Source organism: Pongo abelii, chromosome 2 (assembly GCF_028885655.2).
Source record: "Pongo abelii isolate AG06213 chromosome 2, NHGRI_mPonAbe1-v2.0_pri, whole genome shotgun sequence".
In the NCBI taxonomy this organism is placed as follows: Eukaryota; Metazoa; Chordata; class Mammalia; order Primates; family Hominidae; genus Pongo; species Pongo abelii.
In genome coordinates this window covers 158,375,532-158,519,710 of record NC_085928.1, presented here as the reverse complement: position 1 = coordinate 158,519,710, position 144,179 = coordinate 158,375,532, and the positions used below count along the sequence as shown (strand labels likewise).

Genomic DNA, 144,179 nt, shown 5'->3' with positions numbered 1-144,179 from the left:
TAAAAATACTCAAACAATTTAAAACTAAAGTAATTAAAACAGTATGATACCAATGGAGAATGGTGTTAAAAAGCAACCCTGATAAACGTCAATTCTAAGTTAAAGGAGTTTCTTACCAGTGGGAAAAATAATTGTTGTAGGTTGAACCAGGGAAACAAGTAATAGGAAGAAGCTGGAGTTTCCTGGGTTTGAGATGGAAACCTGTTCTATAAATGTGGAGGAAGACCTGCAGAAGGAGTGGGAGAAACCAGAGACTTGGAATGTAAGAAACCATTGTGAGCCGCTGATGCTGTTGCTTGAAGGGAGATAAATGTTGTGACAGATGTCTGCAAAGCTTTTGGCAAGGAATGGGGTTCCATTTGGTATGGTGCATTTCAAGGTTAAGCTCTTCTGTGTCATGTAGATGTGGCATGTTTTTGGCTTAGTGCTGAACCATGGGGTTTGGGATTTATATAATTGTAGAAGCATTAAGTCAAGAGGCAATGCACAATAGTTTGGCTGGTGACATTTTATGTAATTCCTCACGCGTATGTTTAAGCCATAGGAACCACCCCTAAAATGCCAGGAAAGGATTCAAGAAAAATGGGAAGAAAAGTAAGAGGTCATTATAGTCTATGCATGTGTTAAATTTATGTATGGGTTGTTCATTTCCCTGTACATGATTAATTCTATTCTTGAGAGTGTTGAGTAAATTAAAATAATAAAACCATCACAAAGCGATTCTCTGTGTGCAGACAGTGACTTGAGAGGGAGTTATAACTCTATCATCTTCCTGGAACTGAATTAGACTAGGAAGAAAGGAGTTCTGATGAAATGAAGTGTAAAACAGGACAGCAGCCTAGATGCAATGAAGGTGGCTAATGCACACTAATACCTGCTACAGTTGTTTTCTCTAATATTTGAAAAGATGAAAGGGGAAAGTTATAAAATGCTAATAAAATCAGTCAAAAATTCAGCCTTTGCCTAATTTTAAAAGGAGTCTTCGCTGTTGAGGAGTACACTCCCGGAAATCTACCAGAGCTAAGAAGTGTCACTGTTGGCTTTATCTTGATGCTTTTTACTCATTTGAGCCTCTGGTTCTGAAATCAGGCCAGTGGTGTTGCATAAAGGGCATTTCTGCAAGGAAGGACTCATATATCAACCCCCTTTGGCCCATACAGACTCCATTTCCATTGGATTTTAACATTTTAAGGTTAAAGGAATACCTGATGCTTTTTTGTTGTTTTTTGAAGCCTAGATGGTGTGACATGTCAATAACCTACTTTGTTACACTTAACAATGTTTCAGCTGTTTGGTAAGACTTACAGTTCTGGAAAGTTTTTGTTTTTGGAGAATCATCCCCAAAAATGCTAGAGCACCCGCTATGGAGAGCTGGAGAAGAGGCTGCTGTAAAAGAGGAAAGAAACAAGGTCTCCAGCTTGCCCTCTCGTGTTGTAGGCTTATTTGACAATTCCGAGGTCAAGAATCCTGAGGAGCATTTTAAAGACAATAGAAAAGGATGTTAGATTTAGTAGATATTGGTTTTCTTTTGCTTACCCGCCATACTTTCTCTCATTTTGAGGAGCCTCCCTCCTCTACTATTAATCAAGTTCCTTTGGCTGAGGCTGCCTCACCCTCTGTTTTAGGAGAAGACACTTGACATAGGTGTGAGTCAGTTAATAAACTCTCCCTGGTCACATTGGTTGCTTCTGGCTTCAAGTGAATCCCTGTTTCTTGGGTAGGACTGACCCAGAAGGAGAAGTGCCTCTCTCTTTTGAGGAACTTGAATGAGAAAGGAGGTACTAGGTTGGAACTCTGCCGCCCTGTTGGTAGTGCTGGTGAGCCTCTCTAGAATGTGGCATTACAGAGGAAGCATGGAGAGAACGGGATCCTGATGAGTTTTCAAAACTTTTAATTTAGGCATGTCTAAAACCAAGCCTACAAGTTGACATTTTCAGTAATGTGAGTTAATATATTCTACCCCACAAACCCTTTATTTTGTTCAGCCGTTTTGAGTGAGGGCTGTCTTCATGGAAGTGTTCCTACTTGTTACTGTAAAGTATTATGAGGAGATTACAACAAAAATTTGAGATGCAGGAATAAATTAAAAGGGAAAATATCTAAACATGATGATTAAATCTCAATAAAGACAAACGAATGGGCAGTAAAATTATAGATAAAATAAGTAATTTGAAATAAAGATACAAAGAATCATAAGTTAAAAATATAATAGTAAGAGAGATAAGAGATTGACATAAAAGACTAAAATCCGTGATATACAAGTTGAAAACACAAAAGTAGAGAGAATTAAGAACTAAGAAAAGGAATTGAAAACGATAAAGGTAAAACAATATTAAAAAGTTCAGAAGAATAAAAATGGATTTGGAGAAATATCTTAAAAAGAAAATGAAAACAAAATCTTAAAAATTAGAAAAAGAGGGAAAAGAAAACCAGTACAAAGTGAGTCAGTGAGAATCCACACAAAGTTCAAGGGATGGTTAAAAAAATTCTGTTGATGGGATGTCATTTGGTGGGGCTAAGAGCCAAGAATACAGAAGGCCCTTAGCTTGAGCAGTTACCTATAAATATGCAGGGTATGTCTGCTTAATACTGACACACAGTGGAACAGTAGGGAGAAAGAAAATCAACCTTCTCATCCTTGGGAAACTTGAAAGCAAGTGTCAGTCATCTGCCTCTTGCCAGCACACACAATAGGGGCTCATACAATTCTTTATTGACTGGTCTGCAAATTTGGCGTATTATACACAGAGCTAATAGAGCATGGTTACCGTCAATTAGATCATTGGCAGGAAAAGCAGGGTGTCACTGGATACATTTGTTTTTTCAAACTATTTTCTTTTAAAGAAGAAATATGTGGGGCATATACCAGCAATAAAGTAACCCAGCTATAACTGCCAAACATCAGTACAACTATTTAGGATTCCATTTGAGTTTTTGTGATCATAGGATGTCAGGTTTAGCTTGTGTTCAACAGCCATTCAGTTCTTGAAATACTAGAACAAGAAAAAGATTATATATTCAATAGAAATAAAAAATTGGTATGGTATTGTTACATAGTCAATATTTTCCCCTTGAGATTCAGATATAAAAAGAATGTAGTTGAAACTGAGAAAAGTATATTAGGAAAAGTACTAGCATGAATGACCTTTCTAACCTCCTAGCAAGGTTACAGATAGTGAAAGTCAATTATCATGACACTGCAGACTCCATGTTGGGTTGCCAGACAGTGTGAGATGTAAAATTTTGTCATTTTCTTCTGTTTTGTATTTAATCTAGAAAGATCAGAAAACCTGTTCATTTGCAATAACTATTTTTAACTTGAGTATACTACAGAATTTATCCTGTTATATTTGATGCTAGTTTTTAATTTTTTTCTTGCTGGAAGTGTTTCCTGAAGTATTTTATTAGTTTCATATATATATATATATATATATATATATATATATATATATTTTTTTTTTTTTTTTTTTTTTTTTAGACGGAGTTTTGCTTTTGTTGCTCAGGCTGGAGTGCAATGGCACTCCACCTCCCGGGTTCAACCGATTCTTCTGCCTCAGCCTTCCAAGTAGCTGGGATTACAGGCTCCCGCCACCACGCCCAGCTAATTTTTTGTATTTTTGGTAGAGATGGGGTTTCACTACATTGGCCAGGCTGGTCTTGAACTCCTGACCTCAGGTGATCCACCCACCTCAGCCTCCCAAAGTGCTGGGATTACAGGTGTGAGCCACTGCAGCCGGCTTAGTTTCATATATTTTAAGAAATCCATTCAGAAATATATCAGAATATCTGTGATAGTCAATTTTATGTGTCAATTTGTCTAGGCTACTGTACTTAGATATTTGGTCAAACATGTCTGGATGTTGCTGTGAAGGTATTTCTTAGGTGAGGTTAATATTTAAATCAGTAGACTTTGAGTAAACAAATTACTCTCCATAATGTGGGTGAGCCTCATCCAATCAGTTGAAGGTCTTAAGAAAAAAGACTGATCTATCCTGAAGAGGGAATTTAACCAGCAGATTGCCTGTGGATTTGTGTTGTAACCTTAATTCTTTCCTGGGGGTGTGGACTGTTGGCCTACCCTGCAGGTTCTGGACTTGTCAGCCTCCACAGTTGTGTGAGCCAATTCCTTAAATCTCTCTATATGTACACACCTACTATTGGCTCTGTTTCTCTAGACAACCCTGACTAATTCAATATTCAAATCTTTTCAATGACAGAGAATTGAAGGAAATTCATTTTATTTTATCTTGCACTTGGCTCAGATAAATAAAGATCAATTCTGATCAATAGTGCAATATCAAAGTGCTATCTATAGCACCTCGGAGGAACATAGGTAGCTTGTCTTTTTTCTTCCATTAAAGAAGCCTTTAATAAAAAACACTAGACTGACAATTTGAAAGATTTTGCCTTCTTCATAGGTCACTAATCTTTGGGATTCAAAAAATTGAAGTCACATTTACTATTCCCAACCCAGCAGCCCCGTGTACCCTACCAAGAACTTCAAGTTGAAGGAATACCTGATGTTTTCCAGATAACTTAAGACTTTCATCTAATAACACAAGCTATTATTTTAAGATTTTCTTGTAAAGCATTAATTTGCCAGCATTCTTTATATTGCTGATTTTAAAAAGATAATTGTATAGAAGAAAATTTTATTTTTTTCCTGTAAATATTAAAAAGCCTTTTGAAATGCATTTAAGATCCTCTGTTAGAGTCCTTCATCTTAGGGGAAATGGAGTTCAAACTAATACTTGTTGGATTAATTGAGGACCAAATGATCTTTGTTCTTCGTTGTCTGAGTGAACATGAGACTGTATCTAATCTTAGGTTTCTTATTGCTTAATATTTACCGAAAGCAAATTTGGCCACTTAGTGATAGTTAATTTCAGAAATAAACCCATGATTTTTGACATTCTTATCACTATTGAGCCATCAGAACGTAGAATCACAAAAATGGCATACTGTAAAACTCCTAAATGTATTTAATTTTAGAATTTGGAGGTCTTAGGATGAAGTATAAACCAAATATCCAGATACAATAGTTAAAAAAATTATTAGTGTGTTGTGGATTTAGAACTTCTGTATATTCAAGACTTTTTTTTCATTTTTAATTTGTGTAACTGCCATGGAAAACACAATGTTAATGAAGGCTACTTTTATTACCAATAATGATGCCCCTTCTCATGACTGAATATTTGCAAAACAGCTCTTTGATATATAGGATTTAAGATAATAATATCATTCCCTTTTGGTAATTAATTTCTCCTTATCGTTTTTTCTTAGTGTTTATACTATTTTTGTGGAAAATGTTGAACATACTAAAAATCAAACAGAAGAGGGACAATTATAATAATCTGTTAGTTGATCACATCTCTCATGCCAATTCCATCTTTTAGATGATTTTCTTTTGTAACTTTATTCGTGAATTTTGGTGCAATAAACAGGAGCATGTCCAGTGGAGGGGGATGAGGTCATGTATTCACAGCCTTCAGAAAAATTGGTTAAAGCAACTGCAGTTACTTATGCTCAAAAATGAAAAAAAAATCTTTGGGTATGGGTAGAGGTATAATAGCCACACCAAAATACTTGAAGTTTTCATTTGTAACTATTTCTAGCTCTAGAGGACAGGATTAAACAATTTGTTATACAGTATCAAAATTTAGTTTATTTATAAGAAAGGAGTTTAATAATGGAAGCTCCTCAAGAGTGGAAAGTGCTGTCTTTAAAAAGAGAAGGATCAGATAATTTCTATTATACACAACTTCTTCCACAGAACAGGAAAAGAGGAAGAGCTATCAAGACATATTATGAGGCTATTATATATACCTTTGATACAAAACTAGTCCACAATGTGAAAGAAGACTGCGTAAGGGCACCAAGAGCAGAAGGCACATTTCATTGGAGGGCTATCTTAAAAGACTAGCTACCATAATATCATTCAACACAGGAAAAATAAGTGCCTAAGAACAATGCAAGACTTTTTAAAGAAGAAAATTAAAAAGCCAGATGAAAGGTTATAAGAAAATATCTAAATCAGTGACGAGACAAATAGTAATTTTCAGATAGGAAAACAAACTTATAAAATATGTATTCTGTATTAGGGTTCTCCAGAAAAACAGAATCAATAGGACTTGGATGGATGGATGGATGGATGGATGGATGGATAAATAGGTAGACAGACAGACAGATATACAAGAGGAGAGCTATTTTGGAAACTGGTTCGTGTAATAGTGGAGGCTGAGAAGTCCCATGATATGCTGTCTGCAAGCTGGAGAACCAGAATCATTGCTGTAATTCAGTGTGAGTCTGAAGGCCTGAGAATCGAGGGACTGTTGGTGTTAGACACAATCTGAGTCTAACAGACTGAGAACCAGGAATTCTGATGTCTGAGGGCTGGAGAACATGGATATCTCAGCTCAAGCAGAGAAAGCAAATTCACCCTTCCTCTGTCTTTTTGTTTTATTCAGTTCCTCCATGGGTTGAATGATGCCCACCCACACTGAGGACAGTCATGTGCTCTACTGAGTTCAGCAATTCAAATAGTGGTCTCTTCTGGAAATATCCTCACAAACACACTCAGAGATTAATGCTTTTTCCAGCTATCTGGATATCCCTTATCCCAGTCAAGTGGATATATAAAATTAGCCACCGTAGAAGCCTATCCTATGGATCCTTTTGCAACTTATGTTTTCATTTGACACTATACTTTTTAACATTTATTCACATTGATACTTATAACTCTTGGTCTTTATAATTGCATGAACCAGTTGCTATAATAAATCTCCAGATCTGCTTGTCTGTCTTTCTATCTAAGTCCTATTGGTTCTGTTTCTCTGGAGAACACTGACTAATGCAGCTCACGTTTAGGTAAATTTTTAAAATACACTCCACACTATTATATATTACTTTGGGGCAAACACATATGTAGTAAAAGTATGAAAACATGAAAAAATGGGCACCATATTCAGAACAGGGTAATAAGGACAGGTGAAGAATTTGGGAAGATTACAAAGGGGGTTCCAAATATATCTGTACCTATGTGTTTTTTGAGACAGGATCTCACTTTGTCACCCAGGCTCGAGTGCAGAGGTGTGATCTTGGCTTACTGCAAACTCCCATGCTAAAGTGATCCTCCCACATCAGCCTCCTGAGTTGCTGGGACTACAGGCATGCGCAACCATGCCTGGCTAATTTTTGTATTTTTTTGTAGAGATGGGGTTTCACCATGTTACCCAGACCGGTCTCGAACTCCTGAGCCCAAGCGATCTGCCTGCCTCAGCCTCCCAAGTGTGTAATTTTTTTTTAACTAGAAAAAATCTGGCGAGAATGGGATAGAGGTGGAGAAGGAGGGAACAGAACTGGTTAAAAGCAGCTTTGAAAGCAGCACTGTAGGAGTAGAGGAAGGGCTGCTCCATTTTTTGGTTGGCAGTGTCTTTGCATTTCTGAGCCAGAGCAGACAGTTGGGAGGGGCAAAGCATCTTTCTACCTTCTTTTCAGCCATCAGGTTTGCTGCAACCCGGTGCCAACACGTTCATGGATCACCAGTTATATTTCTCAATCTAATTCTAAGGACTTTGCAATAGTGGCTATTTCTCCCAGATTTGGGCAATTCATCAGCCATTCTAGTCTTTACTATTTTGAGTTTTCATCATTTTTTGGGGGGGGATCTTTTTGGCATCTATATTAGGGCAGGCTAGATTATTCTGTAATAATAAATAAAAACTCAAATCACAGTGGCTTAATTCAATGAAATTTCTTCTTAGCTCCTGCAGAATTCAATACAGATATTCCCGGTCAGAAGGCTTTCCTGAGTGGCTTTCCTCCAGGGAGTAAATTCATTTATCTACGCTTCCTCTACTGTACAGCTCTACCACCTTTTTAGCCGTGGGAATGAAGGAGGAAGATGGCAGCAGATTGTAAAGGATGTTTTATGGGCAGTACTGAAGTCATGTACTTCATTTTTGGCCAATACCATCAGCCAGAACTGAGTTACACAGTCCCATCTGGATGCACGGGGATATAGGAAATGTAGATTTTCCTTGTGCCTGAGACGAAAATAAAACAGTTTGCTGAATGCATACATAGCATTGTCTAGCCACAACATTTTATTTAGAATATAAGACACTGAGACAAAATTTAAAACCAGTGTCTTGTATTTTAACTTTTGCTTCGAATTATTTACTTATCAATAGTATAATAAGCACCTATAAACTTAGCACCCAAAATAAGAAGACAATAACCTACATCTAACTACATGGTCTTCCCTTCCTTCATTTCCCTGACTTCCTCTACACAAGAGGACCATCTTCCTGAGAGCAGCATTGATCATTTCATTGCTTTCCTTTTTTTTTTTAAAGTTTTTATTTTGAGTTAATTCTAGATTCACATACAGTTGTAAAAAAACACAGAGATCCCTTGTACCCTTTACTCAGATTCTTCCAATGGCAATATCTCGAAAAGCTACAGTATAACATCACAACCAGGGTATTAAAACTGATAGTCAAGATGCAGAACATTTCCATCACCACAAAGATCAGTTATGCTGCCCTTTCATAGTCACATCAACTTTATTCTGCTCTCCACCTTAGCTCTTGATAACCATTAGATTATTCTCTATTTATGTAATTTTGTCATTTCAAGCATGTTATATAAATGGAATCAAACAGTAAACAATCTTTATTTTTTTTTTCACTCAGCATAATTCTCTGACGACTCATCCAGATTGTCATGCTCACTAATAGTCCAACCCTTTTTATTGCTGAGTTTCCATGGTATGGATGTGCTACAGTTTGTTAACTATTTCCCCACTTAATGACATCTGGGTTGTTTTCAGTTTTGGGCTATTACAAATAAACTATTACACAGTTTTTTTTGTGAATATGTCCTCATTTCTCTAGGATAAATGTCTAGAACTGCAACTGGTGAATCATATTATATATTTTTTATTGTGGTAAGAATACTGAACATGACAGCTATCCTCTTAACACATTTTAAGTGTACAGTACAGTATTGTTAATTATAGGCACAATGTTGTGCCTTAATCATCTTGGATAATGGAAACTTTACACCTGTTGATTAGCAGCTCCCCATTTCCCCGTTTCCCTGGCCCCTGGCAACCACCATTTTACTCTGCTTCTATGTGTTTGACTGTTTTATATACCTCATATAAGTGGTATCATGTAGTATTTGTCTTTCCGTAACTGTCTTCTTTCAGTTAGCATAATTTCCTCTTATATGGCACGATTTCCTTATTTTTAAAGGCTGAGTAATATTCCATTGTATGTATATACCACATTTTCTTTATTCATTCATATATTGAGGTACATTTAGATTATTTCTACATTGTACTTATTGTAAATCATGCTGCAATGAACATGGAAGTGCAATTATCCCTAGGAGATCCTGATTTCAATTATTTTGGATAAATACCCAGAAGTGGGATTTCTGAATCATATGGCATTTCTATTTTTAAATATTTGAGGAACCTCTACACTATTTTCCATAGTGGCTGTACCATTTTATATTCCCACCAACAATGCACGAGAGTTCCAATTTCTCCACATCCTCTCCAATACGTACCTTTTATGTTTTTCATAATAGCCATTCCAACAGGTATGAGGCAATGTCTCATTGTGGTTTTGATTTGCATTTCTCTATAAAAACAAAAACAAACTATTTTTATTTCTATGCTTACACAGAACACATCTGATACCAAATGTGCGGGGTGGTTTTCCCCCATAACAACCAATTCTCCAATTCACAGTGGATAACAATTGGGTGTCCTACAATTGAATTCAATTCTGACATTATGTACCTGGAATTAGCATCAGATGTAAAAAGTAAAGGCTCAATCCCACAAGACCCCAACTTTAGATGGCAATCAGAAGTCCACATTATTACTTGTGCTATAAATCAAAGGTTCCTGTAATCTTCTCCTCATGTTCAATAATTTGCTAGGATAGATCACAGAACTCAGGAAAACAGTTACTTACTAGATTACTGTGAGGTAGGAGGTGGGACTTGACTACAGAGGCAAGGCTCTGGCACCGAATTAAATTGAGGACTAGCTAAAACAGAAACAGGGCGGAAGCAGCTTTCCATTAGACGTGCCCACCAGTGCACCGTGTCAGTTTACCATTGCCATAGCAACACAAGGAAGTTATCGCTGCTTTCCATGACAACGACTCGATGATCTGGAAATTACCACCCCTTTCCTAGAAATTTCTACATAATACACTTCTTAATTTGCATATAATTAAAAGCAGGTATAAATATGACTGGAAGTGCCTCTGAGTTGCTACTCTGTACGCTGCCTGTGGGGTAGCCTTGCTCTGCAAGGAGCGGTGCCTCTGCTGCTGCTGTATGCTGCCACTTCAATTAAAGTTGCTGTCTAACACAACTGGCTTGCCCTTGAATTCTTTCCTGGTTGAAGCCAAATACCCCCCTGGGCTTTCCCCAATTTTGGGGATCACCTGCTCGTGTCAACTGACTTATTATATAAGGATATAATTCAGGAACAGCCAGAAGAGATGCACAGGGCAAGGTATGGGGGAGAGGCACAGAGCTTCCATGCCCTCTCTGGTCATGCCATTTCCCAGTATCACCATGTGTTCACCAACCCAGAAGCTCTCTGAACTCCATCCTTTTGTTTTTTTCTATGGAAGCTTCATTATGTAGGCATAATTGATTAAATCATTGACCACTGGTGTTTAGGTCAATCTCCAGTCTCTCTCCCCTCCCCAAAGGTGGGGAAGTGGGGCTGAAAGTTCCAACTCTCTAATCATATGGTTGGTTTCCCTGGCAATCAGCCCCCATTCTCAGGGGCTTTCCAAAAAAGTTATCTCATTAATATAAACTCGGATGTGGTTGAAAGGGGCTTGTAATGAACAATAAAAGATGCTCCTTCCACTTTTACTACTCTGGAGCTATTTTAAAAATTGGGGACAAAACCCAAATTTATGACAAAATATGCTACTTTTGTTCTTGTCATTTAGGAAATTATAAGGGTTTTAGAAGTTCTGTTCAGGAGCTGGGAATAAAGGCCAAAATCTATTTTTTTATTTTATCATAGTATTACACCTGATGATTGGTGATGTTAAACATCTTTTCATATTATACCTATTGGCTATTTGGATGTCTTCTTTGGGGAAATGTCTATGCCAGTCCTTTGTCCATTTTTACATTGGGTTATTTGTTTTTTGTTTTTGCTATTGTGCTAAAGGAGTTCCTTATATATTTTGGATATTAACCCTTTATCAGATATATGGTTTGCAAGTATCTTCTCCCATTCTGTAGGTTGCCTTTAACTCGGTTAATTGTTTTTTTTGTTGTTGTTGTAGTTTTTCACTTTGATATAATCCCACTTGATTATTTTTGCTTTTGTTGACTGTACTTTTGGTGTCATATCCAAGAAATCATTGTTAAGACCAGTGTTATGAAGTTTTCCTTCTATATATATTCTTAGGAGTGTTATTGCTTCAGGTTTTATGTTTGAGTCTTTAATCAATTTTGAGTTGACTTTTGTGTATGGTATAAGGGTCCAATTTCATTTATTTTTCATGTCACTATCCTGTTTTTCTGACAACATTTGTTGAAGAGACTATTCTTTCTTTGTTGTTTATTCTTGGCATCCATTTTTAAGATCAGTTGTTTATATATGTGTGGATTGATTTCTGGGTTCTTTATTCTGTTCCTTGGTTTATATGTCCATCTTTATGACAGTAACACACTCTTTTAATTACTGCAGTTCTGTAATATGTTTTGAAAACAAGAAATGTTGTGCCTCCAGCTTTTTTGTTCTTTCTCAAGATTGTTTTGGCTATTTGGGGTCTTTTGTGGTTCCACATGAATTTTAGTATTTTTTTCCTATTTTTATAAAAATGTCATTGGAATTTTGATAGAGATTGCAATGAATCTGTAAATCTCTTTGGATAGCATAGATATTTTAACATTATTAAGTCTTCCAATCCATAAACATGGATATCTTTCCATTTGTTTGTGTCTTTTAAAATTTCTTTTGTGAATGTTTTATAGATTTCAATGAAGAAGTAATTCACCTTACTAGTTAAGTCCATTCCTAAATATTTTCTTTTTTGGTGCTATTGTAAATAAGATTGCTTTGCTAATAACCTTTTCAGATAGTTTGTTGTTAGTATATAGAAACACAACTAATTTTTGTATGTTAATTTTGTATTCTGCAACTTTACCAAATTTATTTGTAAGTTCTAAGGCTTTTTGTCGTGTGAAATCTTTAAGGCTTTTATATATAACATCATGCAAACAGGCCGGGTGCAGTGGCTCATGCCTGTAATCCCAGCACTTTGGGAGATTGAGGTAGGCGGATCACCTGAGGTCAGGAGTTCGAGACCAGCCTGGCCAACATGGCGAAACCCTGTCTCTACTAAAAATGCAAAAATTAGCTGGGCATGGTGGCAGGCGCCTGCAGTCCCAGCTATGCAGGAGGCTGAGGCAGGAGAATCACTTGAACTGGGGAGGTGGACGTTGCAGTGAGCTGAGATTGTGTCATTGCACTCCGGCCTGGGTGACAGAGCAGGACTCTGTCTCAAGACAAAAAAAGAAAAAAAAAATCATGCAAACAGATAATTTTACTTCTTTCTTTTCCATTTGGATGATTTTTATTCTTTTTTCTTGCCTAATTGCTCTAGCTAGGACTTCCAGTACTGTGTTGAATGGAAGTGGTGAGAGTGGGCATCCTTGAATTATTCCTTAGAGGACAAGTTTTCACTTTTCACTGCCAAGTATGATATTAGCTATAGGCTTTTCACACATAGCCTTTATCAGTCTTCAGGGACTGGTCTGATACAGAAGACCCTGACCAATCAGCCCAGCCAGAACTACTGCGGGTCTCTCAAACCTTCATTCTAAATAGTTTAATTTATTATCTTTTCTCCCAATGGCCCCCAGGCATCTAGAGTTTGCTGTGTCCATTCAGTAGCCTGAGACGGAAGGCAGTGCCTTGGGTAGCCTACAGAAAAATAAGAACATTGAATGTATGGTTAGTTATTTCCTTCCCTCTTCAGGGAGAAGCTGGAAGCTGGAAGCTGAGTTTTTTTTACCTGCTTGCTTTGCACTGAGCCAGAGAGTGGGGCTGCAGCATGTGCTAGTTTGCTAATTCAAGCTGCAGTCTTTTTTTCCCAGTGGCCTCCAGTGACTAGAGAATGATGGTTCCTGTCAGTATTCTGAGACAGATAAAATAGAAGTTAGAGCTTTGCGTAGCTCCTAGAAGGATCAGAATATTTTTCTTTCCCCAGGAAGAAGTTAGGAGCTGAGGGTTTTCTCCCAGTCATATGGTGCTATGCCAGCTGTAGGGCTACGGCTAGACAGTATCTTGACTATTCCTATTGGCTTCTGTGTGGCTGGTTTCATGCTTGCCCAGGATGCAGGAATCTCTCAACCAGTCTCTGGATTTCTCACAAAGGGATTGTTCTGTGAATTGTTGTTGAATTGGTGCGTTATGGAGGAAAGGAGGATCCAGTGCTTTCTATTCTGCCATCTTGCTGACAATCACCTCAAAATTGTTATGTTTTAGCTATTCTGGTTCCTGAGCACTTACATATAAACTTCAGAATAATCCTGCCTACATCCATAAAAATTATTGTTTGGATTTTGATAGAAATTGTATTAAACTTGTATGTCAATTTGGGGAGAACAGATAGTTTTACTAAGTTGATTCTTTCAATCCATAAACATAGTATGTCTCTCCATTTATTTAGGTTTATATATTTATTTCATTGTATTTTGTAGTTTTCAGCATACAAGTAGTGTACATGTTTTGTTAGATTTAGCACCTAAGTATTTTAATTTTTTGTGTAATAGTAAATATTATACTTTTTAATTTCAGTGTCCACAAGTTTTCATTGGTGGCATATAAGTATAACTCATATTTGTATATTTTTCTTATATTCTGCAACCTTACTGAATTTACTCTTTATTCGTAAATTTTTTTTCTTTGAAATTCCTTGGGATTTTCTATGTAGACAATCATGTCATCTGTAATAGGGACATTTTTGTACCTTCTTTTCTGATTTGCATGCTTTTATTTCTTTTTCTTGCATTATTGCAACGGCTAGACCTTCCAGCACTATGTAGAATAAGAGCGGTGAGAACAGATATCCTTGCCTTGTTCCCAGTCTTCAGGGAAAAACATTCAGCCTTTCACCATTAAGTATAATGTTAGCTGTAAGGATTTTCTTGGTAATAGATACTCTTTACTGAGCTGAAGAAGTTTCTCTAGTACTATTTTGCTAAGAGTTTTTGTCATGAATGAGCTTTGAATTTTGTCAAATGATTTTTCTGCATCTATTGATACAATAATGGAAGTTTTCTTTCGTAGTTTGTGAAAGTCCAAATTGTTCATGATACATCATTCTTTTTTTATATATTGTTGAATTCTATTTGCTAATATTTTGTTGAGGATTTTTACATCTATATTCATGAGGGAATTTGGGCCATTGGTTTCATTTTGTACTGTCTGATTTGGTAAGGGAATTCCTATTAGGGGTGGAAATCTAGACTTCCTCACTCGGCCTTTGCTGGCATGTGGCAAGCCATAGTTTTTCTGTGGTGTTTTGCTAAAGTAGAGTAATTATTGCCTACAGGTTTTCTGTCTTGCTAGGCTGTCTCCTGTTTTTTTGTTGTTGGCTAGGGAGAGTATTCTTTTGTTAGGGTGGTTTTTTTTTTCCTCTGTGCCCATTGGTGTTTCTGTGTTGCTGGCTTCTTCAGTTTTACGTCTGGTAGAAAAAAACATTAATGGTACCCACCACTTGTTTTCCTTGAGCCCAACATTCCAAGCAAGTCTCCTTTAATTTCTCTCCCTTTCAGAGTCTTTTGATATTTGTTTTATATGTTATATCCAGGGTTTTTAATTGTGCTTGGTGAGAGGGATGAGGAAAAGTACATATAATTTATCTTCCTGGAAGTGGAAGCTGCTTTCTTTTTTATATAGATTAATTACATTTTTATTTGTTCCTATATTGCTTTATTTTACTTATTTTTATCATTACGAAAATAGTATCATGCTGAAAGTATTCTTTGGGGAATTTATTTTATTGCATTAGTATCATATTGCTAGAATTCATCCATATGGCAGCATGTCTCTGTATAATTTATTAGTTTTGACTGCTGTAGATATATAACATGGTTTATTTATCTACTCTTCTGTGGGTGGAGATTTGTGATGTTTCCCTGTTTTTGCTATTGTGAACATCTTGTACATGTATCATGTTGTATATGTTAAAGAGTTTCTCTTGATATATACCTAGGAGTGAAATTGCTAGACTACAAGTTACATATGTCTTCAACTATACAATATAATGCTAAATTATTTTCCACAGTGTTGCACTCATTTACATTCCCACTAGTAATGTGATCAAGATACTATAGATCCTGCCTAAGCTGCTGCAGCCTGAAAACTCTCTACAGACAGTAGGCTGAGGTAACTGTGAGACTTCCCTCATTTGTTCCTCCTTTCTCAGGAGGAATCACACTGTCAATTATAACTGATGATCAATATCTGAAAACTACTGTTTCATATATTGTGACTTTTTTTTTTTAGTTGTTTCAGGTAGGAGGGTCAATCTGGGCCTTGATTCTTCAGTTTGTTGGAAAGCAGAACTCATTTTATAACTTCTAACTTTTCTGTAGTAATTTTTTTCTGTTTTTTAAAATTTCTGAAATCATTCGAGCCTTCCCTGTTTTTATTGTGATAATTTTGTCAAAGTTTGTTCATTTTGTTAAGTTTTCAAATAGCTAATTTTTTGGCTTTGTTAGTCTTCTCTATTTTACCGTTGTTTTATTTTACCTAATTCCTTGTATTCTCTAGTTTTATCTTATCGTTCTTTTTCTAAATTCTTTTTTCTTTTTTTCTTTTGAGACAGGATCGTGTTCTGTTGCCCAGACTGGGGTGCAGTGGTATGATCACTGCTCGCTGCAGCCTTGATCAAGCAATTCTCCTACCTCAGCCCCCGGAGGAGCTGGGACTATAGGCACATGCCACTATGCCTGGCTCATTTTTAAACTGTAGAGACAGGAGTCTCACTATGTTTCCTAGGCTGGTCTCAAATTCCTGGACTCAAGTGGTCCTCCTGCTTCAGCCTCCTAAGGTTCTGGAATTACAGGTGTGTGACACCAGGCCTGGCCTCTAAACTCTGATGATGGGAAATCAATTCATTAATTTTGAGGCTTTGTTTTCTTCCCCCCTAATATTTATATTTAAAGCTATAAATTTCCCTTATGTCACTGCTTTTGCTTCATCACATAAATTTTGATATGTAGTTAAAAAAATTTTAAGCCAGTTTTAGATGTTTTAACGTTTCCATTATGACTTCATTTTTAACTTGTGAGTTATTTATCAAGATGTTTAAACATTTTTTAAATAAGTAGGAATTAAAAAAATTATATTTGTATAATTGTCCAACTTCATTGCATGCTTGTTTTTATAAAATTGTGGATTTCTATATGTCCTAAATCATAATAAATTTTTATAAATATTCATATATACTTGAAAAAATATGTATTATTTTAGTTGTTGGATATATAATTCAATATATGTTCTTTAGGTTAATTTTTTAATTGTGTTGTTCAGATCTTGTATATCTTTGCTTTTTTTTCCTATTTAAATTGTCAATAGTTGAGAGAGATGTGCTGAAATCTCTCATTACAATGATGAATTTATTACTCTGCTCCTGAAGTTTCAATAAAATTTACTTCATATAGTTTAAGGCAATTTTATTAGGTAACTACACATTTAAAATTACTTTTTTTCTTCTTGGAGAATTGAATTAGATAGTAAATTGAATTCTCTGTCCTCTAATAATATTTTACTTTAACATTTATTTTATGTTATTAATATAGCTGCAACAGCTTCTTTTTTTTTTTTTTTTTTGAAACAGGGTCTTGCTTTGTTGCAGTGACATGATCTTGGCTCACTGCAACCTCCACCTCCCAGGCTCAAGGGATCCTCCCACCTCAGCTTCCTAAGTAGCTGGGACTGCAAGTATGTGCCACCATGCCTGGCAAATTTTTCTATTTTCTGTAGAGATAGGGTTTTACCATGTCGGCCAAGGCTGGCCTAAAAACCCTGAGTTCAAGCGATCCACCTGCCTCGGCCTCTCAAAGTATTGGGACTACAGGCATGAGCCACCATGCTTGGCCAACAACTTTCTTTTGGTTGTATTTGTTTCATATTTCATTTTCTATCCTTTTACTTTTAACCTTTGTGTTTTCATATGCTTTTGGTAAGTCTTTTATGAACAGCTTAGTTTAGATTTTTATAAAACCCAAAATGTGAATTTTATCTTTAGTTTATATTCATTTATGCTAATTCCTATATTTGGAACAGTTTTAAATAGCTTATTATTTCATTTCTGTTTTTTCCTCCTCTTTGTTTTTTTTTTTTTTTTGAGACGGAGTCTCACTCTGTTGCCCAGGCTGGAGTGCAATGGCACAGTCTCGGCTCACTGCAACCTCCACCTCCTGGGTTCAAGCAATTCTCCTGCCTCAGCCTCCTGAGTAGCTGGGACCACAGGCATGTGCCACCATACCTGGCTAACTTTTTTTTTTGTATTTTTTAGTAGAGACAGGGTTTCACTATGTTGGCCAGGCTGGTCTTGAACTTCTGACCTCGTGATCCTCCTGCCTTGGCCTCCCAAAGTGCTGGGATTACAGGCTTGAGCCACTGCATCCGGCCTTTTCTGTTTTGTTTCTACTTCTTTTTACCCACTTCACCTCCCTCCCACTTTAAATTGCTATTGTATCTGGCCAAAATGCTGATTCGAGAATTATCTGTTACTGATTCACAATGAGATAAGCACTTTATACCAGAATGTATATCAAAGCATTGCTCCCTTCATTGAGAAAGTCTCTACATGAAAATTCTGTCAACTGAACTAAGCAGTGTGCTTAGTAACAAGTTAATGTGCATTCTGGTGCAAGATCCTTCTCTTGTCAAGAACTGATGAAAAGTTCACAGGCCAGCTTGGTGGACTACAGTCTGAGAAATACTGTGTTAGCGTGTTCTCACATCTCTTGTGAGAGCTCAACCTTCAACATACTGACAGTACCTAAACTTTTTTTTTTTAATATAAATATATTTTCCATTTTTATTTATTTTTTTCCTTGTCCTTTGGCTCTCTTAATTAGGAGTTATTATAAATACAATTCGTCTGTTACTTTTGTAATAGCTTCCTTTCTCTTTCTGAGATAGCAAACAAGTACACAAAGGTATTTGATCTCTTTTATTTATATATCACTTGCCACCTCTCTTGTGTTCGTTTGTTCCTCTATTTGAGAATTTTATCCGCACAATGTTTTCAACATAGGTCATTACATAGCAAATATTCTGAGGTCTTACATGCCTCAGAAGATTTTCATCAAGCCCTTAGATTTGACTGATATTTGGGGTGGATACAAAATTCTAAATTCTAAGTTCTTTTTTTCCCAGTAGTTTGGAAATTCTGCTTCCACAGTCTTCTTGAAGTCAGTTTTGCTTTTAAATAATTTAATTCTTATTCCCGTGGTAAAATGTAATTAAGAATTAAACAATTCTTATACCACAGGAAAAAGAATTAAATTATTTAATTCTTTAAATTAAATTATTAAATTATTTCATATAATATGCTTTTCTTTTTGTTAGCTTTTAGAATTTTATTTTTATCTTTGTCTCTTAAGACAATATTTATGTTTAAATTTTAGTATAATGTGATGTGGATTTTTCTTTCTTTCTCTTTTTTGGCACTCTATAGACTCTTTCAGTTTTGGGCCTGTTATCCTTTTAAAAATCTGGGACATCTATCTACATTATCTCTTCAAATATTTACTTTTCTTTCTTTCTTTTTTTTTTTTTGAGATGCAGTCTGGCTCTGTTGCCCAGACTGGAGTGCAGTGGTGTGATCTCAGTTCACTGCAACCTCTGCCTCCTGGGTTCAAGTGATTCTTGTGCCTCAGCCTCCCGAGTAGCTGGGATTACAGGCACCAGCCACCACACCTGGCTAAGTTTTGTATTTTTAGTAGAGACAGGGTTTTGCCATGTTGCCCAGGCTGGTCTCGAATTCCTGACCTCAAGTGATCTGCTTGCCTTGGCCTCCCAATGTGCTGGGATTACAGGCAGGAGCCACTGCACCCTGCCCAAATATTTACTTTTATAAATTTTCCTCTCTTTTGTGATTCTTATTATTTGAATTATAACACTTGGGGTCCTATTCTTATACCTATTTACATTTTTTTTTAATCTTCTTCCTTCATCAATGGTGTGCTTTTATTACCGTATCTTGTCTTTGTGTTATTTTAACTATTATAAACTTCTCTTTAAAATACCTTCTTTTCTCTGTTTGTGCATCTTTAAAAATCATATTAATACATTCTTTCCTTTTAAAAATTTTGTTAAAGCGATTTAAAATTATTGATTTAAATATTTTTGCTTTGGATACACTCTTAAATTCAGATAGTTGTGCTCCTCAATTATCTTATCCTTGGGTTTGTGGGGGCTTGTCTTTCCTGGGGATATTTTCAACTCTGTCAAGCAATGATACGAAGAAAGGCTGAATCTCTGCATCTGTCACCACAGTTAGCTCAGGGGAAGCGGGTGGGGTGCAGGTATGAGCCCTAATGTGGAGAGGCCCAGGCAGTGAAGAACCGCAGTCAATTATTCCTCACTCTAAAAAACAAGTAAAGAAAGCACTTCGATCTTTGCCTCCTTAGGAAAAAGTACTTAAGTGGGGATCTTCCTTAAGCATAGCAACTTCCCAAAGTCATTACTTCATTTTTCACAGAGTGGCTTCTGTCAGTGATTTTCCTTTATTTTTGAGATCACTTGGATGAGAGACCTGAGTTGCTACAGGTGTGGGGTGTGTACCGTTTGTCGCAATAGCATCTTTTCTATTTTATCCTGTCTGTATTCTACTGGTCTGTCTCTTGTGCTAGACAGATCCATTCCTTCCCTTCCACGTCAGTTCAAAAAAAACCCCTCTGCCTTTATCGCAAGGATTTCTCATACCTTTCTTTCTCTCTTTGGTTGATGTTGGGAGTGAGCACCAATAATAGTGCCTGTTTACCTTCCTAGTAGGATCTAGAAATGGATCTACCCACACCTTTGCTACTATTTTTAGGAGCCAATATATATTTTTTTCAATACAAAGTAATGTATAGTTTTGTGTGATGGCTTTATTTTTACAAAACGTGTTTAGAATATAAATATACATGTAAAATGTAAAATATTACATCCAGGCTCTTTGTGTTCTATTTCCAGTCTTTAAGCACATGCAGTCACATTTTTTACTATTTTCAGTAAAAAACTGCAATCATATTTTTTACTGTTTTTTTCACTTTACATTATTTTGACTGTACTTCTTTTGGTTTGTCCTTTTTATTTTTATAGTTCTCAGTGTGTGTTTTTAGACATATTTTTAGACATGTATATTTTTTAGAATGCATAAAATTCTAAAAAATTTATATACCCAAACCTACCAAAACTCTTATTGTAGAAAAATTATTTTTACTTTTTATAGCTAGAGATGAGTATAACATCTTTATACATATATTCTTTTTCTTTTGATTTATTGGTTTAGATTTATTCCTAAGAATGAGATTTCAAGGTCTATGGATATAAACACTTTATGGCTCTTGATAAGTATTGCCAAATTACCCTTCAAAGAATGATGTTACTCTTTGAATGGTTTTCTATACACTTATTCTGATGTATACTTAATTGCATATGCATGTATATCACTTAAGACAAATCTTCTGTCTTTTTACACTACTCTGATTACATTTTTTTAAGGATACATTAAATTAAAATGGTGATAGACCATCTCCTTTTTTTAAAAGCACTATTACTTCCAAATAGCCCTGTAAAATCCTCTTAATTCTAATTCTAATTTAAGTAATTAGGAATATAAATATAAATTAAGATAATGGGTGACATTTACTCCTTCAGATTCTGACAATAGAGAGAACACGTAGTAATCATATATTTTGAAATATTAGGTGTCCCAGAAAGGTACAAAATATTTTTTTTAAATTTGTGTTATTTCCATAAGTTGTCTGAAAGTATGGAACTTATGAAAGTTATGTCTGAAAGTCTGGCCCTTCCCCTCTGTCTGGAGCCATTCAAGTCCCTGGGTTTCTATCATGCAAGAGAGCAACAGGGATGAAAAAAGGACAGTTATTAGACTACTTGCAACCCTAATGCTTGGCACTCAAACTAGATTTAATTTGATTCAGAAAAATTTAAAAAGGCAACTTTTTAACATATTAAGGGTCACACAGCACTTCATATCTGCTATTGTCTTTAAACAAAGACTGAATGTGTTACATTTTTATAGTATGATACAATTTATAAGATTCTTGAAAAAATTATGATTAATATGTGTGAAGCACTCTTTTAAATATTGTACATTTAATCCTTGTATTAATTTTTTTGGATCTATGGTTGTCTGGGGGCTCAGCTGGGCTCCAGGATTGGCTGACCTTGGTTCCAGGCTGTGAGGTGGGTTTTCATCTGCTTTACCAGTGCCATGAGCCACCTGGGGGCATGCTCTTCTAATGGAAGATTACGGACGTGCAAGCAGGGAAGCCAAACCACACAGGCATGTTTAAAACCTCTGCTTGCCTCACATTTGCTAACATTCTGTTGGCCCAAGCAAGTCACTTGACCAAGCCCAACATCAGTAGGCTAGGATATTATGCTCCACCCACAGTGGGAAGCACTGCAAAATCACATGGGAAAGACTGTGAGTGTTCAACTATCAAGGAGTGAGTGAAGAATTGAGAACAATAATCCCATACATCAGAATCCTCAAAGCAACTGTGCAGATTGTCTACTGTTAACGCACTATCATCCCCATCCCCTATTTTATATAAAAGGGGCTGACAGTATTACATTGTAGGAGAGAAGCCTAGAAACAACATTTCCCGGAATCTCTTGCCAATGGAATTCTGGTTCAGATTCTGTTAATGAGAAACACTTACTTGGGAGATTAAAAGTGGAAAATTAGGAGAAGGTATTACTCTCTGACAGCAAGTGGGCAGGTAAATGGCAAATGGTAGTCATGAGGTTTGCCTTGACTCCTGGGCATTCCTTTGTGAATCATTTGCTTTGGTGCTGCAGGGAGCTGACATCATCAGTGGTGGTTTGCTGTGATTCCTTCAGCCTTCTGACCTCTGAAAGCCAGACCTTTGCTCCCACAGATCATCCCATAATTTTGTAAGTATTTGTATTATTTTACTGCATTTAAGATGCCATCAATTCTGTCAAGAAAGAAAAAAAATGCTACCAATAAGATTAAAATTTTTTATCTTTAAGATTTTAATTCTATACTTAAAAGGCTCTTTTAGACTTACTTAGACAAGTTTTCAAAAGTAAATATCACAATTTTACATACATATAAATGCAAATATGAGCACAATACATGTGTTATTTCACATTTAGAATTTTGCTCTTGTGAATCTTTTTTCTTTTTCCAGTTAGAGGCATCAGTATCTATATTTTCCTATTCTTCAGGAGGCATCAGGAGCATTGGTGAAGGATTATTTCTTAAAAGAGTGCTCCACCATTATCTCTTGCCTTTTCTTCCAAGCTGCTAACAACTATTCTGAAAGTTTCACTGGTGTTATCTTGATTTTATATATCTTCAAAGAATTCTTAAATGGTTTGTTGATTCAAAATGTGAGAATTTGCAATGGTTTAGATAAACCAGTGGGAATGATTCTGTACTTCTCAATGAACTTATTCTTTCCCCATCTTAATACACGTTCCTGTAAACCACCAAGAACAAACCTAATTAGTGGTTGTGTAGGGCTCCTGGATATCTATTCTGGAAGATTTTCTGTTAGCTCAGTGGCAATCCATCTGTTAGTTTTGAGCATATCTTTGGGGAAATATCTCATTTTTGGGTATCATTTTGTAAATACCTGAAATTAAATATAAAATGCATAGAATGTACAACACCCAGAGTGAAGCTAATCTAAATTGTGGGTGATAGTGATGTGTCAATGTTGGTTTATTGATTGTCATAATGACACTACTGGTGCAGGATATTGTTGATGGATAAGATTGTGTGTTGTGGGGGAAGGGAGCTCTGCTTTGTGTTCAGTTTTGCTGTGAACCTAAAACTGCTCTAGAAGATAAAGTCTATTAAAAATTAAATATAACAACACTGTTACTGTCAATTATGCATAGCGTTGTATGCTTAGGCTGTTTTTTTTGTTTTGTTTTGTTTTGTTTTTGAGATGGAGTCTCGCTCTGTCGCCCCGGCTGGAGTGCAGTGGCATGATTGCGGCTCACTGCAAGCTCCACCTCCCGGGTTCATGCCATTCTCCTGACTCAGCCTCCCGAGTATCTGGGACTGCAGGCACCCGCCACCATGCCCAGCTAATTTTTTTGTATTTTTAGCAGAGACGAGGTTTCACTATGTTAGCCAGGATCATCTCCATCTCCTGACCTCGTGATCCGCCTGCCTTGGTCTCCCAAAGTACTGGGATTACAGGAGTGAGCCACTGCGCCCGGCTGTATAGACTGTTTTTTGTAATCTGTGTCATGATCTTGATCTCTTCAGCATTGGTAGTATAAGCACTGGAGTTTCTTTAGCATCCTATATTCGACCAAACAAACTACTGTATTATTTTTCTTAGTTGAATCACATATTGCTTCAAATTAACTAACTTTTGTTTACGGTGAGTAAAAAGTTTCTGACAAATTGATACTTAGGGCCTGGATAACGGCATGAATTAATCACACAAGCCTCTTTTTCATCTCTTCTGGTTAATTTGATAATTTTCCCTGACTTCATTTCCCTCCTGAATTCAACTGAAAGCATAGTATGAGACAAAGATGTGAATACATATTTAGGACGTGATCACTGGAAGCAGTGACCCTCTAGGGGGATTAACTTCATCCCTGGGGGCATTTACTGTCCCCCACCCACCACTTCTAGGTTCTTTGAGGTAGAAAAGCAAAGATGACCTTATTTTTTGAATACAAAGAACAGTGATGAAGAGAAAAAGATGGCATTGGAAAGCACTATGCTGGTATTGTTCTTTTTCCATGTTACTTGCCAGATCAAAATGTATAAAATTGAGACAGCATGATTTCACATCGTATGCTTTCCCATCCCATATGCATTTCTGCCTCTTTAACAACTGCTTGGGATGAACGCTTTCTGTCTATCTTAAATGTATCTACTCTACATTCTCTGATTCACTCCAAACCCCCATCAGCCCATAGTAAGTTATTTTTTATTTTTTTTTGAGACAGTGTCTCGCTCTGTCACCCAGGCTGGAGTGCAGTGGTGTAATCTTGGCTCACTGTAACCTCTGCCTTCCAGGTTCCAGTGCTTCTCCTGCCTCAGCCTCCCGAGTAGCTGGGATTACAGGCCAGCACCAGCATGCTCGGCTAATTTTTGTATTTTTAGTAGAGACAGGGTTTCACCATGTTGGTCAGGCTTGTCTCAAACTCTTGACCTCAAGTTATCTGCCCTCCTCAGCCTCCCAAAGTGCTGGGATTACAGGCGTGAGCCACCGCACTGGGCCAGCCTATAGTAAATTATTAATAATTTGGCAATCTCATGAGGAAGTCAGCCCCTAGTGAGTCTGGTTAACATGCATTTATTTGGAAGAGGCTGTTACTCCAGATCACATTTCTGCACACCAGTTCTGGACTCTGGTCACTCCACCTAGGCGTTGCCATCCCAGGAGGCCCTGCTGAAGCAGTCTGCCAGAATCAGCCCTATTCTTACTGCGTCCAAGATGTGTTAGGTGCTATGGGGAATTAAAAAAAGTCTGTGATAATGACCAGTTTCCAGGAGTTTAGAAGCATGCTTGGGAATAAATCTGCACAAGAGGCAGTTTACTAAAGACAGCAACTCAAACTCTGGGAGCAATTGAGAGAGAGGAGAGCATAGGTGGACCGGAACCTTTTGGAAAAGTCCCACAAGGAGGCCAGGTCTGAGAGTGCCCTGAAGAATGGATAGAATTTGAATTAAGAGAGTTGTGTTGATAAGACACTTTTTGGAGGCTGAGACTTTCAAGAAAATGTCATTTTAAAATATGATCTTATTCCTTTTTGATAACCAAACTGTCCAGTAAGTTTGTTGAAACCTGTAGGTACCAATGCTATGTTTGCTTAGTAAGAGGGTGACTGATATTTAGCAATGTCCTTGGACAGGCTTGGTGGGTTATTTGGACATGGGGAACTCAATTTCTGAATGCTTGGCTGAATGCTTTGGATAAAGGCTCCAGATACAGAGGAATTTATAAAGGAGAAAAACCTGGTGGCTCACTCCCTGGGGCAGCTGGTTGTACAATGTTCTATGCATTCTGGTCCAAGCCATTGTGTCGCATATTTGGGAACTTATTTAGGAAATTGCTCTCCTTGCCCTGTTGGAAAAGGTTGACCAGCTTTCTTGGGTGGACCTGCACTCAGTGCAGCCATGACCCGTCTTCTTCATCATTAAGAGAGAGCTGTAACTGTTTTTTTTTTTTTTTTTTCCCTTGGGCTATGGTGGATGGAGTTAAGGGTCTAAGGGTGTTTGGGAGGGGCATTAAAACTTCTCTTTGTTTACTCATCCCTTGTGAGTCTATGTTGTCTGTAATTTCCTACTTGTTAGAGGGAAAACAGTTTATTATTTTCTTTTTTTCTTTGAGACGGAGTCTCGCTCCGTCGCCCAGGCTGGAGTGCAGTGGCGCGATCTCGGCTCACTGCAAGCTCCGTCTCCTGGGTTCATGCCATTCTCCTGCCTTAACCTCCTGAGTAGCTGGGACTACAGGCGCCCGCCAACACGCCCGGCTAATTTTTTGTATTTTTAGTAGAGACGGGGTTTCACCGTGTTAGCCAGGATGGTCTTGATCTCCTGACCTTGTGATCTGCCCGCCTCAGCCTCCCAAAGTGCTGGGATTACAGGCTTGAGCCACCGCACTCGGCAACAGTTTACTATTTTCAACCCCAGGGACCTTGAATGACTCATAGTCACTTTTGGAAGGCATTGTGCTTGGGTCTCAGACCTGGGTTCAAATCCTAATGTTGCCACTAGGTGAACTCACCAGTGCTTCTCTTCGATTCTTATGGACTCTTGGTTTCCTTCTTTATCAGTTGTGGCTAATTATATCTGTCTCATAACATTGTTGGGAGATTAAATAAAATCCTGATGTAAAGCCTCTGGCATGAAACTTTAGAAACATCAGTTCTCTTCTAATATAGCTTAGGAGGTCAGTTGTGATTCCTGATACCAAAACCTTAAAAATTCAATTTAAATTTAATGAAAAAATAAGATATTTATGCACTATTTTAAAAAAGAAAAACCATGAGAAAAAATTTTTAGATTTAGCTGAGGAATTTTGAAGATAGAATTATAGTCTTACTTCCCAAATGTAGTTGTTTTCAGTGACTATTTTATTCACATTGTATAGAAAAAATATGTCGTATAGAAGAGGTAGCCTTTGTATAAAGGCATCTGATGAAATGCAGCTAATTAAGCACATAATTTGGTGCAGACTGTGTACCCAACATATTTTGGCACATAAAATATTTACTCTGATAGACTGAAGCTGTTACTCTGCACTGGGTCTGAGTTGTTATTGAGACGGAGTGTTTTTAATCTAGCAAACTATAATGACTTCATCACTTCTGACTTTGTGTGTCTGTTTTCAGTGCTGAATGAGATTTTATTGCTGTGCTTTCAGCTTTTGGTAAGAGTGCTTGATAGATTATTGCTACTAAGATCTTGCTTTTGAAAAGAACATTAAATACTTGTTAATTTATATTTATATTTAAAACTCTAAATTCATGCTAACCATAAGCAAGTCTCCTAATTATGAATTTTCCTCATATTTTCAGTTTTATGTCAAAGCTATGAACTTGAACAGCACAAAAAGTGGATCATCTCAAAGTTTCTTTTCAAAATGCTTTAATGTTTTGGTCTCTTTCTCTCCCTGCTTCCTGATGCATTGGCTTAGGAAAAACGTACAGTTTTGGTCATGTGTTAAGCAGATATATTTTGAAGGAAAACAACAGCCACCACCCTGTGCTTCCCACTCTTTGGGTTTGTTTCAGTTCCAGGTTTTCTTAGTGTGTTTAAGTCTACTTTGTGGTCCAAGCTCTGGCTAGATTTTCAGAGAGGTGAGTTTTACTTTAGTTCAACTTTAGTTTCCTTCATTAAGTTTTTGTGTGGTTTTTAGAGGTTCTGGGCATTAGATTTGTGACCTCAAATCAGGGGCATGAAACGGGACTTTGCTAATGTTCTCTATAGCTCAAGATGCTAAATTATTTCCAACTGTAAAAGTCCCAGGTGATGTAGCATTGTGTTTCAGCATGGGTGCTGCTTCGGTTAGTCTTGGGTGGGTGTGGTGATGAGATTCTGCATTTCCAGCAGGCTCCAGGTGATGCTAAGTTTGTTGGTCTGAATAAAGAGTTTAGTGCACACAATTTTAAACTTGACTGCTTGGGTTTGAATTTCTGTTTTACTGTGTATTACCTATGTGACTTTGAGGAGGACATTTAGCTGCTCTATGCCTCCACATTGGCATTTGTCACAATAGGAGTGATTAAAGTGGCATTTAGCTCGTAGGGCTTATTTAAAGAATAATTGATATAATTTGTGTAAAGTATTTAATACATGATAGCAAAGCAATGGCTGCTAATCAATATAGTTTATATTTTTTTTCTGATGAAAATAGCTTCTAGAAAATTAGAAGGGGAGAAAAAGGAGTCCTAATGTTGATTTATTTTTACTTGAGAAACATTTCACTGCTACTTGCAGTTTGCCTGGAACTGCTTTGGTTTAGCACTGAAAGTCTTGCATCCTGGGAAATCCTTCATTTCTGAGCAAACTGGGACAATTGGTTATCCATATGTTTTATATACTTCTTTTGTAATCTTCATAATAATCTCTAGACATAGGTTCCATTATCTGAATTTCACAGATGGGTTGATGGGCCATGGTTAGTAAGTGGTGAAGCCTGTATTCAAACCTGCCTTTGGGTGTCTACAAAGTCTTTGTATGCAACATCTGTTGTACATTCAACAATCATTCCTTTATTCTTATTTAGTCTTTCAAAATTTATATCAGAGGCCGGGCATGGTGGCTCATGCTTATAATACCAGCACTTTGGGAGGCTGAGGCGGGTGGATCACTTGAGGTCAGGAGTTCGTGACCAGCCCGGCCAACATGGTGAAACCCCATCTCTACAAAACAATATAAAAATTAGCCAGGCATGGTGGTGGGTGCCTGTAATCCCAGGTACTCGGGAGGCTGAGGCAGGAGAATCGCTTGAACCCAGGAGGTGGAGGTTGCAATGAGCCGAGATCATGCCATTGCAGTCCAGCCTGTGCAATAAGAGTGAAACTCCATCTCAAAAACAAAAACAAAAAACAAAAAACAACAACAAAAACCAAAATGTATACCAGAAACGTATTTGGTTTAGAATAAGATAAAGGAATAAAAGATCTTTAACTCTTATAAAGTTATATTATTAAAAAATTAATACTTAAATAGGAAATACACTGGACATGCCAAATCGTGAGGCTGCCCTAATCCAAGGTTGCCCTAATCCAAAGCCTGAGGAAAAGTGATTCATCTCAGACGTGCTCTCTATGGACCAAATACAATGAACAGTTGGGTTGCAATGAGGCTGGGAAGCAGACTATTTAGATGATTTTGAGAGAAAGTGGAAGTTTGTGCAGGGGGCTAGGGAGAATAGGATTGTATTACGTTAATCTTCTTTTTTTTTTTTTTTGGAGATGGAGTCTTACTCCATCGCCCAGGCTGGAGTGCAGTGGCGCGATCCCGGCTTACTGCAACCTTTGCCTCCCAGGTTCAAGCGATTCTCCTGCCTCAGCCCCCCGAGTAGCTGGGATTACAGGCATGCACCACCACACCCAGCTAATTTTGTGTATTTAGTAGAGACGGGGTTTCACCATGTTAGCCAGGCTGATCTTGAACTCCCAACCTCAGGTGATTCTCCCACCTCAGTCTCCCAAAGTGCTGGGATTACAGGCTTGAGCCAGCGTGACCGGCCCCTATACTAAGTTTTTCTTCCTGATTCTTCCCTTTCCAGTCTTCTGCCAAAAAGCCTAGACTTGCTTCTTACCTTTTCTTCATTTCTCAGTCTTTGTAAAAGATTAATTGGAGTAGACACAATTGAGCTTTGTCAAGTGGCAATATCAGGGGATGCCTGCACATAAGAAAGTCCTCATATTATCCGATTACCCTGTTTCTATGACAGCCAAAGAATCAAATCAGTTGGAATCTTTCCTTACTCTTCATGAAACAAATGCTATTAACTCCAAAAATACTTCTGCAAATATTTTTCACAGAATTTTCCCAGTTTTATTATTAAGAAAGTGACTGCTCACCACCAAAGGAATTTTTATAATGATTTTGAAGCCAGAGTTTTCTCAGTTGGATGTAGCCATAATGAACCCACCCCTGGGCAGAAGTTACATTTTTTTATGCTCCCAAAGTGGATTTGGATATGACATTTAACATAAAACTTAAAACATTTTAAAATTCAATAAATTAATACATAAAATATAAAATATGAATATGAATAATAAAAATTATTGTCAGTTATAAAATCTGTAGAATCAACATTTCAAAGCAAGGACTATTTATTATATTTAATTATTTCTGAATATTTCTAAACTATTTTAATGTGTAATGGGTTTAAAATATGTAAACCTGTGTTCCCACACCTGGTTTTGTTTTTTACAAATATTTTAATAGAAGATAGTAATTGAAATGGAACTGTTATCCTAATTTCTTCTCTTATTTGATTTGTCTATAATTTTAATTAAAGATAAAACCTATGAGTAAATTATTTTTTTGCCAATAAACTGCAATAAATAAATAAAGATCACCAAAATTACTGAAGAAATAATAATTGAAAAAATAGGAGAAAATATTAAAATTATTCTGCATCAGTGGTTCTCAAAGTGTGGTTCTTGGACTAGCAGTATCAGCATTACCTGGGAACTCATTAAAAATGCAGGTTTATGTGCCCCATCCAGGACCTATTGTTTTATGAAACTCTGTGAGTAAGGCTCAGCAGTCTGCTTTAATGAGCCTCCCAATGCATACTCAAGTGTGAGAATCCCTGGTTCAGAAGAGTGTCTGATGGGTCATTATGACGATGTACCTTTAGCATGTCTTGACAATTAGAATTTAAATTGATGACTCATAAATTAGACAATCTTGCTGTCTCTGCCTTATAGAGACGTGATGACCATTGGACAGTGTAGTGTAATGGAAAGAATTTAAATTTTAAAGTGGGAAGATCTAGTTTTCAAGTTGCAACTTTATATATGCGAGTCACTGAAGTACTTTGAGTCATAAGTTTCTAATATATAAAACGGGATAATATAACCTCCCCCCAACTTAGTCTCATAGACTTGTGATCAAATGCAGATGTGCATGCAAAGGCAATTTAAAAATTACCAGTACTATGCAAATGTTTCTTTTCATAAGCACATTACTGCCAATATGATTGCAATTCTCAAAACTTTCCTTTCTCACCTCCCCACTCTTTGCCCTGTGAAAATTTAATGATCTAAGTTTTGCAAAGCAGAGATTAAAAAAAAAATTAGAGGCTTTTTGAATAAGAAAAAAATCAGAGTTCTTGCAAATTGTTTTATATATGAAATGGTACATATGGATCTTTTTTTTTTTTTCATGAGTAGTCTTTTAAGCTTTTAATCCACCACGTAAAATGAAGCAATAGCACACTTCAGTGATACCATGGCAATAATAATGCATTTGGAATGTTAAGTGTCAAATTTCCCTCACATATTTCAAAAATTGTTTTACATTTTTCTGGTTTAACCTCTCTTGACACCAGTGAACTTGAGGCTTGTAATTGAAGGATAAGTGAGCAAAAAAGCAGTTTAAGTGATAATATATCCATTTCAATTCCTGTTTTCTGGACGGAGACCTTTTATGCTAAGTTCATGTGAGAGTAAATTTTTATGACAAAATTATAACCCTCAGATAGATATTACTCAGGCAGGCTGAGATCTGTCCTGGTATAATGGATCTTGTGACAATGAAATGCAAGAGAGTCTCCCAAAAGCTTTGCCTAAGAAAATTCTGACAGTAGCCTATATATATGCTGCCGAAATTTTCAAGATGCTATTATGACTCATTATAGAAAAATGGCTTGGCATTTTAATCATGAAATACAATTGTGTTAAAAAGGAGGAGAAAGAAGTGTAAAGCCATAATCTTTGAAATATTGCCATGTATTCATATTAGCCTAACTATTTAGAAAATGTAGCTTTCAAAGTGGTTTTATGCAATAAAATCTTCTAGTTTGGAAGGGGCCATGTATTTCTTTCCCTTAATTTGAGTTCCACGCATAATTTTCTGTATGTCACCAACTGAATGAAAAGGAGGCATCTTATGCAACCAGAGGTAATCTGAACTTTACATAATTCTCCATAAGTTTGTTCTTCCCTAATAATAGAATACTGCTTTTCCCATTTCGATGGGTTAATGTTTTTTGAGGGAAACATGTAAGGATCCCTCAAAATATCATAGCATGCACACTTAAAAATATTACATCATTTTTAAGGACCACAATATTATTACAAATAAGTTGGCAGAATTTAATCATTTCATACAATTTTGAGATATTTAATTTTCCTGGTTTTGTTCAGTAAAACTGTTTTATATTTTCCAGCCATCTAAGGGAAATTTTATATTCTTTTCAAAAGATCATCATAAAACAAAGAAAAAATCAATAGTAAGAAACAACAATAAAAAGGGGTCAAATGACTATACAAACAAAAATTCCAGAGTTAAAATTAATTTTTACTTTAATGTGTGAAAACGTGATTTCAAAGTATGTTTGGTTTTGTATTCAATTATGCTTAAACTTTTGAGGGTCCATAACTCCCACATTGTAAGAATCTGATGAAAATTTTGCACACAGGATAATGTACACATGCACATGCACACATTACTTTATACCCCATCGTAGTGGAACTTGGTGAAGAACCACACTTGAGAGCAGCAATTGCACCTGTTGTTTTGATACTGTCCAACATTACCACAAGTAGGAACCACCTGAGCCAACTTCTTTTAAGACAAGTGTACTTTGTCCCAAATACAAAGTGGAAATTAGTGGGTTAACTTGGTGAGCATCTATTATCTCAAATTTTAATAAAAAGCTATGAGATAAGCAGGGCAGGCAAAAGATGATAGTGTCTTGCTAGATATCATTCAGTAATAGAGTCAGGATTCAAGCCCAAACCTCCTGATTTCTAGCTCTGTGATTTTGCATAACACCACATTATCCTCCAAGGATTTCCATCTGTGACACATCTGGAACTGTTATACCAATTGTTTCTGGCTTGCTACATCAGTTAGGATTAGGCTTGATTGTAAAAAATAATGATCCAAATTAACAGTGGTTTCACTAAAGAGGACCTTCATTTCTTTTTCATATTTAAATCCTAAGGTAGGTGGTCCAAGCCTTGATTAGCATCCCTGCTTGGTGAAGTCCTGAAAGGCCCAGGCTCCTTTTGTCATTTTCTTTGCTTCAGTTTTCAAGATCATCTGTAGTCCAAGATGACTGCTCAGCATCAGCCATCACAATTATATTGCAGCCAAAAAGAAGAGAGAGAACAAAGAGCCAAAGTGTTCCAGAGGTCTTTGAAGTGAGCTTTCTGGACTTTGCAATATGATGCTGCTTCTTACAACTCGTAGACCAGAATAGTCCAATTATTGAATATTGTCCTGTGCGCATCCATTATTTAGTTTATAAAAGGTACAAAAGCTTTACACCATTTTACTTGAGTTAGTACGCAGTTTAATATTTCTGTTTTTCTCTTTCTTTCTTTTTTTTTCAGACGGAGTCTCACTCTGTCACCCAGGCTGGAGTGCAGTGGTGCGATCTCGGCTCACTGCAAGCTCCACCTCCCGGGTTCACACCATTCTCCTGCCTCAGCCTCCCGAGTAGCTGGGATTACAGGCGCCCGCCACCACGCCCGGCTAATTTTTTGTATTTTTAGTAGAGATGGGGTTTCACTGTGTTAGCCAGGATGGTCTCAATCTCCTGAACTCGTGATCCACCTAACTCGGCCTCCTGAAGTGCTGGGATTACAGACGTGAGCCACCACGCCCAGCCTAATATTTCTTTTCATAATCAGAGAAAAAACATTACCTGAGTGACTAAAAATAAAAAATCCTAACAAGACCATTCCTCATTCTAACTGAATAGTTTGTGAATGGCATCCCAGAGTATTTTCCTTCTTTGACTTCATATGAATTGTGAAAATAAATATGTGAAGACTAATATCTATATTAAAGTTAAAACACTAAAACTTTATTTTACTTATAAGAAAATTTGAGTAGTCAGTCCTATGATTCTATTTGCAAGGAGTTTGGAAATAGAAACTTTATTTGTATGGCCATGTGCCTGGTTCAAAACTGGGAGACCTATTATAAGGGAGAATAGAATGAAGAAAGAGGGCAAAGAAAAGAGGAGAGATTTTAGAGAACAATATGCAGTCTCTGAGGGTCAGTGGTCAGGAACAGTTTCTGGACTCCATTGCTTCTTTTAGATGCTCAAATAAATGGGTATTTAAGTAAGATTCCTTGCTGCTGCTGCTTTGTATGATTTATATCCTGGGAAATTTAACATTAACTTAATACTGCAATACTTCATTGTAGATTTGGAGGACCAATGCATATTCTTTTTTAGAAAACCTCCCATTTCCATTTTCTATATTAAAGGTAAAAGGTTAGTTTATAGCACTGGGAACCACATGGTGGGGCCAAGAAGAGTTCTCTGTCCTTGACCTTTTCCCGTGTGCAGAAAAGCACAACATCCGTCCCTTTGGAAAGGTCAAAATAATTTAAACTTTTTTTTTTTTTTTTTTTTTTTTTGAGATAAGGAGGCTAGGAGAGAACATGAGGACAGACAAAATTTGTGTCTTTGCAGTGACATGCTCTAAGTTTCTTTGGGGGTTACTTCTTTATTTTTTCATCTAAAGAAAATCAGGCATAGATGTTTGTGTTAAATGAGAAACAGATAGTCTTGTCAGTAAGCCTAATGTTCACTTAGCCAATGAGCACTTCTGTGGTCAAAGAACATATCCAATGTGTCAAATGTGGGGAAGGGACCTTTGATATGACATTTAAAGATCAGTTTGGAGTCATAAGACTTACTGGAAACATTTATTTGCATAAGTAAAAATAAGATGTTTCATTTTTTCATGATAGAGATGTACATCTCAGATGTGCACCTCAACAATTAGATATTGCTATAAAAGAACACATTTTCAAAATGTGAAACAATGCCTCTTGAGTGAGTTTTATAGTAAGAAAATTGGAAAATGAATGATGATATATATATACTTACATATGTATTTTGTAAATATGTATATACACATATATATTTTGTGTATATATGTATATACATATATACATGTGTGTGCATGTGTGTATATGTATATTTGAGTCAGAGTTTTGCTGTCATCCAAGTTGGAGTGCAGTGGTGTGATCTTGGCTCGCTGCAGCCTCGACCTCCTGGGCTCAAGCAATCCTTTTGCCTCAGCTTCCCAAGTAGCTGGGACCACAGGTATGTGCCATCACAGCTGGCTAATTTTTTATTTTTAATTTTTTGTAGAGATAGGGTCTCACTTTATCACCCAGACTTGTCTGGAACTCCTGGGCTCAAGTGATATTCCCACCTTGGCCTCCCAAAGTGTTGGGATTACAGGTATGAGCCACTGTGCCTGGCCTCTGTCAAGAATATTGTTATATGATAGCACAACGTATAACTTGGGTACAAACCCCTTTTACTGATAGATGAGAAATGAAAAGGGAAGAATCACAGCACTTGCCACTCAAACTTTCTCATAAATAAGGTAAAATTTTAGTTTTTTAATTTTAATGTAGATATTTGTCTTCACATATTTATTTTCACTATTCAGATGCAGTCAAAGAAGTAAATGCCCTCAGATGCCATTCAAAAACTATTTAATTAGGATGAGATCTTGTTAGGATTTTTTATTTTTAGCCATTTAGGCTAATTTTTTTTTCTGATTGAGAAAAAAATATTAGGCTGCATAATAATTCAAATAGTGTGTACAACTTTTGTGTCTTTATAAACTGAATAATGGATGGATATGGGACAATATTCTGCAATTGGGATTATCTCTTTTATCTCCTCCACCTACAGGCTCAATGGAATTAGAGGTATTTATATGAATTTTAGGGTTAGAATATATTTCAGTCCTTTCTCATTTGAGTAAGTAAGTGTGAATGAGTATATAATTCCCATATGGCATGTATAATGAAACAAATTTACATTCCCACGTTCTGAAGCTAGTTTGGAATGCTAAATATTTAGACATAGATATCATATTTTTAATGAGACAATATAATCTCATAGCCACATTTTTGCCTTTTACTTTCTTGACTCTGTCACCTTCCCCTCCTGCCCCTTGTAAAGCAATTTTGTTAGTTTACATTTGTTTTTCTTGGACAATTTTGCATGGGAAACTTCTATCTACCTCATGATTATCAGAACACACCATCATCTTGTTGCTTTGATGCCATCCTTTCTTTTATGGTTCCCCAAAGGATTCATGAGGCATGTTCCAGATTGTTTATTGACTTGACTTCTCAGGGCCTTTCCCAATCGTTGAAAACTGTCTAGGGTGTTCTGAGAAGTAAGTTTACTGGAAGTCAAGGAACTCTCTACTTGTCCCTCAAATTATAGTCAGTCCTGTGGTGGGCATCTGTGTCTGGATTCTGGGAATGTAGACACTACCACTGTTGCCACTTGATCACACATTGAGGTATTGGTGTTGGGGAGAAGCTATCCAATAATACCATCTTAAATAATAGGAGTATAAATGGTACAAATGCAGCAAGTTACTCTGATTGCCTTTGGTCAACATGACTTTCTCTCCCCAACTTACAGTACATTTCCAGGTTTCCTTTCTATCCATTAGGAGGGCAGGGGTCACAGCTGACCAGACTGTCTTGTCTGTGTCTGTACTGGCAAAGAGATGTTTTAGCAGGTGGTTTCTTCTGATTATGGCAGGTTAAATTAAACTATTTTGAATTTAATGTACATTATGCTGATGAGAACTGGATCGATTGTTTAAAGGACTGAGATTCATCTCTATATGAACCACTTTATTTCCTGCTAGGACATCCTTTTGCTTTTTTGAAGATATAAACAATGTCTACTTTTATCAGAAAAAAATAGGCAGATTAGGTTTTTGAAAATTGAAGATATTATTTCTTATTAACAGACTGAATGATTGGCATTAATATTGATTATTAATGCTATGGAGAAATACAGAGAATATAGTTTATCATAAAAAGATGAATTTTAAAGCATTAAATGCATTTTATTTTATTGTATTAGCACACAAATTGATGAAGCCACATGGTGAAAATCTGTGAGAAACTTAAGGTTTTCAGTGCCCCACTGTATATCACCTTTCAAAATACTCAAAATAATGCTTTCTGCTGGGTCCAAACTTCACTTGGAGCAAAGAAAGGTAGTTAAAAGGTTTCACTTAAAGCTACTTCGTTATGGTGCTACTGAAATTAAGTAAAAGCAAACAGCGATAACATGGGACTTAAATGAGCAAGAGAAGGATTCAGGTGATATAGAAGCTGCATTTGGGGATAACTGAAGATTGACTTTCTGATGAAAGGCACAAAAAAGGATTAATTGGCTTATTCCAAACAGAGGGCAGTTCTTTAGGAAGTATGCTTGAGGATATACTTGGCAATAAATTTGACAGCTAGCATGGTCTCTCTGCAGGTTGGCTTTATCTGGGATTCTGGAAGGAGAAAACCAAATTTGCCTTTATCTCGGAGCTCAAAGGCAAATGTGTGTTTGATGCCCAGGTCATAAGCCCAGTCTAAAGAAGAACCTGATGTCGGGTCTGTAAAACACAAGCAGTAAATATTTAATTAGAGACAAATGCTAATGTTTTTTTAAAGTGGAAATCAGTGGTGTATAATTAGCAATAAAAAATAATTATGTGTACAGTTAATTGCAGTAATGAATAAGAGTAGTGGTCTGAATAGTACAGAGTGCATAGTAAAGCATAATCATGACTTGGGAATCCACCAAGTGTGTACTGTATTTAAAAAATTACATTTTGGTTGGGTGAGTACTAAGTTGAATTTATTTCCTAGGCACACATTTTTGCAGATGGACATGTTCAGGGCAAGTGCCCAGAGCAAGTGCTAGCAGCTGAGGAAATCAACTAAGGAGTCACTGGTCATGGAAAACCACCAGGGAAAAACTATACACACAAGATACATAGAACTGCATTTCTTCTAATAGCTTAGATCTCTTGTTTTTCATGTTGCTAGGGTAAACTGTTTCATAGTCAAAAGACCAAGAAAATGTAATTTAGTTATTTTAAAGACATATTTAATCTCCTAATTGAAAATTTCCAAGTAAACGTTTATGAAATTTAACTCAAGGTTCTATTTTTTGGTAAAAAGATTGGAAATATAAACACACATCTAAAGGTTATATACATATAACACACATCTAGAGGCTATATACATATACAGGTGCATATACATATCATAATTGCATTTATGTGCTCATATTTTGCTTTATGTGATATAAAAGTTTTCTTTGGTATGGGAAGGCATTTATGTTCCAGGACAAGTAATGAGTTTAACTAATAATAACAGTTTGAAAGGTTTGAAAAATTTGAAAGATAAGAATTCAAAGCTGTGATGAAAGAGAGAAGGGATATTTTGATGAAGAGATAGTGTTGGCTCTTAAATGGGTCACCAAATATTTATTAAACCTTTAATATTTACAAGACACATTTCTTGGCACCGGGGAGAGCAATTGTTGCAGAGTACAAAAATGCAGAAGATGCCACTGATGTCTTCAGTAACTTACAATTTAGGAGGCAGAAGTCAAGGTATAAGTCAATAGAGGCAGAGCAGAATATGCTGAGTACCATAGAGAAGGTACAATATTTTACCAAGATTTAAAAGAAAAGAGAGATTATTCTTGATGAGGAGTATGGCCTTTCATGCCCAGTTCCAGCTCAAATACTGCCTTCATGACGGAGGAGATGGTATTGGAGGAGAGCCTTGAAGAAAGGCTAATGAGATCCAGCTGGACCAGAGCAAAGGGAGCAGTGAGAGTTTGTGAGTAAAGCTTGGAAAACCTTGTGAATCGGGACTAGGTATTGAGATTTTCTTTTGGAGGCCTTTTACTACTTTAGGATTGTTAATCTGGATTGAAAAGAATAGAAACCAGTTATGAGGTAGTGTGAAATGAAAGCCTGACTAGGGTAGAGTCACCACATTAGAAACAGAACTGAGGGATTCTCTATAAGAAACATTGGGATTTGATAAAAATGACTGATGTTTCAATCTGGGTAGCTGGAAAAAACATACTGTTAAAAGAAATGGGAACTCAGAGAGCAATGGGATGGGAAAAAGAAAATGCAAAGGAAGACAAAGTGATACGTTTAACATCAATCAGACATTCGAGAAAGAGCTTGGAAAAATGAATGTTTAAATTATTGGCATAGACATCATAGGTGAAATTGGTGTGCACACATTTAGGATCATTATTTTCTTGGTAGGATGGATCCTTTTATCATTGTTAATGTCTCTGTCACTAGCAAATTTCTTTGCTCTGAAATTCACTTTATCTGATACTTAATGTAGCTATTCTTCCTAATGGCATAGTATATCTTTTCCATCATTCTCATTTCAACTTATCTATGTTATTATATTGGAAACGAGTTTCTTATAGACAGCATATTGTTGAATTATAATTTAAAAAATTCATTCTGCCCATGTGTCTTTAATTAGTGCATGTAGGTAAATTATTGATATGACTTAAACATGCCATTTCATTTTTTTTGTTCTTTCTGTTTTTATCCCTTTATCTTTTTTTCTTGCTTTACACCTTCCTCTTGGTTACGTGACATTTTTAGGATTCCATTTGATTGATTTATAATGTCACTTGCTTAGTTTTCTTAGTGGTTGCTCCAGGTACTATAATACACATACATAACTTACCACAGTCTAATGGTGTTGACATTTTACTATGTCAAGTGAGGTGTAGAAACTTTACTTCCTTTTAGATCCTTTTTCCCTTCCCACTTTTAAAGTACAATTGTCTTGAGTACTTCTCTACATACATTGAACATCACATCAAATAGACTTACAATTTTTGATTCAATCATCATGAGGAGAAAGTCTATTATTTAATTTATTTATTCATACTGAATCAATTTTTCTTTTTTCCTCTCTGCAGTTCCAAGCCTTTTGCTGTGATTATTTCCTTCTTGCTCAGAGGGTTCTTTTAGCCATTAAGAGTAGGTGTGCGGGGCACACATCTCTTGAGTTTCCTTTGTATGAGAATGTCTTTATTCCCTCCATTTCTGAATATTTTTGCAATATATTGAATTTAGGGTTGATAGGTGTTTTCATTCAGCACTTGAGAAAATGTCACTTCCTTTTGACTTCCATGGTTTCACATGAAAAATCTGCTGTCACTGGAATTGTTTTTAACTCTAGATCATTTCTCTCTGATTCCTTTTACGATTTTTTTCTTTGTCTAGTTTTCAGAAGTTTAATTATGACGTACTTTGATGTGAGTTTCTCTGGGTTATTCCTGTTTGGGTTTCACTCAGCTACTTGACTATGTTAGTTTGTGTCTTTGTCAAATGTAGGATATTTCAGCTTTTATTTATTCAAACATTTTTTTTCCAGCCCCTGCTCCCTTTATCTATCTTTTCCTTGGACCGATGACATGAATGTTGGATATATTATTATGCCATTTGTTCCTGAGGCTTTGCTTATTTATTTATTTTTGTTTATTTTCTGTCTTCAGAGTGAGTGAATTCTATTGTTCTGTCTTTAAGTTCACTGATTCTTCCCTCTGTCATATTTATTCTGCTATTAAGCCCTTACAGTTTTTTTGTTGTTCAGGTTATTACATTTTCTAGTTCTATGGTTTCCATTTCGTTCCTCTTTATATCTTATATTTATTTCTTTGATGATATTTTCCATTTCTTCATTTGTTTCAAGGCCATCTGTAATTGTTTGTTGAGGCATTTTTTTTTTAATGATGGCAACTTTGAAATTCATTTCCAATGTTTGAAATTCCAGTTATCTCAGTGTTGGCATCTATGGATTGTCTTTTTGTATTCAAGCTGTAATTTTTCTTGTTTTTAGTATTACAAGCGATTTTTGATTATATTCTGGACATTTTAGCTATTACATTAAATAATAAATTGTAACTTAAATCTTCAATTTAGCAGGTAGTCACCCTGTTTAGGTTTAGTAAACAGGCCCTGGCCTACTTTTGTGTCTTGTGATACTGATGACAATATAGTATTTTTTTTTCCTTTGAGATGGAGTCTCGCTCTGTCACCCAGGCTAGAACGCAATGGCACAATCTTGGCTCACTGCAATCTCTGCCTCCCAGGTCCAAGTGCTTCTCCTCTCTCAGCCTCCCAAGTAGCCAGGACTACAGGCGCCTGCCACCACACCTGGCAAACTTTTGTATTTTTAGTAGAGACAGGGCTTCACTGTATTGGTCAGGCTGGTCTTGAACTCCTGACCTCAGGCAATCTGCCCACCTTGGCCTCCCAAAGTGCTGGGATTACAGGCATGTGCCACCACACCTACCCAGACAGTTTTGCTTTGTTTTTTTTGTTTTTGTTTTTGTTTTTTTGAGATGGAGTCTCACTTTGTTGCCCATACTGAAGTGGAGTGGTACGATCTCAGCTCACTGCAACCTCTGCCTTCCAGGTTCAAGCAATTCTCCTGCCTCACCCTCTTGAGTAGCTGGGACTACAGGTGCGTACCACCACACCTAGCTAATTTTTGTATTTTTAGTAGAGACCAGGTTTCACCATGTTGGCCAGGCTGGTCTCGGACTCCTGTTCTCAGGTGATCCTCCCACCTTGGCCTCCCAAAGTGCCAAGATTACAGGCATGAGCCACCGTGCTCGGCTGACAATATAGTTTTCAAAGCCTTTGCATTGCTATTTTGGTCTGGTGGTTCACTTAGTGGGTAAAAGGTGATTGCCTGGTGCCCTAGGTAACAAATAAGGGATTCCAGCCTGTGGGGATAGAGGTCATTTCTTCATGAGGAGAGTCAGAAGTAAGAGGAGGGACCTGAGGAGAGAACCTGAGGAAGTATCCATATATTGTACCCTATTTTTTGGAAAATGTCTACTTTTAGAGGCAGTCAGCGAGAGAGTAGAAAAAAAGGAGGAGGAGGAAGAAGAGAATCAGTAGAGTTCAAAGTCAAGGAAGCCAAAGGAATGGCAAGAAGAAGAGTTATTAACAGGGTCAAATATTGCATATAATTTATGGAGCACGTGAGCTGAAATATAGAGACTGGCTTCAGTGATCAAAAAGATTGCCACTTTTAGCTAGTTGGATTTAAGTTCATGAGAAAGAAATCATGCTAAGATGCAAGCTTGGTAGCAAAGGAGCTAAAGTAAATAGGAATTATGTCTTGTAATTTAGGATATGTTAGACATTTTAATAAACTTGGCCAGTTCCTAGTTGCAGTAGCTCTCTATTTGCAGTCGAGTAAACTAATGTAATTTCCAAGGGTTAAAGGGCATGGCTATTCTATTTTGAGAGATTTACTTTATGTGAAGTTTGTCATTAATATTAATAGTGGTGATTGAGAATATATGGAATTTGATTTTTCATAATTATGTGATGCTATGAAGTAGAATACATTTCGTATCTTCTAGATCTTAAATTTGTAAACAAAACTATATTAAGGCGTAAAGTAAATACAACATTGCAAGTTTTTACTTTGAGAAAAAAATATAGAATTTGTGTGTGTGTGTGTGTGTGTGTGTGTGTGTGTATGTGTGTATGTGACAGGGTCTTGCTCTATTACCTTGGCTGGAGGGCGGTGGCATGATCATGGCTCACTGTAGCCTTGATGTCCCAGGCTGAAGTGATCCTTCTACCTCAGCCTCCTGAGTAGCTGGGACTACAGGTGTGCATCACCGTGCCTGGCCAGAACTTAATTTGTTTAACATGATACTTAGTCTTTTCTTTATCTCCATGTGTACCTACTAAAACATGTATATGCATTTATAAAATATAATAATAATCACTTGCTAAATACCAAGTACCCTTCTATGTGCTTTATTCATGTTAACTCGTTTAATTAATTCCTATCCCAAATGTAAGTAACAATTACCATTTTACCGAAGAAGAAACTTAGGCTCAGAGAGATTAAGCAACTTGCTGAAAAACACATAGCTAGTAGATGGTTGAATCAGGATTCAAGCCCAGGCGGTGTCTTCAGTGTTCACGTTGTTAATCATTGTACTGTGCTACCTATGTGCCACTGTATATTCTAGCCAATAACAAGTCTTTACTCAGTTCTATAAGATAATTTTGTTTTTGTTGACAGCATATTCTGAGTATGTTCAACATTAAGAAAATATTTCCTTCTTATTTCAAGGCACAATATTGGTTGCAACAAATTCAATCAGAGCAAATCAAAATGAAACTGTACCAAACTAGAAATCTGATTTCAGCCCAAAGGGACCCATATAAAGTGATGCTGGTGACTTAATGTGTGCTGCATTTATTGCTTACTTGATACAATGTTTTCTGAAAAATTGTATCATTTTAAAAAGTATTATTTAAATGTATTCAATATAATAACATGTACTTTTATATTAATACTAAGTGAAAATTATATTAGAAGCAAGAGCTGAAGCCAGAGATACATGGGCATACACTGAAATATTTTCTCTGTAATATCAATTTGAATGTCTCTTAGTAAGTAGAGATCTGGTGTTATGAACTACAAGTCTTAACTTTGTCTTTTTCAGAATGTAAATTCTGAAAAAGTAGAATATGTAGAATATGAAGAAAGAGCACTGGGTTGAGAATCAGTGGTAGATCTAGCAATTTTGGTGCACGAAGGAAGCTACAAGAAATGTACTTTGAAATTAACTTTTTAATTCATGACGTGACTCACAGATGAATTTTATTACCAATGCAATCTTCTTGGTTCTTATCAACTCAAATAACTATTCTTGCTCACTAGGTACTATGTTAGTTATTTCTAAGATGATAAAGGATTGGATATGCTGTTTATATGCAAATATAATCATTTCACATTAAACATTACTATTTACTTTTTTGTGCCATCTCAATATTGCTGCTTTGGGGCAAAGTGGTAGGTATACCATTTTAACTCTGGTCTTGAATGCTGATTTTTGTTTTTGTTCTGCCCTAAAGTGATGAAATATTTCTGTATCTGAATTTCAGACTATAAATGAGAGGTTTTGCTTAGATTAGCGATTCTCAACCCTAGTTTCATCTTAGAATCACTTAAGATACTTAAAAAAAAATTGAGTGCCTGAGCTCCTCCTCAGACTGATGAAATCAGAATCTCTGGGGGCTGGGGGTATAATCATTCATGTATTTTAAAAGCTTCCTGATGATTCTTTTTTTTTTTTTTTTGAGACGGAGTTTTGCTCTTTCATCCAGGCTGGAGTGCAGTGGCGTGATCTTGGCTCACTGCAACCTCTGCCTTCCGGTTTCAAGTGATTCTCCTGCCTCAGCCTCCTGAGTAGCTGGGATTACAGGTGCCCACCATTACGCCCAGCTAATTTTTGTATTTTTAGTAGAGATGGGGTTTCACCATGTTGGCCAGACTGGTCTCAAACTCCTGACCTTGTGATCCGCCCGCCTCAGCCTCCCAAAGTGCTGGGATTACAACAGTGAGCCACCACGCCTGGCCAGCTTCCTGATGATTCTAATGGGAAGTCAGGCTTGAGAACCATGGACTAGATCATTGCCTATGTTTCTCCCTGGTTTCAAAATTTATGATTTTAACTTATCTGATATGTTTGCCTCTCATGTTCAAATAGTAAACATATATATTTTTTTTCTAAAGGCCAGAGATCCTCCATAAGTTGAGTTTAAAAAATGCTCCCCTAGTCCTTTTTTTTCTGTCTTCATCAAGTCAAAGACAGGAAATCACTGACAAATGCTAGATGCTGTTCCTAAATCTGGGGGCATGTTAAGTGACAATCAAGTTATTGGAATGACTAAACTTTAATCACATTTTTATTTTTTATTCTTACCAAGTCTACTACTTTGCTACCCTGTTTCTCATGAATGTTTGATTAACATTCTATCAGATGCTTTATTAAAGCAGTCTGTTCTAGAAATCTTGATCATTTATCAAGCTGCTGCAGCACTGCCTGACAAAGGCAATTCTTTCTAAATCTCAATGCTTTTAAAATGTTTTAGTGTAATGTAATAAAAATTTTAAGTAATGCTGCACAGTTAAACAGAATAGTAATCCCTCTTGACTGTATCTTTCCATTTTGAAAGTGACACGTGATGGCATGGAGCTATGGTAGTTTTGGCTCTCCGCTCCTTCCAGTTAGAATGTGACTTCCTTAAGAGTAGTTTATTGTGTCCTAAGTCCTCTCATCTATCTCTGAAAGCTCCAAAGTGCTAGCCTGCTAGCTAGCTACACCATATATTTTTGTTCATTAAGAAATCTTAATGCAATGCTATGCACAGCTCTGTATTCTCATACTTTTGTAGATACACACACACAGATAATTATTTGATGCTTTAATTGCCTTTTGCAAAGTTTGCTCCCGTTTGGAATGCTTTGTTCTTTGCCTCTAAGACTATCTGTGTGTTTTTCTTGCTTAGAGGAATTGCTCTTACGTGGTGTCTGAGTGGCCAATCTGGCCCTGCTATTTATTAGTACCTACTAAGTGGGCTGCCATTTTAAACTGATGTTCTAGTCTGTCTTCTTGTTCTTTACTTTGCTTACTTTTTGTCTACTCACATAGCTGGGTACACAACATGTATTTTGAAATCTTGTGGTCATCCACCTGTATGTGTAATGACTCCCCAGCATGGCTAGGCTGTAGCAAGATCTATGTGGATGCTGGGGATTATCTATATCACTACACTTTTTCTTCAGCACTTTAACAGTGACTGGTTGATAGGTGATTGTTAATGAATGTGCTCAAGGAAAGGGACTTGTCCGTTTTTTAGTCATTTTCCAGTTCTGCCAAAGAAGCCTCTAATAAATAAGTCCTAGAAACTGTATATGTTGATTCCAGCATTTTCAAATTCCATTGCAATTGCTGAGGATGTAGACTTTCAGTTCAAAGTTTATACTTTTAGCTTGGAATACGGAAGTGACTTAAAAACTGTGGTCAGGTAAAATTGTTGCAAGGAATCCTGAATTCATATACACATATGTATTTTTTAATGCACAGATTCTAAAAGCGTAATAAAAATATGAGTGTATCTTTGGTGGTGGAAGCGTTGTTCATGAAATTTTTAAAAGTTTAAAGGTAGTCTTAATGCTAAACAGTGTTGGATATTTGGTCTAGAAAGTGTTGCACGCTTAATCAAGTCCAGTCCTGCTGTGGTTTCAACTCACATTCACTTCTTTTGAATAAGCCAGGACACCATTATCATTGAGCAAGTTTATGGGAACTAATTCTGCTGTTGTTCCATGCCTTGCACTGTACTATATGTTACAGGGTCTAAGAGGAAATCTGAAGCACATAATTCTTGCTTTTGAGAAGTTTCATGGAGAATTTTGTATAAATTTTGACACTAAGAACTGAAGCTTGAACTTGGTTTGAAGAAAAGGTAGTTTTTACGAAACAATTCCCAAACTAAGCTTAGTGGGAGTTGCTATAAGAGCAGAAAGTGGTCTTACTTCCCAGGATCTGAGTTAAATGTCTTTGGTGATACTCAAATGGATTTTTTGGCTGTTCATTGAAAATAGAAAATCCTGTATATTTCAGCTGCAAAATCCAAATGCGCAAACAGTATGTGCAGTGGGCAAGATCAGGGCTTTTGTTTGTTAAAATCTGAGATTGAGTTCCAGCTTTGCCGGTTACTAATAACTGGGAAATAGTATTCCCCACCTCATAGGGTTGTTGTGAAGCTTGAGATTGTGAAAATCAAGGGGTAAGCACAGTGCCTAACTTGTAAAGACTCCATAAAAATTTGCAGATATTATTTAGTATAAAGTATGGGAGTTGGCAAATCCTGGCCAGCCTCCTGTTTCTGTGAATGAGGTTTTATTGGCACATAGTCACCCATTTGCTGACTTATTGTCTATGGCCGTTTTTGAGCTATGATGCTCTGGTTGAGTACCCGCAACAGAGACTGTACCTCCACAAAGCCAAAGCTATTTACTATCTGGCCCTTTACAGAAAAAAAAAAATTACTGATTTCTTGTATATAGAATAAGAGACAAGAAAATCAAGGCCAAGAAATCCAAGTCAATAACTTAAAAACACACAAAGACAACATAAATTTAAAAATAGTGAAGAGTAAGAAATGGTGCTGAGAATATAAAACAAAAGTGACAGAACTAGAGTCTTGCGATTCCCTTCTAGTTCGCCATACAGATTTCAGTTGAACATAGTGAGAAGGAGCAAGTGAGAAGGAGAGATAACTTGTTTTACACGACCAGAGGGGCTGAAACTGATTTTCTATCTGTTTTCCTATCCTAGCTGTTTTTCAGCTAGGGAAAAGACCATACTTACATGTAGACAAGGCAAGTAAGAAAGAGTCCAGTTAAAGTTAAATGGTTAAAAAAAAATGTAGACTCTACTCCATCTAATTTTTTGTGTGTGATTTTTTTTAGATGAGATCTTGTTCTGTTGCCCAGGCTGGAGTGCAGTGGCACGATCACAGCTCACTGCAGTCTTGACCTCCCAGGCCCAAATGATCTTCCCACCCCAGCCTCCAGAGAAACTGGGACTACAGGCATAGGTCACTATGCCTGGCTAATTTTTTTTTTCCTCGCTCCAGTGAATTCTCATTAGTTCCTGGAAGGGTACAACCTTGTTGGTGGTAGAGGTGGGAATCAGGAAGGTAGATGAAGTAAACTGTAAATCTGTCTTGACTTAATAGCTTCCGTTGACCTTGTAACCCTGTAAAAGTTCAGTATAATTTGTTTCTAGAAAAATCTTATCCCAAGAAAAGGTCAGAATCTATCCCCTAGATTCACATATAATCCAGAATATCCTGTAAAAAGTAGAATTTAAATTAGCAATTCCAGATGCTCTAACCTAAATTGCAAATTCCATAATTTTCTTTAATATTTGTAAAAAATAATTAGGGAATAGGGCTCAGTAAATAAGAGGAATAACTTACAAATTGTTGATTCTGTTGGGCCATAGATGTAGCGGGTTTCATATCGAGTTGATAGAACATCAGTGCCAATTTTTGCAACTTTGGCCTGGAGAGAAAGGAAAGTTAGAGTGAAATAATAGAATACTGTGTAAATACCAAGGAATATGTAATTATGTATGTATGCAATTTTTTAATGGAGTCTTATAGGTTAGGCACTGTGCTGTGCTTAGCCCTTGATTTTTAGTTTCAAGACTCATAACAACCCTATGAGATGGACAGTACTATTTCCTGGTTACTTGCAACTGGTGAAGCCGGAATTCAGTTCCTGGTTTTAACAAAACCAAAGCCCATACATACATATATATGTAAATATGTAAATTACTAGGATTGAAAAAAGTCAAATTTACCAGTTATTTGACATTTGAAGATCAAAATAAAATAAATGGTTAAATGAGAAACTTATTTTCAGTAATATATGTGGTAAGTATAAAGACTTGGCCAGGCACGGTGGCTCACGCCTATAATCCCAGCACTTGCGGAGGCTGAGGTGGGCAGATCACGAGGTCAGGAGATTGAGACCATCCTGGCTAGCATGGTGAAACCCCGTCTCTACTAAAAATACAAAAAATTAGCTGGGCGTGGTGCCATGTGCCTGTAGTCCCAGCTATTTGGGAGGCTGAGGCAGGAGAATCGCTTGAACCAGGGAGTCGGAGGTTGTAGTGAGCCGAGATTGCGCCACTGCACTCCAGCCTGGTGACAGAGCGAGACTCCGTCTAAAAAAATAAAAATAAAAAAATAAATACTTAAATATGCAGTCAATTATATACAATAATGCTATATCTCATTTTGTGTTTTTACTCTTCTTTCTCTCTCTCTCCTCATTCCTTTCTTTTAAAATATAAAATATATATTATTTTTCCTGTCAATTTTTTTGGTTTCAGATAATCGTCTCTTCTGACAGTTTCTCCAGTTTCTTCCATGTTTTACATTCCTTGGTCCTTAACAGGCTCATATTGCTACAGGATCTTCTCTACTCATCTGACTTCAGCATACCAAGGGAAGAAGGGTGGTTGACCTCTCTTTAAAATAGTTGTTAATTAGGGTGTCTCTTTCAGAGTGGCATTTTGTCATGACCTTTTAATACACATTAGTGTTTTGTGCTATGAGAGTGATTGTCAGAATGAATTTTAATGGAATATAGTTACTAACATATTTGCACTCACAAATTAAGATTTTTAAAAGACTATGTGTATAACATATATAACCAAGAAATAATTTTTTTCTTAATCAATTTAGTTGCTATGCAAGAACTCTCATTTTACTCAAAGTGGTTTTTTTTTTGTGGATATGTATTTTTTAACCCATAATGTCATTTTCCTAACAGTGGATTGAAATCACAGTGCTGTACATTGGTATGCATTAATTGAACTCACGCACTCAGATTATCACCTAGATTGGATAATAAATGACTATGGGCCATATATTGCTGGTATGTTTTCTTTGTTGTATATGTGGAGATGATTTTAATGACTGATTCAAGTCTCTGCTCCAATTAACATTAAATGCTGTTGTGCTAAATACAATGGACTGAGGTCAGAATGAAAATTGTAACCTCTTAAAAATTTTAAAATATCTTATGAGGCAGTATTTGGACCACAGCTATTACTGGAAGTGCTATATTTGCCAATCACCATGGGATCTGGGCCACTAAACTTTTTCTGTTTTATTTATTTTCTTCTATAGCAATTCAAAATATTTATCCCTCTATGCACCCATTCACTCTGTCACTTCCTGTGATTCATTGGAACCCATATGCAGACTTTTTTTTTTTAAAGCTCACATTATCAAATCAGTTTTTATAAAAAAAATAGTGCTTAATGGATCATAGTTTTGGAAAGATAACATATTCTTAGTGAAGAAGTTTCACAAACATTTATAATCTTCTTTGGATTGTAAAAGAATATTTCCAAGTTGATCAGGATAAAAATACAATGTATCTTCTTAAATCTGATATCTGGGGGGCAGGACTAGTGAATGTCTTTGGTATTCTATTGGGCTTTTTCCGTGCATGGTTTTACCGTAAGACCCATGGTAAATGTTAAACCCCACAATGAGCTGTGTTGTAATAGACTTCTATTGTGCCTTGCCTAGACGTTTCTTCTTGAATTTTTTTTCCTCCTGAGAATCACATTAAAGGAATTTATTATCTATATACTTTTATCAATGAAAAATTAATCTAAAGATCATGATTTTAACTTCAAGGCAAATTTCATTCGTTCTTTTCTTTGACATTAAAATGTGAAATTCTTTCAACATACCCAAGTTAATGAAGAACAGACTGAAAGTCAATGGTGTTAGCGATGCATGAAGTGCAAACTTTTGTCTACGTACCAAGTCCTCGTGGTTAGGTGGCAGTTTTGATGTATATCCATACGGAAACAATAGCATCTGGGAGTAGGAATGGAAGGTGATGTAAACCTTGATTTCATTCAGGTGGCTTCTAATGAAATTAGTGACAGCTTTCGTCTCTTTCTCGGACTCCGGTGCAGAGCCCCTATAGTTATCTGCACATGGGTCATTGGTGTTAGGAATGGCTGCAGAAGACATAGGTGGATGAGACCACAGTCTGCTCCCCATCCATATAGCTCCTGCCTCTTCTAATGTATTATAGATTCACAGAATGTTTTAAATGTTTTTGCCTCTCATGTTTACAGGGCTGCTTCAATGTCTCTTGTATCATAGTTACTACAGATTAACATTGCACACACATGCCAGATTGTAACAGACTTAGCCCACTGGAATACTCTAAGCCTTGTTTACTTCCTTGTCCTTTCCCAAGGCCACAGGAATAATAAATCAGAAGCAGCCCATGACTTGGAGCCAGATAGACTCCAGTTCTAATTCAACCCCAGCTCTAATGTGCTGGGGGCTGGTGTGAATTACCTTCTCTGGGCACAAGTTTCTTCAGCCTTTTTCAGCAGAAAGCTCTCAATTAGGGATAGCTGCTGCTATTATCATGTTCATTATGGTAGAATACAGTTAAAAGCTCAGGCGATGTTTTCAACAAAATTAGGCACAGAAGAAATATATAAATTGGGGCAATGGTAATTTATCCTTGAAAGTGTGCAGTGATGAAGTCATAGTTGTATAGCAACTAAAGCATCATCTGATGTAGCAGGCCTCTGCTTATCATCGTATTTCCGTTAAACTTTTTCACTTTCTTTGCTCCAGATGACTCTTTTCACTAACTATCTGAAAAACTGTCTGTATGTTGCTTTTAGCCACTGACATTTCTCACATCAGGAAGCAGAGGAATCTGAGGTCTTTATTCAGATTATCTGAATTTTTATACATTTGGATTGTGCTTAATTTTTAGCAAACTAGATATAGTAAGTAAGATATGGTTTGATAAACAGTCCCTTCCTCCTCATTTCCTTCTACACAGCAAAACATCCCTCAATGGTAGTGATGATTGTCTTTCATGTTATAGATACAAAAGTTAACACTCACTCAAAGCATAACTATTTTTACTGAACAAGTAGGTGTTTTAGTTAAGTTTGGGGCCTAAATATTCCTTATAGCAATTTTCCTTGATAGCAAGTCTGCTACTCACAGTTCCATGAAGCATTAAAATTCCTGTTGAGGTCAGTGCCGATGCATTTGGAGTTTCGGTTCTTGGAACGATTTTTTCTCCACATGCGGTTCTGCCAGATTGAATGATGTAAGTGTTTACACAAGATCAGTTTGCATTTTTCAGTTTGATCATTTCAAATTCTCTCTGCAGGTATCTGCAACTTTATTTGAAATCTATCTAGTTAACTTGAGGCCCTTTATTATAAAAAGAAAAAAATATGTTTCCTTATAATTTGTAGTATTTTCAGAATCATGGTTTTTAATATTATATCCTTAGGCTTTGATGAAATAATTCAGTTAATTTTAAACACTGTTGATTAGTTCTCAGTATTAGAAGATGACTAATGGTATTCTGAAATTAACCATAATTTAAATTATAACTTCATTAGCTTTTTCACCATATATAGATTCAGATATAATGCAGGTCAAATTTTTACTGTTGGAGCATTATTTGCAGAAAATAACTTGATGTAACAGTATCTGTCTGAGAGTTCTTGTTTAGCAAAAGCAGGATAATAAAACATACTGTAAAAAGACAAATAGGTATCTGTATCTCTCGTTGATTTTTTTGATACAGTGATTCTACCTCAAATTCTATTCAAAATTGATGAAATACAAAGGTTTTTGTTTTAAAATCAATTAATTGGCTTTATTCTTAGCTAGATATGCCACATCATATAATGCAATCATACATTTCCTCTATAATTACTACTTTATTTCATTTTTCCACATAACTAGCTTCAGCAGCAAAAATTTTATATTATTTCAAGGATACCTATGCAACCAAGAAATCATACTTAATTTGAAACTGAGATTTTTACTTTTCTGAATTAGAATTAACTTCTTACCTAAACCCTAAGCTGAATGCCTAACAATGTGTATTAAAGCCAGTAAATAATATCTAAATGCAAACAAGAGAGTAGAGAGCAGTACCTTTGTCCATGACCAAATATATCCATCAACATTGAACACAGGAAGAATGTAAAAATTCATTCGGTCCAAGAGTTTGGTCATAATTTTGTTTCTCCCATAAGTTTTGGTTGCCTGTAGGAGGAGAAAAAAAATTAAGCTATTGGTATGAAGTTTAGCTATTATGTGGAAAGCTGTGGTTATAATAGTAATAACTTGAGTCACTTCCCAAGATCACATGCTTTCAAACATATTTTCCCTAAAATGAACAAAAATAAACATCCATGTAGATTACAGAGGAAAAAAACCTAACTTATTTAGGCTAGTGACATTAGTGGAAATGAACAGTCTTTAAAGGAGCATTTAATTATTGAGACTTGTAGCATTCCAAATGTAGCATGAGAGTTATGTTTCATAGAAAGATTGGAAGCCAAATGGAAAATTTGTAATACAACTTATTTTTAATTGATTCTCTCACATCCTTTACATAAATATAGATTGAGTCTGTAAGCACAGGAATATGAAAACATTGGAGAGAATTTGTGAGATAGTTATAAGCAGGATTAAATAAAACAATTGTATTAATAAAATACCCAAGGATTCAGAGATTGAACAACTTTTTTTTTTCTATATCTGACTGAAATTTCTCTAATCACATGCATTTTCTGTAGCTACCTAAAATCTCTCTCACCACTCTTGGGAAGTCCTTCCAGGTACATCTGAATTGAAGACAAGAGATTTTTTGTAGACCTGTGCTGTGCATTCCTTTCTGTGTTGAGTAGGGGGAGCTCTTGGCCCTCAGCTGGGAGAGCAAAAGTAACTACAGGTCACTTCCTGGTGGATTCTTTTCTAGAAAAACATCTGTGCCCAGAAAACCATTGTTACAAGTATTTCACCAGTGTGCCATGTGCAAAAGCTGACAGAAAGAGAAAATTAAAATATGGTAGGAATCAAAATACATTGGCAATAGCGTGAGAGGAATATTGAGTATGTAAACTAGATTAACCTTTTGAAAAAGTGAATTGTAGGCCCAGTGTGGTGGCTCATGCCTGTTATCCCGGCAATTTGGGAGGCCGAGGGGGACGGATTACTTGAGATCAGGAGTTTGAGAACAGCCTGGCCAACATGACAAAATCAGGTCTCTACTAAAAATACAAAAATTAGCCGGGCGTGGTGGCCCATGCCTGTAGTTCCAGCTACTTTGGAGGCTGAGGCAGTAGAATCGCTTGAACCCAGGAGGCGGAGGTTGCAGTGAGCCGAGATTGCATCACTGCATTCCAGCCTGGGTGACAGAGTGAGACTCCATCTCAAAAAAAAAAAAAGTGAATTATTTTTCACTCAGAAAGGAAACTTAAATATTAAAATTCCAAGTACATGTGTGACTAATGTATTATCTAAAGAGGAATTAAAATTAAATATCTACGTTCTGAGCTCATTGAAGAAAAGTTACATTTGTAGGTTATGTGAAGGTTGTTTCAGATTTTCCATACTTGACTATAGGAAAAACTTTCATATGATAGCCCAAGAGAAGTCTGAGTTTCATAAACTCTTAGCTTGAGTTTAAGAATTGTTTGAAGGGAAGGTGTCAATTTCATAAAAACTGTAATGATGAGTAAAATTCAGAGCGTTTCTTCCCTGACAGCACCAAGTGTGGGCTCTTCTGGCTAAGTGGAATTGCGTGTTTGGAAAGGATGTCGCCACTTAGTGAAGTGCTGGAGACTTGGCAGTCAAAGGAGAATTGGGAGTCTTCTGATTCACTTACCTGATAGACAAACCACTGGCAGAATGCTGGGGAGACCCATTCTCGTGCGTGAATGCCACAATCCATAAAAATAGCCTTCCTTCTTTCATTCTTTTTCCCAATCTATTTAAAAATAAACTTGAGATATTGTTTTGAACAAACTCACACATTGATTCCTTGTTGACCAATAACTCATTCATATTCTGAAAGCAATTCTTTCCCGTGTCTATTGTTGAATAAGAACCATGTATGCACATATTATTCTCAGAAGGGACCATGGGACATATCCTTAAATGTCTATACATAATTCATAATCTATTACAATGTATATTTTTCAAAAAATTTTTCTAGTGTCAGGGCAGCTGGTAGGATTTTGAAAAAAATTCGTAGTCCATTGTTTTTATTTTATTACTAACATCCTGTGTTCTGAGAAATTGATTATAAAGTCACTTTTGTTTCTGCCATTTCCTTTTGTTTTTCTGGTTTTGTAAACTGGGGATATTTACCCTGGAGTGGAGAAGATCTTGTGTTGTGTTGGAGTGGGGAAGTGAAATAGTACTGGATACTTGAATGGCTGTCATTTTGAAGACAGTGCAGATTTGTTTTGGGTGGTTGGAGATAATGAATGAATGGGGGTTCGGGATGTGGATGGGCTTCTCACTTGTTAAGTGGCTGCTTCAGGGAACAGTATCTTTGGATGTGCAAAAATCCAGCAGCAATGGAATGGAAATTGTTGGCTTTGTTATAGGGAACCCTCAAGCAATCCAGGGTTGAAATGCCTAACACACTGCTCTACAGTCCTATGATGCTATGATATTTAAATTCCCTTCATGACATTCATTCATCAGCTTCACTGCATTTTAAGGGGTGAGGGTTTTTTTATACCAGAGACATCACAGACTCTTGTAATAAAGCTGTGGGATGAAATATTCGTTTGGGTTTGTCCACTGTGCAATCTCTGACAAATGTTTATCCAGACACTTTCTTGGGTCCACCAAAACCACCTGTCACTTCTATTCTTTAATGGATGTCTAGAGCTTAAATATTCTTTCAGAGATAATACGTATTATCTCAAAATTAGCTCAGTTGTGTTACAAAGTAACTTTTAAATTCATGTTTTTCAACAGTAATAAGAATTAGTGGTTCTTGAATTATTTTTACCTTCAGAACATATAGTGGATTATCTTCAACAGTAGATCCAATTTTAATACGAGAGACCATTTCAGGATGCTTATCCATCATCTTTTCAGTCCAAGCCACAATCTTAAGAGCAAAATCAATTTTGAGAAATTAGAATAAAAGAAAACAAAATGACAATAAATATTAAGGGTAACTTAAAAAAAAGTACAGGCATTTTATACTGTACCTTTTCCCAGTTATTGTATTTTGCGTAGCTGTGCCTGCCTGGGATATCTTCTTTAACATCAAACTGTTTCTCGATCTCTTCTTGTAGATCATGAATCAAGATTCTGTTTGACAGGGGAATGATAAAATACATATTTTATCATGAGAAAGGAAAACACAGTTATCTTTCATTTGCAGAAAATTTTTCTTCCTTCTGTATCTTTAATCAAGTTTGCTCTGTTTCTTCATTATTCTCCTCTAGCTGTCTCCTTTAGACATGTCATGTGTCTGGCTTCTGATCTCCCCATTTATCTAGAGCTGTGCTGTCCAGTGTGATAGTCTCTAGCCCCAAGTGCAAACAGGACATGTGAAGTGGGGCTTGTCCAAGAGTAGATTGCTGTATGTGTAAAATATACACCAGATTTTGAAGATAGTATAAAAATTATATAAACTATCTCACTAATAAGTTTTATATTGTGTAGAATAAAAATTTCAGACATATTGGGCTAAATAAAATGTATTGCTACAGTTAATTTTACCTGTTGCTTTTTACTTTTTTAATGTGGCTACCACAATTTTAAAATTATGCATGTGGGTCGTATTGTACTGCTATAGTACTCCCCATCCTTCTCCAAAACACACACACATCTACATCCACATAAACACAGGCAACAAGGGATACTTTCATGCACACATCTACAGACCATAGCTTATAATTTCACACCTTCTGAGCTGGGAGAAACTTGAATAATAATGATAATTATAATAGTAAGCAGGTACTTAGCACTACCTTGTGCCAGGCATCGCTCTGACCTCCATATGTACGTTATTAATTCATTTAATCTTCACATTAGATTATTATGCTTATCATACAGATGAGAAAAATGAGGTACAAAGTGTTGAAACAACGTGCCTATAGTGATGGATCTAGAAAATGGCTAACATGATTTGGAGGGGGTGAAAATAAGAGGTGGGAAAAATCACTAGGAGACTAATGTTGAGGCTCAAGAGGCTTACGGCTTATACCTTATCTTCCTATTTCCTTTTTCTTTCTTTCTTTCTTTTTTTTTTTTTGAGATAGAGTTTCACTCTTGTTGCCCAGGCTGGAGTGCAATGGTGTGATCTCGGCTCACCACAACCTCCACCTCCCGGGTTCAAGCGATTCTCCTGCTTTGGCCTCCTGAGTAGCTGGGATTACAGGCATGTGCCACTACACCAGCTAATTTTGTATTTTGAGTAGAGACGGGGTTTCTCCATGTCGATCAGGTTGGCCTCGAACTCCTGACCTCAGTTGATCTGCCCGCCTCAGCCTCCTGAAGTGCTGGGATTACAGGTGTCAGCCACTGCTCCCAGCCTCATCTTCCTATTTTCATCTCTTTCTGAGCCATCTCATGTCATCATTTTATGGAGTCCAATGGCTGTAATGGTCACCCGATGGTCACTCATTCTTGAAGCTCCAGGTATGGACTCTCCTCTGAACTCTTGGCTTACACATCCAACTGTCTACCTGACGTTTTCACTTGGATTCAGATATCCATATGTGTAATACAGGCCAGGTACAGCTTTATACACATTATTTAATTAACCTTGTCAGTATTATCACTTTACAGATGGGGAAGTTAGTGCTCAGAAGGTTTAAATACTCACAGTTTGTATGAGATGGAGTTGCGAATTTGAATACAAACTGCCTCATTTCAAGATTTATTTTTAAAAAATGTCATCATATATGCAAGTATTTTATTTATTTTATCTGGGGATTTTCTATTTGCTTCATTAATCTTTTTTCTTATGCCTTAATAGAAACCAAATCATATTTAATTACAGTAAAATTTAATACTGGATAATGTGTCTTATTCTTTTTTTCCAAAAATTTTGAGTAATTTCACCTATTTTAAATAAATGTCTTGGCTGGGCATGGTGGTTCACATCTGTAATCCCAGCACTTTGGGAAGCTGAGGCAGTTGGATCACATGAGGCCAGAAGTTTGAGACCAGCCTGGGCAACATGGTGAAACCCCGTCTCTACTAAAAATACAAAAGTTAGCCAGGCGTGGTAGTGGGCATCTGTAGTCTCAGCTACTCGGGTGGCTGAGGCATAAGAATTGCTTGAACCCAGGAGGTGGAGGTTGCAGTGAGCTGAGATTGTGCCACTGCACTCCAGCCTGGGTGACAGAGGAGACTCTGTCTCAAAAAAAAAAAAAAAAAAAGTCTTATCAGAATCATTTTAGGAATTAGAATCATCAGAAAAAATGGGATTTTTTTGATAGGCATTAAATTATAAATAAATATAAGAATTTTATTAATAATGGATCATAATATAATTGTATCTTTTTGATTCTTCAGTAAAATGTTAAGTATTTTGATTGCCTATTTATATATATATATTTTACCAGTTTTGTGACTTTTTTTCTCACTACATTTTTGAATTGGTTATTACAGTATTCATATATTAAAAAACCATTTACTTTGATTATACTTAGCTATTTTATTAGATTAAAAATCTATCTTTTAAGAATTTTAGTTATGTTTTTAGGGTATTTTCTGTGTTATTTCTTCTGCAATATCTATACTTTCTAATTTTCTTAATAACTATTTCTTTTTTTTTTTTCTTTTTTTTCTTTTATTATTATTATTATTATTATTATTATACTTTAGGTTTTATGGTACATGTACACAATGTGCAGGTAAGTTACATATGTATACATGTGCCATGCTGGCGCGCTGCACCCACCAAACTCATGGATGGGAAATTTCTTTTTTTTTTTTTTTTTTTTTTGAGACGGAGTCTCGCTCTGTCGCCCAGGCTGGAGTGCAGTGGCGCAATCTCCGCTCACTGCAAGCTCCGCCTCCCGGGCTCACGCCATTCTCCTGCCTCAGCGTCCGGAGTAGCTGGGACTACAGGCGCCTGCCACCACGCCCAGAGAATTTTTTGTATTTTTAGTGGAGACGGGGTTTCACCGTGTTAGCCAGGATGGTCTCGATCTCCTGACCTCGTGATCTGCCCGCCTCGGCCTCCCAAAGTGCTGGGATTACAGGCCTGAGCCACCGCGCCCGGCCCTATTTCTTTTTTTCCTTGCTATTTTGCATTGGAAAACTCTCTGAACTGTGATAAATAATAGCAGCCATAGACGACATTCTTTTTTTCTGCTTTTTACAGGAAAACTTATCTTTCACCGTTAAGAATGATGTTGAATGCCACTTTGAGATTAATATGGCAGTATCAATTTATATGATCAAATTATTGTCCATTGATGTATGGTTGCATTAAAACCGATTATTAGATTCCTTAATTTGTTAAGTATTATTTTACAGCTGTAGGAGATTTACAAATACCCTCACAAAAAATCTTGTTTGTCTTATTTTAGATACTGTTCTAAAAATCTTGTTTAACCTAGAAGGAATGCATTGGATCTAGGGAAAATGACTTGCTGAAAGCAAGCAGCGAACACGCTGTTATCAGTAGGTGATAGCTGACAGCAAAAAGAAAAAAAAAAAAGAGAAAAGTAAAAAAACTCCCTAGACAGAAGGACTTAGAAAACATGGGTCAGAGGTCTCATAGCACAGTGTGAAAATTCATATTGATAATGATAATTCTTTACCCAAAGGTAAACCATATTCAATATACTCTATTTTGTAGGGCAGAAAATTATCGTTTATAATGGAAATGTTTCAATAAAAATGTTGAAAGGATTTCTGGAAGTTGTACTTATCTGAACAATTTTCTTATTTGGCTTATCTCATTTCTCATTGACTCTATATAAATAAAGGAATTACCTTTTGGTAGTGAAATGCACATGTATTTTTTTTCTGCTGTTAGCAGTGAGTCCTGGATGCAGGAAGAAGTCTATTTTTTAACATTCACTCTAGTCTTTGGGACAATATCATGTACTCTTTCCATCACCATAAATCTTATCAAATAAGGAAGCAGTGAGTGACCTGTGTTCAGATCTTCTTGGGTTCCAACCCCAGTTCAGCTACATAATACGAAATGTGATCTTGGGTGGCTTAGTTACCCTCTGAACCTCAGTTTTCCAACTTTTACAATTGTGGTGACCGGGCTTGCGGTGAGGATGAAATGAAATGAAGTAAAACCTAAGTGCTTAGTGGCCTCAGGCTTCCATTGAACTTCAGAATAATAGTGAAGTTGGGTCATAAACTTGACAACCATTTTATAGTCGTAACACGTTTTTAAAGCAGGCTTTGATGGTATGTAGATGTTTGACTCTTTGATTTCTTCAATTTCTTATAATAATGAGCTATGACACTGACACTGCTGAGCTCCACTCTACTTGTTGGTTTCTCCTTGCTGATTGACTGACTGATCTGAGTTCTGATGTGGAACGCAAACGCCGTATTCCCCTAATTAGAGTTTATTTATCACATGGGACCAAGTACTGCTCATGAATATTGATTCCTATTAGCAGCACTGACAAGCACATCATTATGTACATCATATCTAACTCACTGTATGCTTTGCTTTTGACTTATGATGAATCTAGGATTTCTGAGAAAATAAACTTGTGACAGCAATTTTGGAATCAGGTGGAGCATGTTGTACTGAAACTCACACAAAGCCCGGGAAGGTTTGAAATTATATTTTGGGTGGTCATTACAGACATAATTAATTGCTTTAAGCTCTAAAGAGGGCACGTGGCTTTTGCTCCACCTGCATTAATAGAAGTGGAGGAACCAGGCAGAAGAGAAATTTTATGGTCCCAGAGGTTGATTTGTAACATAAGGCAGTATTAATTAGTCACAGGAAGCTTGTATCTAAGAATATTTTTAGACTTACACATATCAATTTAGCTCTTATGATAACAGCAGCAAAACAAAACCAAACAAAACAAAGCAAAAAAAACCAGTGTGAGTTGAAGTACAACCTTTCCACAAATGATGCAGCTGCATGAGAATATCAGAATGGTATCAGATTGTTGCTGATAGGGACTAGAAATTAAGCCTAAGTTTGGAAATTAAGAACTGGGGCCAGATGTTATTTTCACAAGCCCTTCTACTAACCAGCAGCCAGGCATAAACAAATGAAACCAAATTACTTTTTCTCAAATATTATTTTGTGCTCCAAAATTTGCTTAATTTGTTTAAGAAAATTCCTAAATATAGGTGACAGGATAAATAATTATCACTGGGTATTGAATAATACAAGTGTTTAATGTTTACTGAACCTTTCTTATGTGCCAGGCACTTTTCTCAGCACTGTATTTACATTTTATCACTCAACATGATTAACTGGGTACCATTATCAGCCCTTGTTTTTATGAAGGTTTGGCCAGTTTCCAAAATGGACACAACTGTTAAAATACAGAAGTTGGAATTTGAACCTGGAGGGTCTGGAGGGTCTGACATCAGCACCATAGCTGTGAGCCATTGTACAATAGTGCCTTCATCATAAGAGTGAAATCCTTGGGTATTGCCATCAGACCTGTACTCTCCTTAGTCTTTGGAGGTTGGTGCACAGTTGGCCCAATCAACCAACTCTCATGGAAGTCTGTGTCCCAAGATCAGGGAGCAAGTAAGAGGTTCAGAGAAGAGATAAATTCTACTTTGACAGTTTCAAGGCTCCCATGCTTTGCTGCTTTTAGAAAGCAACAAAAGACTGGAGAACTGTGGGCCAATGTATGTGACTATCATAGGCTCTGGGGGGTGTGTTTGTGTGTGTGTGTGTGTGCGCGCGTGTGCACATGCACTGGGGAAAGATGTTTCAGGAAGGCAGAGTCACTGTCAGGGTGACTTATAAATGGGACTGGATTCTCCTGATGCCCACATTACATCAGGATATGGTGCTATTCAGAAAGCATGGTTTCAGGTTTCCCTAAGCGTCAATATCCCCCTGGTAACTCCCTAATTTGGTTACCACACATCAAATTCTACACTTACTGACATGGATTTCTCAAAGTTTGAGGAATACTACTCATTTATTCACTGGGAGGAAAATGGAACATCTGGTGATAGCCTCTAGTTATTCCCTGTTTCAGTGTATGTGTGTGTGTGTATTCATAGAAGTAAAGGACCAGGCAGACAGCAACTTTATGATCCCAGGCAATCTTCATGAAACCCCTATGAAATAGGTTCCGTTATTATTCCCATTTTATAGATGAGGTATGAGGTAAAGCAAAGTTAAATAAATTGCCAATGTTAAATGCCTAATGCATGGCTTCAATGGGACTGGACCCAGACAGCGTTGCTTCAGAACCTACTTTCCTACCTTCCACACTCCTGTTTGTCACATGACCAATTGTAACTTCAACATTTGTACCATGTAGCATGTTGTAGTATAACATGCATGTTATACTCTTAGGTAAGTAATATGTAAAAATGTGAAGCAGAAGAAAAAAATGAATGGAATGACACATTAGAATGATTTGATTGTAACACTTGATACGACTGTGTATATCCCTGGAATATGAATTTATATCTGACTGAACATTATTATTAGGCAGTTAGACATTAATATGAGGTGTTGATTATCACTGTGTCAGTTTGGCATAGATCTCTTTTGCATTTCTCACATAATCTTATATGGATCCTAGTAAGATTTTACTTAATTGTACCATTTGAGTTTTCTTATTATATTAATAGTTGTTTTCTGAGTTACCTTTCATTAACAAGTCTTTATTTTCTGATTTTAACCTTTGATCAAAGAAAAGACAATGCTAAAAATTGACTGTCTAAAATGTGAACAATGTTAAAAACACTAGGATTTTTAACTTCTGAATCCAAGTATAGTGTCTGCCCCAGAGGCTCAGTCCAATGGACGTGCTTTCCCTTTGATATTTGTTTGCCAGTCTGTTTGGGTTTGTTAGTATATCCATGTTGTTTGTTTTTTGAACTTGGCCTTTTATGATTTTGTAAATAAATAAAAAAGGAAACAAGTATGTTACTTTAAAATAAAATCTGGCTTACTAACTTAATTTTCTAAAAATTAAAGAAAAATCACACAGATGCTTTAAACTGAATAGTGGTTGATATACACTGTCTAATGAAGGGTGTCAAACCAGCCTCTTAATATGGTTTAATTCAGCCTGGTGCCTGGGTCCAACCAGATGTTTCTGTTCTTAGAACTCTTTTCTGTTACTGACTGACACCAAGTAGTACATATAATTAATATGCAAATAAAGTTATCTATATAATTAGTACTTGGAGACAAGATTTTAAGTAGTTCTTGTCTGCACATATCACTTTACATATTTATATTTCTGAGGGAGGTAACTATCTAATTATTTGGCTTTCCCATAACTGTGGCTGATTTGGGCCACTTTGTAGAATTCATGTTTTGCTTTGATAAAACCAATTTTTATAGGTAATTTAACACTTTGGTTCTTGATGTAGATAGCAAGAAACTCCTTTGTCATAAGATAAAGTGAAAAACACACTAATTTGAGGATCTGGATTTAGACATCTAGTTGAATCAGAATCATTTCAGGATAGAAGAGGCCTAGAGGACCAAAGGAGAAAAAAGGCTGATGTGAGCTACTTGGTAAATTGGAAGGATGCTAGCTGCCTGCCTAGGTGTCTTTTTTTTTTATTATTATACTTTAAGTTTTATGGTACATGTTTACAATGTGCAGGTTAGTTACATATGTATACATGTGCCATGCTGGTGTGCTGCACCCATTAACTTGTCATTTAGCATTAGGTATATCTCCTAATGCTATCCCTCCTCCCTCCCCCCACCCCACAACAGTCCCCAGAGGGTGATGTTCCCCTTCCTGTGTCCATGTGTTCTCATTGTTCAATTCCCATCTATGAGTGATAACATGCGGTGTTTGGTTTTTTGTCCTTGCGATAGTTACTGAGAATGATGATTTTCAATTTCATCCATGTCCCTACAAAGGACATGAACTCATCATTTTTTATGGCTACATAGTATTCCATGGTGTATATGTGCCACATTTTCTTAATCCAGTCTATCATTGTTGGACATTTGGGATGGTTCCAAGTCTTTGCTATTGTGAATAATGCCGCAATAAACATACGTGTGCATGTGTCTTTATAGCAGCATGATTTATAGTCCTTTGGGTATATACCCAGTAATGGGATGGCTGGGTCAAATGGTATTTCTAGTTCTAGATCCCTGAGGAATCGCCACACTGACTTCCACAATGGTAGAACTAGTTTACAGTCCCACCAACAGTGTAAAAGTGTTCCTATTTCTCCACATCCTCTCCAGCACTTGTTGTTTCCTGACTTTGTTATGATTGCCATTCTAACTGGTGTGAGATGTCTTACAGCGATTTACTCCACTATCCATGCTCATGCCAAGCAACTAGCTTTTCTAGATACAGTTTCTACATTGTAACTGCGTTATAGGGCTGTTAAGGAAAACATAATACCTAATTCTTTACCTTGCTGTTCAAGCCAAATTATATAAAATTTGGCCACACCACTACCTTATTTTAGCTTGGGCTGAATGCTTTGTAAGAATTAGTTTATCATAGGAATCCAGACCAGGTCTATACTATTGAAGTAAAGTGAAGAGTATAATAATTTAGGCACATATACTAGAAAGATGGCAATGAAGTGAATCAAGAGACACAGTCGGCCGGGTGAGGTGGCTCATGCCTGTAATCCCAGCACTTTGGGAGGCCGAGGAGAGTGGATCACAAGGTCAGGAGATCGAGACTATCCTGGCTAACATGGTGAAACCCCATCTCTACTAAAAATACAAAAAAAAGGCCAGGCATGGTGGCAGGTGCCTGTAGTATAAGCTACTCAGGAGGCTGAAGCAGGAGAATGGCGTGAGCCCGGGAGGCGGAGCTTGCAGTGAACCGAGATTGCACCACTGCACTCCATTCTGGGTGACAAAGCGAGACTCCGTCTCAAAAAACAAAAACGAAACAAAACAAAAAAAGAGACACAGTAACCAGGGGTAATTTAAGACAGAGGGTTGATTTCTTTCAGATGAAAGAGTCAATACATTATCTGAACCTTAATGTAAACAGATAATATAATACAAATTTCTGCAATCTTGTGGTTATATTTTTGAAGTGTCTAATTTTAATGTCATTTATAAAAACAGAAAAACTTAGTATATTAAGTAAAAGGGTTAAAAGCTGGTATCAATTAGTTTGGCTTTTTGTATATATATTTTTATTATACTTTAAAGTTCTAGGGTACATGTGCACAACGTGAATTATAGATTTTCAATTTGTTAACTTTTACATTTCTGCCACAACCTTCTTGAAACAGTAACAAAACCGAAAAAGTCACCAATAACCATCACAAATAATAGAATGTTACCTTTAAAGCTATGAATAAGAATGTTTTTTGCTTACTTGTCTTATGTACGTGATTTTTAAATTTCAATGGAGTTTACATTTATTTGAGATATTGTGGCAATATCATAAATAAAATCAAGTTAATGGTGAGCAGTAGTAAATCCTGCTCTGCAATATAACATCACTGACATCGATAGGATCTTTCTTTATCTCAGCCAGAAGCAGACCTTTTGAGTTAAAGTACCAAGTCAGGTAATGGAGGTATAAAATGGCAAGTTCAAAAAAAAAAAAAAAAATGAACTAGTGTTTAGCAGTGTTTTGACAATGAGGGTCTCAACAAAGGGGAATCCTGGCATGACATGGCCTGGGGAAGTTAAAATGGGATCCCTCTGTACATCAAACTATGAAATGTTTGAAAGCATAAAAACACATTTTCTTTTTTCTTTTTCTTTTTCTTTTTGAGACGGAGTCTTGCTCTGTCACCCATGCTGGAGTGCAGTGGTGCGATCTCTGCTCACTGCAAACTCTGCCTCCCAGGTTCAAGTGAGTCTTCTGCCTCAGCCTCCCGAGTAGCTGGGACTACAGGCACATGCCACCATGCCCGGGTAATTTTTGTATTTTTAGTAGAGATGGGTTGTCACCATATTGGCCAGGCTGGTCTCTAACTCCTGACCTCATGAGCCACCTGCCTTGGCCTCCCAAAGTGCTGGGATTACAGGCGTGAGCCACTGCGCCTGGCCAACACATTTTATTTTCTAAATTACGCATTGGTTTATGATATTCATTGCTGGACTCCCTTCTCGTTCACTGCCCAGGGCCCAGACTGTGCATGGCCCATGGTTGCTGCTCAATATATTCAGATTTTCTCTTATTTCTCTGTGGGGCCAGAATGACTCATTTCTGCATCTTTGGCTATTTGAGATTCTTTTCTCTTTGATTTAAACTGTATTCTACTGCTCTGCTTGTGCTTTCTCTGAGGAAGAATTTTTTTCATAAAGAATTATTTATTGTATATTTTTAATTGCTGTACTTCTGACATACCAATGACATACCAATTGCTGTATTTCTGACATACCAATGACTTTTTTTTTTTGGTCTCCTTTTATGTATCAGGAAAATTCAAATACATAAAAGGAGGCCAGCGCCAGTAGCTCATGAGCTCTGGGCTGATTACCTGTCAGTAGTGTTCACGTGTGGCTAAACCATTCATGCCTGCTCATGTGGGCTCTGTGCTTATGAGGGGCTGATTTTGGAGATGGTAGATATAGGTAATTGTTATTCTTATAGCTAAGAGCAAATGTAAGGTATATGTTGAACTGCCAAGTTTGATTCTATCACCTCTGTAAACAGGCTTCGATAATGTGTTTGGAAGTAACTGTGATCTGCATCTTACAGAAAGAGCTTTTGTTTTGGGGGGCCCAATTAAAAATTGTTCCATTGTAATACTTTCCTCTACTTCAAGCCTCCCAAAACTTTGAATATCCAACAAATTTCAATATTTGCCAAGGACTTACTCATAGTGCATTTTATTTTGATCCAAGGCAGACTGGATGGCTTGGGATTCCTTCTCACTAACTCGGAAATCCACCATCATATTAGCAGTTACATGGTGGGTGGCACCTGGATACCAGAAGTCAAGCTGCAGAGATAAGCTCAATGTTAGTCAGAGTTTATTTGCTTACCCAACACATATTGATTAAGAAATGATCATGTCTTATACACCATGAAAGGAATTTGGGGCTCAGCATAACTAAGATACAGACCCTTCTTTTAATAAGTTTATGGGATTTTTGCAAATATATTTAAGAAATGTTGAATATTAGGGAGGAGGAAAGAAACCTTCCTCGTGCCTGATCACTTTTTTTTTTTTTTTTTTTTTTTTTTTTTTTTTTTAGGACATCAGGTCTATCAAGTTAAAAAGTATGGGCAGATCTTTTGGTTAATTTTTTTCTTCCACAATTTTGGGATTGAATGGGATCACAATTCATCTAGCCACAGAATCTGCCTCTAATTGGAAATTTAAGTTAAACATCTGGTTCGTTAGTCCTTAAAACCTGATGCCCCTATAAACTCTGGAAATCCTGATACAAGATATTGTATCCAACAGTTGGCATATACCCCCAGCAATGTCATTTTTCTAGCAATATGTCCTTGGGCAAGTTACTAGGACTTTTTAAATTTTACTCCTCTCTCCTAAAATAATGGGGCAAATGAGGGTCCCCTGGGAAGTGTTGTGAAGATTGTGAAATAGATCTGAGGTCTGGGGCATGAAGACCGTTAACAGGTGCAGATTTTTTTTTTTTCCTTTCTCTTCCTCTAGCTGACAATTTCAAAAATTTGGTATATGAGCTCAGAAGTATAGCATTCAGATCAAAATAATTTCAAGGCTGGGTGTTGTGGCTCACGACTGTAATCCCAGCACTTTGGGGGGCTCAGGTGCGGATCACCTGAGGTCGAGAGTTTGAGACCAGCCTGACCAACATGGAGAAACCCCATTTCTATTAAAAATACAGAATTAGCCAGGCGTGGTGGTGCATGCTTGTAATCTCAGCTACTCAGGAGGCTGAGGCAGGAGAATTGCTTGAACCTGGGAGGTGGAGGTTGCGCTGAGCCGAGATCTCGCCATTGCACTCCAGCCTGGGCAACAAGAGCAAAACGCCATCTCAGAAAAAACACAAAACACAAAAACAAAAGCAAACATTGAAAAGATTCCAGTTCCTGTGGTTCTTCAAAATTGTACTCAATTGTGAAACTAAATGAAGTACAAGTCCCCAGCCTGGGAAATGTGAAGAAAAAGCTCAATTTCCACCCCTGCTTGTGCATGTGTTCAGGTCTGCCTGGCTGTTTCTTGGCTGAGTCTCCCTCTACCTCGAGGTCAATCAAGTGACAATATGAGGCTGCTATGAACCAACCAATGTTTGTTTATTTTGATCGAAAGCTACATCATGAGTTGGACATATGAGAGATGTAATGTGATGCAAAGGCAAGTTAGGCAGAGCCATCTTATCACAATAGATATTTCTGTGTTCTAGCAGGGTAATGTGCAGCAGGAGCTTAGAGCTTGGTGAACTTTCATTTATTAAGCACGAGGCAAAGAGCTGGGTGCCACAGTTGCAGAGACTAATAAGGGACTTACGAGACGTGAAAGGTTTGGTGTGGAACACGAGTCATACATGCATGTTTCCCACATGTTAACCAATGCCAGAGGAAGGAACCGGGTGTTCCAGGAGCACAAGAAGCAGCCAAAACTGAGTCATGAGAGTTGATGAACAGAAGACATGTCCTGCAGGAGACACTGCCTCAGTTGGATCTTGAGAAATAAGTAGGACTTACCCAAGTCAAAACAGAGAGAAACATGTTGTCATGAGAAAAGATATACAGGGCCAAGGTGGGTGAGATTTTGGTGTTTACGGGGCTTGAAGTGTGTGGAAGAAGGTGGAGGAGCAGGATATTGAAGAGGCTGGTAGTTTGGCAGATCATAAAAGGCTTTGAATGCTATACCAATACCAACAGAAAATGCTTCTGACCGGGCATGGTGGCTCACGCCTGTAATCCCAGCATTTTGGGAGGCCGAGGTGGGTGGATCACTTGTGGTCAGGAGTTTGAGACCAGCTGGGCAACATGGCAAAACCCCATCTTTACTAAAAACACAAAAATTAGCCGGGGATGGTGGTGGGCACCTGTAATCCCAGCTAATAGGGAGGCTGAGGCAGGTGAATCACTTGAATCTGGGAGTCGGAGGCTGCAGAGATTGTGCCACTGCACTCCAGCCTAGGTGACAGAGTGAGACTCTGTCTCAAAACAAAAACATTAACAAACAAAAAATGCTTCTATGGTGCTTAATATGGCAGGCCTGCTTCTAAGTGCTATCAAACGCTTACTTAGTCTTTGTAGCAACCCCAGGAAGTAGCTATGACTATTATCCCCATTTTATAGCAGAAGAAATTGAGACCCAGAGATGTTGAGTAACTTGCCTAAGGCTACAGAGCTAGCGTAGAGCTTGGATTTGAATGTAAGCATTTGACTTTGAAGAAAATGCTTTTTCCATACTAGGCTGCTTCTTAGTAATGACCCTCAAATGGAGGAATGCAATTGTCAAGTTTTAGAGTGAGCCATCAGGTTGCAATGCAGAGTTGGCTTTGTGGGAGTCAAGACTAGAACCCTGATTGCTAGTTAAGGGACTATGGAAATTCTCCTTGCAGGAGGTAGAGTGCAAATGAACTTGGCAGTGGCAGTGGAATGGAGGGCAATGTGTTGATTTGAGAAACATTTGGGAGTTAGAATAGGAAGGGCCTTTGATTGGTTTGATGTAGAGATAACAGTGTGTTCGACTGGAATAAATCCCAGACCCAGTTCTGGGTTTAAATCTGATGTGTAATCTTGGTCATTTAATTTATTATCTTTGCACTTTAGCTCTTCTGTTTCAAATGAGTTACATTATAACCCTGACATTGAGAATCTGTTGGAGAATTTGAAATGACATTTTTAGGTGGCTGGCACAACATAAATAGGAGCAGCTGAATACATGATAAAATTATATTAGACTGTTGGATTTTAAAGGATTGATCTAACTTTAAAAGTCTTATTTGAAAATGTACCTGCTCTTGGAAAGGGTCACATCTTGATATTAGCCAGTGCCTCAACGTTTTCAGTTAGTACTCTAAGAGAAATTATGGCACCAGAGGAGATGAGGGTAGGAGTGGGGAGAATGGAGAGGGAATGGCACCAGTAGGCAAGAGAAAGATGCCCTGATAAGGAGTCCAAGAACAGCTCCTGATTTCACAGTTTTACCTTGAAAAAGCTGGGGTTTGAAAGCTTTTGGGAGGAAAAACAGAAGTGGTAGTCTTGGAAACCAAGACCAAAACCAGAACAGGTGAAGTATTGGCCATTGGCTGAATTATCCAGATAGCTCCTGCTTTCCCCTTATGTTCAATAGTCTTTTGTAGTCCCGTGGGCATTAACAGTAAAATAAGAAGAAGCATCTTTTAGAGAACAGTAAGAAAAGATAAAATATCCCTCTAAGTGCTTACCTCATTGGTTTTGGCCAAGTCCTTTATGATGTCTGCTTGTTTTTCATCCTGGGGCTTCACGCGGAACACCTTCTCCCTTTACAGAGGCAAATGAAAAAAAAAAAAGTGAACTGTAAGGAAACAACCTTTAATTCTCTTCCCACACAGAGACTGGAACACAGGAAGTAAGATTTACCTGTCAAAGCGGACAGGAGCAATTGCAAGAGTGGTAGCAATCAAACTCACAGGCAGGATGAGCCTCATGGTTCTTCTTTGCCTGCCTTGAGACCCTCTGGTGGTTTTATGCCTCAGCCCTTATCTTGATGAGCAGCTGATTTCCTCTTAGGGTTCTGTTGCACAAACTGTTCCCCTTCTTCCCCCACAACAGGTTTTTTTTTTTTTCCAGCTGGAGAGGGAAAAACACTAACCCACCAACCACATGCTACTTATCTACCTTTTGCAATAGGAAATACCAATTTTACAGGTACAGGATGGGAAGCAAATGCCTTTAGCAAATAACTTGGCCAAGGCAACAGAGAAAGTATGTTCACAGAGCTGGGATTTACTAGTTCTATCTGTTCTAAAATACTACTCTACCATTCTGCTTGAATTGAATGATAGAAGAAATCAGTTTTAAAATTTGCACTTGGAGACTGAGATGAATTTGGGTATCTGGCCATAAAATCTTGGTGAGTGGTTCGTAATAATGTAAAATATATTTTTGAAGCTAGAATGTAAGTTGTGAAATTAAAAACATTTAAATTGACTGGGTGTGGTGGCTCATGCCTGTAATCCCAGCAGTTTGGGAGGCCACGGCGGGCGGGTCATCTGAGGTCAGGAGTTCGAGACCAGCCTGGCCAACGTGGTGAAACCCTGTCTCTACTAAAAAATACAAAAATTAGCTGGGCATGGTGGCAGGCGCCTTAATCCCAGCTACTTGGGAGGCAAAAAAAAAAAAAAAAAAAAATTTAAATTACAAAATATAAATGTACTAAAAATGCTGTAAGTACTATGGCAAACATTGAAGTATTCACCGTTTAGATTTTACAATGATAACATTTTTGTTATATTTGTCTTATACTTCTCTTGGTAAAGAAATAAACACTAAAGACCTAAAGCACTGCCCTAACTCTTTGCCCTTCTCTTCTCTCTGTCCTCAGAGGTGACCCCTATTTCTAAGGCAACTTGAGGACTCCCTGAGAGCAAGAAAATATCAATGCTGTAATGTTTATTAATTGGACACTGTCTTCAGAGCCTGGATGCTGTAATTGCCAAATAATGCCTCTTGAAAGTTGAATTAATGAAAGCCACCTATAGACCATTTAAAACCATCTCTGCAGGGATCTTTAGTCTTGAACACAACTTGGTTAATTATGGGAGAATAACACCTTTACCTAGAATCATAGGTAACCTAAAAGAGTAAGTGAATTTATCTAATCAGTTAACTTACTAGGATTTCCTTTTTGAAAACCACCTCTTCACATTGACAAACATATAGCTGACTGTGGATAAAACTTCTCAGAGTCACGCTTGTGTATTATCAAAATAGGGTGGTTGGAGACACGCCCCTGTTATATGTATAGCAGCAGCAATTCCATTCTTCTCTATCTAATGGGTGTGTGGTAGAACTCAGGACTTTTTTTTATTTCCCCAAATGGATTTTCCGGCTCCAGCCTTGCAGGTAAGGAAGAGGAGGGTTTTACAAATGCCTTCATGTTCTTGACACTGGGCAAGCTCATCAGCACTGAGAACTCCCAAAGCAAATGCTTGCTCCATTGCTTTTGATTAAAGATACTTTTGACCAGGGAACAGTGAAAAAGAAAGACCTTGACTTTGGGTTTAGACAGACATCACTTCATTGTGGCTCCCACACACTAGCTACATCACCTTGAGCAGGCTGCCTAGTTATTCTGGGCCTTGGTTTCCTCATTTATAAAATGGGAATGCTAATGTGACTCTAACAAGTGGCTGTGAGGCTTAGTGAGACAGCATATGTTAGGGACTTCGTGGTAGGTGCTAAAAAACATGTCCATGCTCTCTAGACAGTTGATAAAATGTTCATGTGCTGTTAACAGAGACTTACAGTGGGCCACTGCCAGCCTGCAGAACTGGTATCAAAATAGATCATGTGGTAGATTAAAGTGGTGGCCGTGACCTTTAGGGATAAAATATCTCTCTGTATTTGTTTGAATGTGGACTACTTCAAGAATTTTTTTAATGTTATAGCTTTGCTTTTTAGAGTTTTATTTTCTGATTCTAAAAATTATAAATGCCCATTGAAAACGATTCTGGAAAATACAGGAAAGTTGAAAGAGGAAAAATAGAAATCCTCTTAATTTTAGAATTCTGTTATACTTTCTTGAAGCCGTTTCCTCTGTGACTCGTTTTAAAATTGTGTGGAGAAAGCTTCTATGTCTGTTTTTCAGGTCAAGTAGGAAGAACACTTTCATTTTATTTGGGGAATCTAGGTGAGTGCTTTGAGGACCTTGGTATTTCTCCGGATAAGACTTTGTTAATAAATAAAAGTACATCTTTGGCTTCTTAATAGATTATGTATTGGCAATTTCTTCTTTCTGGAATACGATATAAACATGTGATGCGTTTGAATTTCCCACTGACTCTCCAATCTATTTAGCCTCTGAAGAAAAATACAATAGATGGATTTCAATAATGTTCTAGAGCTTTTTCTCAGAACAAGTGCTATTTCTTGGCAAGCATAGATCAGTGCTGCCTTATATTACTGCATCAAGATTTATCAAAGGTCTTGGCATATGTGTGGGTAGGATGAATAATTGTCAAACACCGTATCATTTTAGGATTGACTATGTAAGACTGTGATGTTTCACAGATTAAATCAACCTCTTTAAAAAGTAACTTAGAGGTGAATACTTCATGCAGCCATAATTTTCCATCTTTCTTGAGCTCTGCACTTTCTAGGGTATTTGTAGTGGTGCACGTCTAGCCATGATTTAAAATATCACCATATAGTTTAGCTATGCTTTTTTCTATATATTTTTAATCATTATCACTCAGCAGAACGCTTTTTTGCCCCCAAATTAGAATGTTAACTTGCTATGGTCTGCCTTCTTTTCCTTCTAGAAATTCTCTCTTTGACCAATTCATATAGGTCAGCTTGCAGAATAAGATGAACAAATGGCATATGATTCTAGGTATGTAGGAATTCCATAATCCAGATGAGAAAATCAGTCTTGCTATTTTCTACCCACACCATTTGAGAAAGAAAGATTCAGGGGCTACTCTTGTGCTGTTGGTTCACTGTTGCTTTGGGAGCCGAGAGCTTGGAGCTGAAGGAAAGGCTCAGAGCCTGCTCTGGGATCTCAGGGTAGGAGTGGGATAAAAGAGGGAGAAGAAGAGGTATCCCCCCAACCTGGGGCTCTCAGGTGGGCAAGGCTGGGTGGACTCACAGCAGTCTCTGATTAGCTGGTCAGATACTACTACAGTGAAGACTAAAGCAGATTTCTCTTTCTGTTTTTCTTGGGTTTGCCCAGGCAAGTGGAAATTCTAGCCAGCTTCCTGTTAACTTTCAGCAGACAGTGGTCATAGTAAAAATTTCTCAGGTGCAGGACATCTCAGATACATGGGATTTCAAATAAGAATATTTGTATATTTGCTTTCCTATTCTTTGTTCTTACCCTTAAAAATTCCTTGGAATTTTAAAAAAGCAGTCCACATATATTCCTAATTTCTATTTTAAAGCATTCAATTTAGGGAATTAGGAGAATTCTTTGTGGTTTGCCAAGATTTCCATACTTTGGGCCACAGCATCCCTTAGTCAGGGGTTGGTGTTACTTGACAGAGATAGCACAAGGGAGTATCCTGTGGAACAGGAGTTTAATGATACACCTCCAGCAAGATTACCTCACTCAGGTAACTATGGCTATGTTAGCCCTCCAATACACAAAGTGGATATAACTTAAAGAGTAGGAGGAAGAATATTTAGGTAAATTACGTCTATTTTTAAATTACCACCAATGTAGCTGACAAATTAATGGGATTTTTTTTTTTTTTTTTTGCGTGTATAGGTCTCTGTCTCTCTATTTAAATGATGTATTACTAAATGAGTTTGAAGATGATCGTGTGACACACTGTAGCAGCTGCACTGCTACCATCTAGTGGACAATTAATGCAATTAATTATTCTTTGGCTTGACAACTTTCACAAAGCGTTGCTACTTCAATGGATTCTCTTTATGAATAGAACACTGTTATAGATATTTTAACACATCATGCCCAATATGGAGTCTCATTTTTCTTGAAGCCATATAGAAAGTAATGAGTTAATAGTCTATGAAAGTAGACTACAGAAAGTCTATATAGAAAGTAATGAGTTAATAGTCTATTATTTTTAAGTAAGAGATGCCCCTAAATTGTAACTTTAATGCATCTCATTCTATTTTAAAATTTGAACTTGGCACAATACTTCCCAACATTAGCATGTTCAATTCCAATCCTGGAAAACATCAAGTCCTGGAGTGATTTTTGCCACTTTCATTGGTCCAAGTGGTCCAGTCAGGGTCCCTGGCATCCTCTTGTCCCACTTCTGATCTGCTTTCCACACCCTAGCCTAGTTGGTGCTCCAAAAACACTGTGACCATTTCATTGATGACTCAGTCTCTTCAATGGATTTTCATTGTTCTTAGACCAACGTCCCCAGTCCTTAACGTGACCTCTAAGCTCTGCCCGACATGGTTCCTACCACCCTCCCCAGCCTGTACACATGCTCCTCTTTCCTCAGCTCTCTAAATTTCACCCTCGCTGGCTTTCTTCTTACACTTTTGGGATAGTCACAGGCCTGGAAGGGGTGCTCCCTTTGTCCAGCTAACTGTGACTTATTTCTCAGGTTACAGCACTTTCTGAGGGAGGCTTCTCCCCTACATCAAGCAGGTAGACTTTTTGTATGTTCTTTTTGTGTAGTTCATCCAGCACTTATTTGATTAATGTAAATTAGATTACTAATTAATAAATGGTTAATTAATGAGTTAATTATTTGTGTAATGTCTGTCTTTCCGAAGGGCCTATACACCCATTAAGGGCAGAAATGTCATCTTTCTTTTTCATTGTTCTGTCTTCAATTGCTTAGCAAAGTGCATGGCATGTAGTGGACAGCTGATAAAATAACTTCAGTGAGCCGAGACAAAAGCTAGACCAAGAAAGATGGTGTCTTTTCATGTATGCCAGGTTTAATAGTCCTAACTTTCCCTTTACATTTCTTCTTAGCTCACAAGCCTCCCGCTGTAATCAGTGCATCTGCACCCTGACGGTCTTGGCCAGCACCCCAGGATGTTAACTCCTATACAGCTGACCGGATCCTCACTGTGCACGGCTTGCTTAGTCATTCGTTTACATCAGTTTTTCCCCAAAGAAGTAGACCATATGTCAGGCTTTCCAATGGTAATGATTCACTTTTATTATGATCAATATGAAAAGATCTACCTAGTTTAATAGACCCAGAAACTTAAAAGAAAGATTGGGATCTGTAAAACATCCAGGCAAACCAAAATAAGAATTCAAGAAAGAAAAGAAACGAAAAATGGGAATTTTGAAACAAGGCCATCAGCTTTCTCAACTAGTACAGGTGTTTCAGGACGTAGCTGGCAACATACTTGATTGCCAGCAAGGTCTCCTCGCAGGTAGCCCGGATCTGGGATTCCGGAAGGAGGAAGCCATATCTGCCTGTATCTCGGAGTTCAAAGGTGAAGGAATATCTGATTCCTTGGTCATAAGCCCAGTCGTCAGAGCCCCCAGCAGCAGGATCTGAAATGTGCAAACAGCAGTGAAAAAAAACTTTAAATCTAGGAAGGAGCTTTAAAAAATTGCTAGTTTCTTTTTTTCATTACAAATGTTTCACTGTGCAAAATATTTTGAGTAGGCCAATTTTCTAGTAAACTGGATCATAAATGTTATGGGGGCTGTTTTAAAAAATTACTCCAATCTTATTAAATGTGTCACTACTTCACTTTGTAGAAATGATGTGTTTAATACTTCAGAAAGGATGTAATGTGTAATGCAAAATTCCCAGTGTGCTTGTATGCTACGGTAAACTACACTTTATATGTGAAAGGATGTGTATCTCTCAGGAAAATAAGGAAAGCCATATGATGATTGGCAAGAGGAGAAGACTCTAAACCCAGCTGAAACTGTGCCAAATGATAAGATTGAAGAAGCTGAGGCCAGGGCTATGCCTTCATTTTCATATTTTTACTGTTTATCTAGCATAGGGCCTGGTGTAGATAAGGTATTTGTTATTAATTTATTCAATAACAATCATGTTGTCACTAACACACAGAATATGTATTAATTAATTCATTTGTTCATTTATTCACTCATCTGTTTTTTCAGTCAACAATTGTATAGCCCCCACTGAACAGCAGACTATGGGCTCAACTCTGAAGATGCCAGAACAAAGGAGAGATGTTGGCTCTGCCCTCCAAGGTCTTACAGTGTAATGGAAAAAGAAACCTAGTTGAACTGAATAAAACATGCACCAAGTTCACCATATATAAATAGGTGGGCTATCTCTGCTAGAAACCCCTTAAGAAAACAGTATGCCTCATATGATTCAGAGCAGTTTTTTAAAAAAATAAAAATAAAGAAAATTATATTCTGCATAAAAGCTTAAAATAAATCCCAACAACTCAGGACTGGAGCCTCTCCAACTGCACTGGAGGCCACTTGATGATGAGACCGAGTCTTTTTTCATGTGTGTGTTTCAATTTTTTTCCAACCTCAGGCAGAAAGAAATCATTTGAAGGCAAAGGAAGATATACGTAGAAATTGAAAACGAGGCCTGTGGAATGTGCCTTCCAGATAAATCTAAGCTGCAGCACCCAGAGCTCTGGGGTCTAGCCCCTACCACTCTAGCCACTTGCTTGCATACACTGAGTGACTAATTAGAGGGACTGGTGTCTACCTCTTGAAGGTGACTTGTGCCTCAGGTAGCCCTGGTACTTGTCGTCTGTTTAGCCAAAAAAAACACTCTGTCTTTTTTTGTTTTTTTGAGATGGAGTTTTGCTCTCGTCGCCCAGGCTAGAGTGCAGTGGCAGGATCTCAGCTCACTGCAACCTCCGCCTCTCAGGTTCAAACGATTCTCCTGCCTCAGCCTCCCGAGCAGCTGGGATTACAGGTGCCCGCCACCATGCCTGGCTAATTTTTTGTATTTTTAGTAGAGATGGGGTTTCACCATGTTGGGCAGGCTGGTCTCTAACTCCTGACCTCGGGATCTACCCGCCTCGGCCTCCCAAAGTGCTGGGATTATAGGCATGAGCTACTGCTCCCGGCTGAAAACACTCTGTCTTATATTTTCCTCCAGCAACAATCCTTTCAGATAAAACTTTTGTGTCATCATCTCGGGAAGTTAATTCTGATACTGTGGGGTTGGTTGGTCTTTGGGTGTGTTCTTTCCTTGTGCCTCCTAGCATCACAGCACTTAGCACCTGTATCACAAAAGACTGCTTATTTTTGCTGCTTCCCTACGGCTAGTTCTTTAAAGACTGCCCTGATCTCCCTCCTTCCTTTTCTCTTTTCATCTTTTCTTCTCTCTTTTCTTACTTTCTCGTTCTCTTAGTGCCTAGTAAGGCCCTGGCACATAGTAAGTGCTCAGTAGATGCTTACAGACAGCAAATGTCTCTGTGGGTTGAAAAGGGTATTTTTCTCCTCCTCCCTTTTTATTTTGAGATAGGGTCCTGCTCTGTCACCCAGGCTGGAGTGCAATGGTGCAGTTATAGCTCACTGTAACCTTGAACTCGTAGGCTCAAGTGACTCTCCCACTTCGGCCTCCTGAGTAGCTGGGATTACAGGTGTGTATGACCAGCTAATTTTTTAATTTCTTTTAGAGAAAAGGTTGCTATGTTGTCCAGGCTTTCCCTCCTTTTTTTTTTTTTGGAACAGAAAACTGATTACATATTTTAGAAAAATTTGCTGTGAGGCAAAAGCCACATGCTTTAAACTATCAGAAAAGAAAAGCCCCAGGAACCATTTGTTGGCTTTTTAGGCACATGGTTCTTTGCACAGTTCTGAAGCCAAGACTCACAGATTGTTGTAGCTCCCGGGCCATATGTGTACTTGGTGCCGTGCAGTGAGGCAAGTTCTTTCACAGTAGCTTTAGCCAGGGCATTCTGCAAAAGAAACAGCAATAAGTAAGGAAATAAATAAAAGCACACTGCCAAACAAATGTCCTGTACATTATTGTTAAGGCATTCAAAGCATGTAAGTAACAATTTGGATCATATTATATGCTTATTCAGGACCCATTTTCATTTTTCTGCTTAACCTAGTGATATGATCCAAGTAATTCTTGTGCAAGAATGTCTTCCCTAATACCCTCCCCAAGCATTCACTCTGAGCCTCTATTTATCTTGTCTTGTAAGAGTTTGTAAGAGAAAAGCAAGAGACAAGGAAGTCTTTATGGTTGTGCAAAGAAGTTGTTTACCTGTTTGCAGGCAAACAAACCAAAACACACGCACGCAAAAACTCAAAGAAAACAAAGCAAAAACAAAAACAAAAACAAAAACAAAAAACACTTGGCAATGTGGCAGGTTATAAAGCCAGATTAAGTTACAATAGGGTTGTGTGAGTCAGGGCAGGAGAATTAGAAACTGCACATAGGAATGGCTAGTCAATGCAACATTCAGTGCCAGCCTGAAAATGCTTAGGAATTGGCAGTTCCAAGGATGAGTGGTAGCTCCAGCTTGGAAATTTTTTAGACTAAAAAGTTAGAGAATATTCATTCTATTTCAAAATGCAGAACATTTGAATTTCAGAATTTAAAAAAATTGTTAAGTATTAACTTACGTGTAATCTTTTTTCTTAGAAGCATCATCACCTTCTCATAAGAACCATTGCCCTCCAGTTCCCTGCACCCCACTCCTAGGGAGAGGCTCTCTGCACTCAGAAACTCTGTGGTAAAACTCCACTGTCATACTGCCTATTTAAATAAAACACTTGAGAAGCAAGGCCTGGCTCAGCTGTCTGGGGAATACAGATTTGAAAAACAAATTGTTTACTGCAGAAGAATTAGCCATAATTCATTCTGGTTATGAAACCGGCTATATTTCATACTTTGGCATTATAATTACTTCTTCTACATATGCCTGGAAAACTGTGAGGTTGGTGATGAAATCAGAATAATATGATTTTTACAAAGTAGGAATTTTCCTTCCCTTATTCTAATGTTGAAACCAGTTTAGTAGAATCTTACGTCAAACTGATGAGGGCGTGGCCATAAGACTTCAAGGATTCCAATTCCTATAGCATTAATACTTCATCAGCCAGGTGGTAAATTAGAAAACTTAAAAAGAGTTATAAAATGTAACTCATTATTTTCTGTTCTGGTCCACTGAAATGATGCAATCAGCTTTCTGGAACTAACATTATTCTCAGAGTTTTGGGTCGGTACTTGCAAATTTTAGGGTTCCATTTTCCTATTTCTAAACTGATAAACTAAGACATGCTTTCTCTAACTGCATGAAATCTTTACTGTTGTGGCCTAAATATATTGCTCCTCTTGTTTAATCTTATTGTAACAAAGACACTAGATTTAGATTTTTTTAACCCTTTGTTTAAACCCTTAGGTTCCCCTGCCAATTGAAACGAGAACCAGTTAAACATTACATAATGCTCATAATAGATTTAAAACCATCTTCTAGAGATGTGAAACCTGGTGAGGCAATAGTTCTTTTTGTAGGTAAACATGATATTTTCTACCATTCTACAATTTCTTTAACTTGCCATTTATCAAAGGAAATCTCTAGTTAGTTATTTATCTGAAAGGCAGAACCTCTGATCTTAAAGAATTCTTATTCCTTCCCAGGTTGCCTTCTTCAGGCTTTACTTCAATTTTTCCTTAAGCCTTGAATTATTATTTTTAGTTAGTAGAAATATGATTCTTCAATATTAGTTCCAAACATATAAAGTTACGAAGACTAGAGAAGATTTAATAGTCATTGTCATTATCTATCGGACTCGTGTGTTGATTGTCTTTCAAGTCTCTCAATATATTTACTGGTGCAATGTAGTAATACAGTTTTCAGCCAAAACCAAAAGGGGCTACTTGTGATCTGTTATCTCTTTTGACCTATTGTATCAATTTAGACATGATTTCCATTAAGGCCACAGAAAAATATTTAGTTGTCCTTTCCTCAAACCACACTCTGGGCATGTGAAGTGACATCCGAGTTCTCTCTACACTGTCATCGGCATCTTTTGGAAACAGTTGCTCTATTTTTTTTTGATGCTGAAGCAATATCTGAGGTTGATGTGAGCTTAAAAAAGTTGTTATTTTATTCCTGTCACAGGCGCACACTGGAGGAACATTTAGTTTGTGTCTCAGTTCTCAGCTCTTGTCCTCAGTTGCTCTCTCATCTTGATATCTACCTCATCTCTCATCTTCTGAAGATCACCTCATCACCATGTCTTCGATGGCTCTATCATGTCAAACCTCTTTTGGCAAAAACAGTTGTTGCAAACCAGGTCCGGCCTTGTCTCTCAGGCTACATCATTTGTTGTGCATTCCCGTGTTCCTTCTGAGGTAGATTTTCCTGAATTACTTCCCTGTACACCCTTTCCTGCTTCTCCTGACCTCCATGACTGTGGGTACCCTTTTCTCTTCACTGGAATCCTCTTTCTTTCTTTGCTAATATGGATAATTGCTATTGTTTTTCCAGATTCAGTTTTAGTGTTATCTTCTTTGTGAAGCTGCCCCTACTCTCTTAGGAAGCATTGAGCACCTCTCCTTTTTAGGGGCCCACACTTTTATCAGGGTTCACTGTATGCTATAATCAGTTGTTTTTGCATCTGTTTCCTCACCAGGTGAGCTCCTTGAAGGAAGGAATTGTTGGCTATTCATTTTGTAACCTCAGCAGATTGCACAGCACCTAGCACATGATTAGTCGACTGAGTCTAACACTCTGGCTTAGGGGCATTATGAATAATCAAGATTTGGGTGGAGGTGCAGAGTGCTGAGCTTTGCAGAGGCTGAACCCACCTGAGTGGAGATTGGGGATGCTTCTGGGGGAGGACAGTGGTACCATTTATTGATGGTTGATAGGATGCCACATTTAGACATTGACATCTTCTGTGCATTTTACTTATTTCTATTAATTAAAAAAAAGTCTATGAATCCTTTCTCTTAGCCCCTCCAAGGCCAAAAGACAAAAAAAGTCAGAACAGACATTGATCAAGTAAAATATCATATTTTAAATTCCAATTATGTTAACAAAAATCCCTGGAATCAGTGTGGGTCTTTTCTTTAGAAGAGTTCAAATAATTTCACAAATGTTACTCATTTATCTTCTCAACATTATCTGTCCACATTTCACCGACACAGAATTTTCTAGCAGAATGGAATGCCATCTGGGGCAGCAAGCTCAGTGGGAATGTTCCAATCAACCCGGATGACTGACCCCTGCCAAGAATGGTAGAGAGAAAGGTAATTCTTGCATTTGCTACAATTTAGAGTGGTAACTCTTTTCCCTTCATGTTTCTGTAAAAAGAGATGAGGGCAGATGATGGAAGAACCGAGAAGCAACGACACAGCAGAGAGCTCGGTCCATATCTTGAAACTCCAATTAGTGATGATTTCTATAAAACTTGCCTTTTGAGGGACATCTTACATTGTTTCTCAGTGGATTCAAAATCAGAACTAACATTTACATAAAAACTTAAGCTTTACAAAGAGCTCTTGATAAGAGCTAGATATTTTTATCCCCATTTTACAGATAAAAGAACTAACACTCACAGAGGATAAAAGAACTTGCTCAAGGGCACACAGCCCCGTAAGTGGCTGACTTGAGCTAGGTTCTTCTTTCTTTAAATCCTCAGCTCTTTTTCACTTCTCCTTGTGGCCTTGGAATACTTCAAAAGAAGTGTTGCTGGAGCTGGTTTTACCAATTGTAAAGAACAGAAGGAAGCTAAATATAAACCAGCCTGGGAGAAAACTTTGCTTTCAGTCAAGGCCAAACATGGTCAGCTTTTATTAATCCTTAGCTATGAATTTTCACATCTTATGCATGTTCTCTTTTGTCATCTGTTTCCTCAAAATGAGGCCTTGGTCCTAGAGCAAAAGACAGAGAGAGTCTAAAATGTCACATCTAGCTCACAGCCCAAGAGACAAAGTAAAAGCTAGTGTAATGTTTCTCCAGGCATTGAATTCCAAGGACCTGGTGAGATGAATAAGGAGAGGATATTCTTTTCCACTGACCTGCATTCCCATCGAATACATGATAAAGAAACTCCCCTTTCGTGACTGTGCACACAGCCCTTGTTCCAATCTCTTGTACGTGGCCAGCATCATGACGGGGCTGCCTCTTCTAATCTTCCAGTGACCCATTATTACAGTATAAGAAAACAAAAGCTCCAAACCAACTATAAGGTATAAAACAATTTAAAGAAAATTTTCTGTAGAACTTTGTTTCTAACTGAAAGTTCTGAGTTTAGCCATCTCTATGGGTGAATATTTGTGATAAGAGAAACATCAAAATAACCCTTAACTGCAGTTTCCTTCCTTCTGTCCTGCGATAATGGGTAAATTACACCAAGGGACCAATAAGAAACTTAACTTTTATAATTTTGGTGCAAAAGAAGAAGCCCTTACGGTCTATAAGCAGGAACCAAGGAGAAAGCATTTGAGACCTGAAAAAGCAAATATGTTTTGAGAAAAAGGAGGCCCTGAGATTAGAGAAGGGCAAGGAGTTAGGAAAAAGTTTGGCTTAGGAGAACCAGGCCTGCCGATTTCCACAGAGCCCACGGGGAGTGTGGGAAGGCTTTCACTGATGAAAACCAAACTTTTTATTTGGCTGATCTGCATACATATTTTTAAGCTCTTTGAAATTCAAGGGAAATATGAAGTGTGAGTCAGCTGAAATTGCGAAGTCTAGAGAATGTATTTATTTATTTATTTATTTATTTTTTTTTTTTTTCTGGTGGAAGTGGAGTTTCTCCCAAATAAATAAATACTGTCTAATGGGGGATTTGTAGGTTCTCTTGCACTTGAAATTTGCAGAACATTGTAAAGTTTTGTGAAGAAAGTATAAGATCCTGTGAAAGGCAAGAGCCTTTGTCCAGGAATGTGACTTTGTTCTTATCTTTATTTAAAGCAAGTTTCTCAACCTTGGCACTCTTGACATTTTGGGCTGGATAATTTGCTGGGGATGGGAGGGCTGTTCTGTGCATTGTAGGATGTTTATCAGCATCCCTTGGCCTCTACCCACTAGAGGCCAGTAGAGCTCGACAGTTATGACAACCAAAGATGTCTCCCAAACATTGCCAAATGTCATCTGGGGGTGGGAGTGGGAGTGGGGGGCAAAATCAGTTGAAATGGAAGTCATATAAAATATTTAGTTATGGTAAACTAGAATTTATTTTAGGAAAAAGATTAAAAAGAAAGACAACTGATTTTAAAGGTGCTATGAGAATGCCTTTTTCTCTGTTGATGACATTACAGGTATCTTTTAAACACCTCTGCTAGGTCACTCTTGCTAAAACATCACTTTATTCCCAGAACTTTCAGGCTTAGCAAAAAATACAGACTGACCAGCTAAATTTAAATTTCAGATGAACAATAATTTTTCAGTATAAGTCTGTCCCATGAAATATTTGGACATGGTTACAATAAAAATTGTTTGTTGTTTGAATTCCAAATTCTACTGGAAGTCCTGTAATGGACCTGCAATCCTATCTTCCAGGTCCCTGGCTCCGGGGCCCACTGTGACACAGGATTCATCCTGGCATTCAAGTGCCTACACAACCTGGTTACCTCATTGATTGGCTGTTGCCCCTACTCTTCCCTGAGGAGAACACTCGATACAGGATGACCCCCTTCTACTTCCTTCCTCAACTTCATCTTTCAGTTTCTCCATTGCTCATTGTTGGCTCTTTTCTCTGCCTAAAACGCCCTATTCCTTTCTCTGCCACTCAAATCCTGCCCAGACTTCAAAGCTCAGAACAAAATGCATCCCCTCTCTATAATCTTCACTGAGCAGCTTCAGCAAACATTGCTATATTCCTCTCCTGAATTCTTACTATTGCACTCATTGGAAACTCCCAATTCTGTTCTCCTTTTGTTTGGTTTCTGGTACCCAAGTCTTATCATTTCAGTAGGATTGTAAGTTCTCAGTGGCAGGAAACATACTTTATAATGAACACTTAATAGGTGCTCAATGAAATTTCTTTCTTTCTCTTTCTCTCTTTCTTTCTCTTTCTTTTTTTTTTCTCTTTTTCTCTCCTTCTCTCTTTCTTTTTCTTTCTTTCTTTTCTTTTTTTTTTTTTTGAGACAGGGTCTTGCTCTGTCACCCAGGCTGCAGTGCAGTGGCATGATCTTGGCTCACTGCAACCTCTGCCTCCTGGGTTCAAAAGATTCTCATGCCTCAGCCTCCCAAGGAGCTGGGACTACAGGCATGTGCCACCACATCCAGCCAAATTTTTGTATTTTTAGTAGGGAAGAGGTTTCACCATGTTGGCCAGGCTGCTCAAACTCCTGACCATAGTGATCCTCCTGCCTCGGCCTCCCAAAGAGCTGGGATTACAGGCATGAGCCACCAGGCTTGGCCATGAAATTTTCGATGATTGATAAGCCATGTACTGACCAGGCCTAGTAGGAGAATTTTATCAGGCCAAGAGGTCACTTAAAGAGCATAATGGTGAATAAGCAACTAGTTTATTAAATGAATTCTGAGTTTGTCATTTAAAATTTTTGTCTTTTAAGTGAGAGTATGAAGTTGGAGACAATTCCTGCAGCAGATGTTTTGTGCCTAAAGCCCTGTTCACCTAAGCCTGCCTGAAAGCAGAATTGTGGCTTGCTACTCTTGCTATTAGGCAGGGGCATGGTGCAGCTGTGAAGAGTGATGTGCATGGGTGTGTGCATGGCCCTGCAACTGTCTGCCTTCTAATCACAATATTTCTTCCCTCTGATTTTTATCTTTAATCATAATTTTGCATTATACTCACATTCTTGAGGAGAGCAGTGGACTTCTTAGTAATGCCTTAATTAAAACTTCAATTAAGCTGGGCACGGTGGCTCATGCCTGTAATCCCAGCACTTTGGGAGGCCGAGGTGGGTGGGTCACGAGGTCAGGAGATCGAGACCATCCTGACTAACACGGTGAAACCCCGTCTCCACTAAAAATACAAAAAAATTAGCCGGGTGTGGTGGCGGGCGCCTGTAGTCCCAGCTACTCGGGAGGCCGAGGCAGAAGAATGGCATGAACCCAGGAGGTGGAGCTTGCGGTGAGCCAAGATTGCGCCACTGCACTCCAGCCTGGGTGATAGAGCCAGAATCTTGTCTCAAAATAAACAAAACAAAACAAAAAACTTCAATTAAGAGGCAGTGAGTGAGTTGCCACTGGACTGGAAGGTGTTAGAATTTGGAAGTAGCTTTCTATCTTTTGTTCACATTTAATAATTTTTCAGAAAGTCTGTCATATTTCTTCTGGTTACTGTTATCTTTTTCCTCATTAATGAATATACCTCTCTCAAAAGAATGGGCCAGAATCATAAAGACTAGGCTATGAGAAGTTAGTCATCTTAGCTAACCAGAGTACATCTTTATTAATGTCCAGAGGCAGAGGTAATTATGATGTACTGTGTGGGATTAAAGACTTTCTGATGAATGCTCTTCTGCAAAGCAGTTATATGGGGTACCACCATAGAATGTGGCCACTTAAATATGTGTCTGTGTGTCTTTGGAAATTGAGGCAGCCTAGAAGATTCTTCAGAAGCCAGTAGCCTTAGACCCAAGGCTACCCTGACTACTAGTGTTGGCTTCGCTAAGCATTCCATGTCTCAGCTGGAAAATGAGAAACAGACCAGATAATTTCTAAGACTTTTCTAGGCATAACATTCTGTGCTTCTAATGCAGAGAAATGGTGCAAGACTCATACCCTGGATTGGCACCTTTGTATAGTGCACTCTGCTTTCCATTTTGTTAATCTGTGGAGAGGGACAAGATACTTGTTGGCTGGATATTCTTCTGGCTTCCCATTTTTCACTTTGAAGTTGTATTATTATTATTATTAACAGTGTCATGTAGACATCTTTGCAGGGGAAGGTGTACCAAAGATTGGGAGCTTCTTCCTGCCCAATAAGTGCAGCCATATGGCTAGGTTTGAGAGCCTTTTCTCCCAGTTTTAATTTCTCTGACAATAACAAGGTCACAGAATTCAGTATTTCATTGTCCTTTAGAATTTTGGAAATCTAAATTCATTGTTTTTCTTCTAAGTCTTAAAACTTCCTTTGACGGTAGTGGCAACTTTATATTAAAGAGGTCTACACCGAGAGACTGGACAGTTTATGAGGCCATTAGAAGCTCAGAGTGCACTTTGTATTCTTGCTTTAAACAATATAGTATGAGTAAAAGCAGTTTGCAAATGGGAAAGCATTATATGTGTAAGATATTCTTGTTATTCCATCTACTTTCTACTGCTTTGCTAAACATATCTTTTCTAGTAGTCTTCTCTGCAATCCATACAATACTTTTCCTGTTCTTTACTTCATTGGTCTTTTGCATTCTTATCTCTTCCTTTCTTCTGAAGGTTGTCTCATGATATGAGCAATTATTAGGCAAGCTGCATGTAAAATCATTCAGAAATGAAGCCACGTACATTTTTATCATGACTCAGATATCAAAGGACTGCTGCTTATAGGATGTCCTAAGTTTGGGCTGAAAATGCTAACATAAGCACAAAATAATTTCCTTTAGTCTAGTCTTATTGTCCTTGAAACATATATATTTTTTGCTATAAATCAAATAATAATTTTATAGGTATAAAGAAAAATAGAAATCTCTTGTACACCAATGACTTGGCAGAACGCTGTGTAAGTCCTCATTGTTTCCTTTAAATTTTAATGTGGTATGATGCAAGAATTCATCTTCCTAATGTTTTACTACCTTTTGTTTTCTGCAGCAGAGTCACATTTCTCTATGTAAGAATTAATATGGAGGCACTAGATTTGGGTGGAAAATTAACTTTTCTAGACCAAGACTTATTTTTTTCCCCTTGAAATCCTCATTGTAAATAAAAACTGTAAAAATGTTAATACTGATATTTTTGAGAGACTCATATTCTTTTTTGTCTATACATATATTTGTAATTGCACTATAGTTAATGAGCTTGTTTTAGCAAAATGTGCTCTGGAAGTAAGTAAACTAGAATTCTACAATATAAGAAAAAGTTGGAAGGATCTCCAGCTACTCAAAATATTAAAGTTGCTTTGGTGTGCTAAACTAAATTCAGACGCCAAATGAATCAGATAATCAAATAACAGTCACCTTAAGTAGCATGCCACTTACTAGTGGCATTTAAATATTTCTTTTAAGATACTAGAGAAAAGCTTAATAGAGAAAATTATTGGAAATTAAAAATAACTTTTAAATCAATGAGTATGATACATCAAATTAAGTTTTTGCGTTTTAGTCACCTGTCTTGTACTCTGGTAAAGATAAAAGTGGCATGTACTTTTATTTGAACTTTTTAGTTTTGAATGTGTAGAAACAAACATCCGAGATAAGATTATTTTGTGGCTTGTGCTTTTTCTCCTTTCGAGAATAGATTATAAACATTTTACTTTGGTAGAATTCTACTTATTATACTTCTTTGGCAATTAGAATTTAACAATTTTGGAGGACAGGATTTTGAATAGTATCTCTTTTACTATTACCTCTCCTTGACTTTAAACAAAGAAGTGACTCTTAGGGAAGAGTATCAGTGACTCATGTTCTGTTGGAACATTTTTACACCATTTGGCACACATGTGAATTGGCCCATTAAACTTGCTAACTCTGAGCCTTGGTTCTTTTACTGGAGAAAATTCCCTTAGGAAGTAGCAAAAATTATTCATAATATTCTAAAGGCAGGACTTACTTGCCTTTTTTTTTTTTTTTTTTTTTTTTTTTTTTTTTAAGAATGATTTGGAGACTTTTAGGGTAGCCCAGATTCTGGTTGCTATTGTACACAACTAGTGGCAACAAAGCTGTCTCATCACTAAAAGAGCTTAAACTTATTCCTCCAATAAGAAAATGTACTGAATAAGAAAACTTTGGCAGCTCACCTTCCTGGAACACTTTAAGCTTTATTCTTTAGTGTTGGTCTTTTAGTAGTTACGTCTAAAACTAGTTGATATTGAAGCAAACTGGATATATATATGTTATTGCTACCCTTAATGTGTTTTGTAATTTTAATTTTTATATTTTAATTAACTCACTAGTATGCAGTTATGACTTTGACTTTCTCTCTTCTGATATGGCACAACTTAAATATATTTACATGAGTTATACAAACTACATACCCCCACCTCCTCTTTTCTGGTGGCCAGAAATTTTGGACAGAAATGAGAAGCTAACCACACCCATCTGTGGGAGAGCAAGACTGTGAGCACCCATTGGGAACACATACAGACCAAGCTTAAGTGAAAAACTGAAATGCTTAGTGGTGCTAACATATATACATACATACACATATATATATGTGTGTGTATATATATGTATATATATATATGTGTGTATATATATATGTATATATATATTTTTTTTTTGGCCATGGATGGGGAAAAATGAAAAGCTTTTTGAAAAATTGTATTTTTTTTAAAGAAAAGGGCCCATCCAACTATTAGCTATCAATTTTCTAGGAGACTGGGTTATTTTTCTGACTTGTTCTCAAAATATTTACAGCATTACATATTTTGGTCTCTGAAAGACTGAATCTGAAAGTATAAAACAACAATTTTCAGTTTTAAAGTTACTAGGTCTTCAAATTTATGCATTTAGGTAAGCCAAATATCCATGTCATTGTCTAAGTGGAATACATTTTTTTTTTTTTTGGCGTAACTCAAATGCTTTAAATCTTATATTTGCTCTTTTAGTTTATTGGTGCCAATTTCTGGCAGCCAGATGTTTCATAAATTAAAGAAATATTGTTTGAAAGATTCAAACATGCTTATTTAAAAAATTATTCATTGACATGTGATATTTCTCAATGAGAAAACTCATTATTTAGCTGCTCAAGTGATTATGTCTTGATTGTTCAATAAGATTGCTAGTTTCATTGATGTCAGAGATTCTTACATTTCTTTGCTTTATTCCCTGTATGTGGTAAAGACTCATTCACATTATTTGTTCATCGATTGATTTACTTTTGAGTCTCACCCAATCAAAAAGTGAAATAAACAATTTTAGTATTTAATAACTAAACTTGATATCACCCAAATGTGACAAATCCTAATGACATCTGCTGTGCTCTGCTATGCTCTAGATCTGTGACAAATTCAGCTCAGGGCAGCTTGACAAAACTGACTGAAAAAAAAAATATGTATGTGATCAAGCAACTTTGTTGATTATCTCACATGCATCTGAAATCATCATGTAAGTCAGCATTGTGGTGAAGCCAGAGGAAATGGAAATATTGTCATTTTGAAGATTAGTCAATAAATCACATGTGGGGAACAATTTCCTGCGTGAAAATTGTATTTCTTTTAGCCAACTCCAGATTCCTTATAAATCTGTAATAAGTTTTTCAATTCTACTACCAAAAAAGTCAATAAAGGGACTTCCAGAAATTGTTCTTATAATGATTTTTTTTCAGGATTAGAATTTAAAAAATCTCAACAGTAAAATGTCATACCTACTACTTTGCTACTTACCAACTCAGCATTGTTCTCACCGAGTTTGTAAGCATATGAGTAAGGGTAAATCATCATTTGGGAGTATGAGTGGATTGTCAGATATGCCTTGATGGAAGAGAGGTTGTTGCGGATGAAATCAGCCAGGGCCTTGGTCTCCTTTTCAGACTCTGCAGCAGGTCCACAGTAAGTTTCGTCACAGGGGTTTCGAGAGGCTCCAATTTCTGGAAAAACATATGATGTTAATGGCAAGGATCACCTAGTGAAGTTCTTGTGAGGATGTTTCAAACTTTCAAATTAGGGAGTTGTTTTCGTAGGAGTCCTTATCAAGGAGTCCTTAAAGTTGTCCCTATTATGTATATATTATATAGTAAAATAGCGATTTAATCACAGGATTAGGATGGTATGTTTTTAAGCTAACGTGGTAAAAAGTGGCACAAGGAATCACCAATGTGTCTCCGTGTAGTATTACACAATGATATCAATATAGTGTAAGAAAATTAACAAGTAAGGGACAAACTAATATCCATGAAAAAATTATTACTATGATCATTCTTAATTGCATTATGATTTTATGTAAATATTTATTTAATAGCTGTCTCCCCCTCTAGACTATACATTCCATGAGTAGTAGGATTATGTCTGGTTTGTTCAGCCTTATATTTTCAGCATCTAGCACAGCTGGGAACACAACAGAGTTCTCAATATGTTTTGGTCAAATGAATTAAACTGTTTTTTTTTTTTTCGGTGCTTTTAGAAAGTTAGAACTTTAAAATATAAAACTTTGCAGTTTTTTTTATTTTAGATACTGTTGTGTTTTCATATTTTTCCTCTTATGTTTTTCAACAGATACATGCAAAATGGCTAGCCAGATACTTACCACACCAACCAGCATCAAAATTTCTGTTGGGGTCTGTGCCAATGCAGCTAGATCCAGCATGGGTGGAGCGAGTCTTTCTCCAAAATCGGCTCTGAAAGTGGACTACATAGTTAGGATAAATATAATAGAGAGTGGTTGGTTTTAATTTCATCAGCCTCTCTCAGTATTGGTGCATATACCTTGGTCCAAGTGTAGATGTAGCCATCAATATTGAGCACAGGCAGGACATAAAAGTCTAACTTGTTGAGAAGCTCTGTCACTTGGATCTCACGTCCATAGGTACGAACAGCCTGTATGTGAATTATGAAGAGGAATTTCATGGAAAAATGGAATTATGATGCTGTTAAAATTTACAAAGACTGTTGAATGCTAACTTTGGTAATAAAAGCAGCATTTCCTATTGAGGTGGACAATATTAATATTTAAAAAGCAATCAGCAAATTACTACCAATACTTGATATTTTTATTTATAATTGTTATTTCTAATTCTTCTTTGCTTCCAGGATATTTCTATTGCATCCTTCTTATTTTAACTTTTTACTTTAATGAGAAACTTATTTAATTAAAGACTCCTAAAGAACATATATACTCATTTAGGATAACAACTACAGTAGCTTTTTACAAAGTTAGTAGTGTATAAGTGTAAGTAAGGTATAGAACTTACTAGTTCTAGTAAGTAAGAAGTGTCTGTGGATAGCTGTGTATGTTCCTAATAATGTCATTTAGAAATGTATTTCTTTTCTATAAAACCTCCTGTAGATGGTCTCACTAGAGGGAATGTCCAATATAACAAGGTAATGAGAATGCCTCTCATAATAAGCTCACACTCATGGATTTTGGGGAGGCTCTCACCAACACTCCAAGCTGCATAGTAATGGGAGTTTCCTTTGTTGTCTTTCTCAAGGGACAATCCTGTTGTCTCTGTTAAATAATGTAGATACTTATCTACGAATGAGGGACATCATGCCCATTTAATACGTTCTCGTAGTCACAGTCCCTCTGCTCCAGCATCATATTAAACTTAAATTCAACCCTTCCCTAGGCTTGCTTGAATAAACTTTAAAGTAGGTTAGACTTCTATGTGTGAACAGTTTTTATATACTGTTTGTAATTATATATATAAATTAATTACAATATTACATGATAAAGCATGTGCTTTTTGGGTTAGAGGAGCTATACAATCATGTTCTTTTAATTGTCTACAAATTGGAAAAATAGTAAAATTTAATTCTAACATCCAGTTATCCTCTTCTGAAAGGCAGATGGTGAGCTACATAGTGAAGCTAAGTGATGCCAATCTGATACATAATGTCTAGAAACCAAGACTACATAACAAATATGTACGGAAGTGCTTCACAAAAAAATTATGTTGTATATAATAATATTCTTATATATTTAAAGCACTTCAATGTTTTCAACTTTTAAATTTGAAATAATTTTAGATGTACAGAAGAATTGCAAAAATAGTTCCGACATACCTGTCATCCGGCTTCCTGAATGTTACCATCTTACATAACCATGGTATAATTATTAAAGTCAATAAATTAACATGGATACAATACTATAAACTAAACTATAGACTTTATTCAAGTTTCACAAGTTTATCCACTAATGTCCTTTTTCCATTCTAGGTTCCAATCTAGGATCCTACATTGCCTTTATTTGTCACATCTCCGTAGTCTTCTCTGATCTGTGACAGGTCTTCAGTCTTTTTCTGTTTTATGACTTTAACACTGTTGAAGAGTGCTGGTCAGTTTATTTTGCAGAATGTCCCTTACTTTGAGTTTGTCTAAATTATTTTTCAAAATTAAATTTTGTTTACGATTAAAGGGAGGTCATTCATTTTAAGGAAGATTATCACAAAGGTGATATGTCTTTTCACAGCATAATATCTGAAGCTACGTTATATTGATATGTCTTATTTATTATTGGTGATGTTAACCTTGATCACTTAGTTAAGGTAGTTCCTTCTGCTAGGTTTATCCACTCTAAGTTTTCCCTTTATAATTAATACTTTTTGTGAGGAGATAACTTTTAGACTCTGTAAATATCCTGTTTCTCCTTGAACTTTTACCCACTAATTTTACTTCCATCTGTGGATTTGCCTGACATGATTATTGCTGTGATGTTCTGGTGATGATTTTATGTTTTGCTCATTCTTTGTACATATATTAGTTGTAATTCTTCTGCAAGAAGGAGTTGTTCTTTGCCTCTCTTTTATTTATTGAATCATCTATACATATCAGTAGAGACTCATGCATATTTTAAAACTTGTTTTTAAAAGGCTTTTACATACATCTTATTATTAGAATGATAAGGAATGAAAAACAGTATCATTTAGAGTAAGGACTACTATGCACTCTTTTCTTTTAATCTGAAGTGTACAATGATTGTTAGCCAAGAAATAATGATCAAATTGGTTTAACCACAACCATTAGCTGTTACATGACCAATCACTATGCTAGTTGTTGGACTCTCTACCAAATGTGGGTGAGAAAGTTCAGATGAGTGAAATTCAAATAAATACAATTTTTCTTTTTTAAAGAGATGAGGTTCCACCATGTTGCCCAGGATGGTCTCCAATTCCTGGGCCCAAGCAATTCACCTGTTTTGGCCTCCCAAAGTGCTAGAATTATAGGCATGAGCCACTGCACCTGGCCCATAAATAGAATTTTCTGCCTTATAAAGGTCTGTTGGTGGAAGTTGAAACTAATTTCCAAAATTGGGAACTTGTAATTGTGTATTTTTTTCTGTGTTATTATTCTCTCTAGGTTTTAAGGAATTAATTGAAAATTAAAACATACATTTCTCTTTGCCAAAAACCACTCTACACACTGACCTCTCTTACAAACCACTGGCAGAATGCAGGAGAAATCCACTCTCTGGCATGGAAACCACAGTCCATGAAAATGGCAGGCTTATTTTGTCCAGCTTTGCCAACCTATTGCAAACAAAAGGAAAAGGGAAACCATGATTCATCATAGGACATTCAGGGGTTAACCTCCACTACCCGTCTGGGCTTGAGACTCAACAAGTGAAACCTGACAGCAGCAAGAGCTGGATCCCATGATTAAATTAAAATATAATACTAACACAGTATGTTCTCGCTTCTAGACTCACAGTGTTTGAGCTGAAAGCTTATATGGCTGTTTATTATTTTTATTAAGCTTGACAAGCTCATATTTTCAGATGATGCTTGATTACCCTGCTTAATTGTACTCATGTGGAGGTTATTTTCAGCTGCTGTTATTAGGTGACATGACCAAGACAACTGGATGAGTAATTAGAAGTAATCATGATTGTTGCTAATCTTGTAAGAATTTTTACTACTCTTTCACTTATTCCCTGTCTTTTTATTTCCTTCATTAGAATTACATGACAAAAATGGTGTTAGAAAATGACAGAAACAAATTGTTGATGTACTTTGTAATGTTGTCTGATAGACATGAAGTTTATGAACCTGTTTAGCAAATGGATTTGCAAATGACAGCTGGGAAAGAAGAATTTCATCAAGGCAGATAATCATTTACATTGCTTACAGGAATGTGGTTAAATTTATAGGTCTTCTCTTATTTTATTGCATTTTTCCTTTTGAATAAATCAAAATAATGATTTAAAAATCCACATATGATAAAAGAAGCTGGGGAATCTGGTTCCCTCTGGGATGTAGGCAGGAAAGAGTTATAACAATGTTTGGGATAAGCATGTCTGTGAAACAGATGTTCATGTGTTAGAATTCATTGATTTAAAGCCCTCAGACATGGCAAGGTCATGGTTAAAAATGATTACCTTTAGGAGGTAAATAGCACGTCCTTCAAATGTGGTTCCGATAACACTGCGAGAGATGAGGGCTGGATTCTCAGTGGCGACTTGTTGAGTCCAAGCCTCTATCTACCAAATGGAATCATTTGTAGATCAATGTGGCATTCTTGGTTCAATTCCCAAAGCAATATCTGTCTAAATCATGTGCACATCATACCGTTTCCCAATTGTTGTACTTCTCATAACTGTGTCCTGTTGCACGAACCCGGCTATCAAACTGAGCCTCCACCACATTTCTCAGGTTGCTTATCAGTACCCTGCAACGAACCAAAGTGGGTGTTCCTGTGAACATAAGTGTATTTTTCCCCAGTGAACACACATAAAACCCCAGAGCCACTGCTTTAGTAGATGGAACATTGCACTCTCTATAAATTCTCATGTTGTCCTCTTGGTTCTTCCTGATGACCTTCAGCTGCTCCAGAGAGATTCTGTTACTGACCATAAAGAGTGAGTAAGTCACTAAGAAGGATACTGGAGAGTGCAAGCAAGGTAGGATCTTCCTCAGCCCAAACCTCAGGTATTTGACTATCTGTGAATCTTAAACTTGGAAAATGGTTGCTCCTGGTACCTGGGACATTTTGGGTCAGGGCCTTGGGCTTCCACACAACAGTATGTACTCAAAGCCTATCTTTGGTCTTTCTTCCTCAGGACTTTTCTGAATTTAGAACTAAAAGTCTTGCGTTCCAGGAAGCTACTCAGTCCTGGGTAAATGGGAGGAGTTGTCACTTTGGACATGTCTCTAGGTTCTGAGAAAAATATCTTGTCTGGAAATTCAGAAATATTAACAAGCTGAAGATTTACTTGGTAAAAGAAGAATGGGTTTAAAAAACTAGTTTCTATTTGCTTGTCTTTTGGGTGGTTTAAGTAATCTAATAATGGTTCTGTAGCAAGGTAATATGAAAAGTGGTAACAGAAACCTTTGAGGCCTACCTATTTAGAGAAATGAATTGTCCAGGTGATAGTTTCTATTATGAGGCCAGTCTGAAGGGGTGTGTGTGTGTGTGTGTGTGTGTGTGTGTGAGACTTCACTTCCCTTTCTACTTTGAGTGAAAAGTATGCTTGGAAGAGAGAAAAGTTTATGATCATTAGTATCCTTGATCACAGTACTGTGAATATTACAGACAGAGGCCACTTTGCAGAAATTTCTATTATCCACAATTAAACCTTGAAATGATTTTATCTGACATGCAGAGAATTGCAGACACACATCAAAAGTGTGTCTTCTCCTCTGGTTGCCCCAAGGACATTCTGATGAAGTATGTCAGGGACATCCTCTGAACCTTCCTCCTGGTCACTCCTTCAATTGGTGAACTTGGGTACGAACTTGTGTCTGTTTTTAGAAAGTGTAATAAATTAATACTAACTGGGATCTGTTTCCTAGCAAAAGACAAACACTTTCTTAAGGTCTTAACTATCTTAAGGTAGTATTTAAAAAGGAAAAAATGCAGATTTTAAAAGTTATTCCATGGAGAAATATTTTCTATTGAGCAGCTGCCAATGCTTTGTGAGTGTATTAGTTTTCTATGGCTGTTGTCAGTTGCCACAGACTTAGTGGCTTAAAACAACATGAATTTATTATTTTATAGTTCTGTAGGTTAGCATTCCAACACAAGTCTCACTGGGATAAAAATGAGGTGTGGCTAAAAAAGAGTTATCAACAGGGAAGCTCCAGGGGGACAATCTAACTCCTTGCCTTTTCTAATTCCGAGAGGTCACCTGCATTCCTGGGCCATACCCTTTTTCTCCACCTTCAAGGCTTCAACAGCGGATAAAGTCCTCACATCCAATCACTGTGACCTCTTCTGCCTCTCTCTTTCACTTTAAAGACTCATGAGTTAGAGTGGACATATAGGACAATCCAGAATAATCTCCCTATTTTAACATCAGCTGATTAGGAACCTTAATTCCATCTATAACCTAAATTCCTCTTTGTGATAAACATGACATATTCACATGTTCTGGGGATTAGGATATAGAGTTTTTTGGGGACCATCAGTCTGTCTGCTATAGTTAGGAACAGTGATTTTAGTCAGCACTATAATTATATTCACTATCCCAGTTGAATTGTTAAGGAATAGGGTGGAAGTAGAAGGAATCATGAATGAGGAATCAAAAGATCAAGGTCATAGTTTTCCCTAACCCATAAATTGGCTTTAGAAAAGTCATCTAATCCCTGGACCTTCATGTCATAAGTTTCAGAAGGGGGTCGTTTGATTAGTAAATATTCAACATCCTTTTCAGTTCTAAAATGCAGTGGCTTGATTCCAATCCATAAGCCTTAGTCATTTACATATATGTCTTCCAAGTTTATGAAAAAAATAAAAATTTGCCAGTTACCACTGTCATAACTCAGGAAAATGTGGAGGAAAACTAAAAAATAGTTCAGAAAAATGATATTCAAGGATAACAAAAAACTAAAAACAGAGTAACCAAACCAAAACAAAGCAAGCCAAACAAGACAAAAACCTGGAAACAAACAAACAAAAAAATCAACCGACAGAAACTGCTAAGAGGACAATTATGTCTTGATATCATAATGTGAAAGAACAAATCTTACCTAATAAGGATGAGCTTCTCGGAATGAAAAAAAAAAAAAAACCCAAGAGGACCAGAAAATGACATCCTCTTTCATTTCAAAGCTTCCAGAACATATTGCTATCCTCTTACCTGCACCCAACCCTTGAGTTCAAATTATTATTATTATTTTTGTTTATTTATTTTTGAGACACAGTCTCGCTCTGTCGTCCAGGCTGGAGTGCAGTGGCGCGATATAGGTTCACTGCAAGTTCTGCCTCCTGGGTTCACGCCATTCTCCTGCGTCAGCCTCCTGAGTAGCTGGGACTACAGGTGCCCACCACCACGCCCGGCTAATTTTTTGTATTTTTAGTAGAGACGGGGTTTGACCGTGTTAGCCAGGATGGTCTCGATCTCCTGACCTCGTGATCCACCTGCCTAGGCCTCCCAAGGTGCTGGGATTATAGGTGTGAGCCACTGCGCCTGGCCGAGTTTGAATTATTTAGGAGGATCAGTGACTGTGTGGGGGCTGGCATTTTGTTTGGTACTAAGACATTCTGTTAGAGTTATTACTACGTTAAATATTAAACATTTTCATCAATATCCAGGACAAAGAAGCATAAAAAACCAGTTAGTTAAACTGAAGATGACACCCAAGAGTAAAAATATCCTCTAGTAACTTGCAAAAGAGCATCAGAGTGAGGCTGAAATGTGTTGCCGACTTTTGCTTGAAGGCGGGGGACTGACCTCAAATGATCCTTCCCAGCCCTGTGGTTATTTGATTTTATTAGATTTAGGACAAAGTACTACTTTAGCTATATTACAAAATATTATTACTAAATAATGAGCTTCCATTCTAGAAGATTAAAACAATGCCTCACAGCTCCAAAATAGAGAAGCATGTATAGTATTTTATACTTTTATATGCTCGTTTTATAGTGGTGCCATCCAACTTCTTTTTTTTTTTTTTTTTTTTTTAAACACACAAGCAAATTAAATAACTGGGACTCCCAAAAAAGCAAGGAACACAATGTCTGAGAAGTAAAGAAAGACATGACTCAGTTTTATCCCCTTTCAGATTTCTGGAAAATAGAATATTTGATCAGTACCTGGACTTTGTACCCACTGTTGTTGAAGAACATTACTATGTGCCTATTGCTGTCCTAGGACACCTTCCTGTATGCCTCTGAAATATGCAGAAAAATGCTGATATACGTGTCAGCAACAGTCTCCCTGGATCAAGTAGGGCAAAGCAATCTTTCTACAGTCTGTAGCAAGGAATTCCATGGAGGGCAGGCCACCTAAAAGTTCTGTCAACTTAGCTTCATAACCATAAGTCGGAGATTTACACTATCTGATTCCTAGTCTTTCTGTTACTAAGAGTGAAACTTTGTCATTTAAAACTACAGTTATCTTTCTTTTTGCACATATTTTGATTTTTTTCCTATGATAATTCAGGATCTGATTAAAGCTGCCAAATAATACAGGTCTTGGTGAAGAGGGTTGGAAACACTGAAAAAATCTGAAAAGTTATTTTGGTAGAACTTGTGTGCAGTGGATGGCTCTTGTTATATACAAACACTACTGCAAATTTTTGCCAGCCGGAAATCGTCTAAATACAAGTTAGTTACCATATGAAGTAATAATGGGATGCACAGGGACTGCTTGCAACCCCAGCAAGGATATTGCTGGTATGCTTCTCCAGGATTTCCAGGGACTTCTTATTATTTAATATTTAGAAAATTATATGCTACAAATGTGCTAAGCAGCGAACAGAGAAGCAAAAATTAACAAGCTCTTAGCCCTCAGGGGATGTCCTATGTTCTAGAGGAGACAACATTCATACACAATTCCCAAAAAGTTCACCACTAAAAAAGAAAGTGAATTTTCTATCTGATTAAATAGAGATTGAAATTCTATCAGAAACATTTTACTGTTTTGTGATAACGATGGAATTAAGACATTCAGGTAGCTAGGGTTAATCTGTGGTCACTGATCTTTGTTTTTCTTAAAGAATTACAAAGAAACTCATCTTTTTGAATGCTACTGAAGGCTCCAAGGACTAGAATTTTAGATGTCCTTTTCAGTATAACAAAAAGAGCAAAATGTTATAGACATGAATCTTAATCACATTTTGAGACTTACCAGGTTATATCTTTGTTTTAAAAAGACAGTCAATTCTTAAGGTCACATTTTGACACTTCCTTCAGGCAGAAAGCACATAAGCTTTGTGAGGCATGATAATGGGGTTAAACATAGCAGTTACTGTTGACTCTTAAAAAAAACGTATATCTTTGTACAACAGTAAACCATAGCAGCATTCTCAGCAATATAATACCAGTTGTAATTTATTTATATATATATTTTTTATTTTTACAACAGCCCTTTGAGAGAGGCATTATATCTTCATTTTATTGATAAGAAAGCTGAAGCTCAGAAAGGTTGAGCAAATTACCCACAATCACACAGCAATGTGCAAAGCCAGGATTAGAATCTAGTCTGTTTTTTTCCCAAAGCCTTTACTTGTTGCACTATGCTACCCACTTCTCCTGATGGAGGTACAGATTTTATAGGTGACAATTCTGACATCTTCACTGGCACAGATACTATTCTTTTACATTTTTAAGATGTGAAAAACAAGAGAAATTTCTGCTAAAATTATATAGGCTACATTTTTCCAAAACATAATGAAGACTTGAGCTTGTGATGGGGGATTGCTGGATAAACATTTGAATGTTCAGGACTGGAGCCCAAGACTTTGTCTTTGTTCCTCCCTAATCTACCCCCTGGAGGAGGACCTCTGCTGTGTACTTGAGACCTTATTTCTTCCTTCCCTCTTATGCAAATGTCCTGGGTTAGCATGGTCTCTCCCACTTCTAAGCCTTAGCATATGGTCTGTTCTCTGCCTAAAGTATGGTTTTTTCCTTGTCTTTGTCTGGCTAATCAACTCCTACTCATCTTTCAGTTCTCAGCTGAAGAATCATTTCCTAGGACAGCCCTCCCTGACCCCTAGACTTGGTCTATTCTTCTGAACTCCAGCTCTTTACTCTTCTTTCCATCTATTAAATACTACTACAATTCCTTACTTAAAGTCTGTTTTCCCCTAAAGGATGTGAGGCCATATCTGTCCTTATTAGAACTTGATACATGTAGACATTCAATATTGGTTTGTTGGATCAGCAAATGGACAATTGCCTTTACTTAGGAAGACATTCTTGTCATGAAAGACCTAGATGAACGAAAGTGGTATTCAGTGAGGGAGACAGGTTCAGCTTAGCCAACTACTCTAGTCCTTTCTTTGCATCTTTCTCTCCATGCCTTCTTCTACCATTAGAGATAGTGGTGGGACTTTAGAGAAAAAAGGACAGAAGGGCCATTCAGACTGACTCTAGACTTATCCTTCTACTAAAAAAAGCATAAATAGCCCTCATAACTCACAATAGGTCTGGCTGATCCCCTGGAAAGAAGAGCTGATAAGATTTGGGGTTAAAACTATGTCTAGCTGAGAATAGAGTATCCATTGGTTAGGCCTGTACTCTATACATTGCTTGTAAAATGGACCAAGTCAGATATCTGGCAGAAGACTTGGGGTTCAAGAATAAAAACCATTTTCATTAGAGCAATAACTAAACACAAAATCCATCAGAACTGAAGTCTTAAGACTTGGAATCCAGGGCCAGCTCTGCCATTACCTGTTTGTGGGGTCCTGGGGAAGGCATTGGTCTTGGTCTCATTTCTTCCTTCCCGGAGTTATTCAAAGGCTCAGATGAAAGCATGCATGGGAGAGAATTTTAATATTTATAAAACATAAACTTACTTGTATTGTAGTTCATTCTGCTCTAGAACATTCTCCACAGTGACAATATCTTCTGCTTTAACATGGAAGTCAACTGTACTGTGAGGTTTGATTTGTGTGACAGAATCTGGCTTCCAGAAGTCAACCTGAATAAAGAGCAAGATAAACTATATTGGATACCTATAATTCAATGGGTGAATGATAATCTGCGAGCACATTATTGCTCTACTGAATTGAGTTATTTTCAAAATCAAATCATCCATGAAATCTGTTGAAAATATTTCCTTTGAGTGAACAAGGGTTGGAACCAAGCACTTAGATGTTGATAAAAGTGTTTACAAATATATACATAACCTTGATTGATTATCAATGAACATGAAAAAACATATAATCATTTCCCATAGTGCTAGTTGGTTGTATTCTGTAACTGTCCTTTTCTATTTATTGATTTTCTGGATCACTAACTTGTTGGAATAGCAGTGTTGTGGTAATGGATCTATGTGCCAGATGAATGATGAATTAACTAGAACTACAAAATTTAATGGAGAAATATGAAGCTGTTTTACTTTTTAATGGACTTATTTTATGAGTTTATCTTGGAAGTCATAGTAATATGTGGAACCAGGAGCATCCCTGACCTGTGGTGGATACATCAGGAAGAAAAATGGTATCTTTTCACAATGGATATATTGGCACTGTGGCTGGAGACAAATTGCTCTTGGGGATTCAGTCATGTACTGACATTTTCATTGATTCAGTTACTCATCAACTATTGTGAGAACCTACAATATGCTAGGCTCTGTATCTGAGACTAGGAATACATTAGTGGGCAAATCAAACATGGCCTTTGTCTTTATGGGGGAGACATTAGAGAAGATGAAGCCCCAAACATCTTTTTTTTTTTTTAATCTGTGGATGTATGGTTTTAAGTATCACTTTTCAGTGGAAAAATATTAACTAAAACATACTGTGTCTTGTAGGTGTCTGTTTTTCTCTTCCTTGCTTGTGCTGAGTGGAAGCCTACAAGTCTGAGGTCAGCCTGACATTGGGTCTTTCTTTGTCCCTGTGTCTCAGCCAATCTCTGTTCGGATGTTTGCGCACTGCTTTGGGGCTAGAGATGTGTCTGATGGTGATATTTAGGACCACTGATTGGAAACTTGGAAGGGAGTTTGGGCAGACTTAGAGGTTGTGCAGCAGAAACTGACGAGGTAATACTATAAGACATCTCAGTTTCAGATACACTTGTGGGGCTCCCAGTAACCTATATTCTGTCCTGGTAAGCTTCAAACCACTGTAGAAATCTAGAGGTGGTGAGTCACGAATCAGGCCCATAAGGAATGTCAGGGCAATGGGAGGCAGGGATACTGGTGTTCCAGAAGAAAAAAGCGTGAGTGAGGTTGTCACAAAGGGATTGAAAGGATAGAGTATCAATGTTTGGATAAGCATTGGCTGTAGAAGGTGACCTAGTGAGTCAAGGATGAAAGGTTAAATGAAGTGAGGAAGTATAAAGACATGCTAAGATAAGGACAGGGAAAGCAAGGGGCTGGTGACAACTTCTACTTAGCCAACATTGTGGAGAGAAGGGCAATGACGATAAGCACATTATAAGAGAAAGCATATTTTTGAAACTTAGCTCTGAATTTGTGTTCCTAATAAACACCTGTCATTCTATGGTGTGGTGGGAGAGAGAGGTATGTCTTTATTATAGACAACAAGGTTGAGAATTGGCAAAGTACATAAAGTCCTCCACGTATCTGTAGCTGACCAGACAGTTTCCTGCTGATACATAATTGCTGGGACCTTTTATTGTGCTCAGTGTACTGCCCTTGCTAAGATCTGCCTCTCTGTACCTGAGGGCTCTTTCCTCTAGAACTGGGAAAACCCAAATTATCAGCTCCAGGTAGACAGGAGATACCAGGGAAATTACTGTTTGTGGTTCAACCAATAATCCTGAAAAGCAAATGTTGAACTACTCCAACTCCTTCACCTCTCAGGTGGGATAATTCTGAAGTGTGTTGTTTGTACACATTCCTAGAGTTTCCCTGTGGGTTTACCTCCAGTTGTCCTCTGTGGTAGCTGGCTTAACACTGTTTCCTTTGTTGGCTGCCTTTACTTCTATTTAGCACTCCCCACTTCTTTACCAGGGCTCCCTGCACTTCCCAGATAAAATTCTTTCCCTTGAATCTTTGTCTCAGGGTCTGCTTTGGAAGAGCCTGTGTTAAGATGCTAGCTTTCCACTCAAAGCATCAAATGCTTGGCATGATGTTCTTGGTGGTGGTTCTAGCAGAACCTTGTGTATGTCTAGTGCCACTTCAGAACAGCTTAATTTCTTATAAATGGTTTTCTTTCTAATATTAAACTGAAAATTGCCATCTGTATCCTCCTAAGCTCTTACCCATTGGTCCTACTCTGCCAAATATTAGAAGAGTATATATATGTAGAGAAAGTGTTACTTTTAAGATTACAGTGTGAGCATTATGGATTCTTTAAAAGGGGGCAAACAAATCTCATAAATATATTTGACAGAAACTTACAGACCTAACCTGAGGTTGCTTAAAAATTTCCATTTGACATGGAGAAAACCAGGATAGCAAATCCGTCAACATACAACACTCTGGAGTGTTGCATGTGTGACAGAGACCCACTATACTGGAGTTAGTCTCTGGTACTTCCTAGGAGAAATATGGCTGGAAATCAGGAGCAATGCTATAGCCTCACAGCTGTTTACCAATGTACCAAATATGAATATAGGTAATAAAGTCAAAGTAATAACATAAGGTGATAAATATAAATTTCAGAAATTACCAGGACCTTGTGAATGAGATGTATGTCTGAAATATAAACATGGAGTGAAATATAGGATGTAGATGTAGGGAATTAAACTATACATTATGAAGTTAGAAAACTGAAGTTATAAAATTATAAAGGTGACAAAGAACCATATAGAACATTTGTTGGATGATCAAGAGATATCTTTAAATGATAGCATTATAAGAATATCAATTTAATCAGCCGGCTGCCTAACAACTAAAGAATCCTTCCTAAAATATCTCGTAAAACTAGCCTAAAAGCAAGATAAAGTAGCATGCCAACCTGAAATTTTTCCAGGAATAAGATTGGCCAATAAAAAAATAAATATTGGTGTTGGGGATCTTTTTTTCTTCAAAAATTTGCATGAATTTGTTTCTTCACATTGCATTTGACTATAAGTCAAACATCTGATAGATTTTTCATTTATCTTGGTGAAATTTTCCTTTTTTGTTGGAAAAGAAAACAACTTCTACTCAAGCCCCAATTCCAGACAGCAGGGAGGAACTTACTGGTACAGTAGGAATGATAAGAACATTGGAAGACAGTAACCATGTTACTCCAGGCATAGAGAAAAATGCACCTTAAATTTGAGAAACACAGACTTCAAGACAGTCCAGAGAAAAGTGAATAGGTTTTATGTTGAATGCCTTCAATAAAGGAACAGGCACAACTCTGATTGTGAGGAGATAAAATAAAATCCTTACTATTCAATTATAGATTAGAAAAGAAGGGCTGCTGGAGTACAGTGTGGTCACAGATCTGCCCAATATATTCAGCATTTAAAAGGACATGTTCAAAAGCTGAGAGGAAGGACACATGGCCAAGGATGAATACAAAGACTGGATGCCCTTGTAATGATCTTATCAGGAAGGCTACAGCCCAGAATATGCTGTTCCCATAACTGCTAAGGAGAATGAAAATCTCATTTCAATCATGTTGAAAATAAAAGAATAAAGAAGAAATATGTGTCCCACTGCTTGGAGCTAAAGCATGATGTTTGCAGCCAGAGGAAAGAAAGAAGCCCTATTTAACTGTTTTTTGGCTTCTGTCTTTTCCAAGAGAGAGTTACGCTATTCCTTGTTTATTCTATTACTACTGAGAGATGAAATTACCACAAGGATAAGTACAGATTTTTTCATGTTATGATTTAAACAGAAATACCTTCTTTGGAAAGAGAACATTGAGGCCCAAGGTAGATGAGGACATAGGTGATTGATTATACTAGCCATATAAATTGTATTCAAAATCCCAGATCTAATGATAGTAATAAGAGCAAACACATATAATTCTTACTATTTAAGTTCTTTCTAAGTGTTTTATCTATATTAATTCATTTACATCTCACAACAATCTCCTATGTAAATAGTATTATCATCTTCATTTTACAAATGAGGAAGTTGAGACCCAGAGAGGTGTCCAAGTTTGACTAACAAGTAGTAAGGCTAGGAATTGAACCCAGGCAGTCTAAGTCCAGACTGTCTGCTCTTAACCACTATGAAATGCTGAATTTTGGATAACTAAAAAAATACCGCAGATGTGATTGCAGAACTTTCTCAGCAATCTTGGAAGAATCAGAGCTTGAAGGGCTCACTGGGGAGTAGAGGGGGCAAGTTTTAGATTTTATAAACAAGAAAACAGGTGAAGCCCAGAAGCAGGAGCTGCTGGGGCCTGGCATGGATTCTGGCAAAGCTGCAGAGTGAACTGGAAGCAGATGGATTGTGAATGCTGAGGAAAGGAAGCTGTGGTCTCTGGGAGCCAGTATGGTTTAAAGCAAGAATAAGTCAGGCCCAATTAACTTCACCTTAGTTTTGGATGAGAGCACTAACCTGGTAGAATGTTGAATCTTGATCTTAGTAAAGCATTTGATGAAGTCTCTGCATTGATATCTTTCTTTATAAACCAGAAAGCACCAGGCAGAGTTACCGCTAGGTAACACCCCCCTAGCTTGGGTAGTCGAGTAAACTTATGCAAGCAGAATAGGTTAATGAATCTCTTCAGTGCTTAACACTATGTCTGGCACATTGGAGATTCATGATAAATATGTACTGAATGAGTGAAACATGAAGAAGGCCTCTAATTCTGTGACTCCTGACCTACTTAATGTTTTCTTTTATCAGTGACAAGGATAAAAGTCAAAAAGACATGATTATCAAACTTGTTGGAGATACAAAGATAGGGGGAAGAATTATTGCCCTGGATGACTGAATTAGTTTTCTAAAAGATCTCAACATGCTGAAAACAGGCTGTCAAGATAAATCTTAAAAGTGTAAATTTAAAATCCTACATTTAGGTGAAAAAAGTCAATTAGGTAAGCACAAAAGGAGGGATATCCTGTTTGAGGGTGATTCATGTGAGGAAAAAAAATTACCTAATGGTTTTGATTGAACACAGGTTAATATAAGCTCATAGTGTTCTATGACTGTTTAAGATGCTAAAAAGAATCTTAGGCACCATTAATAAATGTCTGCTTTACAAATGAAGGCAAGCAATGGCCCTGTAGTATATATTAATCAGAGCACACCTGGAGGTCCATTGTCAATTCTGGTAACTACATTTAAAAAAAGAAATATAGACAGAAAGACTGAGCTGTATCTAGATGTGAGCAGAATGATCAAGAGTCTGTAAACCAGTGCTAAGAAAAATTACGGAAAGCTTGAAAAAGATAAATCTTAGAGGTAACATGATATTTGGCTCAGCTAAGCCCAACAGGTCAAAGTTAGAGAAGGAAGCTTTCAGCTCAGAATAAGGAAGAAAACAGTTGGAATGATTTGTAAGGCAAGTGGGCTATTCCAAAAAGTAGTATACGAACTATGCCTGGAAGTATTCAAACAGGTATTACCAGGGGTAGTAACTGGGGATGCTGTTTCCCAGAAGGAAATTCCAGATTTGAGTGGATTGCTGGAATAGATGAGTTTATATTTCTTTCAATTCTGAACTTCTAAGACTGTGGTTATGACACTCTCCACCTTCTTCTTCCTTCCTCTATGCCTTAAAAGCTACAAAATGACTATACATGTGTATATATGTATATGTGTGTGTGTGTATAAGCTAGCAGATTATTTTATATATTTATGAAGAAACAGCATTGGCCCAAGTGGAACTACTGTATTTGTGGTCAGCAATAGCTTCCTGCCACATTATATATACAGTTTAAAATGTCAGTTCTCACCTCATATATAGTGGATTAAAAAATTAGCACAGAGATGTCAGTTTTTTGAAAGCAAAAGAAAAGTGTGAAAATCACTCATGGCTTTTTACCTTCTTTTTCCCGCTCACGTCATATCATTAAAGGGACCTGAATCGAGGTCATGAAAACCCAAGCTGTTTGATTTGGAATGAAAGAAAATCAAAGAGGACAGATGATACATGGGATGTGGAAATGAATTTGAAGTTGGACAAAAGCCCAGTTTTTCAATAATATACAAGTTGATCATTTTTCTCTTTTGCCTCAGAAGGAAAGTGACTGCACATTAGATGTTCTGTGACCTTCGTGACAGTTCCAACTCATCCAGTTGTCACACTGTCAGCTCTTTTAAAAGTTACCATGGATTTATAATACTACAGGGCTTATGGCAATCTAATTTAGGCAGAAAAAGAAGACATTATGGCACTAAATGTTTTCCAAGTTTTTATTTCTTGCTACCAAAAGTGCTATAGTTAATATTTCATGTTATTTTTTTCCATTGTTGGAATCAGAGTGCGATCTAAGATTTTAAATTAGATGTGAAGTAAATCAAAACTGTTACTTACCTGGGTCGTGCTGGCCAACTCGCGGATTATGTTAATGTGATTTTCATCTTCAACTTTAATACGGAACACCTTCTCGCTGAATAGTGAGATAATAGAAGCACAGAAAATTTGAAATGAGTAATGTGTCCAAATTTTGGAGCTAGCAAGGAAGAAGGACTTGCTCCTTAAAGATGGCTTACTTACCCTTCAAAGTGCTCACCACCATGATGAGCAGATGCCAGGGCCACAGTCGCCAGAACCAAGAGCGCCAACATTGTGACTGACCAGGTCTAGTGGGTAGGTCTCATCTGCTTTTATAATCCTGAATGTTCTTTGCTTTCTTCTCCTGATTGCAAACAGGAACTATCATATCTTGATTAATAGTTTTCCTGGCATTGTTGCCTTGGTAGCTGTGTAAAGTCTGAGAGGGTATCTCTCTCAACACCTGTGGAAATAGAGTAAATACTCTCAAATTCAACTTATTTAATTTGGATCAGAACTTGATTAGTCTGAGAGTAAATTAGATTTAAATAAAATCTATTTTGTATTTTTTTCTGTTTTGAATTGAGAATTACATACAATAAATTCTACAGATTTTAGTGTAAAGTTTGATGAGTTTTGACAAATGTGTAAACCCATGTAATAAACATCCCAAGCAAGATATAGAACATTTTCATCACCCTAACAAGTTCCCTTGAGCACTTTTCCAGTCTATTTCTGTACTCCTCTCAGGCAAATGTTACTCTGATTTCTAGCTTTATACATTAATTTTGCCTGTATTAAACTTGATGTAAATGAGATTATACAATATATATTCCTTTGTTTCTGGCTTCTTTCATTCAAGATAATGTTTTTGAGATTTATCAGTATTTTTGTTTGTATTACCATTATTACCATTGATATTATTTTTGAGACAGAATCTCGCTCTGTCACTCAGGTGGGAGTGCAGTGGTGTGTGATCTCAGCTCACTGCAACCTCTACCTCCCGGGTTCAAGTGATTCTTTTGCCTCAGACTCCCGAGTAGCTGGGATTACTGGAATGCACCACCATGCTTGGCTAATTTTTGTATTTTTAGTAGAGACGCAGTTTCGTTGTGTTGAACTCCTGGCATCAAGTGATCTGCCTGCCTTGGCCTCCCAGAGTGCTAGGATTACAGGCATGAGCCACTGTGCTCGGCTTTGTTGGTATTATTGGTTTATTCCTTTTTATTAATAAGTGATATTCCATTGTATGGATATGTCATAATTTGTTTAGCTTTTTGCTGTTGATATATATTTATATTGTTTCCAATTTTGTGTTATTGTTAATAAGGCTGCAATAAATATTTTTGTACAAGTTCTTGGCATGTGTTTTCATTTAAGGGGGTGGACATGTGAGTGGAATTGTTAAGCAATAGTGTAAATCTAGGTTTAACACAATAAAATTCTGCTAAACAATTTTCCCATGGTGGTTTGTACCATTTTAAGCTTCCATCAGTATCTAGTGGCTTTGTGTTCTCTCCAACACCTTGTTATTTTTAGTATTTAATTTTGGTGTTTCTAATGAGTGTAAAGTGGTATCTAATTCTAATTTTAACTTGTATTTCCCTGATGATTAGTAGTGGTGAACATCTTTTCATGTGTTTATTGATCATTTGTAAATCTTCTTTTGTGAAACATCTATTGAAGTCTTTTGCCTTTTTAAAGAAATTGGTTGTCTTTTAATTCTTGTGTTGTAGCCATTCTTTATATAGTATGGATACAAGTCCTGTGTTAGAAATATATGTTCCAAATATTTTTCCCAGTATATGGCTTGCATTTTTATTTTCTTAGTGTTATGTTTTGATGAACAGATGTTTTTAATTTTGATAAAGTTTGTTTACCAACATTTTTCTTTTATAATTAGTGCCTTTACATTTTTTCAAAGGAATTTTCCTTATCTTAAGGTCTCAAACACATTCACTTACTTTTTTTCTTATAAGAGATTTGTAGTTTGGGGTCTTTATGTAAGATGAGTCTTTAGTGTAAGATACGAATCATTCATTATTAAAATATGGATATTCAGTAGATCCACTATTATTTGTTGAAAAGGCTTTTCTCACATGTTCTAGCACTTTCTCTATGGATCGTAATGTATGGTAATGGCTCTTTAACCTTTAAGAAAATTTGTTTATCATGAGAAACAAGGAGACAAACCAAAATGAGGGACATCCTTCACAAAAACTGACTTTTACCCTCTAGAAATGTCAATATTATGAAGGATAAAGGCTGAAGTACTAGTCCAGATTAAAGAAGACTAAAGAGACATCCTAGATTGGATCCTAAGTCATACACACACACAAAATGCACTAAACATCACGTTAGCCCTGGGAGGCATTAAGGTCGGCCCCAACTCACTGGCCAAGGTTGTTATGGATGGTAGAATTACCCTAGACTTCCTCCTTGCAGGCCATGGTAGAGTTTGCGCAATAGTTAATATTGTTAACAATAGTTAACCATCAATGTCTGCCATAGACAGACAGGCAGCTTTTTCCTTAAGTTTCAGTATTGACTGTTCCACTTCACCTGAGGCAAAAATCTGCGTACAACACATTTTTTTTTAAAAGTTAAAGAGCCATTACCATAATTTGAGATCCATAGAGAAAGTGCCAGAACAAGTGAGAGCTGGTCAGGCACTAGATGACTCCATGCCTCACTGAGGAAAAATAACCAAACATAGGCAAAGGAAATCCTCAGAAGCCAAGAGACAAAATGTCATCATATGCAATCTTTGTGCAAATTTGCCAGGAGGAGCACACAGATGCTTCAGTCGATTTCTCAGAGTTTTGTAAGAAGCACTCAGAGAAGTGGAAGACCCTCTCTGCTAAAGAGAAAGGAAAATTTGAATACATGGCAACGGCAGACAGGGCCTGTTGTGAAAAGGAAATGAAAACCTATATCCTTCCTAAGAGGGGGAAGAAAAGTTCAAGGATCCTAATGTGCCCAAGAGGCCACTTTCAGCCTTTTTCCTGATTTTGTCCCCAGATCAAAGAAGAACATCTCGGTTTATCCATCAGTGATGTTGTAAAGAAACTGGGGGAGATAGGAAATAACACTGCTGCAGATGACAAGCAGATTTACGAAAAGAAGGCCGTGAAGCTGAAAGAATAATATGAAAAGGATATTGTTGCACTCTGGGCTAAGGAAAGCCTGATGTAGCAAAAACAGGAGTCATTAAGTCTGAAAAAAGCAAGAAAAAGAAGGAAGAGGAAGATGAAGAAGATGAAAAGGATGAGGAGGAGAAAGAGGAAAAGTTGAAGATGAAGAAGATAATGATAAGTTGGCTCTAGTACAAGTTGTTCCCCTTGTCTATAAAGCATTTAAATCCCCTGTAAACCCTCACTCCTTTTAAAGAAAATATTGAAAGGTAAGGCTGCCTAAGATAAGTTTTTAAACTGCATACTATCTTTTTCTGTATGGTTAACACACTACTAAATGTATCTTCTGATTGTCCTGTCCTGGTGGTATTTTCAATAGACACTAACGTTGCCTGCCACAGTACCGGGATTATAAATGGGTGTGGAAATTTAAAGTAGGTTCTTGTCAGTGCACAGCCCAAATTAGTTATATATGAGGATGGTAGTTTTTTCATCTTCAGTTGTCTCTGATGCAGTTTATATAAAATAATTGTTGTTCAGTTAACTGAATACCACACTGTAATTGCAAAAAAAAAAAAAAAAAAGTTACAGCTGTTTTGTTGATGTTCTGAATGCTTCGATGAAAATGTTTTTATTAAACAAATTAAAGCCTAATTACATAACCTTCTGGATATAAAGGATATAAATGGTCTATATATTGATACTCTATCAACACAACTGATTAAAAAGTTGAAAATTTAGGCAATTCATTGACTTTGACAATTCTGATTCTTTTGTGGGTGTTAATTATTTCCTTTTCTGTATAGTCTCATAGTGTTTTGCTTTTATTTCTTCATATTGTTTCTTTATTTTTGTATTTGAGTTGAATATTTGTGAAGCTTTCTCCTTTCCCTGAGATTACAAGCTCCTTGAGATATCAAACTGTCTCATTCACTTTAATTTGTTTTTTAGCAAGTGCAAAGTACTTTGTTGAGTGGAAGGATATAGAAATAATGACAATCTGACATTTTCACAAGAAAGCCAAATTATTTTGGCATTGTTCAATAATGACATTATAGGGAGAATAATATGAAGACAAATATTGCTTTCCTAGGAAGTAGAATTTTATTCTTCCCTTGGGTTAATAGCAAACATACCTTCCAGAATTCCCTTTTGGTTATGAAAATTTACATAAATAAAAATTATAAACTTATCTGAAGCCATAAAATCATCTTACTCTGACCCATGTATATATTCTTAGAATTGAGTTTCCTTTTAACTTCTTAGAATCTTCTCTATTTTCAGAATTAATGATCGAGTGGTGTACATATAAAATGTTTTTTCCTGAGATCAGTTGACTGGGTGCATTCAGGGTGGTGTGGTCATAGACACATAGGATGTCTTTTTTATACTATGCTTTGGGTACCACAAAAATGATACATCACATTTGCTTATTATTCATGGATTTGTTCTAAATTGTCCTAATGTAATCTGCTTCGTACACCACATTTTATTCTGTTGCTGATTCTTCCAGATTCTAACCTCATTGCTCACTGTTCTGCTTTATGTATTTTCCTCCCCACTGACCTTGCCTTTTGGATTTGGCTTTTGTTAATGTCTTTCTAGCTTCAACTTTTGCAATCCATCAACCCCAATTTGGGTTCTTTCTTCACTTCACTTTCCTAATTTCCCCTTGTTTGCAACCAAAACTAAAAGTAAACTAGCTAAAAGAGAGAACTTGTTATTTATATAACTAAAAAGTTTAGCAATAGTGTTGACATCACAGGTTTAGTTGATGATATTGAAACTGCCTTTGCAAAAATTATAACAGCAAGAAAATTATGACAGTGAAAAAAAATCTGACCTAACCAACTCCATTTTGCATCTGACCTCCAAGCTGTTCTTGTTTATTCCTGATTCCTGAGTGTAGGGTGAACTAACTTTAGTTTATAATTGAAATTTGAAACAAATATGATAATATCCCTTTCCCGAAATAAACCCCCTCCTTGCCTGGGGACCAGACTGCCTTTGTAGGACTAACAAATTAGTCACAAGGTGAGAAATTATGGCTTAGGAACCAAACAGCTAGAGGCCACAAGATTCTAAACCTCTTCAATTGCTACTGGGGATAATATGACTATTGTAAAACCTAAGATTGTTGCTTAAGATATTTTTCAGACCCTGTAATCAATGGATCAGCTAGTGCCACCCAGATCAATAAACTGGCTCATCTGATCCTGTGGCCCTCTCCAGGAGCTGATTCAGCGTAAGAAAATAGCTTTGACTCCCTATGATTTCATCTCTGACTCGACCAATCAGTACTCTCTGCTTCCTGACCCCCTACCCAACAAATTATCCTTAAAAAAAAAAACCCAGTCTCCAAATTTTCAGGGAGATTGATTTGAGTAATAGTAAAACTCCGGTCTCCCATTCAGCCAGCTCTGGGTGAATTAAACTCTTTCTCTATTGCAATTCCTCTGTCTTGATAAATTGACTCTATCTGGGCAGTGAGCAAAATGAACCCTTTGGGCAGTTACAATGTTTGTTAAGCCTAGGCCTCTATTTTTGGTCACCTGTGTCGTGTAGTTACAGAATGGCCACTAATAAGTACAGTTTTGCATCCTAGTGGATTGGTAACCCTATTGAAAAGATAATTTCTTTTTCCCCCAAATTCTATTTTTTTTTTTTTTTTTTTGAGGCTGAGTCTTGCTCTGTTGCCCAGGCTGGAGTGCAGTGGCACAATCTCTGCTCACTGCAAGCTCCACCTCCCGGGTTCATGCCATTCTCTTGCCTCAGCCTCCCGAGTAGCTGGGACTATAGGCGCCTGCCACCACACCCGGCTACTTTTTTTTTTTTTTTTTTTGTATTTTTAGTAGAGATGGGGTTTCACTGTGTTAGCCAGGATAGTCTTGATCTCATGACCTCGTGATCCGCCTGCCTCAGCCTCCCAAAGTGCTGGGATTAGAGGCGTGAGCCACCATGCCCGGTCTTTTCCCTCAAATTCTAAACCAAATATTTAGATTGAATCTCAGTGGACCAACTTAGACATGTGCCTCTCTATCTGGAACCAATTCTTGTGGTCAGGATGGTGGGATGTGCTGGGTTGCCAGGCCAGGGTAACAGGATCATCCCTAGAACTCTGGCATAAACTCCATGCAAAATACTTAATGCAGCTACTACTGCTGCTGCTGTTGCCACCCTTTCCAGAAGAGATCTTGAGCAATCCTCACTTCTGTTTGTCACCAGCTTCCAAGTCAAAGTGAAAGTCATAGGAGGTTAGTGCCCTTGCTACTAGGAGGCTGGGAAAGTGAGGGTCTGACTTTAACTTTGATGGTAGGAAGTGTCTCTGCCTCCTATGGCTCCTTAGCTAGAGCATTCCCCAGTCTTAGGGTGTGGGGTTCAGATCTGGACAGCTAAAAAGAGTGACCAATATCCACTAAAGGAGGACATAATTATTTGTAGATGGCTTGTGGTGTGCTGTACTTGGAACTGTTAACACACTGGAATGTTTATCTCAATCCATACACTGTGATTCCAAGTGGAGGGCGATTAAGATTTTCAGTTAGTAATTAAATTTTTTTTTGTTAGATGTGAGGGAAATCAAAATATCTTTCCCCCAAATATACTTCTTTGACATATTTTGAGTTGTCTGTTCAGAAGGCCTGCAAACAGAAGTAGCCCTGCAAAGTCTTTCGTGGGGGAAGTATGCATCTGTGGAGAATCCACATTGATGCAGCCAGTTTTTCTATGAGGCCTTCCTTCTCTCATTTATCCAGATCTAGGAAAGATTAATTGAAGAGTCTGACCCCTTTAAAGGTCTGAAAGAAACATTTACTATCTCTTCCCTCTTAGGGCTGCTACCTGTGAGGTTTCATCTGCATAACAAGGCCACTTTTGCTAGCCTTGCCTCTTCTTCTTCCCCTCCCATAACCTGTTTTGTCATAGTCCAAGCCCTCATTCTTTCTGTAACCTCAAGATGGCATTTGACCTTCTGAACCCCATTGGAAGGTGGAGAGTAATCAGTCTGTAGTTCTTCCCTGTGTGCACATTAATACATTTGTTTATCTTTTCTCCAGGTAATCTGCATTTTGTGAGTTGATTTTTCAGCAAAACTTCTGAGGGCGAAGGGGAAGTTTTTCCTTGGCCTCTACAGGCACACAATAATTTTTCCATAGATTTTGAAATTTCTGCTTTCTGTCTCACGTACATGTTTTAAATTTCTTTTTTACTTAAAGTTTAGTGATTAATAAGGCAAGCGGCACCTTTGTGTCTGTTTGTGTTTCATGTAACAGCGTGAGATTTTGGAGACTCTCTGAACTGTCCATGGTGTGATAATTTATCCCATGTGATGTCTCAATTTCTGGAAAAGGATTTCCCCAAGCCTTCCATAATATTAAGTAGAAAAGGGTTCTGAGGTCAAATATGTTTGCTTTAAACTAAAACAAACAAGCTCCTTTAGCGTAAGGTTTCTTGGAGTCTTTAATATGCATTACAAATCATCAAAAAGGGACTCTGCCATACAGCTATTTCCCAAGCATGTCTCACAGTAGAGGGTTGGGATAACCAAGTCCAGCTAAAATTAGAAGACTTACGACCACTCCTGTGATTTCAGTGCATTTGGCTCCGGAATATTTTCTTCAAAGGCATCAATTCAGACCAGTTATTTTGAGAACACATTTTGGGATCTTTAGACAGAGTACATAATTACAATTATGTAAACTTAAACATCTGGCCCTGTGGATTCGTGGTCTCTTGTTCAAAACCAAAGAATTTATTGTGATTTCAATGTTAACGTTCTTGAGCTAATTGTTACGGGGTATTCAGAGATGAAAAGGGCTTAATTGTGTTCTTTAAGACCTACAGTGCCAGGCAGGCAAACAGGCACAAAAACTAAAGGAGTAGTTCTCTTGACTCTTCTTTTTTCTTTTAGGGTGTGAGTTTAACAACTGGGCCAAATGATGATTCTGGAAAAACCATTCTCTCAACCTGAGTGCTACCTAGAACTGATAAGTAAGGAGTAAACAGAAGGCTGTCTTCCTCTCTGTTAAAATGGCCAGATGATACCAGGGAAGAGAGAGAAATCAGAGAATGAGTAATTCCTGTTAAGTCAGAGGAAACAGTTCTAATTACTTGGAGAAGTTCAAGTACTTTGTACATGCATTTGTGTCTGTTAGATACCGAGTATGCTAAATCAAGTTAAGCCTAAAGCTGACTACTTACATATTTTAAGTTTGGCCTATAGGTTTCCCTGTACATACTGAAGTACAAACTAAATAGAGGTGTATACAGATGTAACCTACACTTGTGCCAATAACTGAGTTTTGGCCAATCAAAGGGGGCTAACTGTTCAAACCATGTTCAAATAAGGTAAATGCTGAGCTGTACCCAGTCTGGCTGTTTCTGTACCTCACCTCCATTTTCTATATGCCACTTTTCTTTTTCTGTCCATAAATCTACCATGTGGCTGCGCTGGAGTCTCTGAGCCTACTCTGGATCAGGAGACTGCCCGATTTATGAATTGTTCTTTGCTCAGTTAAACTCTGTTAAATTTAATTTGTCTATAAACAACTAGGAACATTTTTATCTGAAAATTATTCTTTCAGAAATCCTGCATCATTTGCAAATTAAAATCACAATAAGATACCATCTCACACAAGTCCGAATGACTATTGTTAAAAAGTCAAGAAATGACAGATGTTGGGGATGTTGTAGAGAAAAAGGGATGCTTATACACTGTTGGTGGGAATGCAAACAAATTCAGCCCTTGTGGAAAGCAGTTTGGAGATTTCCTGAAGAACTAAAAATAGAACTACCATTTGACCCAGCAATCCCCTTACTGGGGATATACCCAAAGGAAAATAAATCATTCTAATGAAAGACACCTGCATTTGTATGTGTGTTGCAGCACTATTCAGAATAGCAAAATCATGAGCTCAACCCAAGTGTCCATCAGTGGTGGATTGGATAAAGAAAATGTTGTATATACACACCACGCAATACTACACAGCCATAAAAAAGAATGAAATTATGTCTTTTGCAGCAAACTTCATTGCAACTGTAGGTCATTATTCTAAGCAAATTAATGCAGTAACAGAAAGCCAAATACTGCATGTTCGCACTTATAAGTGGGAGCTAAACATTGGGTACACACGGACACAAAGATGGGAACAATAAACACTGGGGACTCAAAAAAGGGAAAGGTAGAGGGGGACAAAGGTTGAAAAGTTACCTATTGGGTACTATGTTCACTACTTGAGTGACAAGATCATCAGAAGCCCAAACCTCAGCATCATGCACTACACCTGTGTAACAAACCTGCACATGTACACCCAGAATCTAGAATTGAAAAAAGAAATCCTGCATTTTATCATCATCATTGATAAAGTTCAGAAAATGCTACTCCAAAATATGACCTTAGAAGAACAAAATATGCCACCTCAAAATATGCCTCTTAAGCCTAAGGATTATTTTGAGTTGATTATTACGGGAAACAAGAGACATAGGAGAAACTCTAAAAATAGAGTAGAAGTTACCATTTGTAAAAAAGTTACATCTTTTAAAAAATGTTCCTTTTGTATGAGTATCTCTGCTTTGTTCCAGGAAGAGAAGGATGACTCCAAATCACTAGGAAGTATTATTAATAGAGAATATTGACTGAAACCTGCATAGTAAACCTCTTTCTGTTTCAGTGGATGATGGTATTTACTCTACCTTCTTAGATGTATATTCTTGATATTTACTCATTTTGCTTTGGGTAGCTCCCATGTATACATGATGTATACATGTTAATAAACTTCTGCTTGTTTTTCTCTTGTTAATCTATCTTTTGTTACAGGGATCCATCCCAATTGAAAGAGGAAAAATTATTTTTCCTCTCGTATTATTATTGTCATTATTTCCTCCTCCTCCTCCTTTTCATCATCATATTCTATCATCAATTCCTAGACCACTTACTATGAAAATAGAACTTTGTTGCTTCAATTCTGATGTTAAAAAGGCAATAGGATTTTATAGTACAGAAGAGGCAAGCTCCTAAATGGGGAGTTATTTCAGAAAAGAGTTAGCTTTTGTTTGTTTGCATCCAATCAAAACAACTGATTCGTTCAGTCAATTCAGTAAAAATTCTCCTTTTATACACCTTTCTTAAGTGAACTGTCCAGTTGTTTGTGAGGCAGCCAGAATTACCCTGTAACTTGATGGGTATAACTGATTGATGACCTGATCTACTGGTATTGCTCCAAGGAGGGCAAAAACAACCTGAAAATGTTGTACAGGTGCACCTATGGCCAGTTAGTTTTGTATAATTATACTTAATATTTGAATAAACTCTCTTTTTATGGTTATGAAAAGAGAGGCTAGTAAACGTTTTCTTGGCTGGGTTTCCTTTTTGGCATCTACTAATGTTGGTATATGGTTTTATTTTTATTTCCAAACATGATCATCATCATTAATGGGCATAGTCTGCATATCTCTGGTGGGAATGTTGTTTGTTACTGAATTGCAGACCAGTATTTTGAAAGCTGGGAGATAAACACAATTGCTTCATTCCATAAATCTTACCACCTGAGTCATCAATTTGAGGTTCCTTATTGAAATAAGGAAAACATATTTAATCATGCAAATATTTGGAAACTCCAAGCATATCTCTATTTGGAATTTGGGAGATAATTAAAATGGACAAGTTATGATTGATTAGTGCATGAAGAATGGACTAGTTAAAAGGCAGTTGGTTCTCTTTCTATTCTTATATCAACACTTCATCAACAGGAATTAAGAAAACAGCATAACTAGGCTCCAGCTCCTCGCTGAGGGCAATTAATCAGGACAGAAGAGTGGGGAGGTAAACTGGAATGCTGCCAAATAAATCAACCTGTTTTTGTTCCTACATTTATCTTTGTTAATTCTCATAGGCCATCTTAAGAGTCTGATCTTTGATTCATGTAATAGGTAATAAATTTCAGAAAAAAATTCCTAGGTATTTTGAATTAGTAAATTACATGTTATATTTTCATATTAATATTTCTTGGAAACAAACTTATAAGAAGAGGTACATTTCTACTTTTAATTCAAATATGAGAAATATTTGTTTTATTCCAGTTTATAAGGTAAGGGGAAACTATTTTTATTCTTAAAATGCTGTAACAGAACATTAAAGCTCTTTAAAACCTTTTGAGGAAAGGGCAGGGTTTTAATAAATAAATGTTAATAATATAAAATGCCATATTGGGTAGGAAATAAAAGCATAAAGTCAATTCAAATGTCAATATTTTCTGACAACCTGTTTACTATTTACCTGATATGAATCTTCAAAAAGGTCTTTGTTCTACTTTGCATGGCTCCAGTTCAATTTCAATTTATTTTAAAAATTAGTTTGGAAGGGCAAGCCCCAGGCACACAGATAATGCCGGTGATGCTGTCATTTGGCAATCCAGTTCTAACCACCAGATTGATTTCTTTTTTTTTTTTTCTGTTTCCGATTCTAAATCATTGAGACTCTAGTTTCTTCCTACTATATTACCAAACGGTAATTTTATAAGCAAACCTATAATCAGCATGGTTGATACTTGAGGGAAACAGGTTGACAATAAGTTCTCTTGGAGTCATTTGAAAAAGTTGGCATTTGAGTGCTCAAAAATATGATCAATGTAATGGATGTTAGACATGGATTTTTACCCTTTAAGAGTGAAATATTTTAATATTGGGATGTTTCATAGTTCCTTTGGAAAACTAGGTATTATATTACCATACTTTTATGTAATAAAAATCCTTCCAAAGAACTCTGAGAATTAAATGGCTAAATTGACAACTTGTTTGAGATTTAAAAGATGATTCCAGAGTTTTTGATTGTTCAATTTTCTTTTATGTCAGAATTTTGATCTCCAAATGCAAGAAGGTTTGTGCTTGCTTCACAATTAATGACCTAATTTTGCAGCACTGCATGATGCTCCCCAACATTGATCTGACTCGGAGGCAAGTCTGTTCAACATGATGTCAGCAAGAATTATTTTGACAGCTGCCAGAGCAGTAACACAGACTCAAAAAGTTTTCATTTTAGTACGTGGTGTTCCAGAATATTGGTTTGGTGTATACATGCCAACGGACAATCAGACAGTAGCATAACATTCAAGAGAACTCACAAGGAAAAGTGATCACAACAATTAAACAAAGCATCAGTTTTCTCAGTGAACATTAGAAGATAAACCCAAGCACACAAAAATATCCCCTTGAATTTCAAATGGGAATAACAGAATCAAAGGCGTATTCTTCCTCTTGACGGTCTCTGGTTTTGCATTACAGCCAGAATAGTGATTCTAAACCACATGAAATGCCTTCCCTGATCTATGGAGTATTGGCTGTTGACAGGTCCTACTTACTCAGAGGAGAGTGCCTCTGTGGATGGGCTACAGTTTTCATTCTCAGGATTGATGGTCTAGCATCAGATTCCATGATAAACTTGCTTGAAGCATGGTCTTGTGTTTTCTAACAGTGTTATTAGATAAACATTTGGTATCTGCATTTCAGAGTGGTAACACAAGGATAAATCAAATAGCAAATTAAATTTAGGTATGCCATCTGCTGCCTTTATTTTATGAATTCCAGCCCATAGGACATTGACTGGGCATGAATGTCTAAGCCATTGTCTTTTATGGTCAGACTTACTACAAACATTGGACAAATGTTCATCCAAGCTGTTGGTCTTCTTGGAAAGAGTAAAATTCAGCAAAAGTGAATTTTTTTTTTAGTTGTTGTAAGTTTTTTGTTTTAATAAAAATAAACCACAACAGAAGAAAAAACAGCATGTACTCATTTCTCTGAGTGCAACATCTCAGCAGGCTTTAGGAACTCATCTGCGAGGGGTAAATTGTTTAATGCGTAATTGTAAGCAGAACTGTGAAAAGCCATATTAGGCTTCCATGATTTTATTCTCTTCTTCTGGTAAAAGATCATTACTTCTCCCTGGGCCCCTAATGGTTAAACCTCTTACTACTTTTCTAAGAAAGTTCTTGATTTCTTCTGATGGTAACTCTTATGCCATGTCTTTACTCCCCAGTGGTTTCATTAAGAATTTATATTTTCCTAGTGCTTCTGAGGAAATTTCTCTTTATTTCTTTTATGTAATTTTTATTTATAAATTAGAAATAACTTTACAAATAAAAATTAAATATATTTATGGTTCATTTCTTGTTTTGATATAGTATGTATATTGTGGAATGGCTAAGATGTTTAACACAGGCATTACCTCACATACTAGTCTTCTTTTTTGGTGATGAAAACATTAAAAATGTATTCTTAACAATTTTCAAATATTCAATATATTCTTATTAACTGTAATCGTCATGACATACAACAGATCTCTCAAACTTATTTTTTTCTAACTGAAATTTTGTGTCCTTTGACAAGTATTTTTCTTACCAAATCAGTATAAACAGAATAAGACATTTTCTTATTCTTTTCAACACCTATATTTTTAAAACTCTTCATTTCTTGGGAAGGCAATAGGTATATTTTCCTTGAGTAGTCTAATGTAAAGTATGAATTTACAGACATAAAATTACATTTTGGTGCTCTCGTTTGGAGGCGGTTTTATCTTTTAATATTGATGCCAACCTGGTTTTTTAACATCATTTGCTCACAGTGGTTACCAGGGACTAGTAGTGCTGCATTTCAAGGACTTTTGCAGGTTTTTAAGCTAACACCATAAAATGAGTTCTCTATTTCTGAGGCTAATAAAAGTCTTAATGATATGTGCATCCAACAGATGGGACAGAGGGCTATTTTGGCAGTGGGCAGTTGAAATCAGCCCTCAGTTGTTTGTATAAGGCACTCACTAAAGTCAATAAAAGGTAATTTTCACACACAATTTAGTTCAGAGTGTAAAATGTTGGGAAGTGTAGCTGGTATAAGTCCAATGGGCATAAGGGTAGCAGTTGGTAAAAGTTGTGTTTGATGGCAAATTTTAACTGACAGAGTGACAGGTTGATCAAGAGAAATACAGACCAAGTCACAAATTGTCAGCCATGGCAGGGCTTCAGAGGCAGTGTGAAGAACACAGCCGAAGCAATTACCCCCAACATCTCTTGCACAAGCATTAAAAAAAGGATTAAAAAAATCCCTCTCGCTCTCTTTGTGCTCCCAGTCTTCTTCCTTCTCCACTTGCTCACTCCTGCATTATACCCATTTTTGAAATTATTTGTTTGCTCATCTTTCCTCTTAGCATTTTTTTTCTAACAAATATTCACAAAAATCAATACTTCAGTGTAGGAGCATCATAAATGATACCAGGAGGATCCAGAATATTGTCCATTCTGGCCACACAGGGTCAGGTGTGTAGCTCAGATCTCCTGATGTGAAAGAGGGACTTCATACATTCTCCCTAGTTACAGTGAGGGATATGATGTTCAATGAAGAAAAGGTTTTAGCGAGGCTGAGAAACCACTCTGGAGACAGATGGATAGTAACTTTTAGTGACTTTACTCTTTTATGCATTTATGAAATGAATTGTTAATGATTTATGCATATAAATAGCTTACATGTATTTTGGAAATTAAACAAAATATGAGTCAGGCCAGGCGTGGTGGCTCACACCTGTAATCCCAGCACTTTGGGAGGCTGAGGTGGGTGGATCACCTGAGGTCAGAGTTTGAGACCAGCCTGGCCAACATGGTGATACCCCATCTCTACTAAAAATACGAAAATTAGCCGGGCATGGTGGTGGGCGCCCATAATCCCAGCTACTCCCTGGAGGCTGAGGCAGGAGAATCGCTTGAACCTGGGAGGCGGAGGTTGCAGTGAGCCGAGATTGCGCCACTGCACTCCAGCCTGGGTGACAGAGAGAGACTCTGTCTCAAAACAAACAAACAAACAAACAAACAAATGATTAGACAATGTTTTCGACATTTTGTTTATCTGATACTGCTGAACTCTGTATATGTTTTAAATATATGCATGGCAGGTATGTAGAACAGGCTCATATTCTGGTTCTTTCCATTGTTAAATCTTTGAAGTTAGGTGCTGCAATTCTATTCACCAAGAATGTATGACATGAGAAATGAGATCATAATTACTGAATAAGTAATATTTTGTTAGATTACTACAGGGTTTCTCAATCTTAGCATTGTTGACATTTTGGGCTGGATCATTCTTTGTTGTTGGGGACTGCCCTGTGCATTGTAGGATATTTTGGAGCATTCTTGGACTCTGCCAGTTAGATGCCAATAGCACCACCCAACCACCTGCTCAAGTTGTATGTATTAGTTCATTTTCATGCTGATGATAAAGACATACCGGAAACTGGGAATGAAAAGAGGTTTAATTGGACTTACAGTTCCACATGGTTGGGGAGGCCTCATAATCATGGCAGGAGGTAAAAGGTACTTCTTATGTGGCAGAGGTAAGAGAAAAATGAGGAAGAAGCAAAAGCAGAAACCCCTGATAAACCCATCAGATCTTGTGAGACTTATTCACTATCATGGGAATAGCCTGGGAAAGATCGGTCCCCATGATTCAATTACCTACCCCTGGGTCCCTCCCACAACATGTGGGAATTCTGGGAGATACTATTCAAATTGAGGTTTGGGTGGGGACACAGCCAAACCCTATCATTCCACCCCTGGCCCCTCCAAATCTCATGTCCTCTCATTTCAAAACCAACCATGCCTTCCCAATTGTCCCCCAAAGTCTTATTTCAGCATTAACCAAAAAGTCCACAGTCCAAAGTCTCACCTGAGACAAGGCAAGTTCCTTCCGCCTATGAGCCTGTAAAATCAAAAGCAAGTTAGTTACTTCCTAGATACAATGTGGGTACAGGTATTGGGTAAATACTCCTGTTCCAAATGGGAGAAATTGGCCAAAACAAAGGGGTTACAGGGCCCATGCAAGTCCAAAATCCAGTGGGGCAGTCAAATTTTAAAGCTCCAAAATGATCTCCTTTGACTCCATGTCTCACATCCAGGTCACACTAATGCAAGAGGTGGGTTCCTATGGTCTTGGGCAGCCCCACCCCTGTGGCTTTGCAGCGTACAGCCTCCCTCCTGGCTCCCACCCTTGTGGCTTTGCAGGGTACAGCCTCCCTCCTGGCTGTTTTCATGGGCTGGCTTTGAGTGTCTGTGGCTTTTCCAGGCTCACGGTGCAACCTGTCAGTGGATCTACCCTTCTAGGGTCTGGAGGATGGCAGCCCTCTTCTCACAGCTCCCCTAGGCAGTGCCTCAGTAGGGATTCTGTGTGGGGGCTCTGACTCCACATTTCTCTTCAGCACTGCCCTAGCAGAGGTTCTCCATGAGGGCTCCACCCCTGCAGCAAACTTTGGCCTGGACATCCAGGCATTTCAATACATCTTCTGAAATCTAGGTGGAGGTTCCCAAACCTCAGCTCTTGACTTCTGTGCACCCACTGGCTTAACATCACATAGAAGCTGCCAGGCTTGAGGCTTCCACCCTCTGAAGCTATAGCCCAAGCTCTATGTTGGCCCCTTTCAGCCATGACTGGAGCAGCTGGGACACAGGGCACCAAGTCCCTAGGCTGCACACAGCACAGGGACCCTGGGCCTGGCCCACAAAACCACTTTTTCCTCCTAGGCTTCTGGGCCTGTAAGGGGAGGGGCTGCTGTGAAGGTCTCTGACATGCCCTGGAGACATTTTCCCCATGGCCTTGGGGATTAACATTAGGCTTCTTGCTACATATGCAAATTTCTGCAGCTGACTTGAATTTCTCCTCAAAAATGGGTTTTTGTTTTCTACTGCATCTTCAGGCTGCAAATTTTCTTTTTTTCTTTTTTCTTTTTTTTACATTTTATTTTATTATTATTACACTTAAAGTTTTAGGGTACATGTGCACAATGTGCAGTTTAGTTACATATGTATACATGTGCCATGCTGGTGTGCTGCACCCATTAACTCGTCATTTAGCATTAGGTATATCTCCTAAAGCTATCCCTCCCCGCTCCCCCCACCCCACAGCAGTCCCCAGAGTGTGATGTTCCCCTTCCTGTGTCCATGTGTTCTCATTGTTCAATTCCCACCTAAGAGTGAGAATATGTGGTGTTTGGTTTTTTGTTCTTGTGATAGTTTACTGAGAATGATGATTTCCAATTTCATCCATGTCCCTACAAAAGACATGAACTCATCATTTTTTATGGCTGCATAGTATTCCATGGTTCACTATGCAGCCAGGCTGCAAATTTTCTGAACTTTTGTGCTCTGTTTCCCTTTTAAAATGGAATGCTTTTAACAGCACCCAAGTCACCTTTTGAATGCTTTGCTGCTTAAAAATTTCTTTCACCAGATACACTAAATCATCTCTCTCAAGTTCAAAATTCCACAGATCTCTAGGACAGGAGCAAAATGCTGCTAGTCTCTTTGGTAAAACATAAAAAGAGTCACTTTTGCTTCAGTTCCCAACAAGTTCCTCATCTCCATCTGAGACCACCTCAGCCTGAACCTTATTGTTCATATCACTATCAGCATTTTTGTCAAAGCCATTCAACAAGTCTCTAGGAGATTCCAAACTCTTCCACATTTTCCTGTCTTCTTCTGAGCCCTCCAAACTGTTCCAACCTCTCTGCCTGTTACCCAGTTCCAAAGTCGCTTCCACATTTTGGGGTATCTTTTTGGCAATGCCCCACCCTACTGGTACCAATTTACCATATTAGTTCATTTTCATGCTGCCAATAAAGACATACCTGAAACTAGGAACAAAAAGAGGTTTAATTGGACTTCTAGTTAAAGTCCAATTTAACTGGAAGATGGTAGCCCTCTTCTCAGAGGAGACACAGCCAAACCATATCATTGTGATATCACTGTGATAACCAATAATGCCTTCAGACATTGCCAAATGTTCCCTCAGGGCTAAATCCTGTTCTCCCTATTGAGAATCACTGGTCCACCAGTTTACTGACATGATTATCTGTTTCCAAATCAAGCTATGGCTTACATGAACTTCAGTATGATTGTGGACACAGATGGAGACAGAAATCAGGGAGAAAGGTATATATGTAGAATGTTTAGCTTAGACATTGTCCATGGCTTTTGAATGGCTCCAGCAGCATCTGTAAGAACCTATTAAGGCATTAAATAACAGGACAATACCAGAGACAATGAGGCACTTAAATGCCAGCATGAACACATTGCTTGCTGCAGTAGATTCTTCTCTGGAACTGTGCAAAGCAGAGGTTGGTGGCCTTGGAGGCAGCTATGTATTTGTGAGATGAAGTGGAACAACAGTACCAAGGGCAAAAAAAGAGCCCTGAAGCATGATCTGAGGAGTTGAGGTTGAGATGTGACAAGCTGGAAGGCAACAGCAGTTGACCTATTAAGAGGGCAGCAATTACTGAGTAGGAGGCTTTTCTTGAATGGAGGTAACTTGATTTCTTTAAAGTTCCTTGGCACTTGTTCCTTCTGACATCTGCAAGCGCTGCCAGTCTCCCAGGAAAACAGTTCCCTGCACAGTCCAGCTGGGCCTAGAAGCTGTGACCATAGTTAATGGGACTGGATGCTTTCTTACTATTTCTTACCTCTCTTTGGCTCAATTCTCTCTGTTCTTTCCAGGTGAAGACATGCTGGGCAGGGGCAACTAGGTGCTGTGAACTTATTTCTGTTTTCCTCCTGTTTTAGTTATATCCTCAAAGGGAAGTGAAGAAGAGGGAAACTGTTTCTTGCTGGTTATTGTCTATGATCTAATTAAATATTTTCTTGGCATACTTGACATTTTCCCATACACCTTAACACATTGTGGACTTTGGACTACCTAATAAAAGTAGGAAAAATCTGGGCAAGCACTAAACATTCTTCCTTCCTTATTTTTTTTTCTTTCACGTTTAACACACATTTCAAAGAAAATTGTTTCTCATTCTTAAGAGCAAATATCATTAGCTGATTTCTAAGTTACAGAATTCTTAAAAATGTGTAAATGCTCACTGGGTGATTTAAAAGAGGGTAGTTTCAAGACTGAAGTGAATGATGCATCTTTGTTTAAAATGAGACAGAACTTCTCTGAGAGTTTGAATATGGGGCTGAAATAAATTTCAGAGGCAAGGAATTATAGACTATTATTGTGTGGGGGACCAGAATATGCCACTCCAAAATATAAAGAATTGTTGAGCTGAAGGCAATTAAGAATAAGTAGATACAGGAAAACTCTCTACTCTCCCTCTACTTGCCTACAAGCAGAACGAAGATTTACAAAGACAAAAGGTATCTTGCCCCTGCTCTACCAAGAACAACAATCACGGACGGCAGCTTTAAACATGTATAGTCCTGGGGGTGATGCCGGAGGAATCTACAGTTAACAAGCTTTACTTACTTAACCATTTTTTTGTTGGTTATTTGTCTTTCGCAAGTTGCTGTCCCTAGAGAGTCCCAGTCCTTTTCCTTTGTCATGTCACTTCTCTAAAAATTTACTTTTCTTTGTTAAATCTGCAATATAAGCTGAAATTCAAAGCCACATCTTTGAGAGCTACTCAACTACTCATTCCCTGGGTGTCTCCCATGTATATGTGAAATATACCTGTTAACAAACTTCTGTTTGTTTCTCTCTTGTTAACCTGTCTTTTGTAATGGGTCTGTTCCAACTAAGAACCTAGGGAGGTTCTTATTCATTTCCCTGAATTTCTAGTGATGAGGAGGTGGGATTTTTCTGGGACACTCACTTGCTTCAGAGCTCACAGATGGGATCCTGGGGAAACGGCAGAAGCAGGCAAAAGGTTAAGAATTTACATCAAAGTCAGCTCTTCGTGATCTCTATCTATAGTGCCCATTTAAGAGAGCAAAGTAAAAATTTCTCCTTGTCCCTTCCTTTCCAAATTCATTTTAGCTGGAGGAAAACATTTGTATGATTTAGTTTGAAATGTGATTCTCTATCTAACAAGTGGGAGTACCCACTTGTTATTGATCCTTTTCATTCAATGGACAACCATTGTTTTCCTGTTTGTTTTGTTTATGTCCTGAGAGTTTGGCTTTATGACTGGTAAAAATATTTTCTCTGGTCCTTGCTGGTGTTGGGGTGGGGTTGTAGGTGTCAACTTGTGTCTGGAAGCTAGTCGGGTTGGGAAGCTGAGAAACGAAGTGTTCTTTGTGCCAGCTCTCAGGGGAGTTTGTCTTAATAATAGGTCCCAGTCCACAGCGGGCTTTCATCGTCTCAACCTTCTTTGCTTTTGGTTAGTGCAGGGAAAATCTATCCCAGTAAAATGCATGCATGGTATTTCAAATTAGCAGGGCTGTGATTGGAGGCATCCCACATTCCCTGGGACACATTTTTGCACAAACACTATCCTTAACCGCCTGTGGCAACAAAGATCTTTGATTTTTTTCGGCTATCTCTGAAAGTGAACTTTTAAATCATGGAGGCGGTATCTGTGCACCTCTGGAGATGGCTAGTGTATCTGTGGTTAAGCCATAAAAGGTTTATTGGTTTTGATCCTGAGTTGCTTAGTAGATAATACCTTCGGTTAAAAAAGTTTGGTTTCTGATATTCATAGCCTGATAGGAGCAACTTTTTAAAGGCCACTCTGTTCTCTCCATTTGATCCTGCTCCTCCCATAGGAATTCCTCCATGGGAAGCCCTTCTTCTCAAACCCTTGCTAACTGTAGGTTCTGCTGCCACTTTCAGGTTTCTTTCTCGTTGACATAAATTCTGTTAAGGGTAATATGGAACTTCATTAGCTTCTTTAAGAACTTAAGATCTCCCCAAGTTGGCTTCTTCCTTCTCATTGCTTCTGTTTCTCCTTTTTTCTTTTGTTGCCTTAAATCTTCCATCAGTTCCCTTACATTGTTGATATGTCTCCTTCCAGCCTCTGCCTCCTCTGTCCCTCTGTCCTTCTTTGACGGACCTTTTCCCTCCCGCTCTAGTCTCTCAGTCACTTGAGCTTTGGAGTCCTGCTCTCATGGATCTCAGGATTCCCCCAAAGCATATATCTGAGACTACAAAGGTTAATTGGAAATATACTGGCACTTAAAATTTAGTCAACAGCCTCCACAGGATTGAGCTCTGATGATAGAAAAATGTGACCCAAGGCTCCTTCTTGGAGAGAAACTTACATTCTTTTTCTGTACCTTTGAGATATAAATGTTCTACCCTGTCTTACCTGAGAACCATCCCTTTTGAAATGCCAACTTCAGGGAGATGATTCATCAGAAGGAAAAAAAGCTATTTGGAAGTTGGGCAAATAAAAAAATCTAAGTATTTTCCAAAAATAGTGGTAGAAAGGTTTGGCCATCTGAGCAGGTAACCCTGGCTTGTCCCATTTGTCAGAAACAATTTGGATTCTGCTTATTCTTTTATAAACTAGTGAGTTTTGTATTATAGTACCTGGAACATGGCTGAAGTTTTAGAATGAAAGCTATAAGATCTGTTACTGTCTACATGTCTATATCTGTCTTTGTATGTATGTTAGCATATGTGATATTTTTCTAACTCTGGATGGCATTGCCAAAATTAATACGTAAAAGAGCTCTATTTAATTGGCTTAAAGAAAAATGAGTGCTTATATAAATTATTCCTAAAACTGCCAGAAGTATAGGAACTAACCCAAATGCTTTTCAAGTTCACATGACTTGGATAAATCTTTGGTGGATAAGACTACTTTAATATTGTTAGTTTAATAATAACAAACAAACAAAAAATCCGATGTATTTAACTTTTAAGTTGTTTTAATGATGTCTGCCTAACATGCATATGCAGTGCAAGTAGTTAATGGAAATAACTTGAAATGATGCTTAGCTTTGTCTGAGGTCCCTGAAAATTTCATGGGTAATCCAAGCACAATTGTGAAGAATAACTGAATTAAATAGGCGTAAGTGGGGTAAGAATTTATGAATATGCTTTCAAACAATAATTACGTTTTATAATATATCTACTTAAAAAGTTTTGTAAATCTCTTTGGTAACTTACACCCTTAAGTTTTGCTAAGTTAAGTTAAAAAATAGATACTTATTCAATATCTAGATCATTTCCAAATAAGATAAAATACTGATGCACTAATTATTAAGCATAAGTTTAAGTTTGTATACTTTTGGCATTTTGTTTTCATATAGTATAGAGAAGCTGAAGATATTTGGGTCTGTTATTAAACATGTCTTGTGTCACGTTAAAAAATTATACTATGAGGGAGCACATGTTTCTAGAAATTAAAGTTACTTAGAGTTAAAAATTTGGATTAACATATATAATTAAAACTACTAGAAATAATAAGGGAAACAACTCTGAGTGCAAAGTATACAAGGAAAATAAGATGTGATTTTGGTAAGGAAAGTTATAAGGTATGAGGATCTGTTTTGTTAAAGGAAAAAGAGTAATTAATTCTGTACTAAAGTGAAAGGAATGGTTATTTTAGAATAAAAAAGGAAAATGAAGGAGAAAACTGAAAGGATATAGAAAGTTATGTGGGGGAGGAGAAGAGGGGTCAAAGAGAGAGAGAGACTATCTTTTGTGCTGAAGCTGGCTAAAATTGAATAAATGTATTATATGGGTTTTAAAAATGAGTCTTACTGTCAACAAGTTATTAGTGTAAAACTGGAAGCTGTTTTTCTCTCTGTTAAAAAAGCAAAGTGTTCTTGGAACATTAAATCTGCTCTTGATAAGAGACACTGAAAGAGTTTTACCTTTGGAGGGCTCTGACTAGAAAACAAAGATTTTGTGTCTTATCAAAATAATTTTCTGTGCTTTATGTTTTCTATTGTTAGGTCTTTGATTACTTAAGACAACTGAGTCCTTTGTATTAAAAGAGCAAAGTTGTTGTTGTTGTTTCTGCAACTATGTAACTTTCTGCATTTGCCTTTGAAGTCTTTTTTTTTTTTTTTTTTTTTTTTGAGACAGAGTCTCGCTCTGTCGCCCAGGCTGGAGTGCAGTGGCGTGATCTCGGCTCACTGCAAGCTCCGCCTCCCGGGTTCACACCATTCTCTTGCCTCAGCCTCTTGAATAGCTGGGACTGTAGGTGCCTGCTGCCATGCCCAGCTAATTTTTTGTATTTAGTAGAGACAGGGTTTCACCGTGTTAGCCAGGATGGTCTCGATCTCCTGACCTCGTGATCCACCCACCTCGGCCTCCCAAAGTGCTGGGATTATAGGCGTGAGCCATTGTGTCCAGCCCAGCTTTGAAGTCTTTTAATTCTCATTCTGGTTAACTGAATGACTATTATTTCACAGTGATCTGTGATCCTATGGATTCAAGTGATTTAAACATTTTGGCATTTTTAACAACGCCCTAAATCAAATTCTGAATTAAGTATTTTTTAACCTAGAATTAACTTCAGGATTTTTCAGATGAGCCCCTTGACTATCTCAAAAAATTTACCCTCTCTCTTTATAACAAGAGACATATTAAATTAATTAGGCTTATTTGATATGCTAAATCTGCATAGGAAGCATTGTCAAATAAGAAATGGACTGGGTGCAGTGGCTCATGCCTATAATCCCAGAACTTGTGGAGGCCAAGGCAGGAGGATCACTTTAAGCCAGAAATTCAAGGCCAGCCTGAGCAACATAGTAAGACCCCGTCTCTACAAAAAATGAAAAATAAAAATTAGCCAGATGTGGTGGCATGCACCTGTAGTCCTATCTACTTGGGAGGCTGAAGTGAGAGGATCTCCTCCAGGGGTTCGAGGCTGTAGTGAGCTGTTATTGAGCCACTGTACACCAGCCTGGGTGACAGGCTGTCTGTAGTTTTAAGAAACTATGATTGGCTTTTTGGAACCTATAAAGCCCCCCACCTCAAAAAACCTGGCCTAGTACCTAATTAAAAGTGTTGCAAACCTTATAGGTGATTATGGAATGTCACTTCCTGGCAGAATCAGGAAACTCAAAATATTTCAGGAACCTTAAGAAGAGAAGAATTTAATCAAATCTATAGGTATTGTGGTCAAAGTGTTCTAGCAAATCCTTGGCCTTGAGTCAAAGCCTTTTAAAAGTCTAATCTGAAATTTCTTATTAAAAGTTCCAGCAAAGCAGACTTAAAAAAAGCCTATGTGATCAATCACTGTTTGGGCTGCACTTATGTAAATAATCAATTGAAGTTTAATAACACTAGACTTATTTTGAAAATAAATTAGCCTTACTGTGATTTTCTTTGGTAAAAATAGGGGTGATTACAGAGAAAAAAATATTTCAGAATAAAAGTACAGTGCACCTATTTTTAGATTCTAGTCCTATTCATTGTTTTTGAGGTTTTATTACCTACCTGTAAACTGAACTGGATTCTGAATTTTTCTAGTTTCCTCCAATATTTGGCTATGGGTCTCCAAATTAAGATTTCCAATATTCTCTCACCTTTCTGCCTTGGCATCACTAAGAACAAAATCTACCCTTTTCCCAAAACCCTGCGAGTTGATACTGGACAACTTAACATAAACTTAGGAGAAATAACCACAATAGCTCACATGTGGACTTCCTTCATGCCTCTTGCCTGTGGGCCACTCAGACATCACTGGAGTAATTAAAACTGCAAAAGATGCTTGAGCCCAACATTTAGAATTCTTTCTGACCAGCCACCCTCTGAATTCAGTAACTGGTTTAAAATTTGCTCTAATGATTGATCTTTGTTTTTCTCTTGTTTTCATATAAATACCTCTTATTAAATAACTATGTGCTTGCACCATATAGGCCTAACTTTGGTGGGAGCCCACTTGTAATACCACCTCCTGAAATGAGACACTGAACTGAACTGACTTATTTCAGCTCAGTTCAGTTCAGTTCAGTTCAGTTCAGTTTAACTGAACTGACTTATTCTTAGTACTAAGTGACTGATTCAATAAGGTATGGGACAATGTACTCCAATGTATTTTTTTTTTTCTGCTTGTTTCAATTTATGTTTTTCTGTCTTTTGCCCATCTTTGATCTTGCAACTTGCAACCCAAATCTTTCCATAGCTACCAACCCTACTTTTATTTTGCAAAGTTTTATATAAATAAAGTTTCAATGGCGGGACTATGAAAGACCAGAATATACCACCCCAAAATATAAAGAATCATTGAGCTGAAGGCAATTAGGAAGGAGATACAGGAAAGCTCTCTGTCTTCTCTCTATTTGCTTAAAAGCAGGACATAGATTTATGAAGACAAAAGGTGTTATTTTCCCTCTAATACACACAATTTATAGGCTTAGGGGTGATGCCAGAGAAATCCACATTAACAAGCTTTACTAACTAAACTTTTTCTGTTAGTCTTCCCGAAGTTGCTGTCCCTAGAGACTCCAAGTCCTTTTCCTTTGTCTTTTTACTTCTCTAAAAATTTACGGTTCTTTGTTGAAGATGTTATATAAGCTGGAATTCAAAGCTACGTCTTTGAGAACTTATTCCCTGGGTGTTGCCCATTTATACATGAAATATACATGTTAACAAACTTCTGTTTGTTTTTCTCTTTTTAATCTGTCTGTTGTAATGAGTCTGTTCCAACTAAGAACGTATGGGGGTTATTATTCCTTTCCCTACAGTTTAAAATCTGCTTAATTACTGAGATATTTTTGATAACAGACTGTCACAAGTTGGCCTTGGTCTTTCTAGATGCCATAGTTTTCCAAATAGACCAGGCATTTTTAAACAGCCGTGACTTTGCTCATGCTCTGCCATCTACTTGAAACATCTTTCTTTCTGAAGATGAATCCTCCACTTCCTTGTTGATTAAATTCTTCACTTCCTTGAATCCTTCACTTCATTGAATCCTTCCTTCACTTCATTGGTCCCTGTCTCCCCCTATCCCCCGCCAATTTTTTTTAATTTATTATACTTTAAGTTCTAGGGTATATGTGCACAACATGCAGGTTTGTTACATATGTATACACGTGTCATGTTGGTGTGCTGCACCCATTAACGCGTCATTTACATTAGGTATATCTCCTAATGCTATCCCTCCCCACCTACCCCCACCCCACGACAGGCCCCCATGTGTGATGTTCCCCTTCCTGTGTCCAAGTGTTCTCAATGTTCAATTCCCACCTATGAGTGAGAACATGCGGTGTTTTGTTTTTTGTCCTTGCGGTAGTTTGCTGAGAATGATGGTTTCCAGCTTCATCCATGTCCTTACAAAGGACGTGAACTCATCCTTTTATATGGCTGCATAGTATTCCATGATGTATATGTGCCACATTTTCTTAATCCAGTCTATCATTGATGGACATCTGGGTGGGTTCCAAGTCTTTGCTATTGTGAATAGTACCGCAATAAACATATGTGTGCATGTGTCTTTATAGCAGCATGATTTATAATCCTTTGGGTATGTACCCAGTAATGGGATGGCTGGGTCAAATGGTATTTCTAGTTCTAGATCCTTGAGGAATCACCACACTGTCTTCCACAATGGTTGAACTAATTTACAGTCCCACCAACAGTGTAAAAGTGTTCCTATTTCTCCACATCCTCTCCAGCACCTGTTGTTTCCTGACTTTTTAATGATCACCATTCTAACTGGTGTGAGATGGTATCTCATTGTGGCTTTTATTTGCATTTCTCTGATGGCCAGAGATGATGAGCATTTTTTCGTGTGTCTGTTGGCTGCATAAATGTCTTCTTTTGAGAAGTGTCCATATGCTTCACTCACTTTTTGATGGGGTTGTTAGTTTTTTTCTTGTAAATTTGTTTGAGTTCTTTGTAGATTCTATTAGCCCTTTGTCAGATGAGTAGATTGCAAAAATTTTTTCCCGTTCTGTAGGTTGCCTGTTCACTCTGATGGTAGTTTCTTTTGCTGTGCAGAAGCTCTTTAGTTTAATTAGATCCCAATTTTTAACATCTCTCAATTTGCTATGATTCTCACAATGAATAGCATAGCATCAACAAATTAGTGGCATTTTTTTCTTAGTGGTATATAAAATAATGGGTTATGTTATAATTGATGAAAATTTAGATCTGATGAAATACAGTATATGAATCTGCACAGTCAATGTGTTATCCAAGTGGAAATGTACAATAAGCAGTTGGAAATGATGATCTGGGTCTTTGGAGAGGTGAAGGTATAAAATATATTCACTCTGTTCCAGCATTCTCCAGTCTCAATCCTTTCCAGGATCAACTCTAAGGCCCAAAAGCATACTACCGAAACAGCAAGTAAACTAAATATTGATGAGGAAACAGTGATATAGCAACTGGCACGTCATTGCTGATCTTAGACAGGACTCAAGAGGAGGAAGCAGGAATTTTAGCCAGATCTTTCAAGGAAATGAAGGGATAGAGGGAAAGGGGAAAGTTGCTAGAGGAGTTTGTAAGTTTTAAGAATACTTTTAAAATAGTGAAAGATCTTGAACATGTTTGTAACTTAAGGTAAAAGTACCAATTAAGAAGAGGTTAAATATACTAAAGAGAGTTGAATATTGACCCCTGAGGGAATAGGAGGGGCTGAAGGGTTGGGAGGTGAGAGGAATTGTCAGTGGGCGAGTGGAAAGAGACATTTTCTGCAGGGTGGCTTCAATTTTATCTTTGAAGTAAAAGGCAAGGTTATTTGCAGACAATGGAGCGATGTGGCTGGAAGGGAGTGTGAGGAAAGTGAAATCTGGGGAAGGGGTTAGGGCATACACTGATTCACATAGATGGCTCAGCCGATGTTGGAATAGGAACGATAAATCTACAAGTGTGCTTGTCCATGCCTTTTGAGACAGTCTCTAGATCAGTGAGGCTAAAGAAGGTCTATGGCTGGAAAGCCAAAAATAAATAAATAAATAAATAAATAAATAAATAAATTTAAAAAAGGAGGCTTTGATTAAAGTTGTCTCAATCTTTTCACTTTTTAAGAACTTAACATGATACTTGACACGCAGGAGGCACCCACTAAGTATCTACTCAGTGACATTGTTGAGAGAACATATTGGAAGGTAGGGCAATTTAGGGAATGTCTGTTCTCATATTTCTATCATATTGTTTAGAGAAAAAAACCACTTCTCATTGGCAATTGCTTTACATATTAGTAAAAGTATTTTATATTTCACAGGTGATTTTTTTTTGTACAGGTAAGCATTTTAATCAAGCTTTTCATCCGTAACAAAAGTGTTTGGTCTCACTTTTATTAACAGCTTTATTGTTTATATATCATAAAATTTACTCACTTTAAGTGTACAGTTCAGTAGTTTTTAAGTACATTTACAAGTTATGTAACTGTCACCAAAATCCAATTTTAGACTCTTTCTCTCACCCTGAAAATATTCCTCATGCTTCTTTGCACACAATTCCTGCTCCCTTTCTGAGCTCCAGACCTGCTTTTTATTTCTATAGATTTTTATTTTCTGGACATTTCATATATGTGGAATAATATAATGTGTGATCTTTTGCATGTGGCTTATTTCATTTAGCACAATGTTTTTGAGGTTCTTCCGTATTGTAGCATTTATGAGTAGTTCATTCCTTTTTATTGGTTAATAATATTCCATTGTCTGGAGCAACCACATTTTTTTTATCCATTTACCAGTTCACGTGCCTCTGGATAATTTTTACATTTTGGTTATTATGAATACCACTGTTATGACCATTCACATATAGATATTTGTGGGATATATATTTTCATTTCCCTTGGGTTGATATAGAATAATTTCTTGACCAAACTATGGATTTTTGTCTCAAGAGTGGAATGTTGTTCTGTAGACACTTTTGTAATTTTCTTTTTATGTGGTGTAATATTGAAACCTTGAGTTATGTACCTAAACATTGAAATACTATGAATATATGAATATGAGAAAAGCATCTATAAAATTGTTAAAATTTACTTGGCATCTGGTACAATTTACTGTCACTCACTAGTAACTACTAGTCTTTCCATCTGGAATAAAAATGACATATACATTATATTTACTACTCTGCTAATACCACCAAAAAGCCTAGCAATTGTCATTTCCAGACTATCTGCTGTGAGGAGAGCTAGCAATCTAATTCTTTAAAACTGATTCTTTGGATATATAATTTCAACCCCTCCCTTTTAAGGGCATTTCAACATTTGAAAAGTAGGATTGAGGTTGCTCCTGAGACAGGCCAAGAGGAAAAAGTAATTTGTTTTAAAACCTTTTCAAACCCAGAGCAACGTGCAGGAGGATACCTTACTAATTTACCAGAGATGCTAAAAGATTGAAAGACTTCCCTTGCTTTGATTTGCTCTGCTCCCTGGTTTCCTACACTGGAGAAATCTGGAGTGGAGATCTACATTTGCCGCTTTTAACAGTATCAATAGGAAAAATGTGATGAGGAGGAATGTGAAAATCAGCACTTCTCAAGACATTTCTGCTAAATTAGTAGTGATAAGGATTAAGACTTAGAATATGGTCTTCATTCATTCATTCAATTCACTAAACTAGACTCTTATGAATTCTAAATATATTTATGTGATACCTTTCATGTGCCAGGCACTAAGCTAGGCATGTAGATTATGGGTGTGAGCAGCAGTTCAAGTTGTACACAGCAAAGAAAGAAGCTATGTAGCAGATGGTTTTCCCAACTAATTAAAAAAAAAAGTTAATTTGTTTTAGAAGAAGTAGCTGGCAACTTTTGGTTACTGGATTTAAAGATCATTAGGGCTTTTCTTCAGCTCTTTGGTAGAATAGCTTGGTTGGCATTTCTTTTCTTTCTTTTTTTTTTTTTTTTTCTGAATCATCTGTGGGTTTGGTATTTAGCAGGTTCTAAGACCAAGAAAAATATGACCAAGGACAAGAAGAATCATTCTGTAAGGTGAAAATCCCAAGACCTCCAAGATGAGGTCTTCTGGATCCTACATGTTTTGTTGAAATTTAACATAAAGAAATCTATACAAATATTGTTCAAAAAATACAAAGCTAATTACAAGTACTTCATTTGGAACAAAAATACTGTGCTGTGTCCTAGTCATTCGTGCACATTTACTGCCACTACTGATCTTGTACAACATGCTTAGTGTTTGTTTCAGTTCAATGTGGCATAATATCTGCTCTCTTGGGTAACAGATTCTCAGATAAAGCATGATTTGGTGTTTAAATTCAAACTTTTCTACATCAAAATGATCAATCATCAGGTGACATCCATGGAGTAAAACTTCTTACACATTAGAAAAAATGCTATGCCTAGAAACTAGTGATGTTATCATCCAAGATAAAAGCCATTTTTAACATATGTATTACCAAGTTACACTTAACATACCAAATTCTAGCTCTAAGGGGTATGGAGTTGTCCAGTGACCCTAAAAAACATATCACCACAGTCTAACATCTATACATTTTCCGAAGTGTGGACATCCATAATCCTGGTTGAGCTACGGCAAGATCACTCCTGTTTCTTTCTAGACTTTTCTTATATAACATGAACAAAACAGTGAGTTCCAGTAACAACTAATGTTAAATTTGGAAGTGCACGTTAGAGACTCCTTATTTGTCAGTGCAATAGCTTTTAAATAGATAGAGCTTTGTTTAGTACTAAAATATCAGAATGGAAACACAGCTATGTTCATTGTCTGCCAGGATTAGGATCAGAGATGATCTGAGTTCCATAAATATGCCCCCACTACTGTGGGCCCACTGGAGAAAGTGGAGAATTTGAATACCAAAGGAAACAGGCCCAAAGGTACACTCAGCTGCCTGTCTCCTCCTGGTGCTGTGCATATGCTGATGGTGGCCAGGTGGAGGATTTGGCTAGCCCAGTGAATTGCTTCTATCTGGAGGAATAAGCAAATAGTGCAGCAACAATGTACTACCCCTAGATACAAATTAAACAGCACTAAAGTGCACTTAGAAGAAATTAACAAAGCTTTAGAATGGAAAGTGACTTTAAAAAATTCATTCTCTTTTTATTTCAGTTTTACGATTAATGGGAAATGAATAAATGAAAAGACTAAGGAGAGAGAGGAAATAGTAAGGGATTATTACCACAACACAAAGCTTTTATAGATATTATATTTGAATGAGCCAAATAAAGTAGATGGATTTTTAATCATTTTCTTTTAAAGATCCCTATTACTTCTTAAAAACTTATTTTGGAAATCCCCAGGCTAAGTCAATGTACTTCAAATTTTAACGTAAAGAAATCACAACATTTTAATTTATTCCCCCTATAGAAACAATGCTATAGCTATCTTCATGTTCTCCAGGTGGATGTGATTTTTCTTTATGCTATATCAAGGCAGATGTCATGGTCTTAAGCATAATATGAGCTGCTTACACTTGACATTACAGTAATACTTCCACTATGGTGTGTGAAAAATACCACAGCATTAGATCACCATTGGTATGTATTGCACCAAATAGAAGAAGAATAAAATGGATTTCTAAACGGGTAAAAGGCATTACACATCATATAAAATTCAACCATATTTTCTTCTTAGAGTTCAAAGTATTATCTGGCTAGTTGCTTGGATCAGCTAAAGGCCATCACCATATTATTGATTGAGAACTTACTCTGTGTCAGGCTCGGTACTAGCAACTTAACATGTGTTGTCTAACTTGGTTTTCATGATTGCTCTATGAATTACCCCATATTACATTTGAAGAAACTGAGGCTTAGAGAAAAATGTAATGACTGCTTATGGTCACACATTTGGTTAGCGAAGCCAAGATATGCATCATACAGCATGTTTATTTGCACTTGAAACAATCAGCAGGGAGAGCTAGGTAGCTTGGAAATAGGTGAGTTACCTGAAAAAGCCTGTGGACTGAGGTGTGGCTTCCATACAGATGCTTCTGTCCACTTCCTGATCCGCCCTTCCTCACGATAAATTATGACTATCAAAGTAACACAAAATGCTTCATGTCAGAGTATTGAAATAATTGGAGTGGATCTCATTTTCTTTGGCTAGACAGCATAATAAGTGCTTTTCCCCAATTGGCATTTTTATAAATTATCATTATTTTTTCAGACAGTTTATTACCCAGGTGGCTGTTTTTTGTGGCAAAATTAGCTCACATGGTCGTACACACAATTATATTACATGTTGTTACATGTGCTTTACTGAAATGAAAGACTTAACATTTAATGAATTCCCTTTCTTTATTGGTAAGCCTAATCCAGCACAATTTAAAAATAAATTTCATTTATGAGTCTCTTGTTTTCCTATTGTTTCCATATTTATTCAGTATTTTTCTTCATCTACTTACTGGGAAATTTATTTTTGTTTTTATGTTTTTGAGACGGAGTCTTGCTCTGTCACCCAGGCTGGATGGAGTGCAGTGGCATGATCTTGGCTCACTGCAACCTCCGCCTGCCTGGTTTAAGCAATTCCCCTGCCTCAGCCTCCTGAGTAGCTGGGATTACAGGTGCACGCCACCATGCCTGGCTAATTTGTTTTGCATTTTTAGTAGTGACGGGGTTTCACCATGTTGGCCAGACTGGTCTTGAACTCCCGGCCTGAGGCAATCTGCCTTCCTCAGCCTCCCAAAGTGCTGGGATTACAGGTGTGAGCCACTGTGCCTGGCCCTTACTGGGGAATTTAATGGTCTTCTGGATTACTCAGTGGCAGCCCCAAGAGATCAAGCAGAAAATTCATGGCCTCTAAGAGCATAATCATACAAGTTTTTTTTTTTTTTTTTGAGACGGAGTCTCACTCTTTTGCCCAGGCTGGAGTGCAGTGGTGCGATCTTGGCTCACTGCAACCTCCGCCTCCCAGGTTCAAGTGATTCTTCTGCCTCAGCCTCCTGAGTAACTGGGATTACAGGCACCTGCCACCATACCTGGCTAATTTTGTTTAATTTTTAGTAGAACGGGGTTTCACCATCTTGGCCAGGCTGGTCTCCAACTCCTGACCTCGTGATCCACCCACCTCGGCCTCCCAACGTTCTGGGATTACAGGCATGAGCCACCGCACCCTGCCTAATCATACAAGTTTTAGCTAGAATATTATTTGAGCAGGAGGGTGGTAAATGAGTGTGGTGTTATGACATTTTTCAATGCCAATGTGTGGTTGTGTATTTGAGGTATGTGGAGAACAATTTTAAATGCTTGCACTTTCTTATAATCTTGACTGTATAAATATTTTTAGGGTTTTGTTAGTGATAATAACTTCTATGAAGATATGAGATTAACTAATGGAAACAATCTACAGGAAGAACTTGATATTTATGTGATAAAAATGACTGCAAATATTCTACTTTGATGATTAGGTAATTTTACTGACTGTATTATATTGACTAAGGTAAACAGACAATTGCGCACTTTTATCCTGAGCTGTAAAAACTGCTTTCTTTTTTTTACTTATGACAAAGGGCCTGGCTTGGAGCAAGGTGAATCCCTCCTATACCTTGGCTGCATTTCTTGGTGCATTTCTCTCTTTGCTCAAACTTCTACTGTGTGCTATGGACAGACTCATTCAAGGGCTTGCCCTGATGGAGCTGCTCATGTGCTAAGTGTATTGAGAAATGAATTATGTAAAGGGGGGAAAGGAAATGAAGTGAAGGAAAAGAAGGGAAGGAATTTGGAAGGTAATAATGAAAAAAGACTAATTCAAAGAGAAGAAATATAGATAAAACTGAAGGAAAAAAGAATATAGGTAAAGGGATTATGAGTGATTCAGGAAAAGTCTGGGGACAGGGAAGAAGAGAGTGCAATAGAAACATTTTCCTGTAGCTTTCCTCTTCTAAAGCAGGGTTTTCTTAGGGGAAAAAAATCTTAGGGGTCCATGAGTTGGCATTTGAAAAAATTGCATCCTTACTTTCTCTCAAAATTTGTCATCTCCCTCAACTATAAATATAGGCTACAAACTTCTGCAGTATTAGCAACACCCATGACTAGGTCTCTAATAGAAACAAAAAATATTTTCATATTACAATGTAATGGTTGCAAATACATTGAAAATTACTTATACTTACAATTACTTTGAAGTTGCCACTGATCTTAATTGATACTTCAAAAAGAAGTACGTATATTATTATATCATACATTTGTTTTAAAGTATTTGCTAACTGTATTTCAATATAATCAGTTTCCTTTCCAATCCTATAAATTTTATTTCATGCATTTAAAAATATTCTGAGAAGGGGTTAATAGATGTCAACAGATAGCATGACAAAAAGAGTTAGCAACCTCTACTGGACAGCAACCCTTCCCAGATGAATGGCTTACAGTGTGTCTGAGGTATTTATGCTCTCAGTCCTCAGTGGGGGAGGCCCTGAGGCCCTGAGGCCCTGACCTCAAGCTAACTTGTCTGTGCACACATAAACTTCATGTGTTCTATGACAAAGGAAGTTTAGGCAAACTGTTAGGTTACTAGTGGTTTGACTTTTAAAATATTGGTCTTCTAAAGACACCACATTAAAAAAATTATTGCATATATGACGTTATTATCTTTTATTTTAGGGAGAGAGAAGCTTTATTACAGAGAAGGACAAGAAGTTAGAGGAATAGGAAACTCTAGGAGGCTTGAGAGTTCCTTAGGGAAAGCCCCTTTGAAAAGAACAAGATCACCCACTGGCCAGGGAAAATGAAGTTCACTTAAAGGAACTCTTTTTGGCTTTTTTTGTTTGAGACAGGATCTCCCTCTGTCACCCAGGCTGGAGTGCAGTGGTGTGATTATAACTCACTGTAGCATAAATCTCCAGGGCTCAAGTGATCCTCCCACCTCAGCCTCCCAAGTAGCTGGGACTACAGTTGTGCACCACCACATCTGGCTAATTTAAAAAATGTATATTTTTATAGAGATGGAGTCTCATTATGTTTCCCAGGCTGCTCTTGAACTCCTGGCCTCAAGCAGTCCTTCCATCTTGGCCGCCTAAAATGTTGGGATTGTAGGTGTGAACCACCGTGCCCAGCCCTTTTTTTTTGGCACAGGAGATGATGTTACACAGATTTTTCCTAAGAAACATACTATCCCCAAGTCTCAGAGACTCCCTTTTATTTGTTTGGACATAGAGTCCCAATGACTTTGATCATGCCAACACTCATCAAAGCCACATAGTTTGTTTGTTTGTTTTTGTTTGTTTTTTTTGGAGACAGAGTCTTGCTCTGTCGCCCAAGCTGGAGTGCAGTGGTGTGATCTTGGCTCATTGCAACTTTCGCCTCCCAGGTTCAAGCAGTTTTGTGCCTCAGCCTCCTGAGTAGCTGGGATTACAGCCATGCACCCCCAATTCTGGCTAATTTTTGTGTATGTGTATATATATGTATGTGTATATATATGTATACATATATATATGTATGTGTATATATATATTTTAGTAGAGATGGGATTTCACCATGTTGGCCAGGCTGGTCTGGAACTCCTGGCCTCAAGTGATGCGCCTGCCTCACCCTCCCAAAGTTCTGGGATTGCAGGTGTGAGCCAATGTGGCTGGCACCACACATTTTTTAATTCATGAAGTTTCATCTCATAGAGCATAACACTAACAGTGTTTTTAAAGATAGGTAGCTAAAAAGGGCTAATTTCTTATCAATGCCCAAAACTTCCTGTGAGAGGCTTGACTAAAACCTTTATCTTCATGTAGTCATTTTCCCCCTCTTATATAATATATAAGGTCAAATTTTGATAAATCCATACTCTCTCTCTCTCTCTCTCTATATATATATATCCATACATACATACTCTCTATATTATTTGGTAGTCTCTTCTCTAGTCTAGTATGTGTTTCCATGCCAATTTATCTTTAGTTTTTGAACAATGAAATTATTAGAACAATGGGCATTGTCACTGATTGAATTAGTGATGCTTTGTATAGACTCCTGAAGTCTTCTCTGACTGTATTACTTGGTGTCTCTGAGTCCCAAACTTTGCAGTAGAAGGCTTTAAAGAAAATGGAATAATTTTCTCTTTAAACTGTAATGAGTGACAGTAGTCCAATGACAATACAGAAAGTGTCACACTCAGATGAGCAGTACTGAGTGTAGAACAAGATCACTAACTGGCCATCAATGACATATCCCGTTTCTTGGTATCCAGGAGACTGAAAATCATTTGGTTTTCTTTATCTAGGCCACAGCTGTCTTGGGCCTCATTCCAATCATTTTGATCTGGTGAGGATTCCTCTTGGCAACATAAATGCAGTTAAGGGGGGGCTATAATGACATGGCAGTGACAGCTGAAATACATTTCCTCATTTTGATCTAGGTGAATGTTCTCAGTAGTATTGCTTGATGACCATATGCTTATCTGTCTCACACTTATAGGAGATTTTTAAAAGGGATTAAAAGGTATTATTTTTTCCTCCATTAAACTTCGGACAAAGAACAATTGTGAGCCAATGTTGGTTAATCCATCATATTATAATGTATGAAAATCAATAAAGAGAAAAATGCAAAGTACTCCTATGTGTCTACCCCTCTATCTACACAAAATTTATTCATCAGGAGAAGCAGCATCACAGCAGATCTGTTAGCCTAATTATGATGTATTTCCTTTTAAACAATTTGCACACAATAATTGATCAAAAGTCTTCATAGAGCTTCCCAGAGCAATTCATTAGTTCAATAAAACAATGTGAGCAATAGTTGGAGCACATTTACTTCATAATCATTTTGTTAAGGAAAAAAAAAACACAGCAGCTGCAGTTCAGTGTAGATAGCCATCAGAAACAGTTAATTTATCAAAGTGAATTGATCTTGGCAGTTTTCATTCTAGGGCTTAGATTGAGAAACACAATTAGAATTCAGTGCTGTGCACACAGCCAGAACAAAGTGATGTTGGCTCATTTTCCAGTAACATTATGGGTTAAACCATGGATAGACAGAAAATCCAGAATTTATCCAGCCATACAGATTAAGTCACACATCTAAGTGATCAATAAATGGAATAAAATGCTCCACTTTTATAGGAAAATGACAGGTCAATACCTTCTTTTAAACCTAGACTTACAACCTTATTCCAAAACACAGAGCATCAACAGTAACAAACCACATTCAGCATACCAGGAAAACTGTGTTAAAGCTGACCTTGTTAAATGCCCTCTCCCAACTCCGCCAGTGAAATGAAATGGATTATCGCTCTGACCTCACATAGGGTTGCACTTTGGGAAAACTCTCCATCAGTGCATATAATCCTAATTTTTAAAGCATTGATCATAGCCCTGCACAGCTGCATACATTCAAAACTCTTATCCTTTTCCAATCTACACTTTTCCTTCTTAAAAACTGTGGCTTGATTCATTTGGTTTAGCAGCTGCCTTCTTATAGCATATGCCTCCCAGATACACAGATTACATCGATAACTGGCCATCTGTGCTCGACAGTCACCCGCACCAGCTCCAAATCTTCTTGGCTTCTCTTTCCAAGCTCTCAGTGGGATACTTGACCCTCAGGTGCTGGGAGGCAGTCAAAGATACAAAGAACTCTGGATCCCCCACAAGGGATGCAGAACTGAATGATTCCATGAAAGTGGCCTGAGAGTGCGACCAGTAAAAAGAAAATTTAGAGAGATTTTGTAAATACATCAAACTTATTTTCATATTACCTGCCTTGTTTAGCCTGATGGGAGGTAGATTTTCCAGGCCAATGCTTATTTGTTGTTGCCACTAAGCTTTTAAGGTCCAAATCAGGCTCCTGCTCCCACTGCCAGGAAGAATGCTCAGCTGAATATGTTATTTGCTTCCAACATTTCCTCATTCTGGAGACTTTGTGGTCTGCCTGTGTTGCCGTGGGTGCCAAATGTGTTCTGTGGGGACCAATTGGAGAGCTCAGCAGAAAGACAATGAGCTCTATCACATGCTAGGAAAGTCATGGTCACAGGGTTTAGGGAAAACAAACCAAACCCCAAAACCCCACAGGGAAAAAGTCTTTGATTTGCTGCTGAAGACAGGAATCAAAGGGCCATTCTTGGCCTCTGTCTAGAGTATGGGGTGACTGAAAGAAATTTATTGAAGGTCCAAATCTACTCAGAAGCCCTAGGCTCTGTCTTGGCATTCTTTCTACTCCAGTTTAGACAACATTAACTCATTAAAGCTGCCACGTTTTTATGATCGATGTGTTCTTGAACCACAGTGTACTGAAAATAAGTCAGTATCTGGAACAAAGACTAGAGATCTGATCTGTACACTATTACTTTGCTTTCTA

General features: G+C 37.3%; 2 protein-coding genes and 1 long non-coding RNA gene across 6 annotated transcripts; all 3 read right to left on the bottom strand.

Annotated features, from left to right (window-relative positions):
- Positions 1 to 1,874: 1,874 nt before the first annotated feature.
- LOC129058679 (uncharacterized) lies at positions 1,875 to 10,774 on the bottom strand. 2 transcript variants are annotated; one of them, XR_008523961.2, is made up of 4 exons: positions 10,620 to 10,774; positions 9,993 to 10,067; positions 9,580 to 9,653; positions 1,875 to 2,993 (listed from the first exon to the last, which is right to left on the bottom strand). It is a non-coding gene; the product is annotated as an uncharacterized LOC129058679 (long non-coding RNA). The 2 variants fall into 2 exon arrangements; XR_008523959.2 differs by lacking the exon at positions 1,875 to 2,993 and adding an exon at positions 7,608 to 8,045.
- A 25,459-nt stretch (positions 10,775 to 36,233) lies between these two features.
- CPA3 (carboxypeptidase A3) lies at positions 36,234 to 69,302 on the bottom strand. The gene is made up of 11 exons (XM_002814158.4): positions 69,223 to 69,302; positions 69,048 to 69,123; positions 65,532 to 65,656; positions 54,808 to 54,910; positions 54,603 to 54,704; positions 53,463 to 53,564; positions 51,725 to 51,835; positions 50,772 to 50,862; positions 49,550 to 49,752; positions 47,180 to 47,264; positions 36,234 to 36,919 (listed from the first exon to the last, which is right to left on the bottom strand). The coding sequence occupies exons 1-11, from the start codon at positions 69,288 to 69,290 to the stop codon at positions 36,732 to 36,734; spliced, it is 1,254 nt and encodes a 417-aa protein (XP_002814204.1). The 5' UTR covers positions 69,291 to 69,302; the 3' UTR covers positions 36,234 to 36,731.
- A 5,126-nt stretch (positions 69,303 to 74,428) lies between these two features.
- On the bottom strand, positions 74,429 to 143,729 carry CPB1 (carboxypeptidase B1). 3 transcript variants are annotated; one of them, XM_063722266.1, is made up of 13 exons: positions 143,581 to 143,729; positions 137,849 to 137,935; positions 106,408 to 106,648; positions 106,225 to 106,300; positions 99,685 to 99,809; positions 93,511 to 93,610; positions 93,321 to 93,422; positions 92,371 to 92,472; positions 89,711 to 89,821; positions 89,532 to 89,622; positions 88,673 to 88,875; positions 77,076 to 77,160; positions 74,429 to 74,800 (listed from the first exon to the last, which is right to left on the bottom strand). In XM_063722266.1, exons 3-13 carry the CDS (start codon positions 106,476 to 106,478, stop codon positions 74,613 to 74,615), a joined length of 1,254 nt encoding a protein of 417 aa, XP_063578336.1. In that variant the 5' UTR covers positions 106,479 to 106,648; positions 137,849 to 137,935; positions 143,581 to 143,729; the 3' UTR covers positions 74,429 to 74,612. The 3 variants fall into 3 exon arrangements, with proteins under 3 accessions (XP_063578336.1, XP_054408795.1, XP_063578335.1); XM_054552820.2 differs by lacking the exon at positions 137,849 to 137,935 and having other exon boundaries at positions 143,581 to 143,723; XM_063722265.1 differs by lacking the exons at positions 137,849 to 137,935; positions 143,581 to 143,729 and adding an exon at positions 122,022 to 122,057.
- Between the last annotated feature and the right edge of the window lie 450 nt (positions 143,730 to 144,179).

Bases quoted from the DNA above. Each gene is read 5' to 3' on its own strand.
- CPA3 (XM_002814158.4), bottom strand. From the start codon at position 69,290: ATGAGGCTCATCCTGCCTGTGAGTTTGATTGCTACCACTCTTGCAATT. The intron at 53,565-54,602 runs GTAAAAATAATT...ATTTTTAAATAG, and splicing joins ATCCACTATATGTTCTGAAG to ATTGGGAAAAAGAATGAAAG. The intron at 51,836-53,462 runs GTAAGTGAATCA...CTCCTCCTACAG, and splicing joins GCCAGTGGTTTGTCTATCAG to GCAACCAAAACTTATGGGAG.
- CPB1 (XM_063722266.1), bottom strand. From the start codon at position 106,478: ATGTTGGCGCTCTTGGTTCTGGCGACTGTGGCCCTGGCATCTGCTCAT. The intron at 92,473-93,320 runs GTAATCATTTTT...TGTTTGCAATAG, and splicing joins GTGCTATTTACCTCCTAAAG to GTTGGCAAAGCTGGACAAAA. The intron at 88,876-89,531 runs GTAAGTATCTGG...ATGTTTTTCCAG, and splicing joins TTTTGATGCTGGTTGGTGTG to AAATTGGAGCCTCTCGAAAC.